The 144,179-nt window shown below is 45.4% G+C and overlaps 1 protein-coding gene across 1 annotated transcript; it reads left to right on the top strand.

Moving 5' to 3' along the window:
• The first annotated feature begins 24,257 nt into the window (after positions 1 to 24,257).
• Positions 24,258 to 118,866, top strand: ANKRD33B (ankyrin repeat domain 33B). Its single transcript, XM_065399994.1, has 4 exons — positions 24,258 to 24,677; positions 89,167 to 89,296; positions 107,234 to 107,374; positions 118,016 to 118,866. The coding sequence occupies exons 1-4, from the start codon at positions 24,258 to 24,260 to the stop codon at positions 118,864 to 118,866; spliced, it is 1,542 nt and encodes a 513-aa protein (XP_065256066.1).
• The last annotated feature ends 25,313 nt before the right edge of the window (positions 118,867 to 144,179 follow it).

The following is a 144,179-nucleotide window of genomic DNA, read 5'->3' as shown; positions in this document are numbered from 1 at the left end:
CACGAGGAATAATGCATCTGGTATCGGGGTCCCTAATAGTGGACCCAGAAGGACCCCTTGAGCACCTCTGTGTCATGCGCCGCCGGCGGCACTTGAAGCTGCACCGGCCGGCGGAACGAGAGGACATGATGGAGGGAGGGTCCTTGCAGCCCAGTGGGAGAGGGGTAATGATGCGGCGGGGCAGGGCAGGCAAACCAGCAAAACTCCCAAGAGCAAAGGGCAGGAGCAGAGGCAGATGGTAAGTTGGGGTGGAGGAGGGGACAACGGTGGGGGTAGGGGGGACAGATGGACCAGGGGATGGGGGATAAACACCACACCCCCAGTCTCCCCACAGCAACAGACAATACCCCCACCACGAGAGCAGAGATAGAAACAATCACTGAGTCCAGCAGGAGGACCCCTCCACAGTGTCCTGCAGGGTTCCTGCAGGGTCCCCCAACAGCAAAAGTCTTCTTCTTCCTCCTCGAGGCAGCTGCAGGCTTCCAGGCAGTAGGAGCAGCAGCACCAACAGGCAGTCTGGCAACCAGGTGGGAAGGACCCCTCAGGTGGTGGCAACAGCAACAGCTGGGCGGGGTCCCTCACTCCCCCTCCAGGGAGCAGACCAGCAGCCCCCCTGGAGCAGCAGCAACCTGGGAGCCCACCAGCTGGCAAGGTGGCAGGTGTCTGACCCAGACAAGAAGCTGAGGCAGCAAGAACCCTGGGCCTGGCGGCCTCAGTTCCACACCCGCAAGAGGGTCATGGACAGCTGATATGTTAGCCCTAGAATGTTAATGGCCCTTTTTACTTCAAGCTGAGAAGGGGTTACCTCAAGTCAATTAGGGATACCTGAATCCAATTAAGGGCTGCCTGAGGCCTTTAAAAACCCCTCCTGTAGGGAGTGTGGAAGGGGAGAAAAGGAAAAAAGAAAGAAAAATAAGCTGTCGCCAGGCTAGTGGCAGCAGGGAAATAGGCTGTTCCAGGCTGAGAGGCTGTGCTCCTTAGCATAGGGGAAACAGCCAAACCTGAGTGCCTGCTAGGGGAAGGACTGAGTCACCCCAGGGCGACCAACCAGATGACACCTTGCCCCAGCGAGGGGGGCAGCAAAAGGTACCCCCCTTGGTTTTTGTTCATGAGACTATTTCCTTTTTTGTTTGGCGGAGGATCATCCCTTAAGCCGACCCTCAGGCCTACTCTGAAAATATGACCAAGGGAGCACAGAAGGGGAAAGGCAAACCCTGCCTGCGTAGGGCTGATTACCCCAGACACGCCATTGCCAAAGGGGGAAATGCTAAGTCTGGCAAGAGAAAAGAAGTGCCTTGCCACAATACAGACGAAAAAGGAAACACACACGCACAGGCTTCTCATTAATCACAGATTTCTGACAATCAGTCCTCTACTATTAATTTTTATCTTGTGTATCCTTAAAAAGGAGGAATTCCAGGTTTAGGAAAGATATAATGGCTTATATTATTCAGAATCTGTTACATCATGCAAACCAAGGACACGTGACGTTTCGAAGTGAAGCTGGTTTCATCTTTCTTCATGTAACTAGTAAGACCTAATCCAAGAGTATATTATTATTACATCACTCTAAAGTTCAGTATTACCTAAATTATTTAGACAACCAAAAGTATAATACCGGTAATTAGTCTTTTAAATTACAGACACAAACTAATTATTATTGTTTGGTCTCTGCTTACTTGTAAGAATTTAGGTGATGTTTCTCTGCTCTTGGATGTAAACTTATGACATGTTTCCTGAACATACATTTTAAAATGTGAGAATTATATTTAAGACTCATTGAATTTTCATATTCACTATACTACATGTTCCTCATTCTTTTACCTATGTAAGGAATCTTATTCTCAATCTTATTCTCATGGAATGACTCAAAACTAGTTGTGGTAAACTGGAATGGCTCAATTCTATAATCTTTCCAACAGCAAACTTCTTCAATGGGAATTTTGCCTGCCTGAGGACAGGCAGGATCAGGCCTGAATATTTTAATTTCCTGTCTTGTTAGTTTCCTGCAATAAACTTTGAATAGATTCTGCTGATAGTTGTAGACTGTTAATATCTGGTTATCTGTTTTAAGATCATAATGTTGTTTTCTTTTTTCTTCATTACAAAACTCCTACGTACAGCATTTAACTTCAGTGCAATACATTATTGTCTTATTTGGACTGGCGATTGTAGCCTGTCCTCTCAGGGTACATTTACACTGCAGCTGGGAGCAAACTTGCCAGAGTGAGTAGACAGATGTGTGCTAGCTGGACTCGAGCTTGTGTGCTCAAGTACCACACACAAGCAGTATAGACATTGTGGCTCTGGCTCTCAAGCCCACTCAGCCACCTGGATCTGCATTTGGCTGATTAACCGGAGTCACCAGCAAAGTCACAAAATTGACACTGCTATTTTTGGCATGCTAGCTCAAGCCCTGCTGGTGCAAGGCTGTCTACCTGGGCTGGGAGGCTCTCACCCAGCTGAAATGTAGACAGACCCTTTACACACCTAATGGAAATGCCTGTTTTATTCTCGTTTCTTCACAAGTTCTTACGTAGGCATGTATTGTAAGCTTTCTCTTGCGTGACCCTTTGTCATCATTATAGTTGGATCTGCACACTGAAGTGCATGTGGAGACAAATCCTGCTTGCCTTACACAAATGGTCTCTGTGACATTCCATTCCATATTCCTTATGAAAATATGCTTATGATATGGATATGACATAACTGAGATGTACTTTATGCAAGATGGGTCTTGCAAGATGCCATTGAAAAGGTTATGATTTACTGAATGTGATTATCCAATTTGTATGCATGTATCATTTCTGTATCTAAAGTTAGGAATATGGACTATGTAACAATTACAACTGGGAGTGTATTGGGAAGACACCCACCAGATGACAGGCCATCAGATTTGACAGGCCATTAGAAGGAACAACAAGACTGTGAAGGACTTCTCTCTCTCCCTCCTGGGACGTAACTGTGACACTACTAGGGCAGGTGGTCTTGTCACCTGATACTAACATTATCTTGGACTTCTTGTAACTTTCCACTGAAAGGGAAAGGGGGTCAAGTTTGGGAAACAAAGGATTCCAGCCTTATGTAAATCTTATTTAAGGATGGGGAGGAAGGCAAACGAGGCCTTCCTCTTTTGCCTACCCAAGAAAGAAGACTACTGAAAGTGCCTGAAGGGGCAAAGAAACCAACCTGAAGGGAAAGGCAGGGGTGAGTCCAGAAAAATAACTGGAACTCAGAGCTACAGAAACTCTGCATCCTGACTAAATTCAAGATTTAGGGCGAGAAATTACTATTTGTAACCAATTTCTTTAGTGAAACAAGCTCAGTTTGCGTGTTTGGTTTTATTTGCTTAATAATCTGCTTTGTTCTGTCTGCTATCTCTTATATTCACTTAAATTCACCTTTTCTAGTCAATAAACTTATTTCTTATTTATAATATAACCCCGTTTGTACAATTCGGGGGGGGGGGAGGGAGGGAGGGGAGAGGCTGTGCACACCTTTCTCCACATTGAGGGAGGAGGTGAATTTCTTAATATACCTTTGGGTCTGCACTCCAAGGGAGGTGGACACGTGAGTGCTTGGGCAAGTCCTTTTAACTGGATCTTCTCAGAACTGATCTCAGTGTCTGTGTCGTTCTGCAGTTGGGTGTGGCCCTACCTGTGTGTGTGCTGGAGGAGGCTTAATAGCCTGGCTCAGCAAGACAGGTAAAAAGGGTGCCCAGGTTGGCATAACAGGCGGGCTCAGTGGTATCTCAACACATTAGGTGGCATCTCGAAGGGGGGAAATCTGTCAGTCTCATTGAACTCAACAAGTGAATGAGGCCCCATCGGGACTGCAAGTCTAACCATACCAATGTGCAGTTGTCTGGCCTGGTTAGAGGCACCCGTGTTGAATATATGTTTTATTTGTAGTACGGACAGATAACATGGTTAAAGAACCATGCTAAGGATACAACTTAGGTCAAACTAGATGCCCCTTACCATGGTAGACAGCTGTGCATTGACATGGTCAAACTTTTAGTGTAGACAAGGCCTAAACCAAGCAGAATTTGATCCTCACTCAAAGTAGTAATTGTTAAAATGGTAACTTGTTATTCAACATAGAGTACCAGTATCTGCTCCATATTAGACCTGGTGCTTATTTCTGTCAGATTCTGTCACCCTTAAAGTGAACAGTAGCTTACTTGTCAAGCAGTCACATTGAAATCTCCGGCCTTCTCATGGAGTTGAGCATATGGAGTGAAAATATCTAGGAGAGTTAGGTTTAAAGTGGAATAAAAGTGTAATTAAATTAGGGTGCCGTAAAACTGGAATAAGGCTTGGTCTACATGTAACAGTTTTCTTGGCATAGCTATGTCAATTAGGAGTGTGTAAAAATCAGGCCCCTAACCAACACAGCTATGCTGACTAGTGTAGACATAGTTATACCAGCAAAAAAGTCCTTTGCCAGTATAGCTTACTTAGTTTGAGGGACTGGTATAGAATATACTGGCAAAAGCACTCTTCTGCTGATATAAGCTCTGTCTCCAGTAGGAGGGTTTCCCGGTGTAGCTATAACTGCAAACATATTTTAGTATAGACCAAGTCTAAGGGCTTGTCTACATTACCCGCTGGATCGACGGGCAGCGATCAATCCAGCAGGGGTCGTGTCAAGGCTGTATCCCCACTTTGAACTTTAGGGTACAAATGTAGGGGCCTGCATGAAAACTTTTAAGCTTATCTACCAGCTTAGCTCTGGTCCGCTGCCACCATCTCAAGAATTCCCTCCCTGGGAAGCCTTGAGAAACCTTTCACCAATTCCCTGGTGAATACAGATCCAAACTCCTTGGATCTTAAACAAGGAGAAATTGACCCTTCCCCCCTCCTTCCTTTCACCAACTCCTGGTGAATACAGATCCAAACCCCCTTTGGATCTTAAAACAAGGAGAAATCAATCAGGTTCTTAAAAAGAAACCTTTTTCTTTAATTAAAAGCCAACAATCATCTTTGTAAAATCAGTATGGAAAATAACTTTACAGGGTAATCAAACTTAAAGAGCTCAGAGGAACCCCCTCTGTCTTAGGTTCAAAGTATAGCAAACAAAGATAAGCACTCTAGTAAAAGGTACATTTACAAGTTGAGAAAACAAAGTAAATCTAAGACGCCTTGCCTGGCTTTTACTTACAATTTTGAAATAAGAGAGACTTGTTTAGAAAGATGGGGAGAACCTGGATTGATGTCTGGTCCCTCTCAGTCCCAAGAGCGAACAACCCCTTAAAACAAAGAGCACACACAAAAGCCTTTCCCCCCCCCCAAGATTTGAAAGTATCTTGTCCCCTTATTGGTCCTCTGGGTCAGGTGTCAGCCAGGTTACCCGAGCTTCTTAACCCTTTACAGGTAAAAGGATTTTGGAGTCTCTGACCAGGAGGGATTTTAGTACTGTCCACAGGAGAGCTGTTACCCTTCCCTTTATAGTTATGACACGCCCCCCAAATCACAGATAGTGTTGGACGTTCGGTTCCACACTGGCTGTGATTTCTTCCTGGAGTTTTAGGAGAAAACAGAGTTAACAAGACACATGTACCTTTAGACATACTACTGATTATATAAAAACTAACAATATGTTTCATTACAAGAACAATTGTTAACCAGTTAACTCTGGGAAACTTTCCCGGGAGAGTGCATCAGCCACTTTGTTAGAAGCTCCCGAAATGTGTTGTATTTTAAAATCAAAATCTTGGAGAGCTAAACTCCACCGAAGAAGTTTTTTGTTTTTTCCCTTGGCGGTATGAAGCCACTGTAGCGCAGCATGGTCTGTTTGTAGTTGGAAGCGCCGTCCCCAAACATATGGGCGTAGCTTTTCCAGCGCATACACAATGGCGTAGCATTCCTTTTCGCTGATTGACCAGTGGCTTTCCCTCTCAGACAGTTTCTTGCTGAGAAACACGACAGGATGGAATTCTTGATCTGGTCCTTCCTGCATTAAAACTGCTCCCACGCCTTGCTCGGAAGCATCTGTGGTTACTAGGAACGGTTTGTCAAAGTCTGGGACCCTTAGCACAGGGTCAGACATGAGTGTTGCCTTAAGCTGGTTAAAGGCCTTTTGACACTTATCAGTTCACTGAACTGCATTTGGCTGTTTCTTTTTGGTTAGGTCTGTCAGCGGGGCGGCGATTTGGCTGTAGTGTGGTACAAATCGCCTATAATATCCGGCCAAGCCTAAGAAGGATTGGACCTGTTTCTTTGACTTTGGAACCGGCCACTTTTGGATAGCATCCACTTTGGCCTGTAGGGGATTTATAGTTCCTTGACCCACCTGGTGCCCCAGGTATGTTACTCTGTTTTGGCCTATTTGACACTTTTTAGCCTTAACAGTTAGTCCTGCCTGCCGGATGCGCTCGAAGACTTTTTCCAGGTGCTCCAGGTGTTCTGTCCATGAATCAGAAAAAATGGCCACATCATCGAGGTAGGCAACTGCAGATTCTCCCAATTCCGCTAGGAGACCATCTACAAGTCTTTGGAAGGTGGCGGGTGCATTTTGCAACCCGAAAGGAAGTACATTGAATTCATACACCCCTGCCTGGGTGACGAAGGCTGACCTTTCTTTAGCGGGTTCATCTAGTGGTACTTGCCAGTACCCTTTGGTTAAGTCTAAAGTAGAGATGAATTGGGCATGTCCCAATTTTTCCAATAGCTCATTTGTGCGTGGCATTGGATAGTTGTCAGGACGAGTTACAGCATTTAGCTTACGGTAGTCCACGCAAAAGCGTATTTTCCCATCTGGTTTCGGAACTAGAACCACTGGAGATGCCCATGCACTGGTAGAGGGGCGGATTATACCCATCTGTAGCATGTCCTGGATCTCCCTTTGTATAGCAGTTTGGGCATGAGGTGACTCCCGGTAGGGTGGGGTTCTAATTGGGTGAGCATTACCTGTGTCAATGGAGTGGTATGCCCGTTCGGTCCGTCCTGGAGTGGCTGAGAAAATCGGTGCAAAGCTTGTGCACAGCTCCTTGATCTGCTGTCGCTGCAGACGTCCCAGGATCGTGGAGAGGTTCACCTCTTCCACGCCACCATTCCTTTCTCCTTCGTAGTAGACACCTGCAGGCCACTTCGCGTCATTTGTTTTCTGGGCTGTAAACTGGCAAACGTTTAATTCTCTGGAATAAAAGGGCTTAAGAGAATTAACATGGTATACCTTAGGCTTTATGTTGGAGGTGGGGGAGGCTATGAGATAGTTAACAGCTTCTAGGCGCTCCTGGACCGTGAATGGTCCTTCCCACGACGCTTCCATTTTATGGGCCTGGAGCGCCTTTAAGACCATGACTTGGTCTCCTACTTTGAAGGACCGTTCTCTGGAATGTTTATCATACCAGGCCTTTTGCTCTTCCTGAGCATCCTTTAGGTTTTCTTTAGCAAGGGCTAAAGAGTGTCGGAGGGTGTTTTGTAGGTTGCTTACAAAGTCTAGAACGTTAGTTCCTGGAGAAGGCGTAAACCCCTCCCATTGCTGCTTCACCAACTGTAATGGCCCCTTAACCTCGCGGCCATACACAAGTTCAAATGGTGAAAACCCTAAACTGGGATGTGGTACAGCCCTGTAGGCAAAAAGCAACTGCTGCAACACTAGGTCCCAATCATTGGAGTGTTTATTTACGAATTTACGTATTATGGCCCCCAAAGTTCCATTAAACCTCTCCACCAGACCATTGGTTTGATGGTGATGAGGGGTGGCAACCAAGTGATTAACCCCATGAGCTTTCCACAGGTTTTTCATGTTCCCTGCCAGGAAATTAGTTCCCGAATCTGTAAGTATGTCGGAGGGCCACCCTACCCTGGCAAAAATGTCTGCTAATGCCTGGCACACACTGTTAGACCTGGTGTTGCTTAAGGGTACAGCTTCCGGCCATCGGGTAGCAAAATCCATGAAAGTCAGTACGTACTGCTTTCCTCTGGGTGTCTTCTTTGGGAAAGGACCCAGAATATCCACAGCTACTCGCTGAAATGGGACCTCAATTATGGGTAGTGGCTGGAGAGTGGCTTTAACCTGGTCTTGGGGCTTTCCCACTCGTTGGCACACCTCACAAGACCGGACATAATTAGCAACGTCCTTGCCCATTCCCTCCCAGTGGAAGGACTTCCCCAACCGGTCTTTGGTTCTGTTCACCCCAGAATGGCCACTGGGATGATCATGGGCTAAGCTCAAGAGCTTTACCTGATACTTAGTGGGAACTACCAACTGTCTTTGAGGATGCCAGTCTTCCTGGTGCCCACCAGAAAGAGTCTCCTTGTATAAAAGTCCTTGTTCTACAACAAACCGGGATCGGTTAGAAGAGCTGAGAGGCGGTGGGGTGCTCCGTGCCGCCGCCCAAGCTTTCTGAAGGCTGTCATCTGCTTCCTGCTCGGCCTGGAACTGTTCCCTTGATGCTGGAGACATCAGTTCCTCCTTGGACTGTGGACTGAGGCTTGGTCCCTCTGGAAGCGATGCAGGTGCTGGGGCTGTTTCCACTGACTGTGAACCGCTGTTCGCTGGTGCACTATGTGGTATTTCAGGCTCTGGCTGAGCCTCTTGGGTAGGGTTATCTGCTGCTTCCACCAGTTCAGACTTGCTGGTGCCCTCTGGCATTGGAGTTGTAGACGGGCTTGCAAGCGCTGGACTCAGTGCTGGCAATGGTTCTGGTGCTGGGTGCGTTGCCAGTTCCGGTTCTGGGACTGGCTTTGGCTGGGTCTCTGGGATTGGATCCACTACGGCTGTTGCAGTTGTTGGCAGGGGATCCGGTTCCACCACCGTTGTTTGGGTCTCTGGTAACACAGACGGGGCCCTGGTGGACGGCTCAGGAACAGGGATGGGGGTGAAAGCTTGCTTAGCCTGGCTGCGGGTGACTATTCCCACCCTCTTGGCTAGCTTCACATGGTTGGCCAAGTCTTCCCCCAGCAGCATGGGAATGGGATAATTGTCACAGACTGCAAAAGTCCACATTCCTGACCAGCCCTTGTACTGGACATGCAACTGGGCTGTAGGCAAGGTTACAGACTGTGACACGAAGGGTTGAATTGTCACTGTAGCCTCAGGGTTGATGAGTTTGGGGTCCACTAGGGATTGGTGGATAGTTGACACTTGTGCCCCAGTGTCCCTCCAAGCGATAACCTTCTTTCCGCCCACTCTCAAGGTTTCCCTTCGCTCCGAGGGTATGAGAGAGGCATCTGGGTCTGGGGATCTTTGGTGTGATTGGGGTGTAATGAACTGTAATCGGTTGGGGTTCTTGGGGCAGTGAGCCTTTATATGCCCCAGTTCATTACATTTAAAACATCGCCCTGCTAAGGTATCACCGGGGCGATGTTGGTTGATGGAGACTGGTGTGGTGGGGTGAGAAGGCGTCTGGGGTTTCCCTTGGGATGTGGGTGGGGCCTTGGGTTGTCCCCGGTGATAAGGTTTTGTTTCGGTTTGCCCCTTCTGATATTCGCTCCAACTGCTACTAGCTTTTTTTTTTTCTGTCACCTCCACCCATTTGGCTCCAATCTCCCCCGCCTCGGTTACAGTTTTGGGCTTCCTATCTAGGATGTACCTTTCTATTTCCTCAGGAACACCCTCTAAAAACTGCTCCATTTTTACTAGGGAAAGCAGATCTTCCAGAGATTTAACATTTGCTCCTGATACCCAGGCATCACAATTTTTGTCAATGTGGTAGGCATGCCGGGTAAATGACACCTCTGGTTTCCACCTTAGGGCTCTGAACCGCCGACGGGCATGCTCGGGTGTTAGCCCCATTCTGAGTCTGGCCTTGTTTTTAAAAAGTTCATAACTGTTCATGTGTTTCTTAGGCATTTCAGCCGCCACCTCTGCTAAGGGTCCACTGAGCTGCGGCCTCAGCTCTACCATGTACTGGTCTGCAGCGATGCTGTATCCAAGGCAGGCCCTTTCAAAAATTTTTAAGAAGGCCTCAGTATCATCGCCTGCCTTGTAGGTGGGGAATTTTCTGGGATGGGAAGTGGTACCTGGAGAGGAGTTGCTAGGATGGCCTGATGCATCCTGCTTAGCCTTTGCTGCTTCCAGTTCATGCTTCCTTTCTTTTTTTTCTCGCCTCCTCTTTGGCTTTTTCCAGCTCCATCTTTCTCTTGTGTGCCTCCTCTTTGGCTTTCTCTTCTCTTTTATGGGCCTCCTCTTCAAGTTTTTTAATTTGAAGCAGTCTCTGATGTTTTCTTTCATTTTCTTCTGCTTCTAGTTTGGCCAGTTCTATTTTGTTAGCTACTTCTTTGGTAGTTATTTTTCTGTGTTTTTGTGCTGGGTCACCCCCTCTGCAGTTGACTGAAACTGGGATGTACTTAGCTCTGGCTGCTGCTGAGTTAACAGAGACTTTCTAACAAGCTACTCCCGAGGATGTAAAAAGAAAAAAAACAATTCAGCTTGTAAATTCCTTTTACCAGTCAAGTTTGTTTGCTTATTTGAACACTTCTCTTAACAAAGGACCTTGTTAAAAAAACTTAACACCTCTGCCTTCAGGCAAGGAGAGATAAGATATGCATCTACCTTCAGCTCTGCTTTCCAAGCAGCTAGAAGGAAAAAAAAAATTCTTACTGGCTTTTGGGTTTAAAACGATCCCACCGCTGTGCCACCATGTCAAGGGTGTATCCCCACTTTGAACTTTAGGGTACAAATGTAGGGGCCTGCATGAAAACTTTTAAGCTTATCTACCAGCTTAGCTCTGGTCCGCTGCCACCATCTCAAGAATTCCCTCCCTGGGAAGCCTTGAGAAACCTTTCACCAATTCCCTGGTGAATACAGATCCAAACTCCTTGGATCTTAAACAAGGAGAAATTGACCCTTCCCCCCTCCTTCCTTTCACCAACTCCTGGTGAATACAGATCCAAACCCCCTTTGGATCTTAAAACAAGGAGAAATCAATCAGGTTCTTAAAAAGAAACCTTTTTCTTTAATTAAAAGCCAACAATCATCTTTGTAAAATCAGTATGGAAAATAACTTTACAGGGTAATCAAACTTAAAGAGCTCAGAGGAACCCCCTCTGTCTTAGGTTCAAAGTATAGCAAACAAAGATAAGCACTCTAGTAAAAGGTACATTTACAAGTTGAGAAAACAAAGTAAATCTAAGACGCCTTGCCTGGCTTTTACTTACAATTTTGAAATAAGAGAGACTTGTTTAGAAAGATGGGGAGAACCTGGATTGATGTCTGGTCCCTCTCAGTCCCAAGAGCGAACAACCCCTTAAAACAAAGAGCACACCCAAAAGCCTTTCCCCCCCCCAAGATTTGAAAGTATCTTGTCCCCTTATTGGTCCTCTGGGTCAGGTGTCAGCCAGGTTACCCGAGCTTCTTAACCCTTTACAGGTAAAAGGATTTTGGAGTCTCTGACCAGGAGGGATTTTAGTACTGTCTACAGGAGAGCTGTTACCCTTCCCTTTATAGTTATGACAGGTCGATTTATTGCGTCTAGTCTAGATGCGATAAATTGACCGCCAAGCACTCTCCCGTCGACTACGGTACTCCACCGGAGTGAGAGGCACAGGCGGAATCAATGGGGGAGCGTCTGCTGTCAACTCACCGCAGTGAAGACACCGTGGTAAGTAGATCTAAGTACATCGACTTCAGCTACATTATTCACGTAGCTGAAGTTGTGTAATTTAGATTGATTTCCTCCCCTCCCCCAGTGTAGACCAGGCCTTAGTCTGGAGAGTAGAATACTGTAACAAAAGCAGAAAACAAGAACTGTATGGTTTTCCTAATTGACATAAGCACTGAAAGAGCTTTGTCTCAGGAGTGGAGAGAGGCTTTTCCCTGCAGAGCTCAGGAAGTGCAGAGTGTGAGGGGGTGAAGGGGAAAGTCTCTCCTGCAGAACTCAAGAGCTTTGAAGTCTATGGAGCTGACCATCCAACTCCCCTACCCCAAATCTTGCACATAGCACTAATTAGTAGAATGATGAAGCTTGTCTTGCTGGATATTTGTCAAGGGTTGTGGTATAGTAATGCCCAGTTAGGTACATTATAAGGGCTTTATACTTTTCCTCTTAGGCATCTGGATTTTGTGCACTGTTGGAGACAAAATATCAGAGTAGATGAACCACTGGAAATTCCAGTGTTCCTAATCCAGAATTGCTGGATTAGCCCAAAGTGTTTAATTGCCACAATTGGGAGTACTGAGCTCACCGTTTATTTGGGGTTGGGAGGAAGGGGTAAGGCAGATTTCTGCAAATAAGCAATAGTGATATGTGGAATCTCTCCTACCAATGTGTTTATATTGCTCATTATTTCATGCAAATTAAGATTCTGATCAGCATGATATGACATACAAATACCATATGCTTTATTAAAGAAGATGAGAAAAAAGCACATTGCACCACTGCATAACACCCTTGCCAGACACGGGAAGGAACTTTTATTAGGGATCCTATTTCATGTGCTTTCTTATGTCCCATCTATACTAGGAATTAGGAAACTAGCCCATATCAGCCAGTGCTGATCAGTAATATGTCTGTCTGAAGTACTGTAGAGAACAGTTAACTTGCTGGTATAGGTGGGGCAAGACCATTTTTAGCACCGTTACAAAAAGCAATTCACCATCTCACTCAAACTTTTTGCAATAGTGCTGAAAATGGTTTTCTCCCAGCTATTCTAGCAGCTGACAGCTCTCACTGTGAATTATAAAAGTATTATTCATGCTAAATGTATAAATGAGTTTACACATGCCATTACAAGCCAATTACCTGAGCCATTCAGTCTTTTTTTATACATAGCTTTTACTTTGCCAACTACTCAGATGATGAACACAACACAGGATGCAAATTCAAAATGCCAGAGGTACTCTAAAAATGGTAGAGAAGATGGAAATGATGCAGAGCTGATTTCTTTAGCATAAATAAGATTTTATTACCCTTGTCTATTTTGTGTTCAAACATGGATCTAAAATGGGGGGGAATCCTTCCTACTGAGGAGCCAACAAGAGTTATACTCGCCCATGTGCAGTTAGAAGGGAAGCAAATGGAAAATACAATCTAAAAAATGGGAGGGAGAAACTGCCACAAAAGACTGAGTCATGATTGAACATTTTACACTTGTTTTAAAAAATTAGCTTCACCGATTACATTGGATAATGGCTTAAGGCCTACACAGATAACTCGAGTTGACACAACGACATTATTTACATGACAGGAACAATATTTACCCAGAGATGAACTGCTCTTGAACAGTATCTCCATTGCAAATCTCCTATTTGTTATACCAAGGCCTAGCTGTTTCAGGCTATTCCATCCTTTTAAAAAATTGTACCAAAATATTTATTAATACATTTATAAAACATGTCTCCAAAACAGTATCTAGATTCTGTATGTCAGCAGTTGTCAATCTTCAGGAGCCCAGTTACAATTGGGGGCAGAGTACAATGTTAAGAAAGTTATTAGAGGGTCTGTCTGGCTCTCTAAATGGGCATGCCTCAGAGAGGTAAACACCAGAGAAAGTCATTAGTGCATGTGCCACAAGACAGGTGCACCTTGAGCTTTTCAGTGCCATGCTGTGGAAACCAACAGTTTGGAGGAGCTCAACTTCTATTGTGGTCACCTAACAGCTTAGTGGAAAGGGTGGTCATACTTCAACTCAAGCACCACCCAACGACAATGAGCTCAAGTCCTGTGCTTTGTGTCCTCAAAATGATTGTTGTGCACATTAGTACTCTGTCTGCATTCTTCTTGGGGTGAGGGGCTTATTTTGGAAGTCCTGCCTGACTGCAGGCAGCATTATGAATTTGCACTACAAGTGATTTTTCAAAGATCTCTAAGATCCACATGCATAGGGAGATTGCCTTGAAAATTGATATGCCACAAAAGGGATTGAGGCAAACTCAGTGATGCAATTTTGAGGAAGTTTAGCACCCCATAAATGTATCCCCATGCTATATAGCCATCTGATTTAGTCCCATCTTGGAACAGTTTGGTGGGCAATACTGTGTCCATGATATGAAGCCAGGTGTCACAGTGAGCAGCTGTGTAGATATGGGAGGGATTAGTTACCCACATTGGAAATGACATGAGAGTGTAAAGCACTGTGCCAATGCCAGAGTTCTGGTGGGAACGGAGAATATGCAAGAGAGTGTTAGAATGGGGAGAAGCACTCTTTTCTATTCTGCTAGCTTCACGATAGACCTAGTGGAGGTGGCCTATGGAGATGGCAGTGACAGCCCTTCCAGTGGCCCTGTGACATACATATCATCCCCTGCACCCACATATTCACCACCGTTATATGATATATGTTTTGTACAAAGTATGCCTTGTGAGGTATCATTTGAAAAGTCTCGATTTGATGAACCTCATTATCCTGCTCAAATGTGTGTATCATCACTGTATATGAAGTTATGAGACTTTGCCATGTTTGTTACTGAAACATGTTGTGAATCTGGGAAATGCCTACAGATTAGCTCTTCAGTAGCAGCAAAAGAGTGACTAACATCCAGCCAGGTGTTAAGTGACCATCACTGGCCATTCACCAGCAGGGGAGTTGTAAACAATACATTTACAATTCATAACGAAGGATAAGTCAGCAGGTCCCATACACCATGGGGGCTGCTTAACCCCATCAGCATGGATTTACACCTGGAGAAAGGTATAAATGAGAGACAGTGACATCACCACTGGGCCTCTCTCCCCCCCCCCCCATCTCTACTGAAACAAGATGGCTTGAAAGACTTTGAACTGGGGGGATTGGTCCAAGGCTGGGAAGGGAATCCATCCAACCTGTACTAAGAACTGTGAAATGCCTACAACATTCAGGGGTGTGTATGAGAAAAGCTGTTTGTTTCTAGAATTTTTAGCTTGGAAACATTTAGTATTTAGATTTTTTGCCATTTCCTTTCCTTTTGTAACCAGTTCTGATCTTCTATGCCAATACCACATAATCTCTTAAAATCTCTCTTTCTTTAGTTAATACATCTGTTTTATATTTAACCTAAACCAGTTGTTTTTGGCTGGAGTGTTTGGGGAATCTACTCCGGTATAAAGGCTGGTAAATATTTGTACCCTTTGATGGTATGGCTAACTAATTAACAAGCTTCCATTGATCAAGAAGGTCTTGAGCAGTGTAAGATGCACATTTTTGGGATCTGCTTTCTATATACAGTTCATGAGTGGCTGTGAGAGCCTGGATGTAACTTTGGTGGGTGTGCCGCTGCAAGCTGATGGCCAAGTGAACAGAGCCTGGAGGGGTTTGCTGTTCAGTAGCATAGCAGTGTAGGAGACAGCCTGGGCAGGACCGTTAAAGGGTGCACAGTGGTTCCACAGTACAGATTGCACCCTGGGGGATGTCTCACTCTGAAACTCTACACTTGCTTTTACAGCTCTTTCATACCTTCCTAGATTTTAAGTCCTAGGGGGACTATTGTGGTCATCTACTGCATAACTTCCCAGACAATAGGGATCCCTAATTCCTCTAGTTCAGTGGTCCTCAAACTTTTGTACTGGTGACCCCTTTCACATAGCAAGCCTCAGAGTGCGACCCTCCCCCTTATAAATTAAAAACATGTTTAAATATATTTAACACCATTGTAAATGCTGGAGGCAAAGCAGGGTTTGGGGTGGAGGCTGACAGCTCGTGACTCCCCATGTAATAACCTCACGACCCCCTGAGGGGTCCCGACCCCCAGTTTGAGAACCCCTGCTCCAGCTGCAATTCTCAGATGGCAGGGTGATTTTAGGTAATTTGAGGCAACTACTCCATGCATCAGTACAGCTACACAGTGAGTGTCAGTGAGAGTGTATGAAGAAGAATGATGTTATAGACGTGTGTCGAACACACTACACAGAAAATGGTGGATTTTGTTAGGGATGGGTCTAGAAAGCCTCCAGGGGATTCAGTCTTCTGTATCTCTCTGGGGTACAGGAGCCATATCAATTCTCTGTCTCTCAAATTCAGGATAAACTCCCCTCAATGGCTTTGTTTACTGCCAGTATGTAAACGGAGGTAAAACCTCATTCTTTTGTCTAGGGCAGACCTGTTTATTACCTTTGCCTACTCTAGGCTGTCTTGTCTTAAACATGTTCTAGTAACATCATACAGAGGAAATTCATAACTTCCCATATAACATTTAACATATGCATTTTATAATAATATTGGCATGTTATTAACTTTCATATGATACCTCACCAGCCATATTTTGTACAAATATCGCAGTAGTGTGTAGGGTGTGAATATCGGGGTGTCTAGGGTCACACACAGGCCATAGAACTTCCCCAAAATAATTCCTAGAGGATAGCTTTTCGAAAAACATCCAATCTTGATTTAAAAATTTGATGCTGGAGAATCCATCATGACCCTTGCTAAATTGTTGTGAAGTTAATTACTCTCACTGTTTGAAAATGTCCAGGTTTTTTCCAGTCGGAACTTGCTCTTCTCTAGTTAGTATTAAATCTTTTATTGTCTATTATGCTGGGTTACAAGGCCGGCTTTAGGACGTGCGGGGCCCGATTCAACAGGACCCCAGCAGGGATGACTCATCCGACGGTGCTCCGGGTCTTCCGCGGCACTGAAGGACCCGCCGCCGAAGACCCGGTAGGGAACTGCCCGGTGAGTACATCCCCTCCCGCCCCATCTGACCCCCACCCATGTCCTGCCCCCGACTGCCCCCCCCCAAAACTGCAACCCATCAACCCCCCCCGCTCCTTGGCCCCTGACCACTCCTTCCCAAGACCCCCCCACCCTAACTGCCCCCTAGGACCCCACCCCCTACCCAACTCGCCCTGCTCCCTGTCCCCTGACTGCCCCGACCCCATCCACCACCACCCCGACAGACCCCCGGAACTCCCACGCCTACCCAACCCCCCCTTCCCCATCCCCTGACTGTCCCCCCAGAACCTCTGCCCGATCCAACCCCCCCCAACCCACTCCCTGTCCCCGGGACTCCCTGCCCCTGCCTTATCCAACCCCCCCCCCAGCCCCGGTCTCTTACCGTGCCGCCCGGAGCCGGGGCCGTGCCGCCCAGAGCCGGGGCCGTGCCTCCCGGCCAGAGTCGGGGCTGGGCCGGAGCCGGAGCCGCCCGGGGCCGGGGCCGCATCGCCCGGCCGGGTGGGGCCGGAGCCGCTCGGCCGGGGCCGGGGCCGGAGGGGGCTGCTCGGCCGGGCCGGAGCCGGACTGGGCCACACTGCGCCTCCCTGGAGCCCTCCTCGTGCCCCCCTCCCCCGCCCCAGCTTACCTGCCGCTGCTTGTTTCCAGGCTTCCCGCGCGAACATCTGATTCGTGGGAAGCAGGGGAGGGGGAGGAGAAGGGGGGCGGAGCGTTCAGGGGAGGAGGGGGAGGTGAGCTGGGCCCGGGGGCGGGGCGGACAGCTGCCGGAACTTGGGAACCGGCTCCAGCTCACCACTGGGCGCAGGGGCCTCTTAGGCAAGGGGCCCAATTCAGGGGAATCGGGGGAATCGGCCTAAAGCCGGCCCTGCTGGGTTAAATACCAAACATTGGCTGCTTGGGGGAAGCAAGTAAGAAGGAAGCTATGCCAGACTGTCAGTGAAACATTGGTGAATAAGTTAATGACCAAGAATCAACAGTGTGTAGAGAACTGTAAAGATATACTGAACAGAGCACTTGAGTTTTTTGAATGCAAGAGCAAAATACAAGATGATGGACAGGTAATATGAATTAGAAATTTTAATCCTATTAAATTGCTGTGCTATTCTACATTGCAACCCAAGCTCAACTTGACATTATTTGATTCTATTGCTTGTAGGAAATAAAGCTCCTCCTCACAAGACAGGCAGCAGTGCGAACTTCCCTACTCTGCTCTGCTCATGTACGTCAACCATAATCTCAAAAGTATCTACAGATGAAAGGATAGTTCAATCTCAACCATGCACAATTTAGCCTCTTTGTTGAAGTCGTCAATCAGGGAGCTAATTCTGATCTCTTTCTACTAGAAACTACACTAATTCTTTCTGTATAGCTCACTAAATAGCCATTGGGATTTAATCACTATTGACCTGAGTCAGATTCACACCTGTGATCTAGTGTTGCAAAACTCTGTATCCTATTCATAATCCTCTATGCTGTTCAGTCCACCTTTACATGGCTTTATATATATATTTTTAATTCCTATATTATTTTAACAAAATATTTATGGAGCCACATAACACAATGTCATACACACAAATCCACGCTTGTTCCTTCCTTCCCAAACCAGCATGGTTTGGAGCACTGCCGAAGCGCAATCAGTTGCTAAGGGCATGTCTACACTGGCAGAGTTATAGTGCTGGGAGTTACAGTGCTACTCAGAGAGTGCTGAAGGGAAACCACTGTTGTGTGCTCACACTGTCAGCTGCCTGCGCAATAGCGTGTTCACACTTGGGGCGGTATTCGGAGTGGTGCACTCTGGGCAGCTATCCCACAGAGCATCTCTTCCTCTTCTGCCAGAAAGAGTTGTGGGAAGGTGGAGGAGGTCGCAGGGCATCCTGGGTCCTGTCCCAGTGCCCCGAGATGCACTGCTTCACATCCCAGCAATCCCTGTGCTTCCGTCCACATTTGGTGCCATTTTTCAACAGCCTCTTCGGGCTGCAGGAATGGATCCCGAACTGTTGACCAGTATGCTGCTCGCTCTGACCAACACATCATGAGTGGCAGTGGAGTTGTTCCTTAAACTACAAAGGCAAGAGGAGTGTGACATTGATCTCGCCACACATAGTAGCTACGACATGAGATTGCTTGTGGCATTCATGGAGGTGTTGACCACAGTGGAACGCTGCTTTTGGGCTCGGGAAACAAGCACTGAGTGGTGAGATCACATCGTGATGCGTGTCTGGGATGACGAGCAATGGCTGCAGAACTTTCGGATGAGGAAAGCCACATTCATGGGACCGTGTGATGAGCTCGTCCCAGCCCTGCGGCACAAGGACACAAGAATGAGAGCTGCCTTGCCATTGGAGAAGTGTGTGGCGATTGCACTGTGGAAGCTGGCTACTCCAGACTGCTACTGATCGGTCACTAACAAGTTTGGAGTGGGAAAGTTGACGGTTGGACTCAAGTTGACAGAAGTCTGCAGGGCCACTAATCGCATCCTGCTCTGAAAGACTGTGACTCTGGGCAATGTGAGTGACATTGTGGATAGCTTTCCACAAATGGGCTTCCCTAACTGCGAAGGGATGATAGCTGGCATGCATATTCCAATTCTGGCACCAGACCACCTAGCCACCAAGTACATTAATCGGAAGGGGTATTTCTCAATGGTTCTCCAGGTGCTTGTGGATCACTGTGGGCATTTCATAGACATTAACGCAGGCTGGTCTGGAAAGATGCACGGCGCACAAATCTTTCAGAACACTGGCCTGTTCAGGAAGCTGCAAGCAGGGACTTTCTTCCCGGACCAGAAGATCACTGTAGGGGAAGTCGAAATGCCCATTGTGATCCTGGGAGACCCTGCCTACTCCTTAATGCCGTGGCTTATGAAGCCATACATGGAGCAACTTGACAGCAGCAAGGAGCAGTTCAACACCAGGCTGAGCAAGTGCAGAATGACTGAGTGTGCTTTTGGCCATTTAAAGGCCGCTAGTGCTGCCTCTATGGGAAGCTGGACCTGGCCAATGACAATATTCCTATGCTTATAGCCGCGTGCTGTATGTTCCATAATTGTGAAGGGAAGGGTAAAAGCTTCACTCAGGACTGGACTGCAGAGGCTAAGTGCTTGGAGGTTGAGTTTGAACAGCCAGAGATCAGGGCTATTAGAGGGCCGCAGCTTGGGGCCATAAGGATCAGGGATGCTTTGAGGCAGCAATTTGAAGCTGAAAGCCACTATTTGTTGCTATGCTCTGGAGTTCAGTGCTTGTAATGCTAGGAGGTGATTGGTGCAGACGATGCAATATGTGGGTTTAACATAATTGTATGTTGCTTTGCAGGACTCTTTTTGCTTTCAATTAATAGAATAAAGATTGCTTTCAAACCAACACAATTCTTTTATTAAAAAACAATGGAGGAGAGAGTCAAACAAAAAAAAACAAACAAAAAATCCCATCAGCAGTGATGGGTATGGGGGAAGGCAAGGTCCCAGGAGGAGAAGGGGTCCCAGGACGGCTAAAGATTTGTGTATGTCCAGGGATCATATCCAACCTTTCCTTTGGAGCACAATGCAGTGGGTACTGTGCTTCAGCAGGGCCAAACTGCAGAGGGACGGGTGTTGAGTGCAGTGGGTAGTGGGAATCAGCAGGGCTGGACTGTGAAGTGGGAGGAGTGGAATGCTGCGAATATAGGCCGGAGCCAGGAGGTTGAGAAGAGGGAGTTGGCAGTGTCTGGGGGGTGCATGGGAAAGAGTTTTGTGACAGTGGCTGCAGGGGAAGGAGGGTGCAGAGCTGCTCGGTTTGAAGAGCTAGTATCGCCTGGAGCGTGTCTGCTTTAAGAGCCGCTCTGTGGCTTCATTCTGGTGTGCCATGTTCTCCTTTTGGTCCCTCTTCTGGCTGTCCCGCCACTCCTTCAATTCCTGTTTCTCAGCGGTGGAGTGCATCATAACGTCATGCAGAAAGTCCTCCTTAGTTCTTTGTGGCCGCACAGTGGCGCGGGAAAGTTACCATTAATGCAGCAAAAACAAAGCAGCTCTGTCAAAGAACCTACGGCAGTGGATTGCCCAGTATCTCCATGAGAGTTTCCTGGAGATCTTTGAGGGAGATTCCCATGAAGTGAGGGAGTCAATCAACAGCCTGTTCTGCCGCTCAGACTAGGCATGCGGTGGGAGACAAGCCTATTTTCTGCAACCCTCCTTCCCCCAACAACTTGCTTCAGTGATTCCCAAAATCAAATCCACTTACCTGGGGCCTCCTCTCCTGTTTGCGCTTCGCCAACATCCGACAGCAGTGACTGGCTAGCCTCCTCCGGGGTAGAAAAGAGCTCCTGGCTGCATACATCTCAGACCTCCGAGTCGTCCTCTGCCTCTGGGTCCCCCTCCCACTCCACATCCTCATCCAAGATTTCCTCCTCCTGGCTCAGTCCACTCTCGATTGGCACGCGAGCCACCAAAGTATCCACAGTGGTCTTCGCAGTGGAGGTAGGGTCGCCGCCGAGTATCACATCCAGCTCTTTGTAGAACCGGCAGCTCGTGGGCGCAGCACCGGAGCGGCGGTTTGCCTCCTGCGCCTTGTGGTAGGCATTTCGCAGCTCCCTCACTTTGACCCTGCACTGCAATGTGTCCCGGTCATGGTCCCTTTATGTCATGCATCGTGAAATCTGTCCATAAGTATCATAATTCCTATGGCTGGAGCGCAGCTAGGACTGGACAGCCTTCTCTCCCCAAATGCTGATGAGGTCCAGCAGCTCGGCATTGCTCCAAGCGGGGGATCGCCTGGTGCGTGGAGCAGGCATGGTTACCTGGAAAGATGTGCTGAGACCACTGCATGCATCACCAAGCAAAGGGGAAAGGGACTTGCAAAATTCCAAAGGAATTTATGGGGTGGGGATGACGGTTGGTCACCTCACGGCAGGGCAGTAGAGTTTAAACCGATGACCAGAGAGGTGAGAACAGGCATTGTGGAACACCTCCTGCAGGCCAATCGGAGCGCTGTAATCAACCAGGGTGTCCACACTGCCACCACAGCGCTGTAGCCCCAGCGCAGAAAGCTGTACGCCTCTCATTGGGGTGTTGTTTTTAAAGCGCTACAAATGCACAGTTTTTGCACACTAAGTATCAGAGGGGTAGCCGTGTTAGTCTGGATCTGTAAAAAGCAACAAAGAGTCCTGTGGCACCTTAAAGACTGTATTGGAGCATAAGCTTAGGGTTATGCATGAGTCTGACGAAGTCGGCATTCACCCACGAAAGCTTATGCTCCAATACATCTGTTAGTCTTTAAGGTGCCACAGGACTCTTTGTTGCTTTGCACACTAAGTGGCTTGGCAGTGTGTACACCTCGGGAGTGACAATGCAGAAAGCTGCTTTATTGCGCAGAAACTTGCCAGTGTTGACAGGGCCTAAGAGTATATGTGTGTGGGTTATATTGCAGTTTAGGTAGCCACGCATCCCCTTTTTATTGACTGAAAGAGCAATCCTAAGAGGCTTCAGAAGAAGCACTTCCCCATGCTCAGCAGACAGGGGGAGGGAATGTCCTAACCAGTGCATGACATTTGCAGGGAAAAGAACTCTGACAAGACAGCTCTGAGAATTCAATATATATACATACATTATCCCTTGCTTTCTAGCTGATATTTGAAATGCTTTCAATAATAAGAGAAACAATATAACTCTAGTTATTTAGGGCTAGATTTTGCTACCCTTACTTGTTATGTAGTACCTTAATCAGCATGTAGTCCTATTGATTTCAGTGGGACTACTTGTGGAGATGGTATTCCACAGGTAAGTACAGATAGCAGAATATGATCATTAAAGGGACTGATAGATAGAGAGGTGTCCACACAATCAGAATTGATATCACCCAGAATTTATGTGTGTTATCTCTACCTTTGGTACATCTTTGTGATAGGAATTCATTAAATGATGTAACCAATCTGAAAATGAAGTTTTCTAAGGATCCTGATTGAGCATAATATTTTTTCTAAGTCTAATTATTTAACACAATTTTTTTTTAAATATTAAGTAAGGGTTAGTCAGGATTCTACTTAAGTTATATTGGTTCCCAAAAGATTTCACAGAGTTTACTTAAATCATGGCTTTTAGAAATTTAGGATTTGTACTAAACAGGTTGCTCTAGCCTTCCTTACCTCCCCTACTACCTAAACTGCAGAGACACATACTCTATATACCACTGATTGGCAATCAACTTTTTGTCCAATGTTAATAAAATCAGAAATGTAAACAAATTACTTAATGGAGGTGAACAAATGAGCAGCACAGGAGGTGAAGAAGTTGAAGGTGTTCTCTGAAATTCAAATGACTCACCTGTCAATTGCAATTTCGTCGTATGGTGTGTAAAAAGCAACATTGACAGCTGCATGTCCCCTGGCTAAATCGCTTTTAAAATGTGTCCCTGATGTCAACATGCTAAGCTGCAGCTTCAATCTTCTCAAAGAGATGCTGATCGGATTACGGGCCAGGACTTTTCTACATGTCTCTTTCTCTTCCTGTCAGCTGCTCCGTGCCTCCTCGCAGCTGAAGGCGGGTGGTTGGGGTTTGTTTGGGGCTCTCCTTTCACACCTGGCTGGGATGACAGCCGCAGAGGCAGGCGGACAGAAGTGGGTGTGTGCAGCAAGAGTTGTCATGGTTCCTGCATCCCAGAAGCAGAGCTAAAATGGGCTCGGAGTTTCGGATCAGCCGAACGAAACTACAGCTGCCGGGGATTTTTGTGCTGCCGGCGGAGGCTTGTATGTAGCCGTGTGCGGCGGGAAAATCCAGCGGGGCTGTTTCGCTTTGGGGAGGGGGGAGCACTGGGTCTGGGGCAGAGACGCGTGGCTGTCAGGCTGCGAAGGGGGGATTTCCCACCGGCCCCTCTCGCTGGAAATGTGAGAGCAGGAGACGCGCGGTGATTTCAGGGAGGCGGCGCTTCCTAGCGCGGAGCCTCCCCGGGGCTCGTCCCAGCCTTCCCGGGAGCAGCTGGAGTTGCCGCCCTTCCCAAACACAGCCCGCGGCCCCGAGGACTCCTGCGCCCGGGACGGGACAACTCACTTAACCCCCCCGCCGCCGCGTGCAAACCCGGGAGCTCCAGGAACGCGGGGCTTTCTGCCGAGGTGGCTTAAAAGTGGAGAGAAAAATCCCCCCGGTATTTGCATCGACACTGCCCTCCCCGCCCCTACACGTGTTTGGGAGACAGGCCGGAGGGAGCCGGGCCGCTGCTCTCAGGGGCTCGTGGGCTGAATTGTGGGGGGCTGAGAAGGGCTCAGGGTGTGAGTGAGCGCGGCTCTTACTGGGCGTGCTGTGTAGAAGGGGGTGGGTGGGGCTTAGTGGATGTATTGGGGGTGGAGCTCAGTGAGGGGTGTGTTTGTATCCATGGGGGCTTCTCAGTAGGCGAGGGGTGTGTGCGTGGGGGGTAGCTGTGGGGGGGTGTCTCTGTGGATGAGGTGTGGGGGAGGGGTAGCTGGGGGGTCTCACTGGGTCAGGGGCGTGGGGGAAGGGTAGCTGTGGGGGTCTCATTGGGTGAGGGGTGGGGGAGTAGCTGTGGGGGTCTCTGTGAGGGGTGGGGGGACAGGTAGCTGTGGAAGTTTCAGTGGGTGAGTTGTGGGGGTCCCAGTGGGTGGGGGTATCTGTGGGAGTCTCAGTACATTGGGGTGCCCCCTTCCCTGTGTGGGGACTGGGAACAGTAGCTGTGTCAGTGTGCCCCCTTGGGAGGGGTGATCCCCCCCCCCCAAGCACCTCTCCCAACTCCCGGGTGCGTGATCATGGTGCTGCTGTCTGGGGATGGGACAGGAGCTGGGGAGTCACGTGGCCCTGGGGGGAGTCTGAAGGGGGAGCAGCAGCAGGTCTGGCCCAACTCAGGGGGGGAGAAAGATGCGCAGGGCCTGGAGGGGGAGCAGCAGGAGCAGGTGGTGGCAGCGGCGGAGGAGGAAGACTATGAGGAGTACGAGGATTTCTCTGAGCTGCCCGACACCTGCAGCATCGCCTCGGATGATTCCTTCTACCCACCTTGTGCTGAGGAGGATGAGGAGGAGAGCTGGTCCCTGGGGGAGTCGGATGTCAGCAGCCCCGAGCCGCTGAGCCTCTTCCGAGCCTGCTGCACCAACAACGCCGTGGTGCTGAGAGCGCTGATGCGCCAGGGGCCCGAGGAGGAGGAGGTGCGGGAGACCGACCGCAACAACCGGGTGAGCCAAGCGTGGCCGGGCTGCAGCCCATATCTCCCCTGCGCCCTGCCGCCTCTCGCTCAGTCCCCAGCCCTGCACACAGTCCAAGCCTTGCCCCACCACTGCCCCTGGGTACCACCCATTCACACAGGTCCCCTCCCTGCCATGTCTCACCCCCCTCGCTTCACCCACTCACAATCACACCAGAATTTTTCCACCTTCACGTGCATCAGACCCCGCTGCTCCATCCTGCTCAGCTTCCACCTCATACACACTCTCTAACCCTCTCTTCAGCTATCCCCCAGTCTCCTGCCCAACACAGTCTGAATGCATCCTGACCCTATGCAGATTTTATACCATGCCCATCTCTGTAGCATCTGAGCTATTCTTTTCCCAGGCTCTCTGCAGACTCAGGCAGACATCACTGCATTGTTCATGCTCAAGTCACATTCTGAAGCTTTTCTTTGCACCCACAAGGCTAGGACCTTTTAAAAAAGTAATAGCTGAGATTGTGATGTAATCATGACTCCAGGATCTGGGGACTTTCGGGTGTAGACATATACTGCCTGTACCTTAATCTGACTCTGTACATCCTCTTTGGACTCCATTCTATCAGTACTAATGCAACACTCTCAACACACACCCAGACTCTCTCTCCTCAAATATGCCTTCCAAACCCCAATGTGTACAACCAACACCCCTAAAGTTCCCTTTATTATGCTTCCTAAACATACACACCACACTGATCTCTTCTGTCCTCTCCTGTCTTCCAACAACTCCCAAGACACCCAGTAATTTTGAAATACTTTTGAGTTTGGCTCCTGTATTCTTTATACGCTCTTGGCTCCACTCACACACTTTCCATACATCTCTAAAGCCATCCTTTGTCTTCCACACTCCTGACTCTGCCATTCAAACACACCTGGCTATCCCACACACCTGAATTCATCCTCTGTCTCCCCATACATACGCATGCTTCTATCACACACCCTAGCCCCCATGCCTGCCCCCACACCTGACTCTCCTATATGCTCTGTCCTCACATTCTGAAATTTACTCAGCTTCTGTAACACCCAGACATGACCCCCCACCCCCATACTTGCTTGCTCACTCAGAGAACATACACCTGAATATGCTGGAAGTAGGAAATGAAGGCATGATGGTATCACTTGCTTTGTAGGGGTTTTAGGGAGAAGCATGCATCCCCATTCCTAGATGGGGTAGGGATAGAGACCAAGTAGTACCCTTATGCACAAGAATGAAGGGAAAAAAACATAGACCTTAACACACACACTGACTGACATAACTTTCCATCCCCCTTTGACAAATAGGGGTCCATTTAAAAGAGAGGAGGGATGGTGGTCAAGTTTCCTTACTAAAATAAATGTTTTACTCATGAAAGTTTGAAACACCAGGTAATTTCCCAAGCTCATCTTCTCAGTTTTGTTTTTAGTAGGTTTCTTGTTCAAACAGATTTGTAGAAGGAATGACTTCATTACTAATTATTTTTATTTGCCAGAAGTAAATCAGCAGCTCTCCTGCCCCACCCCATTTCTCATTATTGATCAAGGTTAATAATTTCCTCTCTCTCTTTACAATACTATTTATTTGTAGTAAAATATAAGCATTCTCTCAGCTTTGAAAATGTCAAACAAGGTTTAATGAGTTTCTATGCTAAAAACTGAGCATCTAGGAGTATTTTTTTCTGATTTCATATACATCTGTGTATTCTGGTTTCAACAGTTTTGATTGGTCAGGCACTCAGTTTGATTAATTGGTGGGACAGATTTCTTTCACTAAAGCAGATGAGAGGGCTTGTAATTTTCCCCAGATAATATGTAATAGGCTCAGATGTGCTGCACTGTGAAGATTCACAGCAGTAACTCCAGAATTAAGATTGACCGTTCCAATTAAAAGCCCAGTTTGACACTCTCCACCTCATTTTTGCACACAGAGAGAAAATCTCCCCCAATATTTTTCAGCTTGAAATTGTCAATCCTTAGGAGATCAGACTGGTTTTCTTTCAGAATTATCCTGAGTATAATAAGGCAACTGATTTTCAAGTTCTGATAAAATTAGTGGCTTTTCACTGTTTGACCTACTTTGACCTCAAGACTTCAAAATTGTTTTTACTTATTTATCCCAATTGAAAACTAGTGCAGTTTTAGTCTTTTGGAATTCACAAATCTTTAGTCACATGGTTCCCCCTTGCCCCATGACCATTATAAACTCTCATGGAAGCCGATAGATCCAGGGTTGTCAAACTTCATTGCACTGCGACCCCCTTCTGACAACAAAAATTACTACACAACCCCAGGAGGGGAAACTGAAGCATGAACCCACCCGATCCCCGCCGCTCCGGGTGGGGGGCCAAAGTCAAAGCCCCAGGCCTTCATTCCCGGGCAATGGGCCTGTAACCTGAGCTCCGCCACCCTGGGCTGAAGCCAAAGTCTGAGCCCAGGCAGTGGGGCTTGGGTCCTGGGTCCCAGCCAGTCTAACGCCAGTCCAGGTGACCCCATTAAAATGGAGTTGTGACCCACTTTGGGGTCCCGACCCACAGTTTGAGAACTGTTGCTATAGATCTAAACTCCTTGGTATTGTAAACTCCATGAACTCTGTTTTGGAAGGGAGAGGCTCTTGCACATGAGAAGAGGTTTAGTGGGGTGAGAGTTTTGAGCATCAGAAGGGAAAGAGAGGGTCTGACTCAGGGGCCAAGATGAGTCTATAAGTGAGCTCTGAAGCACATATTGCAGGAGACATTGCTACAGAGCTTATAATATCCTTTCTATGGAGTTTATACAGACACTCCATCAACACATGTGGCATTTATAAATAGGTTACTCATGGACAAAACTTGTTTTTAAACTTAACTCCCCAGTAAAGTGAAGGGTCTGGCCAAGTTTATAAACTCCACTTGTGCTCATAGTTTCTAAGCATCTGTGACTGACAACTAGTTTCAAGGAGACCATGCTATTTCACCAGAATAGTATTTGATTCCAGAACCATGCTTACATCCCCCCTTAGTCTCCTCTTTTCCAAACTGAAAAGTCCTAGCCTCTTTAATCTCTCCTCATATGGGACCCATTCCAAACCCCTAGTAATTTTAGTTGCCCTTCTCTGAACCTTTTCTAATGCCAGTATATCTTTTTTGAGGAGAGGAGACCACATCTGTATGCAGTATTTAAGATGTGGGCGTACCATGGAATTACATAAGGGCAATAAGATCTTTTCCATCTTATTCTCTATCCCTTTTTGATTGATTCCTAACATCCTGTTTGCTTTTTTGACTGCCGCTGCACACTGTGTGGATGTCTTCAGAGAACTATCCACAATGACTTCAAGATCTCTTTCCTGATTAGTTGTAGCTAAATTAGCCCCCATCATATTGTATGTATAGTTGGGGTTATTTTTTCCAATGTGCATTACTTTACATTTATCCACATTAAATTTCATTTGCCATTGTGTTGCCCAATCACTTAGTTTTGTGAGATCTTTTTGAAGTTCTTCACAGTCTGCTTTGGTCTTAACTATCTTGAGCAGCTTAGTATTGTCTGCAAACTTTGCCACCTCACTGTTTACCCCTTTCTCCAGATCATTATGAATAAGTTGAATAGGATTGGTCCTAGGACTGACCCTTGGGGAACACCATTAGTTACCCCTCTCCATTCTGAAAATTTACCATTTATTCCTATCCTTTGTTCCCTGTCTTTTAACCAGTTCTCAGTCCATGAAAGGATCTTCCCTCTTATCCCATGACAACTTAATTTACGTAAGAGCCTTTGGTGAGGGACCTTGTCAAAGGCTTTCTGGAAATCTAAGTACATTAAGCTTGAAACCCTGTGCTTCAGCCCAAAGGGATTTGGACTAGGCAATTCTTGCAGCTGGTCTGCAAGGGGCAACAGAGCTGAAAACACCTGCAACATCACACACTGATACAAAGAGATGCACTGGTGGTGAGTGTGCATCCTTACACTTCTCCATAGCCTACCTAATAATCTATGAACTATATGCTGTCTGGCTAGGAGCCACCTACCAAAGGTGCAGCCTTTTCTCAACTTCCTGCTGTGAGCCAGACTCAGCAGCATCCAGCCTGATAGCTATCAGATGCAGCCCAAATATAGTTACACTCCCTTGCCAGGTTCCCACTGTAGCTGAGACAGCAGTTTTGCAGTCATTGCCTGCATAAGTTCCTCAAAGATTCACCCACCTCATCGTTCTGCTATCCTCTTTATGCAGAGTACAAACAGCACTATATAGTACTTATCTTTTCCTCTCTCCTGCTGAGCCTGAGACATAACCATTTAGAAATCCACTGTGATCCTATATAATGTACCAATGCTAGCTGACGATCCCAGAGGACTTAGCCTCACTCACCAAAACTTCTAACCTCAGGTCTTCCATATAGTCTATGGCAAAACTCCTAATTGACTTCAGTGGGACAAGGATTTCATCCAGAATGCCTTATATAGGTGGCAATTTACATCATGTGGCTAATTACACTATAGAGGAGAACGGGGGCTGTTGATCCTTAACTCTAAATTTCCAGACTTCCAAATATTTATTTTTTCATAAATTTAACTTAGAATTTCTGGACTTTCAAGAATTTAAACAACACCAAAACTTTAATATCCTAATAAGGTTTTTAGTAGAAATCTCTGATACACCTTTACAACCTTGTCTGGGTATCTCTTGTTCAATTAGAAAAATTAATTTTAAAAGTCTATGTAACTGAGTTGTTAAACATTTGATTTGGTCAGGGCACAGCAACTTTCTTTAAAAAAAGGTGGCCGTGTTTCTAATACATATGGCAATTATCATCCTAAAAGAAATATTTATAACTATGGAAGAAAATATATTAATTATCTGCTTGATATTTCCATAACTTCCTTTTAGAGTTGAGCCTCTCCTTAAAACCTTGTGACACAAACATGCTATTATTCCTTCCTCCTCTTCAGTTCTTCACTTTCTTTACTCCATAGATCTCCCTTGCAGTTCTGTCGAGTGCAGAAACCACCACACGCAACACATGCAATTAAGGCATTATTTATTATTTTCATAGGTTTAACACTGCATTTTGAGGATATCATGTTTGTGATCATATTTTACCTCATTATGTTAGAATGTGTGAAGATAAAATATTTTCCATGTCCCTGCCTGTGAGCTCTTGTTTTCATCCCCTCAGAGTTCTCGCATGTATCAACAGAATATTTTGCTTTTCTCCATACAAGAAACCATGTATAAATACAGTTAGAATGTGTCACAGAAACTCTCCATAGAATGCATAATTGACCAGCCCTATTCTATGCTGACTTTGCTTTTTCAGGGGTGAATGGCTTAAGGTTCTGTGAAACAGATCATATTTTGCTGGCCTTTGTCTGTCTGTTTTTCTAGAGGCAGAATTTTGAAGGCATTTGTTGTTCACCATTAGCTAAGCTCTTATTGTGTTACCTTCTCATTAGTTGCTTGCTGCTAAGTATCTGCCAATAAAGATATACACCGGGGAAGGGCACAGACACACTAAAAACCCATAGGTATCTATTAGTCAGCAAACAAAAAGAGGTTAGGATCAGAGTTGTGTGAATAACTGGTTTTTGTGGTTTGCTGGTCAAAAAAATGGAAAAAAAATCATTTTGAGTGAATCCCAAATAAAAAGTTTTTGATGAAACAAAAATGCTGAAAATTTTTTTGATGACAAATTGTTTCATTTTGGAGGATTTTTTTTAACCTTTTTGAAAACTAAGATTGAGGTAATTTGGTGAATTCATGCACAAATTTGCAAAACGTTTTGGTTGACCTGAATCTCTCTTTATTTGGTCAAACAAAAGTATTATCCAAAAAATTTCACCCAGCTTTAGTTAGGATCACATCAGCCTGGGAACCCAGGATCTCTGAAAAGCATGTTATAGAAATTTGGGTTGGTGCCAACCACTGACATAAGTAGGGTGGAGTTGCGGGGGAAGGACTTTCTAGGAGATAAATTCTGTTGGAGAGATCCACAGTCACATAAATATTGAGTGGAAATGCTTTTGTGCCTGCAATGTGGATCTGGTTGTGGCTATACAAAGGGTTTTCAGACCTTCATTGCCCCAGTAGTCTCCCCATTGGACCAATAGGTAGTTTCATATCTGAGGCTACAGTCAAACATGTGTCATTGCACAGTACTGTATGCCTTGATCTGGCCAGCAAACATAGTGACAGCTCTTTAGCCAAGCCTCAGAGTGTTCTGTGATTCTGTGCAGCTACAGAATTTGTCTTTGCCAAAGATTTCTGTTCCAGAATTTGTGCTTTTGAAAAAAAGTTTCTAGTGTTGTAAAAATTGAAAATATGAATAAAATGTAAACCAATGCAGTCTTCCTGAACCTTCAGACTGCCTGGAAAAGCAACTCAGGTGTGAACTGCCAAAAATCATTGTTGCCAACCCCAGTAGTTTAAAAATAACGAATCAGACCCACAAAAATTAAGAGATTGGCTCAAGAAGATTTTTAAAAAGATTAAATCATATTGAATATTGCGAACTCTTGCAAATTTTCAATAAAGTGATTTTGGCCTTTGCTGCAGGCAGCTCTTACTGGAGAAGCCATCTGAGCTCAGGCACTGCCCAAATACACAGTAAGAGTTTTCCTAAAGAGCCTACAATCCAGTGCAAGGCATGGTGGTGAGTTTGTGATATGGAAGCTGGAACTGATAGAGAGGATACAAAATAGGGTTGCCAATTTTGGTTGGACATATTCCTGGAGATTTAACCACATGACATTATCTTTAATAAAAGATTAATCTTTAATTCCTCGAGACTCCTGGCAACCCTAATACCAAACCTCCATCAGACATGAATAACTTTTAGTCTCAGCTGAACTGGACAGGATTCAATTTGGTGACAGGTGCTCTATTACCAACACCCTGAGGCATCCAGGTACACATAACTAATGCTACACTTTGGAGAATCAGATTTGCTATCTGGCAAGATAAGTTTATAAAAAGAAGTTCTGACCTTTTCCCAGTTTACACAGGCAGGGCCTTCTACTTTCGGGACATGGGCAAAATCTCTCCCACACTGCTCTCAGTCCTGGTCTACAGTACAGCGTTAGGTCGACGTAACGCATCTTACATCGACCTAATTATATCAGTGTACACACAACAGCCTTGCTCCCACCGATGTAAGTGCCTGTGACATTTCCCTCTGGTGTTATCTGGACTGGTGATCTGCTAGGTCACTCCAATCCTTGACTCTGGGGAGCCAGCCTTACCCTGCTCTGCTGTGAGAACCCCACTCCTGGGCTGTTCACGCACAGCCTCTGGCATGTAAGCTGCTCCTTGGATTGTGCAACCGAATGACACTAGCCAATATCTCCGGTCCCAGACACAACCCTAGGAACCTCCGTCTTGCAGTGTCCAGTTATGCCCGCTGGATGCCGCAAGCTTATATGAGTCCATCAATTTAACAAAGAAATTGGTATGTACCAGGCTTGTTATCCCAAGGGGAGTCTCTGACACGCTTCAAATCAAACACACTTCTTCAGGTAGAATAAACAAACAGATTTATTAACTACAAAGATAAATTTTAAGTGATTATAAATCAAAGCACAACAAGTCAGATTTGGTCAAATGAAATAAAAGCAAAAACGCATTCTAAGCTGATCTTAACACTTTCAATGTCCTTACAAAATTAGATGCTTCTCACCACAGGTTGGCTGGTTGCCCTTCAGCCAGGCTCTCCCCTTTGATCATCGCTTCAGTCGCTTGGTGGTGATGTCTGTAGATGGAGGTGGAAGAGAGAGGAAGAGCATGGCAAACATCTCTCCCTTTTATCATGTTCCTTCTTCCCTCTTGGCTTTGCCCCCGCCCCCCCTCCCCCGAGTCAGGTGAGCATTACCTTATCGCAGGCCCTAATTGACCAAAGGAAGGACTTTAAACTAGGTTCACCGGGGGAAGGAGACCAAAGCCTTGAGGTAAGTGGGGAAGTGGGATACCGGGAGGAAGCATGAGCAGGAGAGCACAAGAGGGAGGACTCCTGCCTCATACTGAGAAAGCAGGACGATCAGCGAGTTATCTTGAGTGCCTATACACAAATGCAAGAAGCCTGGGAAACAAGCAGGGAGAACTGGAAGTCCTGGCACAGTCAAGGAATTATGATGTGATTGGAATAATAGAGACTTGGTGGGATAACTCACATGACTGGGTACTGTCAGGCCTGGTCTACACTACGAGTTTAGGTGGAATTTAGCAGCGTTAAATCGAATTAAGCCTGGACACGTTCACACTGCTAAGTCCCTTTTTTCGACTTAAAGGACCCTTTAAACCGGTTTCTTTACTTCACCTCCGAGGGGATTAGCGATAAAATTGGCCTTAGCGGGTCAGAATTGGGGTAGTGTGAACGGAATTCGACGTTATTGGCCTCCGGGAGCATCCCACAGTGCTTCATTGTGACCGCTCTGGACAGCACTCTCAACTCAGATGCACTGACCAGGTAGACAGGAAAAGCCCTGCGAACGTTTGAATTTCATTTCCTGTTTGCCCAGCGTGGAGAGCGCAGGTGACCACGCAGAGCTCATCAGCACAGGTAACCGTGATGGAGTCCCAGGATCGCAAAAGAGCTCCATCATGGACCGAATGGGAGGTACGGGATCTGCTCGCCATATGGGGAGACGAATCAGTGCTAGCTGAACTCCGTAGCAGTAAACGAAATGGCAAAATATTAGAAAAGGTCTCCAAGGCCATGAAGGACAGAGGCCAGAACAGGGGCGCACAGCAGTGCCGCGTGAAAATTAAGGAGCTAAGGCAAGCCTACCACAAAGCCAGAGAGGCAAACAGAAGGTCTGGGGAAGAGCCGCAAACATGCCGCTTCTACGCGGAGCTGCATGCGATGCTAGGGGGTGCAGCCACCACTACCCCAACCGTGTGCTTTGACTCCATCAATGGAGAATCACGCAACAGGGAAGCGGGTTCGGGGTATGAGGAAGATGAGGATGAAGACAATGAAGATATCTCACAGCAAGGAAGAGGAGAAACCGGTTTCCCCAACAGCCAGGATATGTTTATCACCCTGGACCTGGAACCAGTAACCCCCGAACTCACCCAAGGCGTGCTCCCAGACCCTGAGGGCACACAAGGGACCTCTGGTGAGTGTACCTTTGTAAATATTACACATGGTTTAAAAGCAAGCGTATTTAATGATTAATTTGCCCTGCCAATCGCGGCCAGTACAGCTACTGGAAAAGTCTGTTAACATGTATGGGGATGGAGCGGAAATCCTCCAGGGACATCTCCAGAAAGCTCTCCTTCATGTACTCCCAAAGCCTTTGCAAAAGGTTTCTGGGGAGGGCTGCCTTATCCCGTCCGCCATGGTAGGACACTTTACCACACCGGGCCAGTAGCACATAGTCTGGAATCATTGCATAACAAAGCATGGCAGCGTATGGTCCCGGCGTTTGCTGGCATGCAGACAACATCCATTCCTTATCGCTCTTTGTTATCCTCAGGAGAGTGATATCATTCACGGTCACCTGGTTGAAATGGGGCGATTTTATTAAGGGGACATTCAGAGGTGCCCGTTCCTGCTCTGCTGAACAGAAATGTTCCCCGCTGTTAGCCACGCGTTGGGGGGGAGGGGTGAAGTGATCATCCCCGAGAATTGGGTGTATGGGGGGGGAGGGGGGTTAGTTGGGTTTGTGCTGCATGTTAACCCGGAAACCGCAGCCCCACCTTTTACATTGCAAACCCATTTTAAATGGCCAACCCAACGGGTGCTTGGTATGGGAAATGAGGGCGCTACTGTTTGAAACCATTCCCACATGTTAAGAAGGTTAAAAAAGCCAAAAGACTGTGGCTTACCATGGCTGCCTGCAAGCTGAAATCTGTTGCCTGGCACTGCGTGAGTGATCTCTCATACCAAACCGGCAGGCCCCCAATATAAGAGGAAAAATGCGACCTTGTAATGAAAGCACATGTGCTGTGTAATGTGAACAGCAAAATGTAACGTGAAAGAGTGTACCCATTGTTCTCTAAAATGTGTCTTTTCTTAACCACCTCTCCCTTCTCCTCCACCAGCTGCAAATGTTTCTCCTTCGCAGAGGCTAGCGAAGATTAGAAGGAGAAAACGGCGGACTCGGGATGATATGTTCTCGGAGCTCCAGATGTCCTCCCACGCTGGAAGAGCACAGCAGAATGCGTGGAGGCAATCAATGACTACAGAAAAGCACAATATGAACAAGAGGAGAGGTGGCGGGCTGAATCGCGGGCTGAAAATGATAGGTGGCGTCAGCTTGTAGACAGAAGGCAAGAGTCGATGCTCCGGCTGCTGGAGCATCAAACTGATATGCTCCAGCATATGGTTGAGCTGCAGGAAAGGCAGCAGGAGCAGAGACCGCCGCTACAGCCCCTGTGTAACCAACAGCCCTCCTCCCCAAGTCCCATTGCCTCCTCACCCAGACGCCCAAGAACACGGTGGGGGGGCCTCCGGCCACCCAGTCACTCCACCCCAGATGATTGCCCGAGCATGGGAAGGCTGGCCTTCAATAAGTGCTAAAGTTTTAAAGTTTTAAACTGCAGTGTGTCCTTTTCCTTCCCTCCTCCCCCACCCCTCCCGGGCTACCTTGGCAATTATCCCCCTAGTTGTGTGATGAATTAATAAAGATTGCATGAATGAGAAGTAACAATGACTTTATTGCCTCTGCAAGCAGTGCTCGAAGGGGGGAGGGGAGGGTGGGGTGGTTGGTTTACAGGGAAGTTGAGTGAACCGGGTGGGGGGGGGGCAGAGGGTTCATCAAGGAGAAACAAACAGAAGTTTCACACCGTAGCCTGGCCAGTCACAAAACTCGTTTTCAAAGCTTCTCTGATGTGCACCGCGCCCTGCTGCACTCTTCTAACCGCCCTGGTGTCTGGCTGCGCGTAATCAGCGGCCAGGCGATTTGCCTCAACCTCCCATCCCACCATAAATGTCTCCCCCTTACTCTCACAGATATTGTGGAGCGCACAGCAAGCAGCAATAACAATGGGGATATTCTTTTCTCTGAGGTCTGAGCGAGTCAGTAAGCTGCGCCAGCGCGCTTTTAACGTCCAAATGCACATTCCACCACCATTCGGCACTTGCTCAGCCTATAGTTGAACAGGTCCTGACTACTGTCCAGGCTGCCTGTGTACGGCTTCATGAGCCATGGCATTAAGGGGTAGGCTGGATCCCCAAGGATCACGATAGGCATTTCAACATCCCCAACGGTTATTTTCTGGTCCGGGAAGAAAGTCCCTTCCTCCAGCTTTCGAAACAGACCAGAGTACCTGAATACACGAGCATCATGTACCTTTCCCGGCCATCCCATGTTGATGTTGGTGAAACATCCCTTGTGATCCACCAGGGCTTGCAGCAGCATTGAAAAGTACCCCTTGCGGTTTATGTATTTGGTGGCTTGGTGCTCCGGTGACAAGATAGGGATATAGGTTCCGTCTATGGCCCCACCACAGTTGGGGAATCCCATTGCAGCAAAGCCATCCACTATGGCCTGCACGTTTCCCAGAGTCACTACCCTTGATATCACTAGGTCTTTGATTGCCCTGGCAACTTGGATCACAGCAGCTCCCACAGTAGATTTGCCCACTCCAAATTGATTCCCGACTGACCGGTAGCTGTCTGGCGTTGCAAGCTTCCACAGGGCTATCGCCACTCGCTTCTCAACTGTGAGGGCTGCTCTCATCCTGGTATTCTGGCGCTTCAGGGCAGGGGAAAGCAAGTCACAAAGTTCCATGAAAGTGCCCTTACGCATGTGAAAGTTTCACAGCCACTGGGAATCGTCCCACACCTGCAGCACGATGCGGTCCCACCAGTCTGTGCTTGTTTCCCGGGCCCAGAATCGGCGTTCCACGGCATGAACCTGCCCCAGTAACACCATGATTTGCACATTGCTGGGGCCTGTACTTTGTGAGAGGTTTATGTCCATGTCAATTTCCTCATCAATCTCGTCGCCGCGCTGCAATCGCCTCCTCGGTTGGTCCTGGTTTTGCTTTGGCATGTCCTGGCTCTGCATATACTCCAGGACAATGCGCGTGGTGTTCATAGTGCTCATAATTGCCGCGGTGATCTGAGCGGGCTCCATGATCCCAGTGCTATGGCGTCTGGTCTGAAAAAAGGCGTGAAACTAGTATCTGACGGAGGGAGGGAGGGAGGGGCGAGTGACGACATGGTGTACAGGTACAGGGAATTAAAATCAACAAAGGTGGCTGTGCATCAGGGAGAAACACAAACAACTGTCACACAGAATGGCCCCCCCAAAGATTGAACTCAAAACCCTGGGTTTAGCAGGCCGTTGATTTCACGGAGAGAGGGGGAAGCAAATGAATACATCTATTTTGTACATCTTAAGCTGGCAGCAGACGGTGCAGCATGACTGATAGCCCTCAGCATCTTCTGGGTGCTTGGCAGAAGATACTGTACTACGACTGCTAGCCATCATCGTCAAGACGGTTCAATAGGACTGCCGGCAGGACTGAGTCTCCAGGAGACAAAGCATGTCTGCCCAGGTGCCTCTGATTGAACTGGAGTACGACGACGATGGATACCAGTCGTAATACACCATCTACTGCCAAAAGGCAAGGGGCTGCTGCTGTGTAGCAATGCAGCCCCACGTCTGCCAGCACCCAGATCGCCGATGAAGGCTACCAGTCATACTGCACCGTCTACTGCCAAAAGGCAATTAGCTGCTGCTGTGTAGCAATGCAGTACCACATCTGCCGGCACCCAGATGACATATGGTGATGGTGAGCTGAGCTGAGCGGGCTCCATGCTTGCCATGGTATGTTGTCTGCACAGGTAACCCAGGTAAAAAGGCGGGAATTGATTGTCTGCCGTTGCTCTGACGGAGGGGAAGGGGCCTGACGGCATGTACCCAGAACCCCCTGCGACACTCTTTTGCATCATCAGGCATTGGAATCTCAACCCAGAATTCCAATGGGCGGCGGAGACTGCGGGAACTGTGGGATAGCTACCCACTGTGCAACGCTCCGGAAGTCAACGATAGCCTCGGTACTGTGGACACGGTCCGCCGGCTTTATGCACTTAGAGCATTTTATGTGGGGACACACACAATCGACTGTATAAAACCCATATCTATAAAACCGGCTTCTATAAATTCGACCTAATTTCGTGGTGTAGACATACCCTCATGGATGGATATAAACTGTTCAGGAAGGACAGGCAGGGCAGAAAAGGTGGGGGAGTTGCATTGTACGTAAGAGAGCAGTATGGCTGCTCAGAGCTCCGGTATGAAACTGCAGAAAAACCTGAGAGTCTCTGGATTAAGTTTAGAAGTGTGAGCAACAAGGGTGATATCGTGGTGGGAGTCTGCTATAGACCACCAGACCAGGGGGATGAGGTGGACGAGGCTTTCTTCAGGCAACTAACAGAAGTTACTAGATCGCAGGCCCTGGTTCTCAAGGGAGACTTTAATCACCCTGATATCTGCTGGGAGAGCAATACAGCGGTGCACAGACAATCCAGGAAGATTTTGGAAAGTGTAGGGGACAATTTCCTGGTGCAAGTTGTAGAGGAACTAACTAGGGGCAGAGCTCTTCTTGAGCTGCTGCTCACAAACAGGGAAGAATTAGTAGGGGAAGCAAAAGTAGATGGGAACCTGGGAGGCGGTGACCATGAGATGGTCAAGTTCAGGATCCTGACACAAGGAAGAAAGGAGAGCAGCAGAATACGGACCCTCGACTTCAGAAAAGCAGACTTTGACTCCCTCAGGGAACTGATGGGCAGAATCCCCTGGGAGAATAACATGAGGGGAAAGGAGTCCAAGAGAACTGGCTGTATTTTAAAGAATCCTTATTGAGGTTGCAGGAACAAACCATCCCGATGTGTAGAAAGAATAGTAAATATGGCAGGCGAGCAGCTTGGCTTAACAGTGAAATCCTTGCTGATCTTAAACGCAAAAAAGAAGCTTACAAGAAGTGGAAGATTGGACAAATGACCAGGGAGGAGTATAAAAATATTGCTCAGACATGCAGGAGTGAAATCAGGAAGGCCAAATCACACTTGGAGTTGCAGCTAGCAAGAGATGTTAAGAGTAACAAGAAGGGTTTCTTCAGGTATATTAGCAACAAGAAGAAGGTCAAAGAAAGTGTGGGCCCCTTACTGAATGAGGGAGGCAACCTAGTGACTGAGGATGTGGAAAAAGCTAATGTACTCAATGCTTTTTTTGCCTGTCTTCACAAACAAGGTCAGCTCCCAGACTACTGCACTGGGCAGCACAGCATGGCGGGGAGGAGGTGACCAGCCCTCTGTGGAGAAAGAAGTGGTTCGGGACTATTTAGAAAAGCTGGACGAGCACAAGTCCATGGGGCTGGATGCGCTGCATCCGAGGGTGCTAAAGGAGTTGATGGATGTGATTGCAGAGCCATTGGCTATTATCTTTGAAAACTCATGATGATCAGGCGAGGTCCCGGATGACTGGAAAAAGGCTAATGAAGTGCCCATCTATTAAAAAGGGAAGGAGGAGGATCCGGGGAACTACAGGCCAGTCATCCTCACCTCAGTACCTGGAAAAATCATGGAGCAGGTCCTCAAGGAATCAATTTTGGAGCTTTTTGAGGAGAGGAAAGTGATCAGGAACAGTCAGCATGGATTCACCAAGGGCAAGTCATGCCTGACTAACCTAATTGCCTTCTATGATGAGACAACTGGCTCTGTGAATGAGGGGAAAGCAGTGGACGTGTTATTCCTTGACTTTAGCAAAGCTTTTGATACGGTCTCCCACAGTATTCTTGCCGGCAAGTTAAAGAAGTATGGGCTGGATGAATGGACTATAAGGTGGATAGAAAGCTGGCTAGATCATCGGGCTCAATGGGTAGTGATCAATGGCTCCATTTCTACTTGGCAGCTGGTATCAAGCGGAGTGCCCCAAGGGTCGGTCCTGGGGCCGGTTTTGTTCAATATCTTCATTAATGATCTGGAGGATGGCGTGGACTGCACCCTCAGCAAGTTTGCAGATGACACTAAGCTGGGAGGAGTGGTAGATACGCTGGAGGGTAGGGATAGGATCCAGAGGGACCTAGACAAATTAGAGTATGGGGCCAAAAGAAATCTGATGAGGTTCAACAAGGACAAGTGCAGAATCCTGCACTTAAGAAGGAAGAATCCCATGCACTGCTACAGACCAGGGACCGAATGGCTAGGAAACAGTTCTGCAGAAAAGGACCTAGGGGTTACAATGGACGAGAAGCTGGATATGAGTCAACAGTGTGCTCTTGTTGCCAAGAAGGTTAACAGCATTTTGGGCTGTATAAGTAGGGGCATTGCCAGTAGATCGAGGGACGTGATCATTCCCTTCTATTCGACATTTGTGAGGCCTCATCTGGAGTACTGTGTCCAGTTTTGGGCCCCACACTACAAGAAGGATGTGGAAAAATTGGAAAGAGTCCAGCGGAGGGCAACAAAAATGATTAGGGGGCTAAAGCACATGACTTATGAGGAGAGGCTGAGGGAACTGGGATTGTTTAGTCTGCAGAAGAGAAGGATGAGGGGGGATTTGATAGCTATTTTCAACTACCTGAAAAGAGGTTTCAAAGAGGATGGATCTAGACTTTTCTCAGTGGTACCAGATGACAGAACAAGGAGTAATGGTCTCAAGTTGCAGTGGGGGAGGTTTAGGTTGGATATTAGGAAAAACTTTTTCACTAAGAGGGTGGTGAAGCACTGGAATGGGTTATCTAGGAAGGCGGTGGAATCTCCTCCTTTAGTGGTTTTTAAGGTCAGGCTTGACAAAGCCCTGCGTGGGATGATTTAGTTGGGGATTGGTCCTGCTTTGAGCAGGGGGTTGGACTAGATGACCTCCTGAGGTCCCTTCCAACCCTGATATTCTATGATTCTAAGGGGGTGACTCACTCGAGAATCCAAGTGTCCTTTATTCCTTTGATGCTGGGCTGGGTTTGTCCCATACATTCCCTGATGAGGTGTGAACTGCCCCTCTGCTCTGTGAGAGTTTTTGCCTGGGCTTGCTTTAAGTCATGAGGACACATTCTCAGCCTCATAACTATACACATGAAATTACAACCTATAACATTACTGTAACAATGATTACTATAATAACAATGCTCAGTGCATCATGAGCCTTCCGAAGACACCCGACATGACAAACTTTGCATTAGATACCACACAATTAAATTATAAGGATGAACTTGGGCGTGCTGGGTGTTCCACTGAGATACAGAACGTCACAGTGCCCTACTATACTGACATAATAACCCCACCTCCATGAGACGTTTACATTGGTGTAGTTAGGGCAACACAGTGTCCATGTAGATACTGCATTACTTACATCTATTAGCTGTCATTTTTGCTGGGCTACTGCCCAGTCTCTGCTCCAAGCCAGACTGCTACCCAGCTCCCTGGTCCTTCCAGGGATGGGGCAGCCTCACTGGGTTTCTCGGCTCCACCCTCCCCACTCAGAATGGGGCAACCGACCAGACATTGGGAGCTAATCACCCTGCTGGGAGCCCATGTGCCCTCCCAGGGACTCCGCTCCCCACTGGGAGCTCCACGCTTGGAGTCTGGTCGGCTGCCATGCTCCTGACAGAAAGTTGAGAGCACAGGGGGGCACATTCCCAGCGGGGAGGGGAGAGCCGAGAAGCCTGGTGTGGCTGCCCCGTTCCCGGCAGGGAGGGAGGAGCCGGGGGCAGGGGGTTGTTAGCCGGGCTCCCGCCAGGGAGCTGTGCATGGAGCTGAGAGCCCAGGTTCTCAGCCACCCCCGCTGCTCCTCTGAAGTCAATGGAAACACTCCTGGTGAGGACATGCACCACCAACAGAAGAAGGGCAGTGTGGACATCAACCACTGCAGTAATTACTGTGGTGGCTGTAAGTCAACCTAACATAGGTTGACTTAAGTTTACAGTGTTAGACATGCCCTCAGTATCAAACACTTTCTAAGTCTACTGCACCTTATCTTAAAGAAACAGCTCCCAGTAACCAAATACCAATAATAAATAGTAGTAAAGCTAATTTTTGAACAATATCCACATTCACCTCTAAATACATTTCGCAATATAAATTCATTCTGAAACTATAGTAAAGAACAGAATTATTAGACACACAGATGAACACAATTTGTTGGGAAGAGTCAACATGGTTTATGTAAAGGGAAATCATCTCTCACCAATCTACTAGAATTCTTTGAGGAGGTCAACAAGCATGTGGACAAGGGTGATCGAGTGGATATAGTGTACTTAGATTTTCAGAAAGCCTTTGACAAGGTCCCTCACCAAAGGCCCTTAAGCAAAGTAAGCTGTCATGGGATAAGAGGGAAGGTCCTCTCATGGATCAGTAACTGGTTAAAAGATAGGAAACAAAGGGTAAGAATAAATGGTCAGTTTTCAGAATGGAGAGAGGTAAATAGTGGTGTCCCCAAAGGGTCTATACTGGGACCAGTACTGTTCAACATATTCATAAGTGATCTGAAAAAGGGGGTAAACAATGAGTTGCCAAATTTGCAGATGATTCAAAACTACTCAAGATAGTTAAGTCCAAAGCAGACTGTGAAGAGTTGCAGGGGGGTTGCAAGGCTATTTTAGGGGGTCATGGTATTGCCATCCTCACTTCTGCACTGCCTTCAGAGCTGGGCAGCCGCAGAGCGGAAGCTGTTGGCCAGGTGCCCAGGTCTGAAGGCAGCTCTCAGCCAGAAGCAGCACAGAAGTAAGGGTAGCAATACCATACCATGCCATCCTTACTTCTGCTCTGCTGCCTTCAGAGCTAGGTGGCCAGAGAGTAGCAGCTACTGACTGAGGGCCCAGTTCTGCAGGCAGCAGCGCAGAAGTAAGGGTGGCAATACCATACCGTGCCATCCTTACTTCTGCACCGCAGCTGGCGGCGGCTCTGTCTTCAGAGCTGGGCTCCCAGCCAGCAGCCGGTGCTCTTGTATACATCTATTTTTTTTCACTCATGGGTCATCAATAAGATTTGAATCCATAATCTCCACATTTACAACACAGACCTCTTCTGAGTTTGTTAAAAGGCGGGGACACTGAGGGGAAAGCTTGCTATTATCTTCTGCGTGTACCAGCCCATACATGGTGACGCAACATACACATTGCTAGTGGATTACACTAATATTGTCTGACAGCCTTTGAAAGCTGAGTATCAGGATTTTTGGTTTCTATTCCTGGCTCTGGGAGCAGTTTGTGATCTAGGAAGTACAGATGGCATAGCCAAATGTAGTGCCACCCCTGTTTGGGTTTCCTGTGTGGACTAAACCTTGGTCTTGTGGAAGTAAAAACATGAGCTTCTTCTGCCTTTAGCATGAGGAAACCTTTTCTCTGCTTGCTAGGAGTCAGCTCTCTACTCTCCTTGCCACGGGCAACACAAGCACTCCCCTTTCAGCCCATGTGGGCTCAGTAGTCCTTCATGCAGCCTAGCGATGCACGAGGGACAGCGGTTCTCCGAGCATCCTCTGAACCCTGAGTTCTCCGAGTATCCCCCTGTGGTGCCCAGCCATCACCACTGGACAGTCACAGAATTACCAGGCCTGCTGTTCCCAAACGAACAATACATCACAGTTTACTAAGCACACCTTAGAGTACAGCTTTGCTTAATGCATAGTGCTTAGATTTGTATATAGACAAAACAAGTAGAAGTTTATTCAACAAAGACTAGAGATTCAGATGATAGCAAATAGGATTTATGGAAACAAAGGGAACATCTAAAACAAAATCATAACATGCATTCTAGGGCCTAAACTCAACTAACAAAATGCTCTTTTGTCTAATAAGACCCCAAAGTCTTGAGAGCATTTTTCAGCCAGGATGGGATGAGATCCTTCTTTCATGAGATCGAGTCCTTTGGCAACTTGAACCCCCCAGTTATCCTTCATCAAGGGGAGCTATCTGTTCCCCAGATACAAGTTCATCGTCTTTACTCCTAAACAGGATAACCTCTGTTGTTGGTTTGTTTGTTTTTTCTGCAAGCCCCTCAATCTATTGATTAGCATTTCACGCAAATTGTGAATGGGCATGCATTGTGAACCATACAATACTCAATTTGCACATGATCGGCCAGAGAGAGAGAAGCATATGCCTGACAGGAATATCATAGAATCATAGAAAATTAGGGTTGGAAGAGACCTCAGGAGGTCATCTAGTCCAACCCCCTGCTCAAAGCAGGACCAACCCCAAATAAATCATCCCAGCCAGGGCTTTGTCAAGCTGGGTCTTAAAAACCTCTAAAAATGGAGATTCCACCACCTCCCTAGGTAACCCATTCCAGTGCTTCATCATCTCCTAGTTAAATAGTTTTCCCTAACATCCAACCTAGACCTCCCCCACTGCAACTTGAGACCATTGCTTTTTGTTCGGTCATCAGCCACCACTGAGAACAGCCTAGCTCCATCCTCTTTGGAACCGTCCTGCAGGTAGTTGAAGGCCCCCTAATCATTTTCGTGGCCCTCTGCTGCACTCTCTCCAATTTTTCCACATCCTTTCTGTAGTGGTGGACCCAAAACTGGATGCAATACTCCAGATGTGGCCTCACCAGTGCCGAATAGAGGGGAATGATCACTTCCCTCGATCTGCTGGCAATGCTCCTACTAATGCAGCCCAATATACCATTAGCCTTCCTGGCAACAAGGGCACATTGTTGACTCCTATCCAGCTTCTCCTTTACTGTAACCCCCGGGTCCTTTTCTGCAGAACTGCCGCTTAGCCAGTTGGTCCCCAGCCTGTAGCAGTGAATGGGATTCTTCCGTCCTAAGTGCAGGACTCTGCACTTGTCCTTGTTGAACCTCATCAGATTTCTTTTGGCCCAATCCTCCAATTTGTCTAGGTCACTCTGGACCCTATCCCTACCCTCCAGTGTATTTACCTCTCCCCCCACCCATCATCGCAAACTTGCTGAGGGTACAATCCATCCCATCATCCAGATCATTAATGAAGATATTGAACAAACCCGGACCCAGGACCGACCCCTGAAGGACTCCATTTGATATGTGGCTCACCTTTTGGTGACCTGCCCTAACTCACAGACCTAGAGAACATAATGGTTAGTATACATACCTAGCTCCTCGCATATTTTCCTTATATACATCTCACAATGATTATGATGACCAGCGTGACATAGGTTTTCCCTAGATCCCTTATATGATATTCAGTGGTGAACTAATATGGAGATCCCAGACCCAGGGGACCCCTGTAACCCTCATGCATCCCTGTGCCGTGGGCACAAAGAGGTCCCTGGGTGACAGTCATTGAAATCAATGGAATCTCCATTCGAAGACTTTGTCTACATGAGAAAGCTGCACCAGGGCAGTATGTAGCTTTTAATGAAACCAAGCAGATGGCACTCAGCCAGCTTCATTGAAACGTTTTGGAGGCTGCTGCATGTAACAAGGGTTCCATGGGATTCTTCCACTCTTACATAACTTTTTATGCAAGATCCACACGTCTTTTGCTTTGCATGCAATAACTTCTTGCAATGGAGAGCCAGTAGAACAATAGCTATAATGACTTTATTGTGTTCCCTCATCTCTTCTCTTCATAAGGAAATCTTCTAATGCCTCCAATCATTTTCATTATTCATCTGAACTCTTCTGCTACATATTTTTTGCAAAAGGCTGGCCAGAGCTGCACAAAGTATTCCAGGTGAAAGTGTGATTTATATAATGCCATTATATTTTCTGTATTATTTTCTATCCCATTTTTTATACATCTTCACCGTTTGTTTGCTAGTTTGACCTCTGTTGCACGTAGGTTATCACTGAGCTGTCCAGATCCATAGATTCAAAGGCCAGAAGGGACCAGTGTGATTGTCTAGTCTGACCCCAGGTATAACACAGGCCACAGAATTTCACACAGTCCACAAAGATGCCTAGGTCTTTTTCTTGAGTGGTTACAGTTGATTTAGAACCAAACACTGTTTATGAGTAGTTCAGACTATTCCTTCCAATATACCCCATTACCTTGTATTTTTGAACACTGAATTTCATCTGCTACTGAGCCAGCCAGTCACCTAACTTGGAGGTGAGGCAGTCCTTGGAGTGCAACAGGAATTAGGAACAATGAGTTAGGAGTCCTGCAAAGGCCACATTCTGGTATGGGCTTGTTTCTAGACCATGTAGTAGGGGGCATGGCATCCTAAATAAGCTGTGCTGTGGAGATCTGATTTATTTTGGAATGTAAAAAGGATGGGGGGGGGGGAAGACCGAGGTAAAGAAAAGAAAGGTGTGTGGGGACATACACGAGTACAAAAGAGGGAAAGGAGGGCGGGATTAATGTAAGAGACAGGGAAGATAGATTGTTGTGAAGTCAAGGAAGGGAGAACGGAAAGCAGGGAGAAGTTGGGAAGGCAAAGTGGAACACAGTGAAGAGAGAAAGGAAGAAAATAAGAAAATGTTCAGAAGATAAATGTGAGAGAGACAAAGAAATAGAATGAAATAAAGTAGGGCTGTCGATTAATCGGTTAACTCACGTGATTAACTCAAAAAAATTAATCACGGTTAATTGCAGTTTTAAATCACACTGTTAATCAATAGAATACCGATTGAAATTTATTAAATATTTTTGAATGTTTTTCTACATTTTCAAATATATTGATTTCAGTTACAACACAGAATACAAAGTATACACTGCTAACTTTATATTATTATTTTTTATTACAAATATTTACACTATAAAAATTATAAACAAAAGAAATAGTATTTTTTCAGTTCACCTTATACAAGTACTGTAGTGCAATCTCTTTATCATGAAAATGCAACTTACAAATGTAGATTTTTTTTTGTTACATAACTGCACTCAAAAACAAATCAATGCAAAACTTTAGAGCCTACAAGTCCTCTCAGTCCTACTTCTTGTTCAGCCAATTGCTAAGACAAACAAGTTTATTTACATTTACAGGAGATAATGCTGGCCACTTCTTATTTACGTCACCAGAAAATGAGAACAGGCGTTCGCATGGGACTTTTGTAGCCAGCAATGCAAGGTATTTACATGCTAGATATGCTAACCATTCGTATGCCCTTTCATGCTTTGGCCACTATTCCAGAGGACATACTTCTATGCTGATGACGCTCGTTAAAAAAATAATGTGTTAATTAAATTTGTCCTCTGGAATGGTGGATGAAGCATGAAAGGACATATGAATTTTTAGCACATCTGGCATGTAAATATCTTGCGACGCTGGCTGCAACAGTGCCATGTGAACGCCTGTTCTCACTTTCAGGTGACATTGTGAACAAGAAGCAGGCAGTATTATCTCCTGCAAATGTAAACAAACTTGTTTGCCTGAGTGATTGGCTGAACAAGAAATAGGACTGAGTGAGTTTTACATTGTTTTATTTTTGAATGCAGTTATTTTTTGTACACAATTCTACATTTTTAAGTTCAACTTTCATGATAAAGAGATTGCACTGCAGTACTTGTATTAGGTGAATTGAAAAATACTATTTCTTTTCTTTTTACAGTGCAAATATTTGTAATAAAAAATAAATATAAAATGAGCATTGTACACTTTGTATTCTGTGTTGTAATTGAAATCAATATATTTGAAAATGTAGAAAACATCCAAACATATTTAAATAAATATTATTCTATTATTGCTTAATCGTGCAATTAATCACGCAATTAATTTTTTTAATTGCTTGAGAGCCCTAAAATAAAGAAAACCAAGGAGAGGACAAAAAAAATTAAGAATATGGAATTTGAGCATTTCTCCAAATGTGTATTTTATATCAAGTCAACTACTTGGTCTTATGGGTTTTTTTGTCAAGCCTAGGAATGATCAGGGGTACAGTCAAGCACAGATTGACTACTCATCTAATAAAATATGGTTAAATTTAAAATCAAATGAAATTATAACAAGGTTGGTGGTCAGGGAGATTTGTTATCAATGATTCCAAGGACAGGACTAAAAAGAAAGCTATTTGTAATGTAATGTGCTTTTAATGTAGTCATGAAATATAACCTCAATATGCCTTATTGCATTTTCCAGGAGGCTGTTTGAGGTTAGCTTTGCAATGCTGTTTTCAAGCTGTAATTCTACTAATGAATTAAGGGAGCAGCTGTGCTCCTTACCCCCTCCTTCAACCCATTACGAAATATAAGTTTATACTCTTGGCACAGGACTCTGGTGGAATTACTGCCTCAAGAAACTGCTCTCGTGTCCTCTCTCACTTAAAGACTCTTCCTCTTGGTATTTCATTGAGATAGAAAATTGTGGTTAAAAAAATCCAGATTTAGAAAAGTTTTTTGTGGTGCATTGAAAACTGTGTTAAAATTACACGCCCTAACTAAATTTTAAGAGGTTTCCTGGTCCTGCTTGCAGGCTAGGGGGCTCTGTAGGGAAGCGAGCAATTTGTGTCTTTGACTTCAGCAATCGGTCTGCAAAGAGCCAGCCTGGAGCAAGGTGGGTTGAATTGTGCTTCTCTGCCTTAGGTAGCAGCCTGCTTTCTCTCTCTCTCTCTAATTGGTTGGGGTGTGAAAAATTTCTGGATTCTAAGAGATAAAGTTGTTTTATGTTGCAATCTTACAGGAAGAGTATCAGGGTTTTTTTTTTTCTGTGAGTATATGCCATGAACATAACACTTTTAATTTTATTTAATGTTTGATGTTTTAAAAGGCATAGTTCAAAGTAATTTGTTTAGAGACTTGATTTATGTCTATTGACACTGTATGACTGCTAGGAAAATTAAGGCTGAAGTTCCTTCTAACATTGGAGTCAGATGCCAGAGCAGGATTAGAGAAAAATGGTGGGATTAGAGCATTTTAAGAGTGATAAAGCGACTTGAGAAAAAAACATGAAGAGCATAAATTTCCTTAGTAAAGTCAGATTCCATTCCTGCTAGAGTGGAGATAGAAAAGGAATATGACTTTGCCAGCCTCATGCCCTGGCATTAGAGTTCCAAAATACCATGCAGCAGACCTACACTTTTCACTCCAGGCTGACCTCACAGGAGGGGAGAATTTGAGAGGCACCCTGGGTTGGGGAAGAGAAGAGAATTATTCATGCCATTCAGTGGTGTTCCCGTGAGCTAGCTACATGAGGAAATGAGAGTTTTCAAATCCATCTGTCATCCCCCGTAACATTACTCTGAATTTGAACATTGTGGGACCTGGAAGATCACAGTGCAAAGTGACCTTAAAGCTGATCCCTAAAGGGTCAGTTAAGGATACCCCCAGCATGAGGGAATCCTGAGATAGCGTAAAGTTGGCATAGCTCAGTACTTGGATGTTTCCAGGCTGCCTGGGAGTGGGAAAGAAATGCGACAGGCACTGAAGAAGGTGGAGATGGAGTGTGATGTGCTTCACTCATCCCCAGATGGCAGAAGTCTCTAAGGGGTTATGCTAGTTGGCATAAATTTGGCCCCTGGCTAGGCCCAGGATCAGCAGAGACATGAAGGTGAGAGAGGCACATTTGCCTCTCCCCTGTCACCCTCTCACTGAATTGGTGCCAGCACAGATGGGAATTGAACCCTGTCAATTGCAATAGATAGATGAAGACAAACTTGTCCAGCACTTCATTTCAGAAAGCATTCTTGCAGAAAATTAGAAGAACCTTTTGGGGATATGTCCTGGATCAGCTGCTGCTTTCCAGGGTTCAGAGTAGCAGCCGTGTTAGTCTGTATCCGCAAAAATAACAGGAGTACTTGTGGCACCTTAGAGACTAACAAATTTATTAGAGCATAAGCTTTCGTGGGCTACAACCCAGTGGGTTGTAGCCCACGAAAGCTTATGCTCTAATAAATTTGTTAGTCTCTAAGGTGCCACAAGTACTCCTGTTATTTTTGCTTTCCAGGGTGTTTCCCTGTCAGGCACTCCATAAGGCAGAGTGATCCTAGTACAATTTGTTACAAATCTTCTGTGATCTCCCATATCTTTTCTGTGCTGTGTAGTCTGGTATCTTCACTGGCAAAGGAGAGCCTCAGAAGTGCAAAGTTTGAAAGGAACAATACTGAGCTCAGTACTGCTGTATTTTACAGGCCCTAGGTGAAGAAGCAGAAGAGAGAGAAGCACTTTCCTATTCCAGGCCCCTTCCAATCAAGGCCTCCTTCTTCTGTATGTTCTCATTACACAACCTTGCTCCAACTTTGCCCCCTCACATCCCTGCTTACGACCCACGCCCTCCCCCTATGGCTGCTGTGTGGTGGGCCCAGTGAGGGATAAAAGGGGATTGTGAGGGGGGTCTACTCTGCTAAACTTCTGTCTCCCCACTTCCTTACTCATGCAGTATGGCCCTTAGGAGTCCCATCTTTCCTCTACAACCCACTCCTCTTTGCCTTTTGCTGCCCAGGTTGCCTGGCTCCCTCCATGGTCATTATGCTGAACAGAGGTGACAAGGAAGTGGCTGGCAATTTTGGAAAACAAAAGTAGCTGATGGAACTGAAGTTTCATTTCCTAATCTTAGAGTATATCAAATTAGTTACTCTGAATAAGGGAAATAATGCTTTATGTATTTAATTTAAAATTTCAAAAGTAGCCTGTGTCCAAGATGTTATCAGAATGAGTGTGTGTGAACTTTGGAATTTATAGGGAGTGGGGTTGCTAGATATAACCAAAGAAATGTGAGAAGACTTGAGTACAACTTCAAAAAGGGAACATTTAAAAAGAGTTCCCCTGCAAAAGTTAGCATTTTACTAAAAATTACATAGAAAATGTGTTTGTCTTATTAAGAGTTTTTGTATTAAATTTGGAGAATAAATTTAATTACTCAAATATGTAACAGATTTTAGTCCTGCTTTATCTGCAAATTTTAACACAACTTTAACTATCGTCTTTACCAATGCCTCCCTTACATGTATATTACATACTAAAAACACCTGTGTGAAAAGAATGTAATAAGGTTGTAAAGTCAAGCATTAAAAAGTAACAAAATGCCAGAATTAAGGTTGCCCACGCAACCTTAATTCTGACCCCTTGTGGCATACATATTTTGGCACAGTCTTTAATTACACATTATTTTTTTTAACATAGAACCCTGCCTCAGACAGTGCCCAGGATACATGCTCATTGACTGAGACAGTTATTATATATTTCTTTTCATCCCCATTATTCAATAAGTTGTCCCATGCCTTATTTACTGCCCACCATCTACTGATTATTAATTTTCTCAGAGGCTTTCCTCTGGCATTCATCATCATAGTAAATGAGTGTCACAACATTAATGCATTTATTTTCTCCACATCCATATAAATAGGAGAGTGTAATTATCCCCATTCGACCTCAGGGGAAAATGAGAAAGGAAGGTGACGTGACTTGCCCACCACCACACCGTGAATCAGTGACAAAGGCAGGAGTAGAATGCAATCCCCCCTGACTCTCAAGGCTATGCTCTGTCCCCCAGACCACACTGTCTTACTGCGTAAGGTTCTGTGCATCCACAGCTCTCATTGACTTCAGATGCCATTGTGCATAGTCAACAAGTCTTAAAACCAGGCCTCATGTTTTCAAATTTGGCACCTACAAAATGAGGAACACACAATTAATGTATCAGAGGGGTAGCCGTGTTAGTCTGGATCTGTAAAAAGCAACAGAGAGTCCTGTGGCACCTTTAAGACTAACAGATGTATTGGAGCATAAGCTTTCGTGGGTGAATGCCCACTTCATCAGATGCCGACGAAGTGAGCATTCACCCACGAAAGCTTATGCTCCAATACATCTGTTAGTCTTAAAGGTGCTACAGGACTCTGTTGCTTTTTACACAATTAATGGCCACCTTTGAAAAGTTTAGTTTAAATGACTTGCCCAATGACACATAAGAAGTATGTGGCTGTGCCAGGAATAGAACCCTGTTGTCTTTTTTGGCAGGAGGAGAAATGGGGACAATCAGTTGTTTTAATCATAAGACCATCTTTGCTCTTCACGAAGTCCCATCTCTGATTTGCTATTCACCTTTCAAACCCTATAGAGAATGAGGCAGGGTCCTAGCGACAGTAGTGTCAATCACTGCACACCCCGAATCATTCCCTGAGCACCATACATCTTTTGCACTAATTGAGGCAGAGATCCTATGGCAAAAATAGCACATGATCGTGTAATTAAAGATTGTACCATAATGCAGACACACGAGGCACCCGAATTACAGTTGCACAGTCAGATATCAGGACAGGAGAAATGTTTCATTGAACAGATCAAACTTCCCCAAAGTTTTAATATTCTGATGAAAATAGACTTATGAACAAGGAGAAAATCTGCAAAGAGAAACATACAGAAAAGCAAAGAAGTTAACCTGAAGGATGAGTATGCTCCCTTGGGATTCTATTGTGAGGGCCACATTCATAGAATCATAGAATATGAGGGTTGGAAGGGACCTCAGGAGGTCATCTAGCCCAACCCCCTGCTCAAAGCAGGACCAATTCCCAACTAAATCATCCCAGCCAGGGCTTTGTCAAGCTGGGCCTTAAAAACATCCAAGGAAGGAGACTCCACCACCTCCCTAGGTAACGCATTCCAGTGCTTCACCACCCTCCTAGTGAAATAGTGTTTCCTAATATCCACCCTAGACCTCCCCCACTGCAACTTGAGACCATTGCTCCTTGTTCTGTCATCTGCCACCATTGAGAACAGCCGAGTTCCATCCTCTTTGGAACCCCCCTTCAGGTAGTTGAAGGCTGCTATCAAATCCCCCCTCATTCTTCTCTTCTGGAGACTAAACAATCCCAGTTCCCTCAGCCTCTCCTCATAAGTCATGTGCTCCAGACCCCTAATCATTTTTGTTGCCCTCCGCTGGACTCTTTCCAATTTTTCCACATCCTTCTTGTAGTGTGGGGCCCAAAACTGGACACAGTACTCCAGATGAGGCCTCACCAATGTCGAATAAAGGGGAACGATCACGTCCCTCGATCTGCTGGCAATGTCCCTACTTATACAGCCCAAAATGCCGTTAGCCTTCTTGGCAACAAGAGCACACTGTTGACTCATATCCAGCTTCACGTCCACTGTGACCCCTAGGTCCTTTTCTGCAGAACTGCTACCTAGCCATTCGGTCCCTAGTCTGTAGCTGTGCATGGGATTCTTCCGTCCTAAGTGCAGGACTCTGCACTTGTCCTTGTTGAACCTCATCAGGTTTCTTTTGGCCCAATCCTCTAATTTGTCTAGGTCCCTCTGTATCCGATCCCTACCCTCTAGTGTATCTACCACGCCTCCTAGTTTAGTGTCATCGGCAAACTTGCTGAGAGTGCAGTCCACACCATCCTCCAGATCATTAATAAAGATATTAAACAAAACCGGCCCCAGGACCGACCCTTGGGGCACTCCGCTTGAAACTGGCTGCCAACTAGACATGGAGCCATTGATCACTACCCTTTGAGCCCGACGATCTAGCCAGCTTTCTATCCACCTTACAGTCCATTCATCCAGCCCATACTTCTTTAACTTGGCAGCAAGAATACTGTGGGAGACCGTATCAAAAGCTTTGCTAAAGTCAAGGAATAACACATCCACTGCTTTCCCCTCATCCACAGAGCCAGTTATCTCATCATAGAAGGCAATTAGGTTAGTCAGGCACGACTTGCCCTTGGTGAATCCATGCTGACTGTTCCTGATCACTTTCCTCTCCTCTAAGTGTTTCATAATTGATTCCTTGAGGACCTGCTCCATGATTTTTCCAGGGACTGAGGTGAGGCTGACTGGCCTGTAGTTCCCCGGATCCTCCTTCTTCCCTTTTTTAAAGATGGGCACTACATTAGCCTTTTTCCAGTCATCCGGGACCTCCCCCGTTCGCCATGAGTTTTCAAAAATAATGGCTAATGGCTCTGCAATCTCATCCGCCAACTCCTTTAGCACCCTCGGATGCAGCGCATCCGGCCCCATGGACTTGTGCACGTCCAGTTTTTCTAAATAGTCCCGAACCACTTCTTTCTCCACAGAGGGCTGGTCACCTTCTCCCCATATTGTGCTGCCCAGTGCAGCGGTCTGGGAGCTGACCTTGTTTGTGAAGACAGAGGCAAAAAAATCATTGAGTACATTAGCTTTTTCCACATCCTCGGTCACTAGGTTGCCTCCCTCATTCAGTAAGGGGCCCACACTTTCCTTGACTTTCTTCTTGTTGCTAACATACCTGAAGAAACCCTTCTTGTTACTCTTAACATCTCTTGCTAGCTGCAACTCCAAGTGTGATTTGGCCTTCCTGATTTCACTCCTGCATGCCTGAGCAATATTTTTATACTCCTCCCTGGTCATTTGTCCAATCTTCCACTTCTTGTAAGCTTCTTTTTTGCGTTTAAGATCAGCAAGGATTTTACTGTTTAGCCAAACTGGTCGCCTGCCATATTTACTATTCTTTCTACACATCGGGATGGTTTGTTCCTGCAACCGCAATAAGGATTCTTTAAAATACAGCCAGCTCTCTTGGACCCCTTTGCCCTTCATGTTATTCTCCCAGGGGATCCTGCCCATCTGTTCCCTGAGGGAGTCAAAGTCTGCTTTTCTGAAGTCCAGGGTCCGTATTCTGCTGCTCTCCTTTCTTCCTTGTGTCAGGATCCTGAACTCGACCATCTCATGGTCACTGCCTCCCAGGTTCCCATCCACTTTTGCTTCCCCTACTAATTCTTCCCTGTTTGTGAGCAGCAGGTCAAGAAAAGCTCTGCCCCTAGTTGGTTCCTCCAGCACTTGCACCAGGAAATTGTCCCCTACACTTTCCAAAATCTTCCTGGATTGTCTGTGCACCGCTGTATTGCTCTCCCAGCAGATATCAGGGTGATTAAAGTCTCCCATGAGAACCAGGGCCTGCGATCTAGCAACTTCTGCTAGTTGCCAGAAGAAAGCCTCGTCCACCTCATCCCCCTGGTCTGGTGGTCTATCGCAGACTCCGACCACGACATCACCCTTGTTGCTCACACTTCTCAACTTTATCCAGAGACACTCAGGTTTTTCTGCAGTTTCATACCGGAGCTCTGAGCAGTCATACTCCTCTCTTACATACAACGCAACTCCCCCACCTTTTCTGCCCTGCCTGTCCTTCCTGAACAGTTTATACCCATCCATGATAGTACTCCAGTCATGTGAGTTATCCCACCAAGTCTCTGTTATTCCAATCGCATCATAGTTCCCTGACTGTGCCAGGACTTCCAGTTCTCCCTGCTTGTTTCCCAGGCTTCTTGCATTTGTGTATAGGCACTTAAGATAACTCATTGATCGTCCCTCTTTCTCAGTATGAGACAGGAGTCCTCCCCTCTTGCACTCTCCTGCTTGTGCTTCCTCCCAGGATCCCATTTCCCCACTTACCTCAGGGCTTTGGTCTCCTTCCCCCGGTGAACCTAGTTTAAAGCCCTCCTCACTAGGTTAGCCAGCCTGCTGGCGAAGATGCTCTTCCCTCTCTTCGTTAGGTGGAGCCCGTCACTGCCCAGCAATCCTCATTCTTGGAACACCATCCCATGGTCGAAGAATCCAAAGCCTTCTCTCCGACACCACCTGCGTAGCCATTCGTTGACTTGCACGATTCGACGGTCTCTACCCAGGCCTTTTCCTTGCACAGGGAGGATGGACAAGAACACCACTTGCGCCTCAAACTCCTTTATCCTTCTTCCCAGAGCCAGGTAGTCTGCAGTGATCCGCTCAAGGTCATTCTTGGCAGTATCATTGGTGCCCACGTGGAGAAGCAGGAAGGGGTAGCGATCCGAGGGCTTGATGAGTCTCGGCAGTCTCTCCGTCACATCGTGTATCCTAGCTCCTGGCAAGCAGCAGACCTCTCGGTTTTCCCGGTCGGGGCGGCATAGATGACTCAGTCCCCCTGAGGAGGGAGTCCCCGACCACCACCACCCTCCTCCTCCTCTTGGGAGTGGTGGTCGTGGAACCCCCATCCCTAGGACAGTGCATCTTTTGCCTTCCAATCGGTGGAGTCTCCTTCTGCTCCCTTCCCTCAGATGGGTCATCTACTCCACTCTCTGCATTAGTACCTGTAGAGAGAACATGGAAACGATTGCTCACCTGTATCTCCATTGCTGGTACATGGACGCTCCTCTTTCTCCTTCTGGAGGTCACATGCTGCCAAACTTCTTCTTCATCCGTCTGTCCCTGCTGCGCCTGCTCTGAATCTTCAGAACATTGTGGCCGTAGAAGCATCTCCTGACGTCTGTCCAGGAAATCTTCATTTTCCCTTATGCAACGCAGAGTCGATACTTGTTTCTCCAGACCTCGAACCTTCTCTTCCAATATGGAGACCAGCTTGCACTTTGTACAGACAAAGTCGCTTCTGTCCTGTGGAAGAAAGACAAACATGGCACAACCTGCGCAGGTTACAACAGCTGATCGCTCACCTTCCATATCACCTTCCTCTTAAGAGCTTCCTCAGCTGTTGCAAGAACTACTCAGAGAAACCTGCAGATGAAAGCCTCAGTGAGCTCTCCCCAGGCAAACTCCCAGGCAAACTCCCTCTGTTAGCCTCTGCTGTTCGCCGCTCAGCTGGTTCGCTGCTGACTGCCCTTATATACCAGTCAGGCCCACTCAAGGCCCACCTGGAACATTAACTCATCTCATTTTCCCTTCCCTACTTCTGAGATGAGCCCTCCTCCCTCCTTAATTACAATTGAGACTCTCCACCCACCCACCTATAAAGTGATCTCTTTATACCTAGCCTGTCTTTCTTCACATGTCAAGGAGCTGCAGACCATCACCTCCTACCAGTTGGTGAAGAGCCTGTCCATGTCTTTCCAGTGCAGGCTCCGTCCATGAGCATGTAGTTGCTGCAAGCTCCATGACATGATCTCTCTATACCCAGCCTGCTATCCACATCCCTGGTATCTCCCACCCTGTGGTTCTCAGGCTGAGAGTGCAGTCAGGTAGCAGTAGTAGTGGTAGGTAGGCGAAAGAGCATGTTCTTTGCAGCAGGGTGGCACTACCTTTGTGATTCATTCTATTCAAGTATCTTGATCTGGCCTTCTAAGGCCAGACACCCTCCCTCCTCCTATGGATTTCCCTAGCTCTGGTGATCACAAGGACCATGTTGCCCTTTTGTAGGTGTGATTATTTCCAGTGTGTGGAGTGGGATCCATCACCACAAAAAAGACCTGACTTCTGATCCCATACACCTTCAGCTATACCACGTATTTGTAGTCTGGTCTCTGTAGCTTCTCCTATGAACTCACCAAAGGTGGTATATCTGTGCAATGACCCTTGTAGCCATGCCAATTGTATGTTCATATACCAAGTGATTGATAGATCTATGTATTGCTTATCAGTTGGCATTCTCAAAAAAGTTCCAAAAGGTTTGAACAGAACTTCTCATTCTGTTCAAAATGGGGAATATCTGTGGAGGTGGCACAATCTGTCAAACAAGTGCAACTCTTTCAGTGAGCCCACTTACACTATAAAGGTGTGAAGCACAAGATTTGGACTTAATGTGCTTCTTTGGGTTAATGCTGGTAGCTTTAGGAGTCATATAGCATGGTGATTTAAATGCATTAAGATATCTTTTCTATTTTTAAATTCTTATTTCTAACAAGTTTGGATAAATTATAACAATTTTTGGCAAAAACAACAAGGAGTCTGGTGGCACCTTAAAGACTAACAGATTTATTTGGGCATAAGCTTTCGTGGGTAAAAACCTCACTTCTTAAGATGCATAGAGTGAAAGTTACAGATGCAGGCATTATATACTGACACATGGAGAGCAGGGAGTTACTTCGCAAGTGGAGAAGCAGTGTCGACAGGGCCACTTCAATCAGGGTGAATGTAGTCGACTCCCAATAATAGATGAGGAGTTGTCAATTCCAGGAGAGGAAAAGCTGCTTCTGTAATGAGCCAGTCACTCCCAGTCCCTATTCAAGCCCAGATTAATGGTGTTAAATTTGTAAATAAATTTTAGTTCTGCTGTTTCTCTTTGAAGTCTGTTTCTGAAGTTTTTTTGTTCAATAATAGTGACTTTTAAATCTGTAATAGAATGACCAGGGAGATTGAAGTGTTCACTTACTGGCTTCTGTATGTTACCATTCCTGATGTCCGATTTGTGTCCATTTATTCTTTTGCGGAGGGACTGTCCGGTTTGGGCAATGTGCATGGCAGAGGGGCATTGCTGGCACATATAATTGCTGGCACATTGCTGGCACCCCTGACGGTGTGGCTGATGTGGTTGGGTCCTCTGATGGTGTCGCCAGAGTAGATATGGGGACAGAGTAGGCAACGAGGTTTGCTACAGGGATTGGTTCCTGGGTTGGTGTTTCTGTGGTGTGGTGTGTAGTTGCTGGTGAGTATTTGCTTCAGGTTGGGGGGTTGTCTGTAAGTGAGGACTGGCCTGCCTCCCAAGGTCTGTGAGAGTGAGGCATTATTTTTTCAGGATAGGTTGTAGATCATGGATAATGCGCTGGAGAGGTTTTAGCTGGGGGCTGTATGTGATGGCCAGTGCTGTTCTGTTATTGTCCTTGTTGGGCCTGTCCTATAGTAGGTGATTTCAGGGTACCCGTCTTGCTCTGTCAGTCTGTTTCCTCACTTCCCCAGGTGGGTATTGTAGTTTTAAGAATGCTTGATAAAGATCTTGTAGGTGTTTGTCTCTGTCTGAGGGGTTGGAGCAAATTCGGTTGCATCTTAGGGCTTGGCTGTAGACAATGGATCATGTGATGTGTCTTGGATGGAAGCTGGAGGTATGTAGGTACGTATAGTGGTCAGTAGGTTTCCGGTATAGGGTGGTGTTTATGTGACCATCACTTATTTGCACTGTAGTGTCCAGGAAGTGGATCTCTTGTGTGGACTGGTCCAGGCTGAGGTTGATGGTGGGGTGGAAATGGTTGAAGTCCAGGTGGAATTCTTCAAGGGCCTCCTTTCCGTGGGTCCATATGATGAAGATGTCATCAATGTAGCGCAAGTAGAGGAGGGGCACTAGGGGACAAGAGCTGAGGAAGTGTTGTTCTAAGTCAGCCATAAAAATGTTGGCATACTGTGGCGCCATGCGGGTACCCATAGCAGTGCCACTGACTTGAAGGTATAAGTTGTCTCCAAATTTTTGGCAAAGTGTCTCTTTACTTTACTCACGTGGTATTATGTTACTTTCTTTGTCATAGTTTGATTGCTAAACCAGGGACATCATTTATTGTTCTCAGTAATACTTTGTCTTCTGAATTCACTGCTAGATTTGGCTCCAAAAGGGCCCGCTATCAAGGAATGCAAAGCAAGAAAAATTTCTAAATGAGTATAACTTATTTTTATATGTTGTGAAATAAGGTGGTTATTTTAGTTCCCTGCTAATTTTGTGTTGCTACCTCACAATTTTGAGGATTGTTGGTATTTCTGTTTGTTTTTTGTGTTCTTTTCACAAATAATAATTTTGTTCTTCCATGCATTTAAGCTGAAAAATAATATATAGCTATTTTTTAAATGACACATATTTCAAGAAACATGCTATGGTTTTGTCCCCAAAGGGATATTTTCTGGCCTGAGATGGCAAATTGCATTAATATTTTTTCAATTTCCAAACTGTGTTAATGCAAATATCTTTATTGTATTTTTTCATAAATTACATGCAGAATATATTGTTTGCTAATTAATTTCTCCCACACATTCTTCTTACATTGTGTCCATGATGTTGCATTGTGCCATTATATCTGACTTTTATGGCTTAGTCTTGCTTGCATAAATAAAGGAATTTATTAAAAGTACTAGGGGAATTTTACACCTGAAAAAAAAAACCCTGGCATATGGAAAGATGGTGACCCTTTGAAATCAACGGCAAAACTCTCATTGACTTCAATAGGGCCAGAAATTCACCCTTAGTGCTTGTTTGTAGTACTTCATTCTGAACGCTTTTTTTCCTGGTAAATTATTTAACACCTATGCCATGTACATCCACATTTCTACATCTGTGAGGTTTTTTCATTTACTTCTTCCCAACCCACCCTTCCCCCCAAAACCCCTGGGCTCATTACCAGATTTTGCAGCATATCCTATATGTTGCAATAAGAAATAATTATATACCACATGAACAGGACAGTTGTTACACGGTCTGTAGCTGCATATCTGGCAGTGAATTAGCAATTCAAATTTCAACCATTATGGAAAAAAACAATGTGGAAATGGTTCCCATTTCTCACGTCTATTACTTTTTACTGTGTATGTTAAATTTTATAGGGAACAATGTGAAACAGCTTTATGAAACGTATTCCGTTTTCAGTACAGAGCAATGCATTCTTTTCTTTGTGTCAAGGATTTATATAAATTGTGTGTAGGGTGACAAAGTGGCTCTTGTGATGCACAACACAGTTTATGTGTAATATTTTGAGCCCAACCTGTAGTACCTCTGGGCCTGATCTTGCAATATGCTGAGCACCCTGTTGTCTATATGTCATGAGCTCCATATGGGCAGACCCCTGAAGTCAGTGGAAGTTCAAAGTGCTCAACTCCTTTAAATATCAGGCCACATTCAAGCAAAGCTGTTATCGGTCTCAGTGGGAGTTTTGCCCGCATTAGGAATGGGTGTTTAGATTGAAAACCATTGTAAATAGTTATATGAAGTAGAAAGCAACAGAGGGTCCTGTGGCACCTTTAAGACTAACAGAAGTATTGGGAGCATAAGCTTTCGTGGGTAAGAACCTCACTTCTTGCATCTGAAGAAGTGAGGTTCTTACCCACGAAAGCTTATGCTCCCAATACTTCTGTTAGTCTTAAAGGTGCCACAGGACCCTCTGTTGCTTTTTACAGATTCAGACTAACACGGCTACCCCTCTGATATATGAAGTAGGAATGTGATGAATAATAATACCTAAGTCTTTTCATTAGTAGATCTCAGAGTGCTTTAAGGGGGAGGTTGGTATCATTATTCTCATTTTACAGATGGGGAATAGCTGAATACATTAAATTTGATCACACAAACAGCCTTTCAGGAGGCATTTGATAGTGCTTGCAGAACTACCCTAAAAACTAATATAATCAATTATAATTCATTACAATTACATATTTTCATATGAAAACAAAATATAGTATACTCTTTAGCACTATGAAAAAAATGTAACGTATACTGAAATCATAATGGAAAACAAATAATAAATAATACAATTTGTACATATGTATACAATTAATCATTATAACTTAGACATGTACGTAGAATTACATCATTTACATTGTTTTAACAAAGATTTAAAATTGATACTAAGTGTGGGCAGAAACTAGGCACAACAGGAGAAATTTTGTGTGGCGTTATCGAGTAAGTGCAGAGAGTTGGGAACTATCCCAAGTAAGACTAACCGTTTTACTGGTGTCTTTCATGAAATAATTTCCATTATTTGTGTATATATCATTTACCTAGGAACTGTCATACTGGATTACATTGTGGTCCACCTTGTCCGGTACTCTGTCTCCAACAGATTCTTTAAAGGAAAGCAACTCTGCATTAGGCAGTTAGGGGATAACCTGCCCACAAGGTTATCCCTCTTCACCCCTATGGTTAAGAGATCAATTTATGTCCTGAAACATGAGTATTTGTATCCATTCCAAATCTCATGTTTCTTTAACCTTGCTTCCTGACAATCACCAACAAAATTTCAGCCATGATTGATCAGTCACTCACATTTTCACTAGGTGTTTCCCTCTGTATTTGGAAAGCAGTTGGCACATTTTGGGTGTTACTGCAAAATAAATAACAATACAGCATTAGTTCTCTATTAGCACCACAAATCTTAGTTTTGGAGAATCTGACCCACGGTGGGAGCAACAATGATTTCACATGAAGTTCTACCAAATCTGGAGAGTGGGTGTTTAAGCAATAGATGGATACTTGTGTGTCCCACACTACTTCTGCTGGACTTTGCCAGAAATCTGGATAGTCAGGATTATCTCTATGTGAACTGATAGTAACAACCCTAAAATGTATTATAATTAGTAACTGATATTTTGTAAGGTGTAGTCCATACAATACTGAGGGGGGGAAATCAAAAGTCTTCTGACTAGCACCTCTTAGTACAGATAGAACCATCAGAATTAAATCCTTTTTTATTAGGTGAAAACAGCACAAGAGATAAAGTCCCTAGCTGATGGCAACAGGAATTTTACACACAAGAATATGAACTAATATGAATTCAGGAAGCAAATTACTGGAGTTCTCCCCTGGAAGGGGCTAATTCTGCAGTCCTCCTGCACAAAGAACTCCTGTTAGACTTGATTCTGATCTCATTCAGGTGTAAGTCAGAAATAAATCACAAGTAACTCTGCTGAATCCAGTAGGACTGATCCTCAGCTGGCATAAATCAGTGTAGTTTCATAGAAGTTAACAAAGCTAATTACACCAATTTACACCAGCTGAGAAGCTCATCCAAAGGACTTACAACAATGTAAAATTGGTATGTGACCAGAATTAGGCCCACTGATTTTCAGTGAGAGCTTTGCACATGGAATGGCTGTAGGGGTGTTTACATGGCTGTAAAGAGACTAAATAAATAATTTGTGCAAATAAAATTGAGAAGAGGCAGCCCCAGTGAGACAAGGGGCAGAAATTAACATTTCTGTTGGATATAACTCTCAAATGGCACAGCAATTTACTAAGGACTGTTGTTTCTTTACCAACACGTTGATATTTTGCCACTTGATAGGTGGTACAGCATGCTTTCAGAGAGCATTCTCCAAAACACTTCAGTCTTTTGACAATTTAGTGCTTGCATTTATAATGTAGCCAAAACTATTATTGGATGTCCAAGTGTACACCATCCCAGTGCAAACTCCTTCGCTTATCTTGAATTAAAACTTAAAACAAGTGAACCTCTTAGATGTTGGTGCCATGATTCAAACACTCTCCTCCTCTTTGTCCCAGTAAATGAGGACCAAAAATTTCCATGTGTAGTTGATTTGCTTTGGCAATATGCTTTCAAGATGCATGTCAAAATATTATGCAGTGAAAAGGATTAGAGCTATAATGTTTCATTTTGCAATATATAGAAAGTAAAATGTTCAAGAGGACACAGAATATGGAGGAGTGTCTTGTCCAGGAACTGTATTCCTGCAAACTAGTAAAGAGATTTCATTAATGAAAGGCAGAAAATTTAGTTGCGACAGAAAACATAAATATATATACTCACTATAACTGAAAAGCTCCTTATCTGTGAGACTTCCAGATGCCCTGACATCTGAAGGATGAGAGAGGAGGAAAGACAGACCACATGTTATCCCTATTTATGCCCTCAAACCACCATACAAATAACCCTCCTTTCTCTGGGAAGCTTAATTAAAATCTCTATCAAGCTTGACAGTCAATAAATTTCAAAGTGCAGTATTTCATCTATTTTAGCGTTAGTGTAGGTGATTTCCTTCCCTTCTGGGTCATGTATAGCCTAATACAATTTAAAAAGCAGCTTCTTTGTATTGTTTCTGGAGTCTGAAGATGTTTTCTACTACTTTTTGTGGATTGCAAATTTATGCCCCAACCTTATGCACTTATGCACATAAGTACCTTTACACACACAAATTGTCTCATTGTGTAAAGTTATTCATGACCGTAAGTGTTGGTGGAATAGGGGCCTTAATTGAAATGTAGTAGAATTGGGCCCTTGGTAAGAAATAATCTTGTTAGTATCTCACTTGAATTAAAATAGCTTGTGTGCAACAAACTGAATCCTGATACAGTTAAACAATAACACTTTTCCACCCAGTTTCACAAGAAACATGTTAGTTCCCATAGAAACCAATAAAACTAATTACAATTAGTTTTACAATGGAAAACAATAACAGGAAGATCATTTCATGTGACACCTGGGTGCTATTAAATGCTTTGCCCCACCCCTTATTAAAGGCTGATCATACCGTTGCTTGAAAGAACAAAGCAAAATGCAATTTTAAAAAAAATTTCAAATGTAATGCAAAAAGTCAGTGTTTGTTTTTCTCAGTATAACAGTTCCCAACAAACTTCATGACAAATGAGTTATGTGACATGATGTGAAAAAAGTTAACCCTGAGAAAAGATGTTTTAGTAGCAATAAGCAATATCAAGCAGCCACAAATGTGTAAAGAGAAGTGATGAAGTGATCTGTCTACCTTTCTCCTATAATTCATCACTCCAAGTATTTTCCTCAGAGATGCAACATTGTGAAGTGTCCTTCATTTAACATTAGTGTTTTATATTTGTCTGTGAATTTTTTTTAGTTTGATCTAGTTTATGCTTAATCAGAGCATTAAACAAAAAATAATTATATTTTTTTTACATAGCACCTTCAGAAAACTGACTCAATATGCACTAGTCGTTTAATTTTAGAGTTTTCCTTTATATATAATAACACTAACCTAGCTGCACATTTAACTGAAAATGCTTATATATTTCTATTCAATGGATAATATGCCAAAGGGGTAATAGCAGTATATTCTTCTTGCACCTGTCTCATAATCTATAACATACAAATTATTAATTATTATAATAGTAAATTACTCAAATTTATAATAGCAGTGGCAGTTAATAGGTATATCCACTCTAACATTTAGTATTGTAACTATCCAGTTCTTGATGGCGTGTATGTGTGTGTGTGCGTGCGTGCGTGTGTGTGTGTGTGTGTGTGTGTGTGTGTGTGTAAATCCAAACTGACCTTCTTCCAAGTGTTTTGCTTGTTGGTAATTTCAATAACAAAAAAACAAACTTCATCTGGACTTTTTCCTCAAGGTTGGCTGTTCCTAGGACTTTTCTTGCAGTAATCCCTCTGTCCCCGCCCCTAGCTCCTTCTGCTGCAGAGACTCTACAACTTCTGTTATAGCTTAGTTGGAATTAAGGGCTTGTCTTCACTACCGGGGTAAGTCAGCCTAAATTATGCTACTTCAGCTACATGAATAATGTAGCTGGAGTCAACGTAGTTTAGGTCGACTTACTGTGGTGTCTGCATTGTGCTGCATCGATGGGAGATACTCTCCGGTCGACTTACCTTAGGGCATGGCTACACTTGCAGATGTAGAGCGCTGAGAGTTAAACCTGCCTTCGGAGAGCACAGTAGGGAAAGCGCTGCAGTCTGTCCACACTGACAGCTTCAAGCGCACTGGCATGGCCACATTTGCGGCACTTGCAGCGGCATTGGGAGCGGTGCATTATGGGCAGCTATCCCAGCATGCAAGTGACTGCAACGTGCTTTTCAAATGGGGGTGGGGTGGAGTGTGACAGGGAGTGTATTGTGTGTATGTGGGGGGAGAGAGAGTGGGTTTTTGGGGTGCTGAGAGTGTGTCAGCATGCTGTCTTGTAAGTTCAGACCCCCCTCTCCCCCTCTGCCTCTCTCTCACTCACTCACTCACTCAAAGTAAACAGTAAATGTTTGCTTTTCTCGGAGCTGATAAGCAGCCGGCTTCTCCGAAACGGAGCTATGAAAGGGCATTTCCGAATTCCTGCAGCTGATTTCACAACAATGACAAGAGTGGCCACTTGACTTAAGGGGATTATGGGACGTTTCCGGAGGCTGATCACAGCGCAGTAATGCAACACCTCGTTCACACTGGCGCCGCGGCGCTCCAGCAGGGGCGCAGCAAATGTTATTCCACTCGCCGAGGTGGAGTACCAGCAGCACTATAGCTGCGGAGTCAGAGCGCTCTACGTGCCTTGCCAGTGAGCTAGGGCACCCAGGGCTGCTTTATTGCGCGGTAACTCGCAAGTGTAGCCAAGGCCTTACTCTTCTCAGGGAGCTGGAATACCGGAGTCCACTGGAGAGTGCTCTGCCGTCGCTAGACCCACTAAATCGACACCCGTTGCATCGATTGCAGCAGCATCTATCTCCCCAGTAGTGATGACAAGCCCTAACAAAATCAACTGGCCATCGTGAGTCAGCAGAAATTACTATATATCTTTAAATAAGGTTCTAGTGCGAAAGCTTAGGGAGATTCAAAGTCCTGCATTCCTACACAAGGTCCAAGAACCTGACATCTTGTTAGAGACACCCATACAAGAATAATAGTGCAATAGTTTTACACATAGAAAATGAACACCACAGACCAAATTTTCATCTGTGCCCATGTAATACACCTCTATCCCGATATAATGCTGTCCTTGGGAGCCAAAAAATCTTACCGCATTATAGGTGAAACCGCGTTATATTGAACTTGCTTTGATCCGCCGGAGTGCGCAGCCCCGGGTCTCCCCCTGCCCCCCTCCGAGCGCTGTTTTCATAGAATCATAGAATATCAGGGTTGGAAGGGACCTCAGGAGGTCATCTAGTCCAACCCCCTGCTCAAAGCAGGACCAATTCCCAACTAAATCATCCCAGCCAGGGCTTTGTCAAGCCTGACCTTAAAAACCTCTACGGAAGGAGATTCCACCACCTCCCTAGGTAACCCATTCCAGTGCTTCACCACCCTCCTAGTGAAAAAGTTTTTCCTAATATCCAACCTAAACCTCCCCCACTGCAACTTGAGACCATTACTCCTTGTTCTGTCATCAGGTCACTGAGAACAGTCTAGATCCATCCTCTTTGGAACCCCCTTTCAGGTAATTGAAAGCAGCTATCAAATCCCCCCTCATTCTTCTCTTCTGCAGACTAAACAATCCCAGTTCCCTCAGCCTCTCCTCATAAGTCATGTGATCCAGCCCCCTAATCATTTTTGTTGCCCTCCGCTGGACTCTTTCCAATTTTTCCACATCCTTCTTGTAGTGTGGGGCCCAAAACTGGACACAGTACTCCAGATGAGGCCTCACCAATTTCGAATAGAGGGGAATGATCACGTCCCTCGATCTGCTGGCAATGCCCCTACTTATACAGCCCAAAATGCTGTTAGCCTTCTTGGCAACAAGGGCACACTGTTGACTCATATCCAGCTTCTCGTCCACTGTAACCCCTAGGTCCTTTTCTGCAGAACTGCTTCCTAGCCATTCGGTCCTTAGTCTGTAACAGTGAATGGGATTCTTCCATCCTAAGTGCAGGACTCTGCACTTTTCCTTGTTGAACCTCCATCAGGTTTCTTTTGGCCCAATCCTCTAATTTGTCTAGGTCCCTCTGTATCCTATCCCTACCCTCCAGCATATCTACCACTCCTCCCAGTTTAGTGTTATCTGCAAACTTGCTGAGAGTGCAGTCCACGCCATCCTCCAGATCATTAATGAAGATATTGAACAAAACCGGCCCCATGACCAACCCTTGGGGCACTCTGCTTGAAACCGGCTGCCAACTAGACATGGAGCCGTTGATCACTACCTGTTGAGCCTGACGGTCTAGCCAGCTTTCTATCCACCTTATAGTCCATTCATCCAGCCCATACTTCTTTAACTTGCCGGCAAGAGTACTGTGGGAGACCGTATCAAAAGCTTTGCTAAAGTCAAGGAATAACACATCCACTACTGTCCCCTCATCCACAGACCCAGTTATCTCCTCATAGAAGGCAATTAGGTTAGTCAGGCATGACTTACCCTTGGTGAATCCATGCTGACTGTTCCTGATCACTTTCCTGTCCTCTAAGTGCTTCAGAATTGATTCCTTGAGGACCTGCTCCATGATTTTTCCAGGGACTGAGGTGAGGCTGACTGGCCTGTAGTTCCCCAGATCCTCCTCCTTCCCTTTTTAAAAGATGGGCACTACATTAGCCTTTTTCCAGTCATCCGGGACCTCCCTCGATCGCCATGAGTTTTCAAAGATAATAGCCAATGTGTGCAATCACATCCGCCAATTCCTTTAGCACCCTCGGATGCAGCGCATCTGGCCCCATGGACTTGTGCTCATCCAGTTTTTCTAAATAGTCCCGAACCACTTCTTTCTCCACAGAGGGCTGGTCACCTCCTCCCCATGCTTTGCTGCCCAGTGCAGCAGTCTGGGTGCTGACCTTGTTTGTGAAGACAGAGGCAAAAAAATCATTGAGTACATTAGCTTTTTCCACATCCTCTTTACCACATTATATCCGAATTCATGTTATATCAGGCCGCATTATATCGGGGTAGAGGTGTAAATACAACAAAGATGAAGAAGTTTAAATATTTTGGGCTTTATTCTTCTCTTATTTACTAGTGAGTGAGAAATAACTCCACTAAAGACTATTTACACAAGTGGTAAAGTGGTGTGAAAAGGTCACTAAGTTTACATATTCTAAAATGTTTGTTTATGTCATCACCTATGGCACAGGATTGTTAAACTGTGCCCTTAATTTCCTAGTGTAGTGATTACCACACTATAACCACTTCTAAAACCACTTTCAAATGATTAAAAACGATGTAATTACTTATTACCCTGCATGGCTTTTGCACACATTTTACTAAAGTACCTTTCTATACATATATTGATAGCTGTGGGCTTCATGCTGGATTCCTTACTCAATGTATGCATGATCTGGCCCTATTTATGTTACAATTCTTATATGGGAGAATTCTGTGTGCACACAAGTCCATACTGCTGTGAATAATATACTCTGTATACCTCTCTCTCTGGCTATGGTGATATCATTCATATATTAGTGTAAAAAGACTGAAAATTTAGTACAAGTATTTATGTTGCTAAAACATACGATTGTTTTTAACTACACAATGCAGTGCTAGCATTGTGAAATGCCAAATAGTTGTAGCTGTGACCTGTTTATGTTAACTTTTCCTTTTCAAATGTTCCCACTTCCACGAAATACATTTCACTATGGAAGAAGCTTTACAATAGCTGTTAGATACACAAGTTCAAACTATTTATTTTTCACTTCCTCAAAAAAAAAATTATTTTTAATACAGTAACTGTATCACTTCCTGATTTCCCAGTCAAGTGTCAGTATGTAACTTAGTAATAGAATAGATCAGAGGTGGGCAAACTACGGCCCGTGGGATTGCCACCCCTGTGGTGCTGCGGGCCCCGCGCCGCTCCCAGAAGCGGCCGGCACCACGTCCCTTGGGGGAGGTGGGGGGCAGAGGGCTCCATGTGCTGCCCTCACCTCCAGGCACCGCCCCCCACAGCTCCCATTGTCTGGGAATGGGGAACCGCGGCCAATGGGAGCTTCAGAGGAGGTACCCGCAGCAGAGGGCAGCACACGGAGCCCTCTGCCTCCCCTCCCCCTGGGGCCACAGGGACGTGGTGCTGGCTGCTCCCAGGAGCGTCGCGGGGCCAGGGCAGGCAGGGATCCTGTCTTAGCCTTGCTGCGAGCCGCTGTCACCCCGGAGCCGCTCCAGGTAAGCGGCGCCAGGCTGGAGCCCAAACCCCTCCTGCACCCCGCACCCCAACCCCCTGTCGCACCCCTCCTGCACCCCAACCCCCTGCCCTAAGCCCCCTTGTACACCCTGCACCCCTCCTTCACCCCAACCCCCTTCCCTGAGCCCCCTTGTACATCCCGCACCCCTCCTGCACCCCAACCCTCTTGCCCTGAGCCCTCTGCTGCATTCCGCACCCTCTCCTGCACCCCAACCCCCTGCCCTGAGCGCCCTCATACACCCCGCACCCCTCCTGCACCCCAACCTCCTGCCCTGAGCCCCTTCCTGCACACCGCACTCCCTCCCGCATCCCGCACTCCCTCCCGCACCCAACCCTCTGCCCCAACCCTACATTCATGGCCCTGCATGCAATTTCCCCACTCAGATGTGGCCCTCGGGCCAAAAAGTTTGCCCATCCCGATATAGATGTTAGAAACAAGGCCCATTTCTGCTATGAAGACTACAAAATTTGTCAGCTGTCAATCTCAAGGTAGGAGGGCAGCTGTGGGGGGGGGGAGCTTATTCAATAAACAAATGGAAAACAACAGTAGAAAATATGGAACTACTAATATGTGTGGCTGCCATCACGCTTAAAATTGGCTTGTATATTCTACCTTCTTCCCCCATCCTTTATCTGTTTTTGTTTTTCAGATTATAAAGTCTTCAGGGCAGTGGGATTTTTAAGTGTTTGGAAAAAACCTAGCACAATATGCATGCAACGGCAAGCAATCATCATCTGTCTAAGGGGACACTTCTGCTTTCCATTCTTATTAGTCATATTTTAAAAATTATTGGTATGGAGCAATGTTAGATTAGCATAATTGCATTATTAATAATAACAGTTATATTGTGGGAACACCCAAAATGGGCTTTCTGAACATATAGGAAGACACAGCCTCTGTTTCAAAGAGCTTAAATTCTAATGCTAGACATGGTGCAGCAAGTGACAGTTACAATAGGTGGGAGAAAGTAGGAAGTCAGATGGACAAGGTTTATAAAAATAAGGTTACATAGTTACTTAGCTGCTATTCACATGTTGTCTTATAAAATATATCCCCCCAGTATGTGATGGCACCCAGGGTGCTATATGTCCAGAACAGATTGACCCTTCTTGGAGGGCTTCAGAAGGAAGACGTGTATAAGAGGATGGACCACCGCACAGGAAAATGGATGATGTTTTCTGGAATCCTGACTGGGGATAGATCTTCGATCATCACCTCTAACAGGCTCTGCACCAACAACTCTGGGTGTTGGTGTTCTGAAGTAGTACGTTTTCTTTTTTCCCCCCCTCAAGCCGGTTCTTGGTGCCAGCATGCTATCTTTTATCCTTTTTAGCAGGAACAGCCATCGGGGCTGGGGAAGTAGGGATAGACCTTTCCCAAATGGAAACATACAGGGGTCCTTGAAGGAGAAATGTGGCTTGTAAAAGAGATGGGGCATGGGGAGGTTTTAGATTATTAGGGGAAAATGTACATCCTTCAACAGATACTCAATTTAAAATCTAGTCCTAAGAAATTTCCTATGGATTCATTATTTAGTTCCCTTTTTTTGAGGACTGTGTGTTCATAAATCATGTGAATGGATAATACTTTTCATATGTGTAGTTTCTTTTATAAGTAACAGAATATTCTTCATCTGGTAATTAATTCCAGTGTAAGGTAATACTTCTAATCTAAATTACAATGGTCCCATATCTGACAGAACACAACAGAATGGAAAATACTTATTTAAAATGTGTAAGAAAAGAGTTCAAGCATTTGGTGATATGCAACATGCTATAAAGTCAAAGGAATGCATATGTTGTCTTTTTGGCAGTGGCATGTCATTGCAGAATGGTGTAGCATGCGTTTCATTTCACTTCACTCCTCTACACACTACAGTATGTCTCAAAATGCAACCCTTACTGCTTTTTGAATGGTGAGAAAAAACAATGACTCTATAGAAGTCCTGCACAGAAATACAATATGTTCAGCTGATTGGTGATTAGGCCCAAGCCACAGAGTTCAGATCCAGACTCACTTCTGAATTTTCCCAAAGGTTAGGGGTGTTCAGACTCGATGTATTGGTTGGGAATGTTGCTATATATGTTATGTCACATTTTGGGTATACGCTATCCAAGATGATCCAATAGTGGCATGTTAATTTTGATTAGCCCATGGGGCCTTGGCCTTTCTGTAGAAATACTAGTGTGCTTCAGATGGTACTGATAGTTAGGAAGATGATTACTGTAATTTAAATTTTTTACTGTAATTTACATAATTATGTAACCTGAAAATCCATTCTATGTTCTGAAACCAGAACAAAGCACTGTTCAAAAATCAAAGTGAAACAAAATACTGGATCTAGATTATGGTTGCCAGTCATCCGGTTTTCGATCAGAACACCTGGTCAAAAAGGGACCCTGGCAGCTCCGGTCAGCACAGATGACCGGGCTGTTAAACGTTTGGTCGGCGGCACAGCAGGGCTAAGGCAGGCTTCCTGCCTGCCCCGGCTCCGCGCACCTCCTGGAAGTGGCTGGCATGTCAAGCTCCTAGGTGTAGAGGAATTGGGGAAGCTCTGTGTGCTGTCCCCTCCCCCAGTGCTGGCTCCGCAGCTCCCATTGGCCAGGAACTATGGCCAATGGGAGCTGTGGGGATGGTGCCTGCAGGCACGGGCAGTGTACCCTGCTCAGAGCCGCCTGGCTGTGCCTCCACCTAGGGGCCGGACGTGCCGGCCGCTTCTGGGAGCAGCGCAGAGCCAGGGCAGGCAGGGAGCCTGCCTTAGCCCTGCTGCACCGCCGACCGGAGGTAAGCGCCGCCCGGCCAGAGCCTGCACTCCAAACCCCCTCCTGCACCCCCACCCACTGCCCCAGGTCAGAACCCCCTCCTGCACCTAATTCTCTCCCAGACCCCGCACCTCAAGCCTCGGCCTGCACCCCAAATCCCCTCCCATACCCCAACCACCTATCCCAGCCCTGAGCACCCTGCCAGAGCCCGCACCCCACACCACCTCCTACACCCCAATCCCCTACCCCAGCCCTGAGCCCCCTCCTGCACCCAAACTCCCTCCTGGAGCCCACACCCCCTCCCACATTCAAACTCCCTCCTGGAGCCCACATCCTGAACCTCCTCCTGCACCCCAACCCCAAGCCCCCTCCCACACTCCACACCCTTTGGTCCCAGCCTGCAGCCTCCTCCTGTACCCCAAACCTCTCATCCCTGGCCCCACCCCATAGCCCACACCCCCAGCCAGAGCCCTCACTCCCTTCCACATCCCAAACCCTTGCCCCAGCCTGGAGCCCCCTCCTGCACCCTGAATTCCTCATTTCTGGCCTCACCCCGGAGCACGCACCCCCAGCCCAGTGAAAGTGAGAGAGAGTGGGCGAAAGCGAGCGACTATGAGAGGGGGCTGGAGTGAGTGGGGGTGGGGCCTCAGAGAAAGGGCAGGGCATGGGTGGGGCCTCATGGAAGGAGCGTGGCAGGTGGCATGGCAAGGGTGTTCAGTTTTGTGCAATTAGAAAGTTGGCAACCTTAACCTAGATATGGAACTAATTATTGGTTAAATAGTGACATTTCTGACCTGTGGATTTATAAAGCCCTCCCAAAGCCTCCTTCACAGCAAAGACCACACAACAGGATCTGTATTCTTTAAATGGCTAGATTTGGAATTGGTTTCCCTGCCTTGATCATTCATACCGATACTCCAAAATCTTCTTATCTACTTTTTTCTTCTAAGGGGTAGAATTTGATCCTTACTGTAAACTCACTGTAGATCAAAGGATCCAAAAACACTTTTTACAAAAATGTAAGTATTACTACTGCCTATTTTACAGGTGGCGAAGAGGAGGCACAGTGGTTAGGAGCCTTGCTAAAGTCATACAGCAAGTCAGTGAAAACAGATTGCCGGTCTGACTCCCAGTTCGCTGCGCTACAGTCAGATCCAGATCCTCTGAAGTCAATGGGAGTCTTTCCAATAAATTCAGTGGGCTTTGGATCAAGCTGCTAATGACTTAGATCAACGGTTCTCAAAAGGGGGTCTGTGAACCCTTTCAGGGGGTCCGTAGGGCCCCGCAGCTAACACCCTGAGCCCCAGCACCTCTCGCGGGGCTGAAGCCAGGAGCCGTGGGGTTGAAGCCCTCATTCCCAGCGCCCCCTGTGGGGCTGAAGCCAGGTGCAACAGGGCTGAATTCCAGAGCCCCGAGCCCATGGGCAGAGTTGGAGGGACTTGGGGGTGTTACCCCCAAAAAAACTACAGTGCAAGAGCAGGGCAGTTCCAAGGCAGCTCCGTACCCTGGCCAGGTCGGAGGCGGGGAGCCGGAGCCGGGCAGTGCGGGCAGCTGTTGCTCTGGCTGGTGCCATGGAGCAGGCAGCCGCAGCGTTCCATCTCCTGCTGCTGGTGCAGGGGGTTGAAGCTGCTCCTCAGCTCCCAGCCCCCTTTGCTCATGCAGCCAGTAAGAGCCGCCTGGGTGAGGGGACCTGGCTCTGTGGCTGGCAGAGCCCTCGGGGAACAGGGACCACAGGGGAGCCCACACAGCCCCTAGCTACCCCACTCTCTGCACCCTCAGCTACCCTCCTGCCCGCACACTGCCCCAGCTACTCCCCTCCATGCACCAAGCTACCTCCCCGCATCCTGAGCTACCCTTCTGCCCGCACAGTGCCCCTAGCTACCCCCTCCCTGCACCAAGCTACCCCCTCCATGCACCCTGAACTGTTTTCTAACTTTTTGAGCTGAGTCCCACCACCTTTGAATCATAATTTTGGTTGTGGCCCCCCTCAATCCAGACAGGTGGGTGGCCTGCTGAGGTGAGTCAGAGGATGGAGGTGGTACTCCCTCCCCAGACCCCACAGTGCGGAGCCGCCTTGAGCCCCGCTGACCCCTGCCCACCCAAAATAGAAGTCAAACTACACCTATGCCTGAGCCCCCACCCACCTCCCAGAACCCCCAGTCCCCGCCTCACCCGCTGGGCCCTGGAGTTTTTATAGTATGTTGTGGGGGGCGTCAGAAAGAAAAAGATTGAGAACCCTTGACTTAGATGATCTTAAACTGCAGACAGAGGATGTGTGGGGGAAAGCGGTCTTCTTAAAATAATGGGGCTTTTACCCATTGTGACAAGTTGCCCTTCACTTCCAGGGTGCCTCCTCATGTACTGGGGTATCACTGAGCCTGCCTGTTCCACCAGCCTGGGCTCTCTTACAGTGTCCTGCTGAGACAGGCCCTCAAGCCTCCTCCAGCACACACACAGGTAGGGACACACCCAGCTGCAGAAAGACACAAATACTGAAATCAGCTCTGTGTGGGAAGACTCAGTTGGGGAATTGCCCAGCACTCAAGTGCACACCCTCTTTGGAGTGTAAACCCAAAATTGTATTGTCTTGCACCGCCCAGAGAACTATACAGCGTAAGCTCATAAAATTCACTCCCTCCCTCAATGTGGAGGAATATGTGCACAGCTTTTTGCCCCCCCCCCCCTCCAGTTATGAATTCCACAAACTGGTTTCAGAGAAAACAAAAACAAGTTTATGACTACAAAAGATAGATTTTAAGTGATTATAAGGGTTAGCAAATAGGTCAAAGCAGATCACACAGCAAATGAAACAAACACACAGCTAAGCTTAATACTAAAGAAACTGGTTACAAGTAAAAACAGTGAGGAATCCTTGTGGCACCTTAGAGACTAACAATATTATTTGGACATAAGCTTTCTTGGGCTATAACCCACTTCATCAGATGCATGGAGTGGAAAATACAGTAGGCAGGTATAAAAATACAGCACCTGAAAAGATGGGAGTTGCCTTACCAAGTGGGGGGTCAGTGCTAATGAGGCAAATTCAATCAGGATGGAAGTGGCCCATTCCCAACAGTAGACAAGAAGGGGTGGTTTTGTTCAACATCTTTATTAATGATCTGGATAATGGGATGAATTGCACCCTCAGCAAGTTAGCAGATGACACTAAGCTGTGGGGAGAGGTAGATATGATGGAGGGTAGGGATAGGGTCCAGAGTGACTAGACATATTGGAGGATTGGGCCAAAAGAAATCTGATGAGGTTCAACAAGGACAAGTGCAGAGTCCTGCAGTTAGGATGGAAGAATCCCATGCACCGCTACAGGCTGGGGACCAACTGGCTAAGCAGCAGTTCTTCAGAAAAAGACCTGGAGATTACAGTGGATGAGAAGCTGGATATGAGTCAGCAGTGTGCCCTTGTTGCCAAGAAGGCCAATGGCATATTGGGCTGTATTAGTAGGAGCATTGCCAGCAGATCGAGGGAAGTGATTATTCCCCTCTATTCGGCACTGGTGAGGCCACACTTGGAGTATTGCGTCCAGTTTTGGTCCCCCCACTACAGAAGGGATGTGGACAAATCGGAGCGAGCCCAGCGGAGGGCAACGAAAATGATTAGGGGGCTGGGGCACATGACTTACAAGGAGAGGCTGAGGGAACTGGGTTATTTAGTCTGCAGAAGAGAAGAGTGAAGGGGGATTTGATAGCAGCCTTCAACTACCTGAAGGGGGGTTCCAAAAGGGATGGAGCTCGGCTGTTCTCAGTGGTGGCAGATGACAGAACAAGAAGCAATGGTCTCAAGTTGCAGTGGGGGAGGTCTAGGTTGGATATTAGGAAACACTATTTCACTAGGAGGGCGGTGAAGCACTGGAATGGGTTACCTAGGGAGGTGGTGGAATCTCCATCCTTAGAGATTTTTAAGGCCCAGCTTGACAAAGCCCTGGCTGAGATGATTAATTGGTGTTGGTCCTGCTTGGTCCTCCGGAGGTCTCTTCCAACTCTAATATTCTATGATTCTATCAACAGAGGGAAAATTACTTTTTGTAGTGCTAACGAGGCCAATTCAATTAGGGTGGATGTGGCCCATTCCCAACAGTTGACAAGAAGGTGTGAGTATCAACAGAGGGAAAATTATTTTTTGTAGTGACCCAGCCATTCCCAGTCTTTATTCAGGCCTAATTTGATGGTGTCACGTTTGCAAATTAATTCCAGTTCTGCAGTTTCTCATTTAAGACTGTTTGTGAAGTTTTTTTGTTGAAGAATAGCCACTTTTAAGTCTGTTATTGAGTGTCCAGGGAGATTGAAGTGCTCTCCTACTGGTTTTTGAATGTTACAATGCTTGATGTCTGATTTCTGTCCACTTATTCTTTTGCGTAGAGACTGTCCAGTTTGGCCAATGTACATGGCAGAGGGGCATTGCTGGCACATGATGGCATATATCACATTAGTAGATGTGCAGCTTAACGAGCCCCTGATGGTGTGGCTGATGTGATTAGGTCCTATGATGGTGTCCCTTGAATAGATATGCGGACAGAGTTGGAAATGAGGTTTGTTGCAGGGATTGGTTCCTGGGTTAGTGTTTCTGTTGTGTGGTGTGTAGTTGCTGCTGAGTATTTGCTTCAGGGGTGCTGTCTGTAAGCAATACAGACTAACATGGCTACCCCTCTGAAACTGGTTACAAGTAGTAATTTCTCATCCTCAATGTTGTTTTAGGCAGATTGCAGGGTTTCTTGAAGGCAAGCTGCTCATGCTTGCAGTTTAAAACTCCAGGTATTTCTTTCACAGGCCAGACACCTTCCCAGCCTGGGCTCCGTTCTTCTCTCCCCCTGCCTTTGTCTTTGTTTCTTAGATGTTTCCAGCAGTCATCCTGGGCAGGGATTCAGTAAAGAACGACCACTGATTAAGTCACTCCCCAGCCTTGCATAGATTTTACATATGGCTGAGAACCCTTTGTTTTCCAGTGTGGTTCCCCTCCTCCCCCAGTGGAAAAATACTGGTATTCTATCATGGAGTCCAGTACCAGGTGATATGATCACATGACCCTGCAATGTCAAAGCAGCCATGAATCAGAGTTTGTTTGTGGCATCCCAGGAAAGCTTCTCAGGAAGGTGGGAGATTAGCATCTTCAAAGACCTATTGTTCTTCCTAATGGCCCACCAGACTGATTGCATTCTGTCTGGTGGGCATCCCCCAGGTGTAAACCCACTTGTAGTTGATACAGAGTCAATATTTCTAACTTCAGATACAGAAATGATACATGCATACAAATAGGATAATCATATTTAGCAAATCATAACCTTTCAAATGATATCTTACATGACTCATCTTAATCGTAAAACAATATTTCTATGAAGACTCTGGTGCGTAGTGTCACAACCAGTATCCCTTTAACTAAAGCTAAATGTGTTGTTTATATTATTTATGAATTCAGACCTCTCTGCCTAGCCTCTTGGATTTAGATTTCTCTCTCCATAGTTCCAAGTGAGAATAATGGACTGACTCACAAATAAATACTGAGAAGTAGGCATCAGCTAGGAGCTTGGCTGCCATGTATCCAAAATACGTTTGTTATCACTGCCAATGTCATCAAGATTTAGCCATAATATTTGACAGTATTGACACTAATTAGTTTGTGTAATACAAACTATAATGTTAGGATTAATAGGGTTACATTATTTCTCACGAATCATTGCCGCTTAATAGTTTTATCCCAACCCGACAATCTAACTAAACTGAAAAATGGAATTTGACTATGTAAAAAATGCATAGGTTAATTTTTCACCCTGCTTGCCTGATACATCAGCGTTAAGACTTTGTGCTGATAGAGCAGTGCAGAGAGGCTTTATTGGGAGCTGAGTATCTGGCCCTCAGTTTCTGACTTTACCATCAGGCCTTAACTCAGCGGAGGTCAGAGGGAGCACAACCAGTCTGATAGAGAAGAAACATGCAGTAGAACCTCAGAGTTACAAACACCAGTTGCAAAGTGACCAGTCAACTACACACCTCATTTGGAACTGGAAGTACACAATCAGACAGTAGCAGAGACCAAAAAAAATAAAGCAAATACAGTGCAGTAATGTGATAAACATAAACTACTAAAAAAAGGGAAAGCAGCATTTTCCTTCTGCATAGTAAAGTTTCAAAGCTGTATTAAGTCAATGTTCAGTTGTAAACTTAGAACAACCATAATGTTTTGTTCAGAGTTGAGTTACGAACAACCTACATTCCGGAGGTGTCTGTAACTCTGAGGTTATACTGTAGCTGGTCAACCTAGGAAAAAGGCAGAGGACAGGGCAGGAGATGGACAAAGACATTCCACATTCACAGTAGAAGCAGGATGGTCCCTCATCATAAAAATCCTGAGCATGTTTGTAGGATTTCTTTTTAAAGTCTGACATTGATTTCTTATTTTATCTCATAGAGCACAAGGAAACATTAATGCCACAGTGATACTGTGATCCCCAATAAAACAACAATCTAATAATAATAAATAACAAAATACTAAAACCACCACACACATACAGAGGCAGGAAAATAGACTCTTATCCAAGCTGTGCTTTTAGGGATCCTTTCAGACAAATTGTGTCCAGACCAGAGAGCTGAACAAACAGCCTCCATCTGTCTCAAAGAGCTATAACTGGATTTTTTTTACCTGAGAGCCTTTACCTCCTTTGACCCTGAAACAGCTGAGACTGGTTAACTCCTTACAAGTCACTTGGTCTCAGTTAGTTAAAACCTTTCCACTTCCTCTTTAACATAAACATTTTGTTAAGACAAGCACTTTTAAAAGTGAGATAACTCCAGTAAGAGGTAGAAGTAACCATGCCATCATAGGAATTATGAGTTTACATACAATTCCTTCACTATGAAAAAGAGATTAGTTTTGTAAAGCAGAAGTATCTGCTAGCCCACTCTCATCATTCTTTTTTGTCATTAGTGATGCTGCTATAACTAATTAAAAGAATTTACATGTTAACAACTGTAACATTGACTTTATTAGCAGAAAACATGCCCTTCTGTTAGCTTATTTATTTTCCAGGTAACAACTGGTTTATTTGTTGTACAATGTAAGCTTTTGCAAGTACAGAAAAATGGCTTCTCATAGGCTATTTTTAGTAGTGATTACTATAGATTTAGATTACAGTAGATTATGAAGGGATTTTTAGCAGAATTGATACATAGACTAAATTCTACCTTTATTTACTCATAGACTCATAGACTTTAAGGTCAGAAGGGACCAATATGGTCATCTAGTCTGACCTCCCGCATGATGCAGGCCACAAAAGCTGACCCACCCGCTTTCCCTTGAAGTCTTTAAATTAAGTCGCAGAGAATCCTCCAGCCTGCGACCCCTGCCTATGCTGCGGAGGAAGGCGAAAAACCTCCAGGGCCTCTGCCAATCTACCCTGGAGGAAAATTCCTTCCCGACCCCAAATATGGCGATCAGTAGAACCCCGAGCATACAGGCAAGATTCTACAGCCGGACCCTCATTTTACCAGCGATGGCACGTTAATGCCTAATTGACTAAAATCACGTTATCCCATCAAACCATTCCCTCCATAAACTTATCTAGCCTAATCTTGAAGCCAGAGAGGTCTTTCGCCCCCACCGTTTCCCTCGGAAGGCTGTTCCAAAATTTCACCCCTCTGACGGTTAGAAACCTTCGTCTAATTTCAAGCCTAAACTTCCCCACGGCCAGTTTATATCCATTTGTTCTCGTGTCCACATTAGTACTGAACTGAAATAATTCCTCTCCCTCCTTGGTATTTATCCCTTTGATATATTTAAAGAGAGCAATCATATCCCCCCTCAGCCTTCTTTTGGTTAGGCTAAACAAACCGAGCTCCTCAAGTCTCCTTTCATAGGAAAGGTTTTCCATTCCTCGGATCATCCTAGTGGCCCTTCTCTGTACCCGTTCCAGTTTGAGTTCATCCTTTTTAAACATAGGAGACCAGAACTGCACACAGTACTCCAAATGAGGTCTCACCAGCGCCTTGTATAATGGAAGCAGCACCTCCTTGTCCCTACTAGAAATACCTCGCCGAACGCATCCCAAGATCGCATTAGCTTTTTTCACAGCCACGTCACATTGCCGACTCATAGTCATCCTGCGATCAACCAGGACTCCGAGGTCCTTCTCCTCCTCCGTCACTTCCAACCGATGCGTCCCCAGCTTATAACTAAAATTCTTGTTAGTCATCCCTAAATGCATCACCTTACACTTCTCACTATTAAATCTCATCCTATTATTATTACTCCAATTTACAAGGTCATCCAAATCTCCCTGCAGAATATCCCGATCCTTCTCCGAATTGGCAATACCTCCCAACTTTGTGTCATCCGCAAACTTTATCAGCCCACTCCTACATTCGGTTCCGAGGTCAGTAATGAATAGATTAAATAAAATCGGACCCAAAACCGAACCTTGAGGAACCCCACTGGTGACCTCCCTCCAACCTGACAGTTCACCTTTCAGTACTACCCGCTGCAGTCTCCCCTTTAACCAGTTCTTTATCCACCTCTGGATTTACACCTGTGAAGCCACACTGACATATGTAGCATTTTATGGGGTACCTGAGGACAGAATGTATCCCATTCATTAAATGGCAGATGAGAGTTATACATTATTTTTTGTAAGGTTTGAGGACTGGCATGCTTTTACATAGTGCAAAACTCGTATACACTTCAAGCCGAGTTCTTAGTGTTCTTAATGTTCTGCAGTGGAGGTGACATTTTTGTGACCCTCTTATTCAGGAACTGGAGTGGATAGTGTCATCAAGCTTTGCTGTTGGAGACAAGATTTTGCTTTTGGCGTTTATGTTCCCTTGCAGAGTCACAAAGATTTACACTTCCCTGCTTCAGTCCACACTGAAAAACTCTCTTTTGCTCTTGTCTGACCGCTTTCATTGGAAAAAAATCAGCATCTTCCCCCAGGCTCCTGTATTTTTGTCCAAACAACAATTTCCTCTTTCAAACTCCTGATTTTTTGGTCAGTTTCCCATATAATATCTAAACAAATACATTACTACTCTTCTCTCTCTAAAAGGTCAGTCTAAATTCTCTCTTTATGGATGGTATTAAAGTTTATATGCCTGACAGATTTCTGTTGCACACAAACAATCTTTCTCATGGGATTGAAGACCTGGATAATTACTTTATCTCATTCTCTGCTGACCTAATTAGCAAAACCAATTATAAATATGATTTCAGCTACTGGCAAATGTTTCTCCTAATGGTATATATAGTCTGTAAGAGTTTATCCATTCCACACAAATCAGGTAAGAACAGATATCAGTGCTCAGTACTAAATTCTGCTCAGTTACTCTGGTGTAAATCTGGATTTTCTCAGATGATTTATAGGCTACCTGCACACTGGGAGCCAGCTGTGATTCCCAGTTCATGTCGACATACCCACGCTAGCTCTGCTTGAGCTAGCACGCTACAAAGAGCAGTATAGTCAGGGTAGTGGCTCAGGCTAGCCGCCCAGGTACAAACCCACCTGGACCCTCTGGGTTTGTATTTAAGCAGCAAGGCTGAGCTGCCACCCATGCTACCCCAGCTACAGAGATATTTTTAGCATGGGTATCTCTGCAAGCTGGGACTCACACCTCCCGCTCAAAGTGCAGAGGTAGATTAAGAGTTACTCCAGATTTACACATCATGGGAGCAGAATTTGACCTATATTGCATAATCTGAGATTATTTTTTTTTTGAAATCTATAAAATAATGGCGCTTTCTTTTGTTTTATGGTATTTTTAAAAATAAAATATTCAGATTTTTAATGCTACTCATCACATTAAACATTTTATTTATGAATTACCGTTATTTATAACATTTAATACAATAATGAGTATTTTTATTTTTAAGTGAAAATTTCTGATGATTATATAAGTGCTGTTTGATTTATATACTTTTAAAACTAATAAATGTAGTTACCATAATTCTCTCTAAATATGTTTGTGCATATATACATTGTTAGAGTTAAATTATTAAATTTAATTAAATTACATATTTGTTTAATCTTGCCTTTAACCAAATTGCAAAAGTGTCATGAAAGCTTACAAAGCTAGGCTCATGGGACCCCGATCCACCAAGGGACTTAGGCACTGTAATGCTCAGTGTCCCAGTCTCTAATTTTTAGGCCTTAGAAAGTCACAGGAACCACACTGTGATCCACAAGGCCTGAATTAGGCAGCCTGTACAATGAATGGGTAGAGAGTGATGCCTTAGAATGCAATCCTTGAAGCCAGCATGCTAGGAAGCTTCTCGGCTAAGCTAGCCAAGGGGAGATGCTGCCAACAGAGGTGCATCTTAAATCACTCTCCTTTCATGGAGACAGATGCCTAAGTCCAGGCTGCAGGGAGGTACCTATCTCTGCTTGTGATTTATGAACCAGGGGATGCTAGGTGTTCGGCTGCCTAAGTCATGTACAGGGCCCAATCTGGTATATGGGCTCAGCCTCAGAGGCCTCCTGACTCTACACAAAACAGCTGGGGAAGGATGAAAACCTGCCTCATTGCCTTCAGCCCGATGGTTAGTGTACTTATCTAGGATATGGGAGATCCTGCTTCAAGTCCTCTCTCTGCTTGCTGAAGAGAAGGGATTTGAACAGGGATCTGCCACTTCTGAGGTGAGTGTGCTAACCACTGAGGTATGGGGTAGTCGGGGGAGGTGCTCTCAAGCTCTCCTGTTGAAGTTGTTCCACTTTAATAAAATAATCAAATAGTTAACTATTAGTTTGGCCAGAGACAGCATTAGAATGGCTTTCTAGTCAGAGCACTCACCTGAGCAGTGATAGATCCCTGTTCAAATTCCTTCCCCTCAGCAAGTGGGGGGGGGGGAGATTTGAATTAGGGATCTCCTACATCATAGGAGTATATCCTAACCACTAAGCTACAGGTTATGAAGGAGTTTGCCCATGATGGTTTTGTATGGCGTTAGGCTGCCTCTGAGCGTGCTTACCAGATCAGGCCCCACCTGCAACTTAGGCATTCAGCTGCCTATCTTTTCCCTGATTTGTGAATCTGTCTGGGACTCAGGCAGGAGATAGGCATCTGAGCCTAGAGTGGCACAGCAGTGTGCATGCTCTGAGGCAGAAACAGGCACTTCAGAAACTTTTACTACAAAAACTTAGGCACCAAGTGAATTTAGGGTCTTCAGGTTTAGGCGGCAGCCAAGAGGGAGTTTTGTGGATTGCAGTGGAGCCTAAAAATGGGACTTAGGTGCCTAAGTATCTTTATGGAACCCACCCAAAATTTATTTGTCAATTCTTTACCAAGATGCTCATAACAATCTAATGATATTTTATTCTCCTGTCACACACATTACTTGTTCCAGGCAAGTGGGGGAAAGGTTAGATTAAGATGTTTTCATTCTTACCTTCCTGGAGGAAAATGTGTTGTCCGAAGATAATTTAATTAAGCTAAAATCATTTTATGGTATTTGTGATTTTCTCTCCTGTTCACCTTGTGTTCATTATTGATCTTGTGATATTTCCAGCAATCTCTTTATTTTCTATAATGACCTGATGCACAAATAACATTTCCTATTTATAAAAACAACGAGGAGTCCAGTGGCACCTTAAAGACTAACAGATTTATTTGGGCATAAGCTTTCATGGATAAAAAACCCACTTCTTCAGATGCATGGAGTGAAAATTACAGATACAGGCATAAATATATATTGGCACATGAAGAGAAGGGAGTTACCTTACAAGTGGAGAACCAATGTTGAAGGCCAATTTAGTCAAGGTGGATGTTGTCCATTCCTAATAATTGATGAGGAGGTGTCAATACTAAGAGAGGGAAAATTGCTTTTGTAATGAGCCAGCCACTCCCAGTCCCTATTCAAGCCCCAAATTGATGATGTTAAGTTTGTAAATAAATTGTAGCTCAGCAGTTTCTCCTTGAAGTCTGTTTTTGAAGATTTTTTGTTGAAGAATGGCTACTTTTAAATCTGTTATTGAGTGTCCAGGGAGATTGAAGTGTTCTCCTACTGGCTTTTGTATGTTACCATTCCTGATATCTGATTTGTGTCCATTTATCCTTTTACATAGAGACTGTCCAGTTTGGCCAATGTACGTGGCAGAGGGGCATTGCTGGCACATGATGGCATATATCACATTAGTAGATGTGCAGGTGAATGAGCCTCTGAAGGTGTTGCTGGGTCCTTTGATGGTGTTGCTAGAGTAGTTATGGGGACAGAGAAGGCAACAGGGTTTGTTACAGGGATTGGTTCCTGGGTTAGAGCCCCCTCCCACACCCTGAACATCTCATTCCCTGCCTCACCGCACAGCCCTCACCCCCACACCCCAACCCTCTGCCCCAGCCCTGAGCCCCTCTCATACCCCAACCCCCTCATCCCCAGCTCCGTTGGGTTGTGGGCATCAACAGTTTTCTTCAACTGAGTCGCTAGAAAAAAAGTTTGAAAACCACTACTCTAAAGATAGTGTTATTTATTGTGCTTTGTCAGTCCAGAGTGAATGAGGAAACCAAAAAACACCCATGGGGGGAGAGAGAGAGAGAGAGAGAGAGAGAGGGAAAAAGCAACCAGCTTAATCATGAAAATTATTTATTGCCAGTTAATAGCCATAGGGGAGCCAAACAAACAAAACAGTTATAATATTAAATCTTACTTAAATTTGATTATAAAAGTCAGGTTTAGAAAACTATAACTGATCACACAAGTCAGGGTCAGAAGGGAATACCTAGAGAGAGAGAGAGAGAGAGAGCTGCGTTCTCACCACTTTGTGAAGCTTGAATCCATCGGGGGTCCCAGGTGGTGGTGGTAGCTGAGGGTCAGAGTTCTGGAGACAGGCAGAGCCCTCAGCACAATCAGTCAGGAGAAGATGAAGTCCCAGTGGAACTGATGCAGATTTGGATCCAGGCATCAGAACACTTACTTGAGCATGGGTAGGGGATTTTGTAGTGAAACAACAATGGTTCAAGGGAGAACACTAGATTTGTTTATGTGTAATCTGATGGCTCAAGGAAGTATACCAAAGTTGTTTTGTTCAGGCTAGACAATAGAACTGATCATTCCTGGCTATGGGTGGTGTTCCTTGGAGGGAGCTCACAATGCAATTAGGGAGCTTCACTATTTTGGGTACCAATAAAGGATTTATTACTAGAATTGGTCTGATAACTACTGAGCTGGGTGTGTGCAGGCGTGGGTTCATTAACATCTGGATCAGAGATCTCCCATCATGCAGTGCTTCCCTACTTTTCTGGTCCCAGAGTTCCATGCGGTGCTTGCCTTGGGATCTCTGTTCTCCATTCTGTATGCTAATGGAGATGCCTCCTTGTCCCATGTTCGATTCAAATGAGGCTAGGGGAGTTTCCTTAATCCTGTCACCCTTATCCCAGGGGTTTAGGTGTGTCTCCCACTGCTTTTTCATTGCTTTTGGTAAGTCTTTCTTCTGATCAGTTTTGGTTCAAGCAGAGGCTGGGACGGGGGGAAGGTCTTTTGTGTGTTAGACAGGCTGGGTACTGCGCCCTGGTTCCCCAAGAACACAGAGCTGCTAGATAACACTAAGGAGCCCTGGACACCACGGATATTTGCACCCTCCCCCATTGAAATTTGAAATGCCAACCCTGTCGCAACACCACTCAAATTTGGCCTGTCCACAACATAGATGCTTTATATTCTAGCATTTAACTATTGTTTATGCACAGAAATCTCTGTTAACATTAGAGAGAGCTACTTACGTGGATCTAGTCTGTCTGTAGTTATTCAAAAATATGCCCGCAAAAAGAAATAGACCACTACTTGTGGCAGCAAAGTACTAATGGGTGTTTGTGTAGTAAGTTCATTGTATTGCAGGATTAGTGACAGATGAAAATGGTGTCTATTTTACACATGATGTGAAGGTTTTACAACAAAAAATTTTGCTAAACAACATTCACAGCTGTTTTGTCACCGCTGTCCATTTTCTACTATTCCAGGCTTATATCATTCTATGATATAAGCCTGGAATAAACTAGTAGGCTGAATAAACTAATTAGCCTCTTACAGTTGGTATAGCTACTCCCACTTTTTCATGTTCTCTGTATGTATATATATATATCTTCTTACTATATGTTCCATTCTATGCATCTGATGAAGTGGGCTGTAGCCCACGAAAGCTTATGCTCAAATACATTTGTTAGTCTCTAAGGTGCCACAAGTACTCCTGTTCTTTTTGTGGATACAGACTAACATGGCTGCTACTCTGAAACCTATATTCCTATAACTTTCGTACACTTATTTTGCTGATATGATTAATATTTTACTTTTTCCATATGATCAGACTATGTTTTTCATCTGCAGACTTTTAAAGCTGAGGCGATTTAAGTCCTGAGCATTCAACAGGAAGTGAAATTATTAAAGAAATAGAGTAATGTTAAGGGTGTGACCAAAAGGAGTTGAATTATGTCTCAGGACCAACCATTTAGGCAAAGGGAATGCACAAACCTGCAGGGGGTCAGAATGATTAAATTGCAGTAAGATTTCAATTAGCAGACAGAGTCCCACCTGGAAAATGAATGTCTTCTGATAGTGTTACTTGAAGTTGTATGCAAATAAGGATGCTTTCACTTAACAAGATCCCCTATCCAGTTTCAAAGGAATCTTTTGAAGTATTGCATGTTAACTGGAAGGAAATTGAAATGCTCTTTATCAAGGAGTGCTGAGCTTTGTTAAATATTGGGTGTGAGGTGAATTGTGTAAAAAAGAAATCAGAATAATAGTCTTATTCAAAGGTGCAATTGAGAAATATTGTGGTCAGTATGCTGACCAAAAAGATGGCATTGTGTCTGTATCTTAAGGAAGCTGTTTGTCGCCTGAACTAAAAGGACAACCGGAATTTAAATGGAAGAGGAAATCGAGATAACTGTGTAACATTAATGTATTGACTAATAGCAATCTGATTGTAATGACAAAATAGCTTGGCAGAGGACGCTCATTGTCCAGTGGCGTCTGTGTCAGTAGTACATCAGTTGCGCAGACTAGAGGGCTGGGGTAAGAGTAATTTAGAAAGGTGGTGGCATTGGCTAGGATGGGATTATTAACAGTAGTGGTACTGTGGTAGGAGTAGGCTGAATAAACTAAGTCCAGAAGTGATCTACTGGCTTCTGTATTTGCTAATGGCTTTATTGTCAATTTAGGCACGTCCCTGAGCAAGGAGTGGTGTGTAAAGCGCATCACCTCAGGAGTAGCCTGGAGAGGCATTGTGATTCAGAGACACACCTGTGAATCACAGCTTCTTCTCCCTTGGTGCATTCAGTGGGCTAGATCTTAAACTGCCAATTTACACCAGCTAGACATCTGGTCCAATATTTTCCTAAACAAAAAAGATTAGAGATGGTTTCTGCCGAGGTCTTTCCTTTACAAGCTTATTGATCCCATGGCTACAAGAAATGTGTAACTTTGGTGTTTCATATCGATTCAATAAACATCTTTCCCACATCATGTTGTGCCCTTGCTGCTGTTTTAATTTTCCCAACGAAAGAGAAAAAACCTAAGGGTCAGATTCTGATGTGCTTACTCCTCCCCATTACTCTGCTTTAAATGTGACTAAGGGGTTGTAGCCACAATGGTAGCTAGAAGGGGATTCTCTCTTGGCCTTGTGCACATGGTGGACAGGCTGGAGTATGTGAAGGACCCTGCTACTATTAACAGCAGTCACCACTTCTCTGAGTAAATAGGGACCAAGTAGGAGTCAAATCGGGTCATTTGGACCTTTTGAACTGAAAAAATTTCAGGGAGGTTTTGTGTTTGTCACTTCATTAAGTTTAAAGTTCTTTCACCCACGGGCTTCTTAATTCCCCCTGTAAATTGGTGGTCAAGTTGAATTCTGCATGTCTGTGTGTTCTGGCTAGGCAAAGGGAGCAGAGTAGAAAGGATTAATTTTGTCTCCTTATTCTTTTCCTCTGTCTTCTGAGCAGTTAGTTGATGTGTTTAGATCACAGTCAGCATTTAAGAACAATGTGTAGGCAGTTGGGAAAACCCATGGACTCTCACTAAACACTGACGTTATTTTACTTGTTGCTGCCTTATTTTGTACATTTATCAGAGCACTGTGGATGCTTATGTACTGGGTTACACAAGTAATCCTGAAAACATGAGATAATGGTTTTAATTCTAATGGTCAAGTGAGATGTTGAGGATTAAGTACTCTGGTTCCATGTAATCAATGGCTAGAGTATTTTGATATTTTAGGGAAGCTATTTTGTTTTTTTTAATTAAACAATGGCTCAGGGCTAAATTGGGGGGTCAGATACATTTCCTGGTTTTTCTTCCTCCTGGAGATTTTATTGAGCTTTTAGTTGTTATTAAGAACATTAAACAGTGATATTTTTTCCTAAAAAAAAATGATTTATTTTATTTACAGTATTAAGAATGCGGGATTGCCAGGTGATAGCTGAAATATTTAAAATTGATCATAGATATTATGAACTTAAAATAAAACTACCCATAGGACAAATATTTGCTTTTCAGATGACTACATGCAAAATCACCCAGTGGTCTGGGAACTTCTTGTGTTCATCTTGATATATAATATAATCTGATAGTTTATAATAATTAGTATACAACATTTTTCTAGACCTGCATATCATTAAGCCACATTTGTAAAATAATTTTTGCCTAGTAGTACAGAATTATGCCTGGCTTATTGCTATGTGATAATATAAGGAAAGTTCTTGTGTCCCACCACAAAATATATGTATCAGGCTCAGAAATCAGTATGCCATGGGTGCCTTAAATCTGAATTTCCCAAATTTAAGTCAGAACATTAGTGTTCTAGTAGCATACTAGTCTGTATTTTAATATCAGCCTTTTTTGTGCTTCCAAAAAATGAGTTGTATGGTGGCTTATGAATACTCTTATACTTCATAATCCCACATTGATTTACAATATAATGACTCGTACACTGTTAGAGCTACATGTTGTTGTTTTGTCTATTATCCACAATCTATTGTGAGAAGTAGAATTTCTGAATTAAAATATTTTGTAAAAACTCATTTCTGAATCTGGAACACCATGGTCACTAGCTGAACTGCAACAAATTACTACTGGCACTGATGGATAAATGGTAGTTAGTGGGGCTCAATGGGTTATAATTTTCCATAATATTTAAAATTGTTAGAGCTTATTTAATATTTTTCAATATATATTATTTACTGTTAGGGGTTTTTTTTAAAGGAAGTAATTTACAAATGTAAACCCAAGCCTAATAAAAGGGTCAATCATTCATTTCAGGCACAGCCCTGTATTTAGAGGAATGTGGAGGTCTCCACATATCTGCCTTTACCCCCCTTCTCTTCTGTTTTTTGGAGACATAGTCATGGCCTACCCTACCTCCTGCCCCTTTGGGGTGTCAGGCATCCAAAGGGCACATGCAGAGAGCAGTCCCTTTAGTGTAGGAAGCACAGGGACTGCTATGGAGCCCATTGCTGTGCCTTTCATCTTCACTTCAACCCCTGTGCAACCATGAAGCAGCAGGGAATAATCTGGCCCTAAGAAAATTAGCCCGAACGAAAGCCCCAGATCCTAACACACACACACAGTTTTGTGGGAGCTCAGATCCAGGTCCAGTGTAATCCCTCACCCAAACTACCCTAACTTTGTTTCAAACTTTGCAACTTCGGCTCACCACTAGTTAACACTCAAATGTCATGTTATTTCTCACATGTAAAAAAAAAAAAAAAAAGCCAAATGATATACTTCCTCAATGTACTATTGATCAGTCTGCTCTGCTTACCCTTAACTACCTCCTTATTTTTTATTTATAGACTGGCCTTATTGTTGCCTGTTACCAAGGTTTTGTGGATATTGTAATAGCCTTAGCACAGTGCCCTCATGTTGATGTAAACTGGCAGGACAATGAAGGGAACACGGCTCTAATTACAGCTGCGCAGGCAGGTAAGGTTCTTTCTCTGTTTCACCTTTATGTATCAGGTTTATGGTGGTGTGTTTGTCATGGCCATTGCTTTTGGGACAAAAACTGTGACTCTTAGGGATTTTTTCCCACAACGGCGTGTGGAATTTATAAACCCAGCCAGTCTACACCAAAGCAAAGGTCTCATGAATCTTTTATAAGTTCAATATATATAGATAACAAATTCAAACTATATCTTTTGTAGTGCAGTACGGGAGAGTAACCTGGGCTTATCAATGGGTCTAAGCCATTAATTATTAACAGATGGTTTTAATTATTTTAACTTCAAAATAAATGAAATTTTGTTCAAAAATGTGATCCTGTGACTTTTTTATTTTGTTTTTTCCTTTTGAATTTTCTGTTTTTCTTCCACGATAAACAACTAGTCATAATTATGTTAATACAGTATATTATGTAGCTGCAGTGTGTTCATAACTATAGCTTTCTTTCACATACCTTGCACATATCTTGATGGCCTGTGGTCATTGCTGAATATTGGAAAGAAAGTTAAGGAGCTATGTGACAACTCGGAAGTATTTTAACTGCAAATATGTTATTTAGTCATTCCCTATTAAGGACAAGGAATCTAATCAGATATTGTGGGCCTGATTCAGCATTCACTAATACTGGTTTTATACCAGGGTAACTACATTGACTTCAGTGGAGCTACTCCTAATTTACACTGGAGTGAGAGAGAAATCAAAGAATCACTCTGCATGTTTTATCCCACCCAGAGACAAATGTGTGTTTATTTCTAGCATGAATATACTCATAAAAAACTAACTGTTGATTATTGTTAAAAACTAAAATACTGTGCCTTAATTTTAAAGACTGCTGTAGTCCTGTACTGTAAGTGGATACAAAATGCTGAAGTGACTCAGAAAAGAGAGGTGACAAATATGATTAGGATCTGTATCTACAGGCCAAATACAGACTCTTTTTGTCTGTGGTATGGAGCCCAAAACAGCTCTGCAGCCCTACCAGGCTCTGCAGCTATGCTCATCTAAGCAAATTGTCTAGCTTGGTCCTCAGAGGCAATCATGTAACAGCTAAGTGGATGCCCAACCTTCTCCCCGCCCCAGGCATGGAATCCATGATGTACTTACTGTATTTATTTATTTCAAGTGTTTTAGCCGTGCTGGTCCCAGGATGTTAGAGAGACAAGATAGGTGAGGTAGTATCTTTTATTGGACCAACTTCTATTGGTGAAAGAGACAAACTTTCGAACTTACACAGAGCTCTTCTTCAAGTCTGGAAAAGGTACTCAGAGTATCACGGCTAAATACAAGGTGGAACAGATAAGGAGGTAACACACATTGCAAGAGACCATTCAAGGTGAAGTGCGCAGTTAACCCCTCTACATAGAACAAAGGAGGGCTAGGCCATGTCTACACTACCACTTAGGTTGGCAAAACTTATGTCGCTCAGGGGTGTGAAAAAAGATACCCCTGAGTGACATACATTTTACAGGCATAAGTGGCAGTGTGCACAGCGCTATGTCAGCGGGAGAGCTTCTCCCACTGACATAGCTACCACCACTCATTGAGGTGGTTTTATTATGTCAGCATAGAGTGGCTACACCAGCAATCTTACAGTGACACAGCTGCTAGAGTAGAGATGACCATAGTGGGTTACAGATTGTTGTAATGGGCCAAACATTCAGTGTCTTTATTAAGTCCATGATTTTTGGTGTCTAGCAGAGTTATGAATTTAAGCTTAGTGGATCATAGTGTTGTTCCTGTGATTTTTCTATATGTCTAAAAGTTAGGTACCATGAAGCTCAGGGTCACAACACCTATGTCCTTTTGTCGATCTAAGCCTTAGTATCTCTGACTGGCAGGGAGTGTGAGGTTCTGCAACTTTGAATTTATAGAGGAACTGAAGGAATGTAATAATTAGCAACAATTAGCTTGATATACATACATACAGCCAGAGCTATCCCGTCCATAGGACAGACTGGGGCAACTGCCCTGGGCCCCGTGCTTTGGGATGCGGGGTCCAGGGTGGCCTGGGGGGTTAGCAGGGGGCCTAGCACCAGTAGCAGCGAGCAACCCAGGCTCAGCCCATCCCGCTCTGCCCCCCAGCTCCTGGGGAGGGGGCAGAAGCCGGAAAGAGGCGGGGTGGAGGTTTGGGGGAAGGGGTGGAATGCAGGCAGGGAGGGGGCGGGGCATGGGTGGGAAGAGGCAGGATGAGGCAGGGGCTGAAAGGGGGAGGGGCAGGGCTTGAGGAAAGGGATGGAGAGGGGGCGGGGCCTGGGACGGAGGGGGTGGGTTGTCCCAGGTGGCCCTGCATACAGCATACATTTAGTGTTACATTTAATGGACAGCATCAGACAAGTGGTCCAGCTGTGGTAGTCGAGTCCCTTTTAAAAGCTGTTGTTTAAAAAAGAAAATTATATAGTTTAATGATACATTTCTATGCCCTAGTTACCGCAAAATTTGTTTGGCAGCTAACTGGACATGCGTAAACATTATTTATTTAGCAATAAAAACTCGTATTATCTTTGCTGCTAGTAAATATTTGGCTTTACCTGAGAATTTTTTTTTGTATTATTCTGAAAAAGGAAATGATGGATTATTTGCTACTTAAGAAATCACTTGGAGGTAGTAATTATAAAATGTTTAAGTTTTTTCAGAATTGTCTTATTTATAGCAAGGTAATCTCTGTAGCTTTCTGAATAGAATCAGGAGATCTCATATGCTCTGTAACCTGCTTTCTTTTATCTGCTTCTGATGTATATTTGGCTCATAAAAGGTTTAGAGTTAAGGCTGGCTCTTTTCTGACCTTTATACCTAATTATAATGAGCTCAGAATTAATCTACAGTGCTGACATTGTCTCGACAGACATTGACTTGACACTGTCTCTCAGTATTTTATATTGATCCCAAAAGCAATTGAGACTGACTGTAGTCAGCAGAAGCTTATACAAGCTTATAAATATTTGTTTTTACTTATTTTCCCCTTTGTAATCCTGAGCCAGCGTGTTGATACCAGTTATTTAATACATTATTACAAGATACTGTTGTGTTAATACAGATTATCATGTGGTTAACATCGCAATCAGTGGAGTTAACATGGAATATAGTTGCTACTTAATTCTAAGTAGTAGCCTAGAGCAATATACTGTAGACTGCTGAAGTATATGTTTTATGTGGTTTTTCTTTAATTTTCAAGTATATTGTAAATAACCTTTTCTAATACAATATTTTTAAACTTTAGAATGATCTTCTCTCATGTCTTCTGTTTTTCTTATTTGGTTAGGCCATGTCTACACTACAAAATTAAGTCGACCTAACTTCCGTCGGCATAGAACCACTGCAAGTAATTACATTGCTTGTGCATGTCTACAGTTCGCTCCTTCCATTAGTGGTGCACATCTTCACCAGGAGAACTTGTATCGATTGTACTGTTAGTGTGGGGCATTGTGGGATAGCTCCTGAAAGCCAGTAACATTTGACGTGAGCAATGCAGTGTTTACACTGACACGCCGTCGACCTAACTACATCGACCTTGACTCTATGCTGCTTGTGGAGGTGGAGTTATTAAGTTGGTGTAGCAGGGCAGTTACATCGGCGGGACTGAAATTTAAGTGTAGACAGTTCTATAGTTAGGTCGACGTAAGCTGCCTTGTGTCCACCTAACTCTGTAGTGTAGACCAGACTTTAGTTACTTCCTTTCCTCCCCCCATCCCCCGCCCCCCATAACTTGCAGTTACTACTTTCTTGCAACTTTTGGTTGGTTTCCTCCCCCACCCCAAAGTTCCTCTCATTAGCTTTCCATACTGATTGGGTAGACTGGCCCACCATTGAAATCAATACATTTGTCAAACTGAACCTAGTTGTCCAGTTATTTGTGGTGAACTGTAATTTGCTACTAAAGACCTAAAGATGCATCTCTTTACTATGATGTGTGTAATTATACACACACACACACACACACACACACAATAACTGCATTGAAAAATGGAACACCTGTCACTCCCCACAGCTGTGGAGAGCCCATTCCCCAAGACCACTCTTTCCCTTTGGTTTCTGGGCTGTTGCTGCTGCTAGGTTGGCCCCTCCTCAGCTAGCCTGGCAGTACCAGTGATACCTGCCAGCTCCTGGTTATTGTGGTGATACATAACTGCCAGGGGCAGCTCCATGTATGAGCTTTTGTGAATTATTTAAGGAGTTTATTTGTAAACAGTTTGCATAAATTATATTCTTTAAAGAAATCATGTGCATTTGGTGCTGGTGAATGGCATCACCTTGATATACAAAGCTCTCTGTCTATCCCACGTACACTGCCTGCCAGCATTCCTCTTTCCTTTATCTGGGGCAATGGGACAGTTGAGTTTCCTTGGCTCATGAAGTTCTTGGCTTCTCCACTGAATCTGCCAATCAGTGCAGAGTGTGCTGGTGAGTTTGTGATGTGAGAGCTGAAACTGAGATCCCCTGAGATATCCTCCTGTAGAGGCCACCAAACATCCACTAGATAGGAATAAATTTTAATCTGTACTGAGCTTGGCCAAATTCAAACCAGGAACCCAGAGATAAAAGGCTCAGTAGCTCACTAGCAGTGCCCTGAAGCATCTAGTCACCCAATAAATGCTGATTTAATAGGGGGTTCGGTAGACACCTTTATTAAATCCAAAAAAGAAAATTTTACTTACTGGTGACTGTTATTCTCTGAGTCCCCTCTGTGGAGGGCCACTTACAGGGTTTGGTGCTCTCTGGTTTGATCTTAAATAACTTTACAAACAGCATGTCCATTGGGTCACATAAGCACCCCCTTCTCCCATGACTTCGATGTTTGAGTCTTCATAGGTGAGTGTATCCCTCCACTGCCTCAGTCCTCTCTTCCACACCATGGAGTCCTAAACTTAGATAAGAAGTCTGAGAAAGAGGGGAAGGTGACAAGGAAATGTGAATGCAAAGAGGCGGCTCTCAAAGAACAACAGTTACCAGTAAGTAACTGACCGTTCTTCTTTGAGGGCCTCCGTGTATTCCCCCACATGGGAGATTAGTGAACAGTATCACCAAAGATGAATGGCAGGCTGAGGAGTTCTATAATTAAATAAATATTGCAGAACTACCTGCCCAAACCTAGCTTCTAAACAGAAGGCCAGGTTTAATGAACTGTGCTTAGTGAAGGTGTGAGCCAAACTCCAAGCGGCTGCTCTGCAAATCTCCCTGCTTTAAATATGCCAGGAAGCAGTACCTGTGGCCATGGTCCGAGTTAGTTCATTGTATTTCTAACTATTATCAGTAATTGATTTTTCCTAACTGCATGGTATTCCCATTTAAAATAATCACTGGAACAAACTCCCAGGCCATTGAAATAGCAATTTTTTAAAAAAAAATAAGTGTAATTATTACACCAAGATCATTGTTGTTTTAATCTGAAATTATTCTTTCATGTGCTATACAGAGTAGTAAATCCACAGTATTTTATTTGTAAGATTATATAAAACAGTTCAAATATATGGCTGAGATGTGCATCCTCAGAAATGCTCTCACAGGGTCTGAATCCAAACAGTACTTGGGTGTAGATAAGGTGGTTCTATGGAATTTCACAGTCTCAGACACATCTTTTGTGTGTAGTTCAGCAAAGGAAACATATAGATGATAAGCAGGCCTGCAGTGTTTAGTGAGGCTGTATGAAGGACTTGTCTATTATATTTTGTAGATTGAGGTTAAAAGAAAACTCTTTGATATGTAGAATTTCAGTGTTATTCTGACACTCTGATCTGAGCATCAGGAGCTGTCAAGATGCTGGCAGCAGAATTGCTTTTAAAACCTCAGATTAGCAAAGGTTTTAGCAGAGAAATGAATTCAGCACACTGAAGTTCATTTGCTTTTTGAAATGTAAGATGTACATCTTTGCAAAGATAGCATCCCGCTCAAGGGTTTTTCTAGATGGACAACCTTGAAATAGTATAGGGAGGGAGCTGTACTTTCCGCTTAGCAATATTGAGAAGCAGCTACAAACTACCCAATTTGGCATGCAAATCACAGGTTTGAAAAATGGCCAGCATGCCTCTGTAACTTGCTTGCCCTTCTCTCAGCATCTCTTCCAGCCAAAGCATTTCTTTTCAGAGACAACATGCCTGTTGTCTAGAATTGTAAATTCATCACAGCCTAAAACAGGTTATGTCTAAAAGATGGTAGAGGGTTTTAAATATACATTTATAAATTCTAAGAGGGGAACAAGATTGAGTCGGTGGGTGTAGTGGGGCAGTGAAGAAAGGATGGGGGTAGGGTTGCTGGGCATCCGGTTTTCGTCCGAACGCCTTGCAAAAAGGGACCGGTGCCGACCAGGCTAGTAAAAGTCAGCCCAGTCGGCGGTGCAGCAGGGGCCCGGGGCTAAGGCAGGCTCCCTGCCTGCCCTAGCTCCATGCAGCTCCCAGAAACGGCCGCCAGGTCCCTGCAGCCCCTACACGCAGGGGCAGCCAGGGAGGCTCTGCATGCTGCCCCTGCCCCGAGGGCCAGCTCCGCAGCTCCTATTGGCCAGGAACCGCGACTAATGGGAGCTGCGGGGGTGGTACCTGTACGCGCGAGGGCGGTACCCAGACCCTCCCTGGCCGCCCATGCACCTAGGGGCTGCAGGGACCTGGCAGCCGCTTCCCGGGAGCCATGGAAAGCGCCGCCTGGACCCCGCACCCCAACCCTCTGCCCCAGCCCAGAGTCCCCTCCAGCATCCAAACTCCCTCCCAGAGCCTGCACTGCCCCAACGCCCCAACACCCTGCCCTAGCCCCTTCCTGCACCCCAAACCCCTCATACCCAGCCCCATCATGGAGCCCACACCTCGAGCCGGAGCCCTCACCCCTTCCTGCACTCTGAACCCCTTGGCCCCAGCCCAAAGCCCGTACCCCCAGCCCAGAGCCCATACCTTCCCACCCCAACCTTCTGCCCCAGCTCAGAGCCCCTCTCCCGCACCTCAACCCCCTGCCCCAGCCCAGTGAAAGCGAGTGAGGGTGGGGGAGAGTGAGCAATGGAAGGAGGGTGGGATGGAGTGTGCAGGGGTGGGGTCTTGGAGAAGGGCTTCAGAGAAGCGGCAGGACAGGGGTGTTTGGTTTTGTGCGATTAGAAAGTTGGCAACCCTAGATGGGAGATTGAGGGAGATGAAGGTAATAAAAGAATGACAAAAAGAGTGGGGAAGAAATGTGAAATGGTAATGAAGGAGAGATTGTTGTGAAAGGAAAAAAGAAAGTGGGATGAGAGGATAAAAAAATATGGGGAAGAGAAGAAAAAAATAGTTGGAGGAAGAAAAACAATGCAAAAACAGAAGGAAAGAATACTACATAGAGTAAAAGGAAAGAAAGTAATGAATGAATAAAAAATGGAAACAGAAGGGAAAAAAGGGAGGAAGATACAGTACAGTAACTTTTATTTCATAAAGGTTAATTCAACAATAAAATAAAGTAATAATAATACAACTAAAAACTCAGGGTCTGGATGCACAATATTGCTGCTGCTGGATAGCAATTGCTCTAGCCAGACATGAATGATAACAGGTGCTGTTATTCAGTGGGAATCCTTATTTGCTCACTCTTTCAAAACATCTGCTGGATGCCAGTGTGTTATATGGACCAACTACCTATCAATCTGTAACACAGTTATGTAGTAATTGTGGAGTACAGAATTGCACATTAGAATAATTCATTTACATTAATGAGGATGTAAAGACCAATCATACAAAGTATTGAGAATGTTACGGAAGGTGCTGAGCAGCCTCTATTCTGCGGATCTGTCAGGAGGCACTCGATATCTTACAGGACTGGACTCTACATTCGCAGGCACAAATCAATGTTTCAACTATGATGTTTCAAAACAGATTCTCTCCTTTTTTTCTTCTTGATATTACACACATTTTCAGGACAGTGAGTGAGTGACATCATCATAGGTGCTGGAACTAGGGGTGCAGGGGGTGCTGCCACACCCCCTGGCTTGAAGTGGTTTCCATCATATACGGGGCTTACAGTTTGGTTCAATGGATCTCTGCACCCCCACTATACAAATTATTCCAGCACCTCTGGACATCATGCCTGCTTATATGCAGAAATAACAATGCGGCAGCCATAATCCAGTGGTTACGGCCCCGAACTAGAAGTCAGGAGACCTAAATGATGTGTATTCTTGGGGAAAGTCATTCCACCTTCCTGTCTCAGTCCCCACATCTGTAAAATGGAGATAATGATATTTACCTTCCTTGTAAAGCATGGATGGAAAATAATAATTTCTAAATAAAGATAGCTTGGGGAGCCTTTGCATATAGTGTACTGAATTTACATGCTGCTGCTGACATTATTATTTATTATTATTGTAGTACAGCAGTGGCTAGAAGCCCCAACCAAAACCATTGTACCAGGCACATTCAAACCAAATAGAAAAGACATTCTAGTGGACTACCCAGGCCAGGCATAAAGTGAGTCACAGAGCATGTTTTGAGGGCACTGATACACTTCACAGAAAATATGCTTGGCATATGTATGAGTTAAGCTATGATGGATTACTTATACGGTATAGACACTCCTGTATTTACATAAGAATGGCCATACTGGGTCAGACCAAAGGTCCATCTAGCCCAGTGTTCTGTCTTCTGACAGTGGCCAATGCCAGGTGCTTCAGAGGGAATGAACAGAATAGGTAATCATCAAGTGATCCATTTCCTGTCGTCCATTCCCAGCTTCTAGCAAAACCGGGGCTAGGGACACCATCCCTGCCACCCTGGCTAGTAACCATTGATGGACCTATCCTCCATGAATTTATCTAGTTTATTTTTTGAACCCTCTTATAGTCTTGGCCTTCACAACATCCTCTGGCAAAGAGTTCCACAGGTTGACTGTGTGTTGTGTGAAAAAATACTTCCTTTTTTGTTTTAAGCCTGCTGCCTGCATTTGGTGACCCCTAGTTCTTGTGTTATGAGTAGGAGTAAATAACACTTCCTTATTTACTTTCTCTACACCCATCATGATTTTATAGACCTCTATCATATCCCCCCTTAGTCTCCTCTTTTCCAAGCTAAAAAGTCCCAGACTTGTTAAGTTCTCCTCATATGGAAGCTGTTCTATAGCCCTAATCATTTTTGTTCCCTTTTCAAAACCTTTTCCAATTCCAATATACCTTTTTTGAGATGGGGCGACCACATTTGCACACAGTATTCAATATGTGAGCATACCATGATGTGACGTTCCCCTGGTGTTATCTGGACTGGTGATCTGCTAGGTCACTCCAATCCTTGACTCTGGGAGCCAGACTTTCCCTGCTCTGCTGTGAGAGCCCCCACTCCTGGGCTGTTCACACACAGCCTCTGGCATGTAAGCTGTTCCTTGGATTGTGCAACCGAATGACACTAGCCATATCTACGGTCCCAGACACAACCCTAGGAACCTCCGTCTTGCAGTGTCCAGTTATGCCTGCTGGATGCTGCAAGCTTATATAAGTTCATCAATTTAACAAAGAAATTGATATGTACCAGGCTTGTTATCCCAAGGGGAGTCTCTGAAACGCTTTAAATCAAACGCACTGCTTCAGGTAGAATAAACAAATTTATTAACTACAAAGATAGATTTTAAGTGATTATAAGTCAAAGCATAACAAGTCAGATCTGGTCAAATGAAATAAAAGCAAAACACATTCTAAGCTGATCTTAACACTTTCAATGTCCTTACAAATTTAGACGCTTCTCACCACAGGCTGGCTGGTTGGTTGTCAGCCAGGCTTTCCCCTTTGATCAGCGCTTCAGTCGCTTGGTGTGGTGTCTGTAGATGTAGGTGGAAGAGAGAGGAAGAGCATGGCAAATGTCTCTCCCTTTTATCATGTCCTTTCTTCCCTCTTGGCTTTGCCCCCCTCCCTTCAGAGTCAGGTGAGAATTACCTCATCGCAGTTCCAAATTGATCAAAGGAAGGGGGGGGGTGACTCCTTCGAGAGTCCGATAGATTCTTTTGTTGCTGCCCAGGCCAGCGGCCTTTGTTCCTGTGAGGCTGGGCTGGGTTTGTCCTATACCTGCCCTAATGAGGTGTGAACTGCCTCTCTGCTCTTGGAGAGTTTTTGCCTGGGCTTAATTTAAGCCATGAGGATACATTTTCAGCCTCATAATTACATACATGAAATTATAACCTATAACATTACTGTAACAACAATGCTCAGTGCATCATGAGCCTTCTGAAGACACCTGACATGACAAACTTTGCACTGGATACCACACAATCATTTTACAAGGATGAACATGGGGGTGCTGGGTTTTCCCCCGAGGTACAGAGCATCACACATAGATTTATATAGAGGCAATATGATATTCTCTATCTTATTATGTATCCCTCTCTTAAAGATTCGCAACAGCTTTTTTGACTGCCGCTGCACATTGAGTGGATGTTTTCAGAGAACTATCCACAATGACTCCAAGATCTCTTACTTGAGTGGTAACAGCTAATTTAGATTCCATCACTTTATATGTATAGTTGGGATTATGTTTTCCAATGTGCATTACTTTGCATTTATCAACATTGAATTTCATCTGCCATTTTCTTTCCCAGTCACCCAGTTTTGTGAGATCCCCTTGTAATTCTTCGCAGTCTGCTTTGGCCTTAACTATTTTGAGTAGTTTTGTATAATCTGCAAATTTTGTCACCTCACTGTTTACCCCTTTTTCCAGATTGTTCATCTATGTGTCTGATAATTCTGCTCTTTACTATAGTTTCAACCAGATTGTCTGGTACCGAAGTCAGGCTTACCAGCCTGTAATTGCTGGGATCACCTCTGGAGCCTTTTAAAAAATGGTGTCATATTAGCTTTCCACCAGTCGTCTGGTACAGAAGCTGGTGCCGGTGCCTTTCCCTGGCATGTCCCACTCGGCCAGACTCCCACCTTGGCAGAAATCAGGGGAGGGCGACTTGTGACACCACATGCCCCTTCCCCCATGCAGGACAAAGAACTGCACACCATATGCTGAGCACAGTATTCTTGGTAGGAGGTACACCAAGCACACAGACCAACAAACTCTTTGATGTTGTGATGTTGGAAAATATTTTCCCCCCATTCTGCAGCTTCCTAGTGCCATGCTTCCTCATTCGCAATCCCCTTTCACACCCTCTAAGTGCTGTGACTGTCTCCCACTCCCACTCAACTACTGTATGTATAGCAGCCCAAAGTTACTGCCACTATGATCAGACTTTACATCTGTCATTAATAGTCAGCAATAGCATGCAATTCAAATATAACCATGGTAACTTCTTCTTAGCGCTTCATGAAGCTTTTGTAGCAAACCTGAAATCACACAATACGCACCTGGTTTCAGGTTAGGTACAAACTCTAGCATTCACCTAGGTTCACTGAAACACTGGTGAATGTTTCAAGAGAACCTGGACCAAATTCATGGCTTTATATCAAAACCATATGACAGGTTGAACTCAAAATAAGGTGAAATTTGGCATTTATGACTGTTTTATTTTGAGTTTGTGTTTCTTTGAACCAGAAATTTGAAGCAAACCTCAGGGTACATAAACCCCAGTGGATTGAAATTGAAGAGGTTTGCATGAATCCCTGTGATATTGAACAGCTGAGTTCCACACAGCTCTGCTTAATTTTCTTTGTTACTTTGCTGCAATTTGTTTGTCTTCACTTGAAGTTAGATCCAATTCTCTGGGGAGCTTTGACTATGATTTCCTCCACCCCACTCCCCATCTGTGTCAAATAGCCCAATCTGTAGTTATATCTTTGGTAACATAAAGAAGAGCATCTTTAACCGTAATTAACATAGAGATTTTTTTTAAAAAAATCATTTATTTGTATATAATGCTGTTGTTTTAAATGTCCTCACTATTCTGATGTTCTCTAGACATCCCTGGTTGAAAAGAAGTGTTTCTGCTACATTGAGGCCTTCAGGCTAGGCAGAGGGATACTTACCCATCAAGAGGAACTGAGCATTCTGGGGCCAGTCCCGCAAACCTTCTTTGCACAGAGATTCCATTAGTGTTAATTGTCTTCATTGTCTTATTTGTGACTTGATTCTGCTCCCATTGAAGTCAATAGGAGTTTTGCCATTGAGTGCAACATGAGCAGAATTGGGGCATTTGTTCATGTTATGGGCCCAGTTGAAAGTGAGTGTAAATCATTGTCACTCTAATTTGGATTTTTTTTTTCACCTAGTTTGCACTCATTTTGTACTTAACTAAGTGATGACACTTAGGTGCAGGGCCACTATGCATTTGGGCTTCAATTTCTTTGGCCTTGGCTACACTTGCCGATGTACAGCGCTGTGAGTTAACCCTGACTTCGTGCAGCTGAGTAGGGAAAGCGCTGCACTCTGTCCACACTGACAGCTGCCCAGCGCACTGTCGTGGCCACATTTGCGGCAATTGCAGCGCTGTTGGGAGCGGTGCATTATGGGCAGCTATCCCACAGAGCACCTTTTCCCATTCTGGTGCCGTGGGTTGTGGGAAGGGGGCGTGGGTGCGGGGGATTCTGGGTCCTGTCCCAATGGCCCGTGATGCATCGCTTCGCATCCCAGAAATCCCTTTGTTTCCATCCACCTTTGGCGCCATCTTTCAACGGTTTCAGAGTGCAGCGCGATCTGTCTGCGGGAAATGGAGTCCGAACTGCTGAGGCGTATGCTGACGAGTCTCGCCAGCACGTCACGTTTGGCTGTCGAACTATTCCTTAAGATCCAAAGTGACAGTGAGAGTGAGGGTGAGGAGTCCGACTATGCTATCGAGCCGCGTAACGCGTACGATACGAAATTGCTTGTGGCATTCACGGACATGCTCAGCACCGTGGAACGCCGCTTTTGGGCTCGGGAAACAAGCACTGAGTGGTGGGATCACATCGTCATGGAAGTCTGGGATGACAAGCAGTGGCTGCAGAACTTTCGGATGAGAAAAGCCACTTTCATGGGACTGTGTGAGGAGCTCGCCCCCACCCTGCGGCGCAAGGACACGAGATTGAGAGCTGCCCTGCCAGTGGAGAAGCGGGTGGCTATTGCAATCTGGAAGCTGGCAACTCCAGACAGCTACCGGTCGGTCGCAAACCAGTTTGGAGTGGGAAAGTCGACCGTTGGAATCGTGTTGATGCAAGTTTGCAAGGCCATTAATCGCATCCTACTCAGAAGAACCGTGACTCTGGGTAACGTGGAGGAAATAGTGGATGGCTTTGCACAAATGGGGTTCCCTAACTGTGGAGGGGCGATAGATGGGACGCACATTCCTATTCTGGCACCACCCCACCTAGGATCCGAGTACGTTAATCGGAAGGGGTATTTCTCTATGGTTCTCCAGGCGCTTGTGGATCACCGTGGGCGTTTCATTGACATTAACACAGGCTGGCCCGGAAAGGTGCATGACGCACACATCTTTCGGAACACTTGGCTGTTCAGGAAGTTGCAGGCCGGGACTTTTTTCCCAGAGCGGAAGATCATGGTAGGGGAAGTTGAAATGCCCATTGTGATCCTTGGAGATCCCGCTTACCCGTTAATGCCGTGGCTCATGAAACCCTACACAGGGAGACTTGACAGCAGCAAGGAACGGTTCAACTACAGGCTGAGCCGGTGCCGAATGACTGTGGAGTGTGCCTTTGGCCGTGTAAAGGGCCGCTGGCGATCTCTGTATGGGAAGCTGGACTTGGCTGAAAACAGCATCCCCGCGGTTATATCTGCGTGCTGTGCCCTCCATAATATTTGTGAAGGGAAGGGTGAAAGCTTCACTCAGGCATGGACCTCCGAGGTTCAACACCTGGAGGCTGAATTTGCACAGCCAGAGAGCAGGGCTATTACAGGGGCCCAGCGCGGGGCTGCAAGGATTAGGGATGCCTTGAGGGAGCAATTTGAGGCTGAAAACCAGCAGTGATATCTGGTGCCCTGCACAGGAGTGAAGTGCAGTAGTTCCAATCTTTAGGAATCAGTGTCTGCTTAGCAGACAAGGAGACTTGCAGTGCCTGTTTAGTTCCTGGGCTAAGGAGTCTTTTACTTTATGCAATAATAAAGAATGTTTTCAAAGCCAAAGAATCCATTTATTGAAAAGAAAAAAAAATTATTTATTGAAAAGAAACAAGGGGGTGGAGTGGGGAACAGTACAATCACAGATTCGCATATGTCCTGTCTGGTGTGCTGTGCAGTGAGTGCTGCACTTCAGGATAGCTATACTGCATGGTGATGGGGGTTGAGTGCAGAGGGTAAGGGTCGTGGTTTTCAGGGCTGGGTGGTGAAGATACTGGTGTTGGAGGCAGCGGGTGGCGTGAAGAACACGGAGGTTGGGGAAAGTGGGTTGGAGGTGACAGTGGGGCACAACGGAAAGAGTTTTGGGACAAGGGCTGTAGGGGGAGGTGGCGTTTGCGTTTGCGGTACTGCTCCTCTTTCTGCATGGCTATGAGCACCTGGATAGCGTCTGCTTGGCGCTCCAGGATGCTTATGAGCCTATCAGTGCTTTGCTGCCGGTGCGCGGTGCTTTGCCGCCGGTGCGCTGCATTTTCCTGGCGGATCCTGCTTTCTCTCTCCCTCCAGTCCTGTGCTTTCTCATTCTCTTTAATAGATTGCCGCATCACTTCTTGCAGCATGTCTTCTTTGCTTTTTCGCGGTCTCTTCCTGAGTCTTTGCAGTCTCTGAGCAGGCGATAAGAGGGACGGCTGAGGTCTCAAGGTTGATGCAGCTGTATAGGCAAAATGCAACTTTTAACAGAGGCAGCATTGTTCATACCAGACAGAGTAATGATCCCCCCCGCACTTAAGGAGTAGAAAACACACAGGGTCTACACAATAGCATAATTTTCCCGTCTGAAACAGAGCACACATATCCCACGGGAGCCTCACAATGGTGAGTAAGGGGGACTGATTGTTTCAGGGCTGCACTGTCCTCTGGGTTTCTGTGCCTTGGGGAGAGCCAACAGCTTCAGGGGGCACCTACACTGAACACTGTCCCAACATTTTCCACAGGAGTTCGTCCTGGATGATATCTCGCTGCTGAGGGTGACCTGGGAAGCAAGGGAGGGTATTCTACTGCAATGCGGCTTCCACCCTGGCCCATATGCAGCTTGCCTGTGTGCAGCAATGGTCCCCCCTCCCCTCGCGGCACAGTGGCGCGGACACGTTAGCCTGGCTGGGACAAGGACCACGGCGGCTCTCTCGATAAACCTGCACAAACGCATTGCACACGTTCTGGATGAGACATTCGAGGAGATTACCGAGGCCGATTACCGTGATGTGATAAACCACATCAATGCACTGTTCCGCATCTAGGCATGCATACCTAACCCTCCTCTCCCAAAGAGCCCACACCGAAAAAATTCCTTCCCGAAAAAAAAACTGCTTACCGGGAACCTGCTCTTCCGTTTGTCCTCCACCAAGTACCGGCTGCTGCGACTGGCTACCTTCCTCCTGGCTCGAGAAGAGCTCCTGGCTGCATGGCTCCAGGGATTCCAGGGTGTCTCCATCAGGCCCACCACCATCACTCCCGTTTTCCTCCTCCTCCTCCTCCTCCCCCCCCCACACCGGCTCTGAAGTGTCCATGGTGGTGCTCGGAGTGGAGGTGGGGTTAACCCCAAGTATCGCATCCAGCTCTTTGTAGAATCGGCAGGTCGCGGGGGGAGCACCCAAGCGGCCGTTTGCGTCGCGGGCTTTGCGGTAGGCACTCCGCAGCTCCTTCACTTTAATCCTGCACTGCAGGGGGTCCCGGTCATGGCCCCTTTCCATCATGTCCTTTGATACCTTCCCAAAGGTATCGTAATTCCTACGGCTGGAGTGCAGCTGGGACTGTACAGCTTCCTCCCCCCAAACACTGATGAGGTCCAGCAACTCGCCATTGCTCCATGCTGGGGCTCGCTTGGCGCGTGGAGGCATGGTTACCTGGAAAGATTCGCTGATAGCACTCCACGCCACGCCGGGCTGAGCAAACAGGAAGGAGATTTTTAAAATTCCCGGGGAATGTAAAGGGTTGGTCACATGGTTGGTTACCTGAGGCCAGGGCAGTAGAGTTTGAACTGATGACCAGAATGCCTAGAACAGGCATTGTGGGATACTGCCGAATAATTCTGGAGGCCATTCACAGCGCATTGGGCGGCCACACTGGCGCCGCAGCGCTGCAGTTGCTATTCCTCTCGGAGAGGTGGAGTACATGCAGCGCTGCAACCACGGAGATACAGCGCTGCAAATGCCTTGCCAGTGTGGACGGGGATTGAGTTACAGCGCTGGGGGCGGCTTTACAGCGCTGCAACTCGCAAGTGTAGCCAAGGCCTTTGATTCTTGCACAGTTTAAACTCCTGTTTTAGGTTGTCTATGAAATTGCTTGAGTTTCAAGGAAGTTTCCAGTTAAACAAATAGATTGGTGGGATTTGGCAAATCTCAGAGACGGGTGAGACTGAAAACATCGTTAACACTATGACTACAGATATATCTAAAACCATTTAACTGGCAAAAAATTCGCTTTTTCTGCCTTCCAGAAGAAGTGTAGGATTGTGTTGGTGCAAACAACTGCTGATGAAAACTGCACCAGATGTGCTGCAACAAATTTATTTTAAAAATTGCTCTGTCTGAATTAAAATCTGCTTCAGTAACATTTCTGGATATACTTGACAGCCATGCATTGCAGAATATCCAACTGGATTGCCGAGTCAGATGACAGAACATTTTTTACAGCTCACAGTAGTTAAGTTGTGATTGTTCCAGCTGCCTGACAGACTGCATTATTATACAAACTATCAAACCATCATAAAATAAATGACAAGTGAAGGGAAAACTGTTTTGAATAAGTCATAATGGCACTAGATGTTTGTCATCTTCTGTTAGTCCAGTTATAAAGGCTTGATGTTTTAATTGATCTTCAGGCTGTTAGCTCCTTAACACTTATTATTTTATCCAGTGATAGTCTTCCAGTGCTCTGCATATCCCTGCTGGCACCAGTGACACTGGCACACAAACCAAAGGAAATGAAAGGCAGCAATGGCCATTTTTGGAGAGTAAAACTTGACAGCAGAACATCAGTCACATTGATTTTACTGTGAAGCCAGTAAAGCAGCCCCACTGGCCTATTGCTAATAAGTGGCCTAGTGCCTCTCCACAGCCAGGCAAGGAAAGAAATGGTGAAAAAGAGCAAAAAAAGAACACAAATAATCCCTTTGTCTAATATCAACTCACCCAAAGTTCTGTTGAGATTTTCAGCTCTGACTGCCTAGTGCAACCAGACATTAATCAAACTCCATGATTTTAGAGAAAAGGACCCAGCTGTCTGCCTATCTCCATGGCAGTATCTTGTCCAGTTCTTTAAAAATATGTGTGTACAATTAAGAACTTCACACTTGCATCAGACCTTCCATTTTCAAAGGGTTTTAGGGGTGAGTTTGGTTTTCCCACAAGCCCTGTGTATGGGGCAGGATGTCTTTGCACTGCCCTAATAGCAGACCCTGATGCATTCTGTGTTTTGGCTTCCCCCATTCCAGCCCTATAACTGGCACAGCCTACATCCCCTAGTGCCGTTATGCTGGCCGGCACATTGGAGGTGGTGGAACCACACAGCTCCACCCATTCCCTATCCCTTCCTACCAATATGAACTGGGGGACACATAGTAGCCCCACTTACTATGACATGCCACAATATGGTCCTTAGCTATTCCCCACAACAACCCCCGAGGTGGGAGTGTTATGTACATCAGTTTTTATAGAGGGGAAAGCCATATTCAGAGTCAATGTCAGAGCTGGGATTAGAACCCAGGAATTCCAGGCTCCTGTTCCCATGCTCCTGTCAGACCATCAAGACACTTTAAGAGTAAATGCTAATGACTGCAGCATGTGAAAAGGGATGTGAGAATGGCATAGTATTAAGTAGCCATGGCTTGCATATTTGATAGCTGGTAGTGGTCAATTAAAAGTTTCAGGCAGTCTAAACCTCAGAGTGATTCTTAACTCTAATATTTTTCTGTAGTGATAACTCTTCTCTCCCTTGTTTTATCCTTCTACAGGGCATATAACCATTACTAACTACTTGTTGAACTATTTTCCTGGTCTTGATATTGAGAAGAGGAATGTATTTGGATTCACAGCACTGATGAAATCTGCAATGCAAGGCCGAACTGAATGTGTCAGAGCCTTAATGTTGGCAGGTATGTGAAATTATTTGCTTCATCAGTACTTCTTGCTCTGAATAAGATAGCAGTAAATCAATGAAAAGCTGGCCTTTCCAGTATTTACTTTATTGAGAGGCGTGGTGGAGCTATTGATATAAATGAAAACAATTTCTGAATGTCTTGTAAATAGAGACATGAAGCAGTTTTATTTATTAATTATTATTATTATTATTGTTACAATAGTACTTTACAGTACTGTTGAATTTCCATCTGAGCATCTCAACGGAAATTACAAGCATTCATTGGTTTAGACTTGCATCATCCATGAGAAGTAGATAAGTATTATTATCTGCAATTTTTCAGATGGGAAAACTGAGGCATGGAAGGTTAAATGACTTGTTCAAGGTCACACCGCATGTTTGAGGCAAACTAAGGAACAAAACACAGATCTCCTTTGGCCATGCTTTACCAACAGTATATCTATTCTTACAATATTAGAAGAGTAGCGTACAGTAATTTTTTCTTTTTAATCTTGGTAAAATATGGGACCAGATACATTGCTACAAAATTGGGCCTGAAAGATTTGAAAAACCTGGGATGATTTTTGACTTTATAAGAAAACCTAGAAGTTTTGATGTGATATTGAGTTTCATTACAAACATTTCACACAGCTCAAATACTATGAATATGATACAATATTAAAATATGATCTGATAACTATGTGTCCAGAATTATAAAGCCACCTAATGTTAAATAATAAGGCACGATAAGCTGTGTATGGTAGTTAGATATAACTCCTTCTTAGGGTATGTCTACACAGCAAAGAAGAATCCACAGCTGGCCTGTGCTAGCCAACTTCGGCTCGTGGAACTAGGGCTGTGGGGCTGTTTCATTGCCATGTAGTCTTCCAATTTGGGCTGGAGCCCAGGGTCTGGGATCCTCTATCCCCCAGAGTCATCATGCGGGAGGTCAGACTAGATGACCATATTGGTCCCTTCTGACCTTAAAGTCTATGAGTCTATGAGTCCTAGAGCCTGGGCTCCAGCCTGAGCCTGGAAGCTTACACAACAATGAAACAGCCCCGTAGTCCGAGCCCTACGAACCTGAGTCTACAGCTGGCGCGTGTAGACTGTGTAGACCAGTGGTGGACAGCCTGCGGCCCATGGGCCGCACGCAGCCTGTCAGGGCAATCTGCTGGTGGGCCGCGAGACAGTTTGTTTACATTGACCGTCCGCAGGAATGGCTGCCCGCAGCTCCCAGTGGCCGCAGTTCACCATTCTGGCTAATGGGAGCTGCGGGAAGCGACGGCCAGCACGTCCCTGCAGCCCGCGCCGCTTCCCACAGCTCCCATTGGCCGGGAATGGTGAACTGCGGCCACTGGGAGCTGCGGGCAGCCGTGCCTACGGGTGGTCAATGTAAACAAACTGTCTCACAGCCTGTCAGCGGATTGACCTGACGGGCCGCATGCAGCCTGCAGGCCACAGGTTGCCCACCACTGGTGTAGACATTCCCTTACTTGGCATTGTTGCTCTGTGAGCAATCATTATACAGTGGATCATGTAAAAAACTAAATAAAATAAAAACCCTGCATCCCTTGTGTGTCTGAGTACATATAACCTTGTGCCATTAAGCACAATTTATAGAATGTTTGGCATGTTCTTTTGTGAAGGCTAGGGCTCTATAATGTGTATTTCAGAGAAGGAGGAAGCACTTTCCTTGATTATCCTATTAAAATGACATCAAGTCATGAGAAAGGAAAATATATTGTTATAGCCACTTAATTACAAATAGCAAATTGGAATAACTGCATTCTGCATGGATTTTGAAATGTGATTTATTTATTACAAGACTCATTTACTATTATTATTGTGGTATGGCAGCACTACTATAGTTAAGCTTGCACCATGACATCTATTTAAAGGTGGACCTTTTTAAGTCCTCTAAAATCAACATGCTTAGTCAGATTTCTTTGAAATTTAGCGTGCCTCAAGAATATGCAAGTAGGGTTAATGACCCAAATTTGGACTCATTTAAGCCCAGAGTTCCAGAAATATAAGCCTTGAAAAAAATACCCATTTTAAAAAAGAAACTGTCTAGGTGGATTTTCCCCCCCCGAGCTAAAGATCAAACTACTGATGTGGTGCAGGTCAAAATGATCTCAGTCTGTTGAGGTTTACCCAAGGTAGTACATGGCACTCACTAAATCTCTGGGGGACACAAATTGAGAACAGTATTTAAGAAAATGTACATTTTGAGAACTGTTCATGCTCCAGTGCAGAAAAATGGCTAGACGGTTTCTATTCCCAACATTTTATATGCTTTAAAGTTCAGCTCCTGTAAGTGCTCTAAAATCTGAACATTTATTCAGATTGCTTTGAAATGTGGTGAAAGGGTGTGCCTCACAGGATCACTGAGTAGCATTAGTGATTCAAATTTGGGGTCATCTAACCTAGGGTTCCCGAATTACAGCCAATCCGCCCCCCCCCCCAACCCAGTTTCCTTCTGCTGCCTTGTACTGTTACAGTGAGAGGGTCTGACTGGATGAATCACAGACCTTTTGAGGGCTGTGAACTCACCCTTCAATTAAAATAACTAAGGATAAGTTAATCACAAGCCCGCACATAAGGGCTTGGCTACACTTGCGAGTTAGAGCGCATTAAGCAGCCCTGGGCGCCCTAACTCATGACCCGTCCACACTGGCAAGGCACTTAGAGCGCTCCTGGTAATCCACCTCGGCGAGAAGCATAACGCTTGGTGCGCCTTGGGTGAAACGCCTGGGCATCAGTGTGAATGAGGTGTTGCATTACTGCGCTCTGATTGGCCTCTGGACATCCCATAATCCCCTTAAGTCAAGTGGCCACTCTTGTCATTGTTTTGGAATCACTGCAGGAATGCGGCTATCAAAGCAAACCATTACTGTGGAATGCTGTGTGTGAGAGAGCGAGGCGGGGGGGGGGGGGGCGGGAAGGGGAGATTTGCTGCTCTCTGAACTTACAAGACAGTATGCTAGCATGCTCTCAGCTCCCAAAAAACCCACTCTCTCCCCCCACATACACACAACACACTCCCTGTCACACTCCACCCCACCCCACCCCATTTGAAAAGCATGTTGCAGCCACTTGCATGCTGGGATAGCTACCACAATGCACTGCTCTCTGTGGCTGCTGCAAGTGCCGCAAATGTGGCCATGCCAGTGCGCTTGCAGCTGTCAGTGTGGACAGACTGCAGTGCTTTCCCTACTGCGCTCTACAAAGGCTAGTTTAACTCAAAGCACTCTACATTTGCAAGTGTAGCCATACCCTAAGACAAAAGGAGGTTTGAATTGATGGCTGGAGGTTGCTACAATTTGTGAGTTGGGTGGCAATTTCATTTTTTGGGGAAATGTAATCAAAGGATTTGGGGGGGGAAATTAAACATTGGTATGCCTGCTGGGAGGAGAGATTTGGGGTGGAGGTGTGGGGGAGGGTGGTTTGGGGCTGCGGGGAGAGGAGGGGGGTTATGGGAAGGGGAAATAAATGGGGATGGATGGTAGGGGAGACAAGGTTGGGGACTTAGGTAAGGGAGGCATGGCACCCTACAGCCCTGCTAGTGCACCCCAGCCCCTCCACCCCTATCCCCATGCACCCACAGCTCTGCCAATTCACCCCAACCCTCTGAGCCCCAATCCCCTGCAGCCAAACCTTCCTGTAGCTTAATCCCCTCCAGCCCTGCCAGTGCACCCCAAGACTGCTATGACTAAGTGTTAGAAGAACATTCATTGAGAAATTGGAAGGTTCCTAGCTGACTGAAAAATGTGTGCTGTATGGCATAGAAATACTTTCTCTCAAACATAAAACTGTCAGTATTGGGGAGCAGAAACACTGTCTGTGATTTCTCTTCCTGGCCCTGCCACAAACCCCACCCTCCAACCATTCAGCAACGTGACCAGAAACGCCATTTCACTGTCATATAGTTGGCCTTCACTCCAGGTACTGCATGTGAGCCAGGCTGTGGGAGGTGGGGCGGAATTAACAACAATAGAAATGTTTGTATGCCAGGGAGTGAAGATTTCAGGGAGATGAGTTCCCTGCTTGTGGTGGGGGGCCTGTGTACAGCATTGGGGAGGGGCCAAGTTGGAGGGGGAAATGTAGCGAATGGATCAGGGCCATGACTAGGGATGTGTGGTGAAGCAAGGCTGGTGGGGCCCAGCTGGTGTGTGTGTGTGTTTACATGGGGTGGGCTGGCTCACCAAGTTGCAGGACATGATATGTACAACTGTCTAAATGACCACTAACTCCTACCAACACCATATGTTTTCCTGTTTAAAAAAAAACTATGAAATTCAATGGCAAAGAACTATGTTAACACAGAGTTAAGGTTGCTTGGCAGTATGTCATCATGCCCATGCTCTTTCAGCAGTGCCCCAATACACCCCATTAACACAAATACCTTTACTCTGCCAGCCTCACAGTTGCGGAAATGTACAAATTCTTCACCTCCTTTTACAACCCAGTAAAGGAGTCACTCTCACCCACCATGATTCCAGCTAACACTATTAAAGGACTTGCCACCTTCCCTCTACCCTCTTTGAGCAATGCCTCAATATGCACACACTCACACTGGCCCTTGGCACTATAAGATTCAGATCCTGGCACACAGTCACACACTTAGCCAACTCCCCAGAAAGAACATTCCACATATACTCGTTAAGAACCCTTCACACCTTTGATAGCCCTTTACCCTGAGGGAACATCTACATTGCAGCTGTGTGATTCCCAGCTCATGTAGACTTCAAGCTAATGCGCTAAAAACATCCATGTAGCTGGGGTTGCACGGGCAGTGGCTTGGGCTAGCCGCATGGTCCCCTGAATACATGCTGGGCAGATAGCCCAAGTCACTGCCCGTGCTGCCCTGGCTACACTGATATGTTTAGCATGCTAGCTTGAGCAGAGGTACCATGGGTACATCTATGCGAACTGGGAATCACAGTCCCACCTCAAATGTAGATATACCATATGTCATGCTGTCTGGGGTAGCTCAGCACTGAGAGTACCAACTTCAGGGCAGACCCCCCCAAACTGGTGGCATGGTCTATAATTAGATTTCACCATGCCAGTACCAAATGTGAACTCCTGGATCACTATAACAGTCTTACCATGGAGTCACAGACAGTGCCCTTGGCTTCTCCAGTCTATCTTACCACTCAGACAAGGACATTAGTGATAAATGGTCATTTTCATCAAAAATTCACCCCATATTCAGGTTGCTTCCAGTCCCAAGAGACCAGTCACTTACCCCAGATCAATTGTTACCCTGGATCTTACACCAAAGACAAGGCTTGTAGCCAATCCTGAAATGAACTATCTCTAAAGGTTTACTAAATAGGAAAAAGAAATGAGAGCTATTTACAGATTAAAGCAAGCAAACATATGCACGCAAATGAGTTATTACCTATATCCTAAGAGTTACAGTGTTTTAGTGATCTGTCAATTCAAAGTGTCTTTCGGAGCATACCTACGAGGTTAACCCTGGGAATCTCTGGCTTCAGTTTGGTGTCTCTAGCCTCTCAGAGTTCAAACAGGAAAGAGATGGAAAATGTTCCGGTGACTTGTTAAGTAAGGTAAAGCCTCGCAGGGATATGTATCATATTGTTAATGCTGAAAATGTGCAGTATACAGGAATAAGCTTATCTTGTGACTATAGTAGGGATACAAGAGTACAAGGGAAAGGTAATGATTTGGGTACCTTAGCTCTGCATTTCCGTACTTTCCAACTGTTTAAGAATAGTTTTACAAGTAGCTTATGTTAAAGGACCATTGAAGTTTTCAAACATTTGAAAGCCAGGAAGCTTTAAGATCTTCCTCTGACTGCCCCCTTCCCCACACTTAAATTACTGAGATGTATTTACATCATTAAGTCCAGTGTTGTGAGGTTTTTAGACTGGCAATTTCAGCTATGCTTAGATGTAGTGCATTGTAAATCCTGAAGCTTGCTAGTCATACTGAATAGTAAGCAAGTAAGTAATCAGAAAACAAGTGTAAGAAATTTTGTGATGGCGTTCTTCAAAGCCGTGGATTCCATGATTTTCCATGTTTGCTTTATTATCATGACTTTCCCTTTCCCCTCTGCCCCATAGGACTAAAGTGGTATCATTGCTTCAAAGGATGTTGTTGGTATGGTGACATGTCCCCTATGTGCACGTGTATATGTGAGTGAGAAAGAGTTTGCCACTAGACCCACTGCAGGACAGAAGGGTGAAGTTTCTGATGCCAGTGGAATTCCCCATACAGAATACTGCAGATCGGTGACTCTCAACCTTTCCTGACTACTGTACCCCTTGCAGGAGTCTGATTTGTCTTGCGTACCCCCAAGTTTCACCTCACTTAAAAACTACTTGCTTACAAAATCAGACATAAAAATACAAGTGTATAGGCAACCTATTACTGAAAAATTGCTTATTTTCTCATTTTATCATATCATTATAAAATAATGTAATTGGAATATAAATATTGTACTTACATTTCAGTATATAGAGCAGTATAAACAAGTCATTGTCTATATGGAATTTTAGTTTGTACTGACTTCGCTAGTGCTTTTTATGTGGCCTGTTGTAAAACTAGGCAAATATTTAGATGAGTTAATGTACCGCCTGGAAAACCTCTGTGTACCCCTGGTTGAAAACCACTGCTGTAGATTATAGCCCAGTATGCCAATGTAAATGGGTGCCTGCCCTGTAGTGCCCACTGCTGGCCAAGTGTGGCTTTGCTGAGGCCTGCCTCAGTTTCCTCTTCACTCAGACCCTTCAAAAAGTCCTCACAGTACAGATATCTATTCCTCTCCCTGGGGCCAATTTATTAAGTCCTGTACAAAGTTTTTCCAAATAGAACTTAAACCTACAAAGTCTTCATCCTAGGTTCAGATGGTCACAGCTCCTCCTCCCTGAGGGTCTGGCTTCCATTCAGACTTCAAACACTCTTCTGCACAACCTTCCTCTCTGAGGGTCTGATTTCCTTCCCTCCTAGCACCTGTTGCTTGGAGTATGGCCTTCTCCACAGGCTTTCCTGCTGGTGTCTTCCTGCAAGACTCAGGGCCCTGCAGCAGCCTTATGCTATGCTGTGTCTACAGGCATCTGCCAACCTGTACCTGCAGCCGTCTCCCTCTTTATAAGGCCCAGGTGCCTTCCCTTAAGCCCAACTGGGCAGCAGGTAATCATTCCATGTGCCCTGAACCCTGCTTCCTCTTAAAGGGATCAGTCACCCTGTGACAGCCAACCTTATAATGAGGATGATCAAAGCACTATGGAGTAATTTCTGCTGTAAATCATGACCAGAAGGTATTTACTGTGTACATGTATTAGTGATATTATTAGTGTATTATTACCTGCGACACTGGCAATGCAAGAGCTCAGTACTGGAGACTAACCAAGTTTCCAACCTGCTTTAGTACTGGGTATAGAAGTCGCATGGGGGAAACTGTAGGGAAAAATGTGATGAATGATTGGAGCCCGATTTTCAGAGTGGCTGTTCTTTCTGAAAGTCGGCGTGTTAAGGTTGGGAACCAAAATACTGAGGCAGCCACAGTCACTAGTCACTTTGGAAAATCTTGGCCATAATGTTTAATCTTTAAAAAATGTGAATGTACTTTTTGGAATGTAAAATGAATGTTAAAGCAGGTTAATTACCGTTCTGCAGTTACTTCCATTGGGCTGCTGCACTGCCAAGGTCACAACTGATATCACTTCTTAGCAAGATAACCACCTCCAGCAGAAGACATGCAGAAATGCCAATTGTGATTAAAAATGGAGGGCCAGATAGTGCTACTCCAGTGAAACCATTGGAGCTGCTGTGGATTTACACTGGTGTAACAGAGCAGAATCTGGACCTTAAATAATACATTTCATAGTGTATGGCCACAGGGCCAAACCCTGAAAGTGAAAGTGTTGCCTGGCTGAGAGCTTCAGAGTTGACCTGACTAGAGTTCTACTTACTCTAGCATTCTCATATTACTAAACTGAGCAAAATGGGTGCAGTTTTCCTTGAGGATTCCATTTAATTGAAGTCCTGATACTACTTTATTTAGTGGGGCCGGTATTTTTTAAAAGAGATGCAGATTTAACCAGAATTTTAGATCCTACTTCTTATTAACAGACTTGCATACATTGAGAAGAAACCCATAGTTGTTTGTCTATTCTGTCACTAATCAGATAGGATAAAGGAGCAATGCAGGAAATGTAAGACTTACAACTGGATTTTAATAAAAAAAAATTCATAGTACCCTGGGCATTTTTATTCAGAGGTCTGAAATTCTGATTAATTGGAACTCTGATGCTTTGGCGGCCCAGCACAAACACAGCAGCAGTGATGTCAGTTTTGCGGATAACAATCTCTTGAGACATGAAACCTCATTAACTGAATATAATATTAATATCCCAAAGTGACACATCTACTCAAATTAGTTGCTTGAAAAACAGGATTCGGGACATGATTTAATCTGAAGAAAATGAGGACTAAGGGCAATGCACACATTTTCTAAAAGAAGACTCGTTAGACCAGCCTTAAATCTGAATGACAAATAGTTCAATAAGCCTGCTATAACCTTTGAAAAAGGGCTTGAATATTGATGTCTGATCCAATTGGTAAAGTCCCTAGAAATGTTGTTGAATGAGGAATTTGTTTAGGAATGTTTCTGGATTTGCAAAGTAAGTCAGTAGCGTCTTAAAAAGATCTTGTGTCACACAAGACTTCATTAGATGAGACATAAAATCAGCATTGAGTATGCTGCTAAAAGATTTGGATTTCTGTATTCGGTAGATTTCTTTTGTGAGATATAGCTCCAAAAAGAGCTGGGAATGTGTCAATTTGTATTGATAGAACCTGAAATCATAGAAGAGGCAGCACAAATGGTGAGCTTAATGGACCTTTGTAAATGGTCTCTGATCAGTTTGGACAAATGTATCTGAGTAAGAAGAAACAGTGTATTTGACTGTGGTTTAGAGACAGAGCACAGCTCTTCCATGATTCTACATCTGGAATATATCTGGAGGCAAACACACTTGGGTTTGTGTTGCCTGTTTGCAAACAAATCCAAGTGGAGATGGTTAACCTGTTTAATCATATATCAGAATAGCCACCTCCCCTAGCATCGGGTCTGGCTGGACGATCTGCCCTGGAATTGTTGATGTTTTGGTTTTTTATGTGTGTGTGGTTTTGGGGGTGGAGGGGAAGTGTGCGTGGGAGGTTGGCAATCAGCAAACTTGATCTGAAAACGCAGGGCCAGTTTAAACACATTCAGAATCCACAGTACATGGTTGGGGGCCCTGTCCTATGTAATAAATCATTCCCACCCTAGGCTTACTATTAAAATGTATGTTGTATGAACACAACAAACAAACAACTCCCATGCAATTCCCTATATTCCTAGAGAGACCTACGTAAGTTGGAGAGGAGAAGGAGTGCAGGCACAGGTGGGGTTGAGGAAAGGTTGGGGGTCCAGGGACAATCAGGTTAAGGGGACAGGCTGAGAGGGGGAAAGATGAAGGAAGAGGAGGCTGGTGTAGGGGAAGAGAATAGGGGTTCAGAGACAGATAGGCTGATGAGGAGATGAAGAGTAGTCCAGGGCCAAACATCATGGCCTCTACTCTATCATATTCTTGTTGACCTCTTTACAGCTTTTGATACTGTTAACTAGATTCTTCTTGAAATCCTGTCCTCTGTTAGCTTTCAAAATATTGTCCTTACCCTGCTTCTGCTCCTGCTTCTCTGACTGCTTCTGCGGTGTCTTATTTGGTGGGTCCTCCTCTTCCTTCCCTCTCCTTCTTTCGGTGGGGTCCCACAGAGTTCCATTTTCGCCCCCTCCCCTTCTTGCTCTGTACCCTGTCTCTGATGATCTTCTCTGCAAACATGGCTTTAACTATTACCTTTATATAGATTCCTCAGAGATCTACTTCTGTTTGCAACCTGTCTCCCTCCATCCTTACCACATCTTGGCCTAGCTTTCTGACGTTTCCTTGTGGGGTCTGGCCATCAGCTGAAACTTAACATGGCTAAAACTGAGCTTCTGATCTATCACCCACGTTCTCCCTTCTCCCTTCTTTATCTATCACAGTGGACAGCACCATCTTCCTCCTTGTCACTCAGGGTATGTCTACACCAGAAATGCGCCAGTGGCACAGCTGCACCTGCACTGCTGTAGTGTAGACATTTACTACAGAGACAGAAGGGGTTCTTCCATTGCTATATGTCTCTTTACTCAGTAGTGACTGGTCCAGATATAGGAAAACAGTCTGCTATTACTACCAGTTACTCCATTAGCTCAAGTGAACAGAGGTCTGTGCTGTGGATCTAAAGGTTTCAGTCCTATTTGTGACCAACGTGGGGGGGTCAGTATGATTCCACATGGGTTGTGTGGTGTTTTTTGTTTTATTTTTGTGTTTTTTATTTTCAGTGTGCTGTTTAAAAATAGGAATTTATATACAGGAAAGCTACATTAAAAACAATAAAGTTGCAAAGTCAAGCACTCAAAAGTCAGGGAATTCCAGAATTGTGTGTGTGCATTATGATACAGTCTTCAATTACATAATCACATACTATTTTTCTTGACAGGATCCCTGCTTCATTCAGTTTTGATTATGGCAGTGGGAGTTGAAGTGTGCACGGTATAACCAATAAACGCAAATGTTTTTCCTTTCTCTCCTTTAAGGGGCAGATGTCCACGCGACTGACCCAAGCCGTGGAATGACTCCACGGGAATGGGCTTGTTACACAGGAAGATCAGAAGCAGCCTTCCTCATGCAGAGGCTGATGGACAGGCCATGCCCTGAGCAGTTTTGTGAGCAGTATAAGTCAGAATGGCCAAAGATGAAGGAACTTCTTGCCAAGGCTGCAGAACCAAAAAACTGTTTGCAGAGGATTTCGGAGGGTGTGAGGTCAGCAATGTCATTCAGGGCTTCCTGTGGCCCTGAAGAAGATGGTGTTCTTGACCACATGGTTAGGATGACTACAAGTTTAAACAGCCCCTTTATTGCCATATCTTGCAGGACTGTGTGCCCAGGGAGCCCACCCTGCGTGGGGAAACGCACACTGGCTGTGCAGGAAATCCTTAGGAAGCAAAGAGCCCAGGATATCCGATCTCAGGACAAAGCCCACGTTAGCAGCTATGAGAAATTATTTCAGAACTCCAGAGTCATGCTGATCCCCAAAAAGAAGGACCGGCGGGCTAGTCTGCAGCCCCTCAGCCTCACAGTAGCTCACATGAACACTGTGGTCACAAGGAAAGCAAGCCTCCTGCCACTGCATCTACTGAGAAGGAGCAGTGTGAGACCAGGATTTGTCATCCCCAAAGTGCGTGTCAACAAGGCTCCTCCACCCACCTACCAACCAGAGAAAGTGAGGAGGAAGAGCAGTGCCAAAGATGGCACTTATCTACAGATTCCCAAATGGAGATACAAAGAGCTGAAGGAGGAGCGGAAGAAGGCAGAGGAACAAGAGAAGAGGAAAGCAGCAGAGGCTCAGAAACTGAGGCACGGGTCTCCGCAGAAAAACAGGACATGACTCAATGGTGGGGATGATGTCAGACATTCCATTGTTAACAGACTGTGCACATCAAAGTGTAGGGGCAACTAAATTGAATAATGGCCCTATGGCACTGAAATAGCACATGGGCTATCACTGACTGTATCTGGTGGAGTGTGAGGAAATCTTGGGGCTGAAGTGTAAAAAATTGTTTGTTTGCCCACTGGCAGAAAATTGAGGTGGTGATTTTTTCCCAAGATTAACAGCTGAGAAACAGCCTCTGTGGCACATATTCATGACAGAGCCATGTTTTGTGTTCATTTTCTACTGGATAAAATTAAGGGCTTCAGCTTTTGATACTAGTCACTCTCCCTTCCCCTTCGGTAGGACCGTATGAATTGCAATGCTTTGTAATAATAATGAAAACGACAAAGAGTTTAAGGTTTGCCACAATCTTGGTACAGTAGGTGGAGGGTAATGAATCCAGGGCTATATGTAATGCATATCTTTTTGAATATGGTAAAGCACTTTATGATTAACATTTTAATTCTGAAAACCAGAGTTTAAGACATCAAAGGTATCAAACGCTACACATGTACTGTCTGAATGAATGTAATTCTTAACGCTATTGGTTTTACTCTTTGAAGATAAAAAATGGCTGCATATCTAATATATACACTGTCTCAACAACTGAGATAATCAGATCCCCACTTGATGTAAATCAATCTGGCTCCATAAACGTCAATGGAGCTACACCCATTTACACCAGGTGCGGATTTGGCCCAATTTTTTAATGTCATGGTCAACTTTAAGATTTCCCTCCTCCCTTACGGTTTTTCCTTTACTTGCTATCGGCCTTCTTCTCTTTTGTCTCAGGGAATGTGCTACTCCACTCTCGGATCATTGCATTTACCTACAAAATCATCGGATGGTTGAAGGTTCTTTTACTAAATCTAAGTTTGCCCCTTGGGAATGGTCCAGCATACAACCAGAAAGGACCAGATGATCACTCAAATAATGAAATTGTCTTCTCCTACCTTCAAGAAGTAGATCAAGGATAGTGAGTGCAGCAGTACTCTATGAAAATAATCAAAAAGGTCATATGAGGCAGCCCATTCACCAGCATTTGGAAATCCAGGATAGTCATCCTGGCGAGGGTCTGACATAGTACATCGTGGGTGCCAAATGGGGAGTGCTGCATCTACCATCTCCATCCCAGTCCTTGGGAAACCATTTCTTAATATCAAATTCACAGCAGGAATCACCCAAGCTGTTCTTAAACTGGCAAATGAGGAGCAACGTGCCAGGCATATTGTTCCACACCCTTCCTGGATCCCATAAAACTAATAAAGTATGCTGCATGTGGTAGCTTTGCCAGCATCAAAGCCCTATGACTTTCAGAGCAATTCCCTAAGTCCCACACATAATCCTAGCTGTAACGTTAGAACATGAGTGGCATTTATGGCCACAGAAATGGACCGTTCCTGTACGCACATAGCCCATTTGAAACTCAGAGTTTATTTCAGTCCCTATTAAGGCTATTTTGGTTCTAGCAAGAAGAAAGTGTACAGGGCATAGAAAACCACTTGTAAATTTAGGAATTTTCTATAGATTTTTTTTTTATAGCAAGTTAGCTGACAAACTTTGGTAAGAGCTCTGTGCTTGCTACTTGCAATAGAAAGATAATGTTAATAGTAGTATTCAAAAGAAAACAGCAAGGCATACAGTAAATAATGCACCTATGTTTTTATATTTCCTTCCATTTCAAAAGCACTGTATTGCTCTGTGTTCATTTCACTGTGTTATTCTGCATTCAAGACTAGATAGATCTTAAATGAGAATATTACTTAAAATGTTAATGCGTAAGTAACCCCCCTTCACTACACTCTACAGCAGGGGCAGGCAAACTTTTTGGCCTGAGGGCCGCATTGGGTTTTCGAAATTCTATGGAGGGCCAGTTAGGGGAGGCTGTGCCTCCCCAAACAGCCAGGCGTGGCATGGCCCCCGCCCCCTATCTAACCCCCCTAACTTCTCGCCCCCTGACGGCCCCCCCGGGACTCCTGCCCCATCCAACCCCCCCTGCTCTCTGTCCCCTGACTGCCCCCAGATCCCCTGCCCTTAACTGCCTCCCACCACCCCATCCAACCCCCCTTTCCTTCCTGACTGCCCCCCCAGGACCCCTGCCCTATCCAACCACCCCTTCTCCCTGACCGCCCCCGGACCCTCTGCCCCTAACTGCCCCCTGCCCCTAACTGCCCCCCTGCCACCCCATTGAAACCCCCCTCTCCTTCCTGAATGCCCCCCACAGGACCCCTGCCCTATCCAACCACCCCTTCTCCCTGACCGCCCCCGGACCCTCTGCCCCTAACTGCCCCCCGCCACCCCATTGAAACCCCCCTCTCCTTCCTGACTGCCCCCCCAGGACCCCTGCCCCCATTCAATCCCCCTGTTCCCCGCTCTCTGACTGTTCCCCGCTCCCCTATCCACACCCCAGGTCCCTGACCACCACCCTGAACTCCCCTGTCCTCTATCCAACCTCCCCCCCCCCCCGCTCCCTGCCCCCTTACTGCGCTCCCTGGAGCACAGGTGGCTGGCACCAGGATAGGCAGCTGCGCCACCCAGCTGGAGCCAGCCACGCACTGCACAGCACAGAGCAGCGGTTCAGGCTGTGGCTTTGCAGCTGTGCTGCCCCAGAGAGCTCGCCGCCACGCCGCCCAAAGCGGTGCAGTGAGCTGAGGCTGTGGGGGAGGGGGGACAGCAGGGGAGGGGCCAGGAGCTCAGGGGCCGGGCAGGAGGGTCCTGCAGGCTGGATGTGGCTCGCAGGCCATAGTTTGCCCACCTCTGCTCTACAGTACTCTCAATTACAGCCTTCCCAAATAAGGCTCAGTTCCCAAAGGCACTAAGGATGTGACTCTCTAGATCTTGCATCACATCTTCTCAACAGTAATATATTGAAGCAAGACAGGAAACAAGCGATTGCTGCTCTCAAGTTTTCACATTTAAGCAGCTTTAAGAGCTAGCAGTATTTAATAGGCCTCAGTAACTTCAGAGCCAATCAGGACATTGCAGCACTACTGGTGGGACTCACTCCCCTATTCTCCTGCATCACACTCTCTGTCCATTTCTTTTGCATCCACTTGAGAGAACAGTTTCTAGGGAAGCTTTTTGCACTTAGGGCCAGTCAGCCGTTTCTAGTTAACATAGCCCCAAGCAGGTGGTAGGGGTTCTGCCTCCGGGAGGTCCAGTGCAATCCCATCTGCAGCTCCTGGGGAACCAAGCTGCTGTGTTGCTCCTTAGGAAGGTGCAGCATGCATGATGCTTCACAGCAACTGGTCTCACTGGCTGGTGCAGAGAGGTAGACTCACGGCCACAGCACAGTGGGACCCACTGCCGCTGCTATGGTGGAGAGCATGCTTGGTGGTGCTCGCAGGGAGCAGCCCCTAAATGCCGTTGTGGCTGACTCCTTCATAACATGCAAAGAGGGGAAAGTTCTCCTGTGTCCTCCTCCCTCATAGCACATAGAATGGCCACAATCTGATCAGACTCTTAGTGAAACACTAATGGCCATGGACCAAAATCCAGCTTCTAGAAAACTAGGGCTCACATCATAACAGCATCACAACTGCTGCTAATTAACCTCCTCTCAGCAGAACCTGGGCGGACCTGTCAAGCAATGTTTTTCTCTCTAGCTAGGCTTTATATAAGGTCACCCCTCACAGTGGTGTCTCATCCTGCAACTGAACTACATTAGAACTGGTCCTTTCAGTTCAGAGTGGAGGGAGTTTGCATTAATCATGCCTAAGCTACCTTGGCTCTACACAGGATCTCAGCCTGCAAGCCTGGCAGTCATGCACATTTCACTTCAAGCACAGACTTCACTTTTAAAAGGGAAGCAAAAATAAAAAGATAGGATTTTATGTGAGCATAATGTAAGATTAAAAAGAAGATATTGAAACTCCTTTATTTGGGGGGATTAGGTGACAACCTTTTAACTGTCCAGAGCAAGAATTCCAGGATGGATTTCTCCCTAAGACACAGTGTGGGACTGATGAACTATTGTACAGTGGATTTTTGCTCACAATGAGCAGAGTGAGTTTAAGTATCAAAAGACAGATTTGGTATCCCAAAAGCAATCAATATTGCAAAATGAACACATGAATTTGCACTCTACTCATGATAGAGATACAGCTGACATACTTTCTCTCAGGGATTAATGCACAATAGGTTACAATTAGGGGCTGAAAATGAAGCCCATTTTCTAACCCTTTGTACTTTGCTGTGCATGTATGTAGATGGATGCTTAATTAAAATAATTAAAAACTGCTAAAAATCATGTACTTGTTTTTCAGAGATGAAGGGTTTTTGCTTTTTGTTTCTAGATCACCAATATGAGTTTAAACCAGGTCAGTGGGAGTGGTTAGTACTTACCATTTTGCCTAGATGAAAGGTGTTAACCTGGGTGGTCTCAATCCAACTCCTAGTGGATAAGTGTTCCAATGAGAAAAAAGTTAATTGTATTTGTTGCTAATTTGCGCTCTTGCTGGCTGTCTCTTCAGAGGTGAGTGGTTGAATGGGCATTGAAAATTCACTCGTGCCCAGAGATGGTCCCACTAACTCGTGGTTGAGGTTGATGGGCTGAGTCATTTGGAAAAGCTGGCAATGTTGGCACCTTTGCTGCATATCATGTGACTGTTTTCTATATGTATAAACTCCAAATGGTTTCCACAAAACATCAGTCACCTCAGGAGTACAGTGGCCAAAAATTAATCAGCCCCACAAAGATATGGTCTTAGTTTTTTTCCTTGCAACTGTACCCTGATCCTTGAGATTTCCAAATGGATCCTTCAGTTAGCCTCTATCTTTGGTAGATGAAAAGACAGAATTTAGGTGCCTGTCTCTTTGGTCAGTGTAATACTGGTGTTTACTCCAGTGACTGCAGTGGAGTTACTCCCAATTTATACCAAGGTGAGTGGAGAATGAGGCCCATGATTAGCTACCTGATTTGCAATCACAGAAGTTTTTGTGATTGTCCTTGTAAAACTGCATTCCCAGCTGCATTTCAGCAGAAATAGCTAAATTTTCATTGTCTAATGATTAAGGGCTTCATTTTATCTCACTCTGAGTGGTCCTTTACCCATTGTTTTTAATAATTCAGTCGATCCTTTCGGCAGCTTTCACTGGCAAGACTTCTATGGTGCCCTGATAGAAACTAAAGGTGCCCTTGCCAAAGGGAACCACAAGGAAAGGAAGGCAACTGCCTGGAGTGAATCCTTCCTAGGGTGCAGCAAAATTTATACCTCCCTATGCCAGTCTGGGAGACTTTGGTGTGTTAATGGAAGTTATGCACACTTCTGAACCCAATGGCTAATAACGAATTATGGACCTCCGTTTTCATAGCCTTTCCATGCGTCAATTAATTATCATCTTTGAAAATCACTGGAAGGAGCCCTTCCATCCTAGTGGTCATTCACAGGGAAGTATTGTTCCTGATGTGGGGATTTATTGCAGCAGTGAGCAATAGGAATACAAATAACTATAACAGAAAGAGAAATAACTTTGTCAGGCATAACCAAAATGCTCTCTGCTAAGCTCTAAAATAAAGCTTGTGACCACTCATCTTGAATGAAGAGGTGTGGCCTGCACCGATCATAAACACCAACTGGAGGCTGTTCAGATAGCTATGGAGCATTGATTACATGCTTCAGTCTCTTTGGGCCACAATGCACTAGTCAGTTTCATGTCATGCAAATAAAGTTTGGCCCTTGAGAGTCTGGGAAATTGTTGCTGTCACCTGTGGTTCAACGCCCTTGGCTATGCATGTCCTTAACAGCCCTGAAGTGGTAGTTCTGTCCCATAAAAGGAGCCCCAAGCTCACACTTGCTAAGAGAAGATACTCTGCATAGAAAAGTGCTGGTACGTGGCATAGATGTGATAAAGTCTTTTGGGTTTTTATATTTTAATAGGAAACTTCCGAGGGGCATGAGTGCAACTTCGAGTCAGTATTCTGTAGAGGTGCTCACAGAAGATCATTCAGTGAAAAAAAATTGAACTTACCAATATTTCTTTCACAAAATACCAATCTTACCTGATATAGTGGAGGCAGTATGCTACTCCACATAAAATCAATACTTGGGCTCTCTTTATGAAAAATCTAATATTAACTATATGAAGGCAAATAAAAATTTACTACTTGTTTTAAACAGAGGATAAATTTACTCCTGCATTTGGGTACTATCAAGAGAGTTTGACCTTAGACTGCTATTTGCAGGGCCGGCTCCAGGTTTTTTGCCGCCCCAAGCAAAAAAAAAGGGGGCTGGAATGCCGCCCCTTGAAAAGTGCCGCCCCAAGCACATGCTTGGGACGCTGGTGCCTAGAGCCGGCCCTGGCTATTTGCAATAGAGCTTTAGAAAAACAATTTGTGCTATACTGATCTTTGCATAAGTCAGTATATAAGCACTTCTTTCTACCTCTAGTTATATTTATATAGACATAGTCGTTTTTCTAGACTTAATTTTTGTCTGAAAATGGAATTAAATAAAAATCAGTCGATTCATTCTTGTTTCTTTTGCTGTGGCTCCCATTGGAGACAGACACGTAATAAGTGTTGCTGGTTGCACATCAAAATAGTTCATTTTCAAGTTGCATGGTAATTTGTTTCACTGCCTAAAAGAGAATTCTCAGCATTATTCCTGACCCATTTGAGTGCTGACGTGGTCCTCAGAAGGCACTTTTCTTAGATTTGAAAAATATTTTTTCCAATTTCTACCATTCTTTGATCCCTATTGAATCCCAATGATTATTTCTGTATGAACTACATCTTAGCTATTATGGTCAGACTTTGATACCCTTGCTCATTATGAATAGTATTTTATTCCACAAGTGGATCCATTAAAATCAGTGAGATCTCTCATGGGGTAAGGTGCTACTCAGTGTGAGTAGGAGTGTCAGAATCTGATCATTAAGTTGTACCTTTGTGAAAGAAAATGTACACAGATTAGAAGGTCAAAATAAGCCAAACATTGTTAGGTTTTACATCAGTACTATGGGATCATTTTTGAATTATAGAGTCTAGGACTCTATGCAGGCAAAACTCCAATTGAAGTATATGAAGAGCTTTGCTTAAGAGTAAACACTGTAAGATTTGGCCAAAGGATTCTGAAAATAGATGTCTATAAAGTAAAAACAAAACAAACAAACAAAAAACAAATGCACTATTCTAGCTGTCCAACAAAGCATGAAACATGAATAAATAACCTATTGAAAAATGACTGGTTTCTTAAAGTACATTGCTTTTCTTAAAAAAATATTAATCCCATATTTCTTTTCAGTTAAGATTAAATGGGTGGGCCTCTTAACTGATATTACTCTTGGGTAGACTGACAGTATTGCAGGCACATTTTACAGTAAATTTTGCAATAGAATCTTTAAATTCCAAATGATTGAAAATACTTCAGCTGAATTAATATTACTATTTTTCACTTCATGCATCTGATGAAGTGGGCTGTAGCCCACGAAAGCTTATGTCCAAATAAATTTGTTAGTCTCTAAGGTGCCACAAGGACTCCTCGTTGTTATTACTGGAAAGTATTCCTCAGGAAAAAAAATGTTACCTAATCCCGATGGGCTTCTTAACTCATACTTCTCCAACTATTTACTAGGCAGGAATAAAAAAAAAAAAAAGACTGCAATTGTTGTCCTGCCACTAAAATCATCTCCTATAAACAGAAGAGACCAGTTCAGTGATTCTCAAACATTTGAATTCTGAGCCTTCTTCAGGAAAATAAAACCAATCTCAGGCCTTGTCATAGAATCATAGAATATCAGGGTTGGAAGGGACCTCAGGAGGTCATCTAGTCCAACCCCCTGCTCAAAGCAGGATCAATTCCCAACTAAATCATCCCAGCCAGGGCTTTGTCAAGCTGGGCCTTAAAAACCTCCAAGGAAGGAGACTCCACCACCTCCCTAGGTAACGCATTCCAGTGCTTCACCACCCTCCTAGTGAAATAGTGTTTCCTAATATCCAACCTAGACCTCCCCCACTGCAACTTGAGACCATTGCTCCTTGTTCTGTCATCTGCCACCACTGAGAACAGCCGAGCTCCATCCTCTTTGGAACCCCCCTTCAGGTAGTTGAAGGCTGCTATCAAATCCCCCCTCATTCTTCTCTTCTGGAGACTAAACAATCCCAGTTCCCTCAGCCTCTCCTCATAAGTCATGTGCTCCAGCCCCCTAATCATTTTTGTTGCCCTCCGCTGGACTCTTTCCAATTTTTCCACATCCTTCTTGTAGTGTGGGGCCCAAAACTGGACACAGTACTCCAGATGAGGCCTCACCAATGTCGAATAAAGGGGAACGATCACGTCCCTCGATCTGCTGGCAATGTCCCTACTTATACAGCCCAAAATGCCGTTAGCCTTCTTGGCAACAAGAGCACACTGTTGACTCATATCCAGCTTCACGTCCACTGTGACCCCTAGGTCCTTTTCTGCAGAACTGCTACCTAGCCATTCGGTCCCTAGTCTGTAGCTGTGCATGGGATTCTTCCGTCCTAAGTGCAGGACTCTGCACTTGTCCTTGTTGAACCTCATCAGGTTTCTTTTGGCCCAATCCTCTAATTTGTCTAGGTCCCTCTGTATCCGATCCCTACCCTCTAGTGTATCTACCACGCCTCCTAGTTTAGTGTCATCGGCAAACTTGCTGAGAGTGCAGTCCACACCATCCTCCAGATCATTAATAAAGATATTAAACAAAACCGGCCCCAGGACCGACCCTTGGGGCACTCCGCTTGAAACTGGCTGCCAACTAGACATGGAGCCATTGATCACTACCCTTTGAGCCCGACGATCTAGCCAGCTTTCTATCCACCTTACAGTCCATTCATCCAGCCCATACTTCTTTAACTTGGCAGCAAGAATACTGTGGAAGACCGTATCAAAAGCTTTGCTAAAGTCAAGGAATAACACATCCACTGCTTTCCCCTCATCCACAGAGCCAGTTATCTCATCATAGAAGGCAATTAGGTTAGTCAGGCACGACTTGCCCTTGGTGAATCCATGCTGACTGTTCCTGATCACTTTCCTCTCCTCTAAGTGTTTTATAATTGATTCCTTGAGGACCTGCTCCATGATTTTTCCAGGGACTGAGGTGAGGCTGACTGGCCTGTAGTTCCCCGGATCCTCCTCCTTCCCTTTTTTAAAGATGGGCACTACATTAGCCTTTTTCCAGTCATCCGGGACCTCCCCCGATCGCCATGAGTTTTCAAAAATAATGGCTAATGGCTCTGCAATCTCATCCGCCAACTCCTTTAGCACCCTCGGATGCAGCGCATCCGGCCCCATGGACTTGTGCACGTCCAGTTTTTCTAAATAGTCCCGAACCACTTCTTTCTCCACAGAGGGCTGGTCACCTTCTCCCCATATTGTGCTGCCCAGTGCAGCAGTCTGGGAGCTGACCTTGTTTGTGAAGACAGAGGCAAAAAAATCATTGAGTACATTAGCTTTTTCCACATCCTCGGTCACTAGGTTGCCTCCCTCATTCAGTAAGGGGCCCACACTTTCCTTGACTTTCTTCTTGTTGCTAACATACCTGAAGAAACCCTTCTTGTTACTCTTAACATCTCTTGCTAGCTGCAACTCCAAGTGTGATTTGGCCTTCCTGATTTCACTCCTGCATGCCTGAGCAATATTTTTATACTCCTCCCTGGTCATTTGTCCAATCTTCCACTTCTTGTAAGCTTCTTTTTTGCGTTTAAGATCAGCAAGGATTTCACTGTTTAGCCAAGCTGGTCGCCTGCCATATTTACTATTCTTTCTACACATCGGGATGGTTTGTTCCTGCAACTGCAATAAGGATTCTTTAAAATACAGCCAGCTCTCCTGGACCCCTTTGCCCTTCATGTTATTCTCCCAGGGGATCCTGCCCATCTGTTCCCTGAGGGAGTCAAAGTCTGCTTTTCTGAAGTCCAGGGTCCGTATTCTGCTGCTCTCCTTTCTTCCTTGTGTCAGGATCCTGAACTCGACCATCTCATGGTCACTGCCTCCCAGGTTCCCATCCACTTTTGCTTCCCCTACTAATTCTTCCCTGTTTGTGAGCAGCAGGTCAAGAAAAGCTCTGCCCCTAGTTGGTTCCTCCAGCACTTGCACCAGGAAATTGTCCCCTACACTTTCCAAAAACTTCCTGGATTGTCTGTGCACCGCTGTATTGCTCTCCCAGCAGATATCAGGGTGATTAAAGTCTCCCATGAGAACCAGGGCCTGCGATCTAGCAACTTCTGCTAGTTGCCAGAAGAAAGCTTCGTCCACCTCATCCCCCTGGTCTGGTGGTCTATAGCAGACTCCGACCACGACATCACCCTTGTTGCTCACACTTCTCAACTTTATCCAGAGACACTCAGGTTTTTCTGCAGTTTCATACCGGAGCTCTGAGCAGTCATACTCCTCTCTTACATACAACGCAACTCCCCCACCTTTTCTGCCCTGCCTGTCCTTCCTGAACAGTTTATATCCACCCATGATAGTACTCCAGTCATGTGAGTTATCCCACCAAGTCTCTGTTATTCCAATCGCATCATAGTTCCCTGACTGTGCCAGGACTTCCAGTTCTCCCTGCTTGTTTCCTAGGCTTCTTGCATTTGTGTATAGGCACTTAAGATAACTCATTGATCGTCCCTCTTTCTCAGTATGAGACAGGAGTCCTCCCCTCTTGCACTCTCCTGCTTGTGCTTCCTCCCAGGATCCCATTTCCCCACTTACCTCAGGGCTTTGGTCTCCTTCCCCCGGTGAACCTAGTTTAAAGCCCTCCTCACTAGGTTAGCCAGCCTGCTGGCGAAGATGCTCTTCCCTCTCTTCGTTAGGTGGAGCCCGTCCCTGCCCAGCACTCCTCCTTCTTGGAACACCATCCCATGGTCGAAGAATCCAAAGCCTTCTCTCCGACACCACCTGCGTAGCCATTCGTTGACTTCCACGATTCGACGGTCTCTAAACAGGCCATTTCCTTGCACAGGGAGGATGGACGAGAACACCACTTGCGCCTCAAACTCCTTTATCCTTCTTCCCAGAGCCACGTAGTCTGCAGTGATCCGCTCAAGGTCATTCTTGGCAGTATCATTGGTGCCCACGTGGAGAAGCAGGAAGGGGTAGCGATCCGAGGGCTTGATGAGTCTCGGCAGTCTCTCTGTCACATCGTGTATCCTAGCTCCTGGCAAGCAGCAGACCTCTCGGTTTTCCCGGTCGGGGCGGCATAGATGACTCAGTCCCCCTGAGGAGGGAGTCCCCGACCACCACCACCCTCCTCCTCCTCTTGGGAGTGGTGGTCGTGGAACCCCCATCCCTAGGACAGTGCGTCTTTTGCCTTCCAATCGGTGGAGTCTCCTTCTGCTCCCTTCCCTCAGATGGGTCATCTACTCCACTCTCCGCATTAGTACCTGTAGAGAGAACATGGAAACGATTGCTCACCTGTATCTCCATTGCTGGTACATGGACGCTCCTCTTTCTCCTTCTGGAGGTCACATGCTGCCAAACTTCTTCTTCATCCGTCTGTCCCTGCTGCGCCTGCTCTGAATCTTCAGAACATTGTGGCCGTAGAAGCATCTCCTGACGTCTGTCCAGGAAATCTTCATTTTCCTTTATGCAACGCAGAGTCGATACTTGTTTCTCCAGACCTCGAACCTTCTCTTCCAATATGGAGACCAGCTTGCACTTTGTACAGACAAAGTCGCTTCTGTCCTGTGGAAGAAAGACAAACATGGCACAACCTGTGCAGGTTACAACAGCTGATCGCTCACCTTCCATATCACCTTCCTCTTAAGAGCTTTCTCAGCTGTTGCAAGAACTACTCAGAGAAACCTGCAGATGAAAGCCTCAGTGAGCTCTCCCCAGGCAAACTCCCAGGCAAACTCCCTCTGTTAGCCTCTGCTGTTCGCCGCTCAGCTGGTTCGCTGCTGACTGCCCTTATATACCAGTCAGGCCCACTCAAGGCCCACCTGGAACAAAGCACTCCCAATTCACACTTTTCGAACAAACAAGCAAGCAATCAAGCACACGGTCAAACTGACAAACTGTCCCAGCAACAGACACTCAGATACTCACCAACACAGCCCCCCTAATGCAGCACTTAGCGTACCTCCTCTCGGACAGCTCCCAGGCAAACTCCCTCTGTTAGCCTCTGCTGTTCGCCGCTTGTCTATACTATTGGGGTAAGTTGACTTACTGCAGTGTCTATACCACGCTGCATCAATGGGAGACGCTCTCCCATCGACTTACCTTACTCTTCTCGTTCTGGTGGAGTACCGGAGTTAACCAGAGAGCACTTTGTGGTCGATTTAGCAGGTCTTCACTAGACCCGCTAAATGGACCCCTGCTGCATCAATCGCAGCACCGTGGATCCCTGGTAAGAGTAGACATGGCCTCAGTCTCCTGCACCATGTACTCTTAAAGGCCTATGTGTCTTAACATCTGCTGCACATACGCACTACTATTCATTTGGTTCCACCTGCCACCTCCCCCCTTTTTCAGTGTAGATCTTCATAATGATACTTTCTCTCTTTTCTTACAAGCTTTGGTGAGTAATGAAAGAGTTAACAATGTGACATTTAAAGTAGCATCCTTGGCATCTTAGTAGCACCCACTGAATTGAATGGGGCAGATCACAACTTAGAGCTATTGATTCTGGCTTTCCTCAAACGACAGCAGATGTCTCTGCATCAGTTATGTTCAGGTCTCTGATTTTCTTCACAACTATAGCAGCTAGAGATGCACTTTTTAAAATAAAAAGCTGAGACTCTGGAGAACAATTGAGAGTTCTGTCTGTGCCACCATCCCTCCCTTCCCCTCACACTTTCCATTATCAGGACTGGCATTTTTCTCTAAATGCTGAATTAGCATCAGAATTGGGAAATGGAATCAGAAATGAGACGATAATGTTGATTTTTGATTTTCTTCTAGTTCTGTGTAGGTACACAGGAAATGAAGGCAATGGAGAAGATGAATAATGGGGAAAAGGAAGAAAAGGGAGTCATCATTGGAGTGCAGCAAAGTATTGTAGGCAATGGATTAGACAGACGTGCACAGAGGCTGCTATCACCCTGGACATTTACAGCTACAAGTCCTGAAGCAGGATCTTCGTGATTCTCAGGTTAAATTATGTATTTTGAGGTAACTGTTAAGGTGGGTGGGCACATTACATGCTAACAGTCTCCATCCTGGCTTTCCATCACATGTTTCCCCTGTGCGTTAGCCTCCAGAGCAAGTTTTTCGGGGTGGATCCAAAGCCAAACAATGTATGCTTTCCATGCATATTTTATGTAGGACTGATTGCTCCCGAGTTCCAGTAGAAAGCTGTAGCTAGGAAGGGTGTCTTGTTGCTCTGACTCATTAGGGCAGGAAGAAGAAGTGATAGGAGCTGGGACATCCTCAATAGCTTAACAGTCAGAATCTTCATGACAAAATACAAGAGTAGAGTTTGAAAATTCTTCAGTCTAAATTTGTAATAGTCCAATTCTGTCCCATTTCTTCACTACCAGATACCACATACTTCCCCCCGCTGCCTCCCCCTGCTCACATCTCCTCTTCCAAGCAGCAGCAGATTTTCCTCCTTCCTGGAACAACCCCTAATATCCTCACTAAAGGCCTAGAAATAAGCCAATTCCTAGACTACATCCGTCTGAAAAATGGCCAGTTTTCTGACAATGTAAAAAGTAGCAAAGCTTATTTTTGTTGACTGAAAAACTTGATGTAACCTCTGTTTCAGCTACAGGTTTAGTATGATCTGAAAACCAGGTATGTCTGTTTTCTGAACTTGTCTCATTGTTCCTGTTGGTTACAAAAAAGCCCATTTTTAGTCATTGTTTTTGTACACCCAATTTTATATTGCAAGATTAGTTGGATTGTACTACACTTGTGAGCATTCATATTTACTCCCTTCCTTAGAGGTTGTGATGTGGATGTTAAAAAGTTCTAAGCTTTCTTCGGAAAGCACCAAAAGGAATTCAAAAATAGAGGGTCTTTATTTAACATCAGCAAAGAACTACTCTACGTCTTTGGAGGTTACAGCTACCCTGTCTAGCTCAACATGACATCCCACAGGAGGAAGAAAGTGCAGAATCAAGAACAAAAATATAACCTAACCAGCACTGAGAAAAGGTTTTCAAGTAGATGAACTAACCTACTACAGCTTCATGTTAAGTAGGCTACATCCTCCTCTTTTAGTATGTGTGTTACACTGTACAAAATAAACTTACCTTATCCTGGTGAGATCCAACCATTTTGTTGAACTTTATTATCCTGGAAGGGATTCATCCATTTGTCTACTAACTGTGTGACTTAGCTGAGGGCTGAGTCACTGAAGACCTGCGTAGCAAGGTTGCCAGCCTACAGAGGGTGCCAGGAGAAAAAGAAGATTGCAGCACCACACCCAGCTGACAGGAGGCACTCATGAGAGGTGAGTGCACCCCATCACAAGAAGTAAGGAAGTACACTGCCTTTTTGCTGAGTAGAGTTGTTAAGTTCACAAGTAACATAATTCAGTAGGTCCTTTTATATGCCTCCATGTTAGCCCTGTCATTTTGTGTTATCAGGGAGCCTACCCTCTGAACAACTAATACTGACCAAAGAGTCGCATATGACCAACAAGCTCAGTAGCTACAGATTGTTTATGTGGGATACACAGATTTTCATTGTTCATTCTGAGACAGACCCCATTCACAATGGGACAGGCTAAGCAATCAGTGTGGCTCTTTATCCATCTGTTCAGTACAGAGGCACGCCTGCCATCTCCTCCAGTTTTTCTACTTCACAGGACTTTACTATGTTTTTAGTACATACAGAGAACTGTTTTTCTCAGAACTGAAAAAGCCAAAAGCACTCTTGAGGCTCCCTCTGAAAGCTTAAAGGTAGTTCTGGTGAAGGCACAGGGCTCCTTAGAATTGCCTCCTTTCAGTGGGATTCAGATACACCCAGAGACAGAGGCAGACTGGCCTCATGGTTAAAGCAATTGAATGCTGTGCTGGAGAATTAGATTCTGTTCCAGTGGTCTCCAACCTTTTTACACACAAGATCACTTTTTGAATTTAAAATCAACCCAGGATCTACCCCACCCCTTCCCCAAGGCCCCACCCCGCTCACTCCATTCCCCCCTCCCTCCATCGCTTGCACTCCCGCACCCTCACTCGCTTTCACTAGGCTGGGACAGGGGGTTGGGGTACAGGAGGGGTTGCAGGTTCTGGTCTGAGGCCAAGGGGTTTAGAGTGTGTGTGTGTGTGGGCTCCAGGCTGAGCCTGGGGCAGGGGGGTGGGGTGCAAGCTCTGGGAGGGAGTTTGGGTGCAGGAGGGATCTCCAGGCTGGGGCAGAGTGTTGGGGTGTGGGCTCTGGGAGGGAGTTTGGTGCAGGAGGGGGCTCCAGGCTGGTGCAGGGGATTGGGGTGCAGGAGGGGGTTTGTGGGCTCTGGGAGGGAGTTTGGGTGCAGGCTGTGAGCTGGGGCAGAATGTTGGGGTGTGGGAGGTGGTGAGGGGTGCTGACTCTGGGAGGGAGTTTGGGTGCAGGAGGGGGCTTTGGGCTGGGGCAGGGGGTGGAGGTGCAGGAGGGGATGCGAGGTGTAGGCTCCAGCCGGGAGGCGCTTACTACAGGTGGCTCCCGGTCAGCAGCACAGCGGAGCTTAGCCAGGCTGCCAGCCTGCCCTAGCCCCATGCTGCTCCCGGAAGCAGCTGGCTGCTGGCACGTCTCTGCGGCCCCTGAGGGGAAGGGGCAGTGGGTCTCCGTGTGCTGCCTGTGCTCACAAGTGCTGGTTCCTAGCCTCTGGGAGCTGTGGGGATGGTGCTGGGGGCAGGGGCAGCGTGCAGAGCCACCTCACTCTCTCCTCCCCCCAAGGGCCGCAGAGACATGCCAGCAGCTAGCCGCTTCTGGGAGCAGCGTGGAGCCAGGGCAGGCAGGCAGCCTGAGCCCCACTGCACCGCTGGACTTTTAGCAGCCAGAGATCGCGATCGACTAACAGAGGCTCCAGGATTGACCACTGTTCTATTCCTACTTCTGCCACAAAGTTCCTATGTGAAGCTGGGCAAGTCACTTAAACCAGACTTTTCCGGGGTGGTCACTAATTGCATATTCCTCACTTTTGGATGCCAAGCTTCAGACCCTGATGTCTGATTTTCAGAAGTGCTGAGCATTCGCAGCTCCAACTAAAGCCAATGGGAGCTGTGCTTGGAATATATTAAGTGTTCTGTAATGCTAAGTACACTGAACTCTCAGGTCCTAGACATCTCAAATTGGGTACCCAAAGTTAGTGGCCACTTTCCACTAACCTCTGTGCCACAACTCCATTTGTAAAATGGGGATAATACGCCCTTACCTCACAGGGTGATGTGAATATGAAATCATATTTAAAGGAGTCAGATACTTCAGTGATGAGACCCACAGGAAAACAATCAAGAGAAAATTAATAATTCTGTCTCTGGAGGAGGGTTTGAATAGTGTGCAGTAAATAAGGCCTAGGGCCATGCATTGATCAATGAAGAAAAAACAAAATATCGAATAGCTGCTTATTAATTATTGTCCAGACTGTACACTGAATGAGGCAGGGGTCCTGCGGAAAAATAGTATGTGAGCACATAATTAATTAAAGGCTGTATTATAGTGCACGAGAGGGGTGAATTAAGGTTATACAGGCAACTTAAAATCTGGCATTTCTTAATTCATGAGTGCTTGACTTGCAGCATATATCAAATTATTTAAACATAAATATAACATCACCACCACCCCCCCCCAGGTATATTTAGTCATCCCAGGGCTCGGGCTCCTGACTCAGCTCGCCCTAAAGCCCCAAATAAAAAGGATATTTTCAAAGGTCATCTTTTGCTAACACTTTTTTGCTACTTTGTAGCAAAAAACAATCAAAACAAAATCCACAAACCAAAGAATGTATATCTATCAACTCTCTGCTAGACCAGTGCAGTGGTTTCTAGCAGCCCAAAGCAGGGCAAAATTATGGTTGAGCTGGAAACTGTTGCACAAAGGGAAAGATCCCAAAATAAGGAGACCTAACAGAGAAGCCTCTGAGCATGTTAACATATGTAAGGGAATTCATTGCATTGCTCACACTATGTAATAAGTGTGTGACATACAGGGTGCTGGTAAGAGACTGATCTCTTTTCTTGGCCCCAATCACTCAGTGTGGTTCAGGGTTACAAAAGGTTATATCACTTTCACTTGGTAGGAAACAGTACGAGTTACTCCATTGACTGTTGTATTCCCTTCCACATAACCCTCTGTTGGGATGGCAGGTTGCCTCCTTCCAACACACGTGGCACTTCCATTGAATGGGGGCTCCAGGTCAGCCAGAAACAGGAAGCAGCATGCTGGGAGAAGGAACGTCCCAACCTGCCTGAAGAATAGCAGCATCAGGCTGGAGTCCCTCTGCTCTCATACCTGCCCATCAGTCAGCATTGGGTGAGGGAGGGAATACCCAGCCTGTCTGAAAAAGGACACCCTCTCCCCGCCCCCAGCGGGCTGTTATTTGAATATCCTCAGCCACCAATAACTGATGGGGGTGGGTTAGTGTCAGATGGGGGTGGAGTCCTAGGGGTCTTGTAGAGCTGTCACTGAGGTCCAGGGAGGACAAATATGGCTTTTTTATATTGATTATTTTTTATCCTCATGGTGCTAGTTCTTTGCTTCCTTTCTATTTTATAGACGTAAGTTGCTAAAGTGTATACAGGTCTGTCGCATCTTACGCGCATTTAACATGCACGATTTCAGCTTTATGCGGCAAAAACAAAAACAAAAAGAGAAAAATTACAATTTTAATACTGTACCTGTAGTGCGGGCAATTCCGCCCGCCATTGAACTCAATGTAATTTTGACTATACACGGTTTTCGCTTTACGCGCTAACTGCGGAACGGAACCCCCGCGTAAGATGAGACAGACCTGTATGCTATACTTGCTTCTAATTGTTAGTAGAGAAAATCTCTATGTAAAATCTGAATTCTTCTAAGGTAAGTGTCACACTTAAAATTCTCAGCTAGGCTGAAAAAGCCAAGGCCAGAGGCTGATTTACATCCTTACTCAAACACAAATACAAAATTGAGAAGAAAACAGTCATTCTATATTTGTAGCCAACACCATCTTCCAGTAGTCTGAATCCCAACAACTCCAGAAAGCAGAAATGTTTTGAGCAGGCTGTACTCCTCCATCAGGGTTTGCAGTTTGAACTGAATGGGTCTTGTGCTCCTAAATCAGATAGCTGCTTTTGAAAATCCCACCCTTAAATGCCTAAATACGGGCTTAGGAATTTAACTCCAGGCTCCTATTTTTGAAGATTTTGGACTGTATGATTTTGATTCATGATTTTTTTAAAGTCATTTAAACTGTTATTAAAATTGCTTTAATTTAAAATTACCACACCCTGTTAAAGACCCAGCTTGCATACGTCTAGACCAAATCTGCACTCCTATTTAGGGCAACTTGGCTGTCAGTGGAGTGATTGTACTTGCAAAGTTGGCGGGGAATAGCTCCCTTTCTCCACAGTACCATAGGTCCTAAGTCCATAAAAGTCCCAGTTCCCTCCTACCCTATCACCCCCATAGACACCTGTTGTCCCAAGCCCCCCTGTGCTCCAAACACCCCACATTCTACTCTTCCCTCCTTCTCCTCATTACTCTCTCTTCCCTCAAAGGCAACATTCTCCCTCCCTCTCTTCCCAAACAAATTTTCTCCTCCTGCTCCCCAAATACTTCTCTCCCCACAAAACCCCTCATTACCCTTTCCCTACCCAACTGCCTCATGTCCCCCCCCCTCACCCCTCCTTATATCTTCCTCTTCTCCACGTTGCAACTGCCACACCTGAGGTCTACCTATTCTAGTTTCCTGGCTTCAACAGTGGGTAACAGCAGCTGCTTCAGAGGAAGGTAAAAGAACGCCAAGGTAAGATGATGTGGCATAATCTGTCCCCCACAGTAGATTTCGTCCTGATCTCTAACATTTAGAGATTGGCTTAAACCCTTAAGCATGAGGTTTAATATCCCTTCCACAAAAAAAGTGATAATTCATTGTGAAAACTCTGGATAGTCTTGATTTCTATATAAATGTCCACTCCCTTGTTAAATTCATGACTTCCTCTGGCAATGACTCCCACAGCTTATCACGTTATGTGACAATAAATGTCCTTTTATTGATTTTGAATTTCCACCTTCTCATTTCATTTAATGTCCCCTTATTCTTGTGTTCTGAGACAGGGAGAACAGAAGTTCCCAATCTCCCTTCGCTAGATCATTCATTATTTTATTTACTTTTATCATGACCCTTCTTATTTGCCTCCTTTTCTAAGGCTTGGTCTACACTAGAAAAGTTAAAGTGGTATAACTGTCAGCTAGATGTATTTTTTTTTAACCAAGAGAAGTATATCAGCATAAACCAGGGGCGGGCAAACTTTTTGGCCTGAGGGCCGCATCGGGTTTCAGAAATTGTATGGAGGGCCGGTTAGGGGAGGTGCGGGGGGGTGTTGTGTGAAGCGATCATCCCAGCGAGCCCGCAGGCGCTCCTTTTATATGGCAAACCCACCAGGCATTGCTTGCTATGGGAAAGGGGGCCTAGCAGTTTGAAAGCATTGAAATGAATGTAGAAGAAGCAGAACCCCGCATGCACCTAGGCTGCCTGCAAGCTGAATTCTGTTGCCCGGCCGTGTGTGATGGCTTACTCACACCAAAGTGGCAGGCACTTCAGTATAAGAGGCAAAATGCTAACTTGTACAGAAAGAACATGTGCTGTGTACTATGAATTGCCTGTTTCACTGAGAAGGAGTGTCCCCCTTTGTTCTCTGAAATGTATCTTTTAAAATACTACCCTCCCTTTTTCTCCTCCCACAGGTGAAAATGTTTCAACGCGGCCCCTGTCTACTCCGTCCCAGAGGCTGGTCCAGATTAGAAGGCGGAAAAAACAAACTCAGGACGACATGTTCACTGAGCTCATGCAGTCCTCCCACACTGATAGGGCCCAGCTGAATGCGTGGAGGCAAACAATTGCGGAGTCCTGTAAAGCATTACAGGAACACGAAGAGAGGAGGGACGCGCGCGATGAGAGCAGGCAGGAAGCTATGGTCAAGCTCATGGGGGAGCAAACTGACATGCTCTGCTGTATGGTGGATCTAATGCGGGAAAGGCAGCAAGACCACAGACTGCCGCTGCAGCCCCTGTATAACCGCCCTCCCTCCTCCCCAAGTTCCATAGCCTCCTCACCCAAATGCCCAAGAACACGAGGGAGGAGGCTACGGGGACCCACACACTCAACCCCAGAGGATCGTCCAAGCAGCAGAAAGCTGGCATATGCGAACTTTTGATTTGGTTTCTGGACTTGTCCTTCCCTCCTCCTCCACCGCCCTAACCCAATACCCCCCTCCCCCCGGTCTATCTTCTGATTTCTCTCAATGTGTTGAGCAACAAATAATAAAGAACAGTTTTTAAACAATTTTGACTTTATTTCCTTTCATATATATAGGGGGCGGGTAACTTCAAGAGAAACAAACACAACTGTCACACCATACCCTGGCCAGTCATGAAACTGGCTTTCAAAGCTTCTCTGATGCACAGTGCACCCTGCTGTGCACTTTTAATCGCCCTGTTGTCTGCCTGTGTGAAATTGGCCGCCAGGCGAGTTGCCCCAACCTCCTACCTTACTCTCCCCCATAAACATCTCCCCCTTATTCTCACAGATATTGTGGTGCACACAACAAGCAGCAATTACAATTGGAATATTGGTTGTGCTGAGATCTAACCGAGTCAGTAAACTGTGCCAGCGTGCTTTCAAACGTCCAAAAGCACATTCTACCACCATTCTGCATTTGCTCAGCCTATTGTTGAACGGCTCCTTACTACTGTCCAGGGTACCTGTGTACGGCTTCATGAGCCATGGCATTAGCGGGTAGGCTGGGTCTCCGAGGCTAACTATAGGCATTTCAACATCCCCAACAGTAATTTTCTGGTCTGGGAAGTAAGTCCCTTCCTGCAGCTGTTCAAACAGACCAGAGTTCCTGAAGATGCAAGTGTCATGCACCTTTCTCGGCCATCCCACGTTGATGTCGGTGAAACGTCCCTTGTGATCCACCAGTGCTTGCAGCACCATGGAAAAATACCCCTTGCAGTTTATGTACTGGCCTCCCTGGTGTGCCGGGGCCAAGATAGGGATATGCGTTCCGTCTATCGCCCTGCCACAGTTAGGGAACCCCAGGGCAGTAAAGCCATCCACAATGGTCTGCACATTTCCCAAAGTCACTACCCTTGATAGCAGCTGGCCAATGATTGCGTTGGCTACTTGCAGCACAGCAGCCCCTACAGTAGATTTGCCCACTCCAAACTGATTCCTGACTGTCTGGCGTTGCAAGCTTCCACAGTGCTATGGCCACTCACTTCTCAACTGTGAGGGCTGCTCTCATTTTGGTGTCTTTGTGCTTCAGGGCAGGGGACAGCAAGTCACAAAGTTCCATGAAAGTGGCCCTACGCATACGAAAGTTTCGCAGCCACTGGGAATCATCCCAGACCTGCAACACTATGTGGTCCCACCAGTCTGTGCTTGTTTCCCGGGCCCAGAATCAGCGTTCCATGGCATGAACCTGGCCCAATGCTACCATGATCTCCCAATCGCCACATGCCGTGCTTCTAGGAACGTCTGTGCCCATATCCTCATCAGTATAGTAATGGCACTGTCATCGCTTCCTCGCCCGGTTTTGCAGGTACTGCACATACTGCTGGATAATGCGCGAGGTATTTACAATGGTCAAAACTGCAGCAGAAATCTGAGCGGGCTCCATGCTTGCCACGCTATGGCGCCTGCACGGGTAATCCTGGAAAAAGGGCACGAAACATAGGAGAGCTGTTCGGTTCAAGATGGCTAATAAAAGGCGGTAAATGGTTGTCTTCTGTAGCTTTCATGGAGTTGGGAAGCTCGCTAGAGCGGCAAGAGCGGGAGAGCAGAGTTAGCGGCGGAAGCATGAGCAGAGTTTGCGGTGGAAGCTGTGCAGCTCAGTTCATGATGGCCAAAAAACGGCGGGGAATTGTTGCCGTCTGTAGCTTCCACGGGAGCCCAGGACCGACAACATGGAAAAATTAGCAATGCAAGAGCGGGAGAGCAGAGTTTGCAGCAGAAGCTGTGCTGCTCGGTTCACGGTAGCCGAAAAAAGGCGGGAAATGGTTAGATAAAAGAGTAGATAGAAAGACGAGAGGACATGCGAGGTGGATTCATAGTACCAGGAGGCAGGCGGTGCACCGTACTGCACCGTCTGCTGGTAGTATGGCGTCTGCCATAGCTTTCACGGAGGGAGGAGCGAGTGACGGCACACACCCAGAAACACCCACAAGAATGTTTTTGCCCCATCATGCACTGGGAGCTTAACCCACAATTCCAATGGGTGGTGGGGACTGCGGGAACTGTGGGATAGCTTCCCACAGTGCACTGCTCTGACATTCGATGTTAGCCTCGGTTTTGTGGATGCACTCCGCCGAATTCATGTGCTTTAGTGGGGGGACACAACACCAAATCTATAAAATCGCTTCCGAAAATTCGAATAGAATAAGTTCGAATGAATTTCGTACTGTAGACATACCCTAAGTCTCTGGCTCCCCATCCCCCAAGTACTTTGTTACTACTTGCCAAGATCTTCCCCGTACAAGTGCCCAACATACCCCAGCTCTCCCTCCCCAAGCTTCCCTGCCCTAAGATGTCTGCCCTGCATATCTGTCTTCAAAGTCTCACCTCCAGTTACCACCTCTCCAGTCACCAAGGTCCCCCCATACTTTCCACAACAGGTTCCCTCCTCCCTAAGATGCCCCCATATCTGCTGCTTTCACACCAGTATCCTCACATCCCCCTTCCTCATGCCCTTTCCCAGTCCTCTGCTCCCCAGTTCTCACTAGTACCTGGCCCCAAAGGCCCCACTCCCCAGTACCTCCAAGATCCCCCCTCATCCTGGTTTCTCCTGTCTCTCCTTGTCTCCCTCCTCTCTGCAACTTTTCCTCTCCCCAGTGTCTCCGCTTCCATGCCTCCCCAACCTCCCCCTCTGTCCCAGTCCACTCTCTCCAAGCTCCCCCGTACCGCATCTCTGTCCTCTCCTACCTAATGTCCCCCTGTATCTCTCCTCCAAGTTGTCTCATGTACCTGGTTCCTTCTCATGGTCCCTTGGGCCCACACTCCCAGGTTCCTGCTATACTTGCCTCCAAAGTGGAGGAGACAAAGGATGCTGCTGTGGGAGAGCGGGGGCTGGGACTCTTTCCCTGCAGGCTCACCTCCCACCAAGCCCAGTCAGGCTGCAACTGGTCCTCTGTTCTCAGGCCTTCTGTTCTGAGCCTGTGAGAGAGGGGGCCAGGTGGAACAGGAAGGGAACTGAGCTGCCCAGAGAGGAGTCCCAGCTGCAGCCTTCTAAGAGAGGGGGGACTAAGAGGACATGCTGGCAGGAGGCAATAGCTGATACTCATGCTAATTGGGCTCAGCAGCTCAACAGCTGTTAGGAAGCTGCAAGAGGAAAGTGGGGGGAGATGGCTGAACCCACTGCTGCATAATATAACAGCCTGACTGCTCTGTAACCTGTTCACCAATACAACTGTTAGGTGTAGAATACAAACCCGCTCCGCCGTGTACAATACATGAATATTGTGTTCTATCCAGTATGTGGGCAGTTAGGGTAATACGTACGTTTGCTCACTTATGTCAAGATATATATATCCCACAATACTCTGCAAAGCTAAATGCAGCTTTTGGCATTAGCAAATATCAAACTTGTCAAAAGCAAGATACATAAATGTTTTTGCCCTGGTACAAGCTTAGGAGGTGTCTTCACACCTACTGATACCTGGAATGTGGTAAACAAGAGACGGAAAGGTAAAGAACAAGAGGTTTAGGAATTGGTATGAACTGGTGGGTTGGCTCTTAGGTGACGTATAACGTGCTTTTCAACATGTAAACAGCCATGATGTAAAGAGAGGTAGTTATGGGGGTGTATCTTTGAAGCATACCTACCATGTAAGGTGAACATGCTGCGAGATAAGACTTGCTTCCAGAAAGGAAAGGTATTTATGTCTCCTTTTTGTATTGTACTGGTTTGTCTTTAGGTAACAAATTGGCTAAGCTTTGTTACTTGGGTCTCTTAAAAAATATCAAACTGCAAGTGAGGTTAATCAATTGGCTATACATTTTATTCACTAACCCTCTGCTGCCTTCCCCTGGGTGATGGGGGAGTGGGTGGGGCAGACTAGAACTGTTTGAGAGTTGTGGGTCTGGAATGGAGTAATAGGGACTGAGAATGAGTCAATAAGGATCTAGATGTTAGGATGGGGGTTGGGCAGATGGGAAGCCCTTCCCACTGGAGTCTGTGGGCTCTGATGGGAACCTGGGATTTTGGTTCAAATCCAACCATCAACACATTGGTGCTTCCCCAGAGCTGGTGCTGCAGTGAGTCCAGCATCACAACCAGAGAAGATCTTTGATGCCTAAACCCAAGGAGATTAATCCGGTGCTGGTTCTTGGCTTCCCAGGGTACCAGAACACTAACACCACAGGGAGCCTCTGAAGCACTAATGCTACTGCATTTGGGCTCAGACCTTCTCCAACCCCAACTGAGGAAGGGCCAGGGTTTTAATCGCCGCTCTGACATAGACTCTCACTGTGACCTAGGGAATGCTCTTACCATTTCTGCACCTCACTTTCCCCAAGTGAATTATAGCTCTTCATTTCCTGCCTCATAGATGTGGTGTCAGCAGTATTTAGTTAGTATTTGCACAGCACTTTGAAGATAAAGGTGGTAGGCTTAAATATATCAATGTCACTCTGTTGGCAAGCATACCTTTGGGGTTTTTTTTATTGCTTTCATAACTATCACAAGCACAGAGCACTTCTTCTCTGCTTCTTCAGCTGAATTACAGAAAGACTTGCAAAGACATGTTTTCTGTGTTCAATTTCTGAAAAATGTTGACCTATTCAGAACACTGGACACTGTAACAGACCAACAGCTTTTGCAAAGTTTATTTATTTGATCTTATGATTTAAAGGGAAAGAGCTTTTGCCATTGTTTTTTCATCAAGTCACTTTTGAAGCAAAAAAACAGAAGAGCCAAAAGCAAATAGTGGCTTTTTAAAAAATTCAGAATCATATTCTACCTAACAATGGTGCTAAAGTCTTCGCATTGTTATCTCCAACTGGAAGTGGGAGTTAAGATTTCCTGCCTCTCATTGCTGTTGCACTAAGGCTGGCAGCTTGCACGAGCAGGGGGGAGGGATAGCTCAGTGGTTTGAGCATTGGCCTGCTAAACCCAGGGTTGTGAGCTCAGTCCTTGAGGGGGCCATTTGGGGCAAAAATCTGTCTGGGGTTTGGTCCTGCTTTGAGCA

This window comes from Emys orbicularis, chromosome 2 (genome assembly GCF_028017835.1).
Source record: "Emys orbicularis isolate rEmyOrb1 chromosome 2, rEmyOrb1.hap1, whole genome shotgun sequence".
In the NCBI taxonomy this organism is placed as follows: domain Eukaryota; kingdom Metazoa; phylum Chordata; order Testudines; family Emydidae; genus Emys; species Emys orbicularis.
This window is presented reverse-complemented; position numbering and strand designations above follow the sequence as displayed.

Bases quoted from the DNA above. Each gene is read 5' to 3' on its own strand.
- ANKRD33B (XM_065399994.1), top strand. From the start codon at position 24,258: ATGGTGCTGCTGTCTGGGGATGGGACAGGAGCTGGGGAGTCACGTGGC. The intron at 24,678-89,166 runs GTGAGCCAAGCG...TTTTATTTATAG, and splicing joins AGACCGACCGCAACAACCGG to ACTGGCCTTATTGTTGCCTG. The intron at 89,297-107,233 runs GTAAGGTTCTTT...ATCCTTCTACAG, and splicing joins AATTACAGCTGCGCAGGCAG to GGCATATAACCATTACTAAC.